The sequence below is a fragment of the Hyalella azteca genome, unplaced genomic scaffold (genome assembly GCF_000764305.2).
Source record: "Hyalella azteca isolate HAZT.00-mixed unplaced genomic scaffold, Hazt_2.0.2 contig7882, whole genome shotgun sequence".
Taxonomy (NCBI): Eukaryota; Metazoa; Arthropoda; class Malacostraca; order Amphipoda; family Hyalellidae; genus Hyalella; species Hyalella azteca.
Genome location: NW_025937992.1, coordinates 267,938 through 412,116, shown reverse-complemented (window position 1 = coordinate 412,116; position 144,179 = coordinate 267,938). Strand labels below are relative to the sequence as shown.

The window sequence follows — 144,179 nt, the reverse complement described above, 5'->3', positions numbered from 1 at the left end:
CGAAAAAGTCTGTGAAGCACGAACTGAAACACTACAAAATCAGTTAATCACGAAGTGAAACACGAAACGTTCAGTGAAGCACGAACTGAAACACGAAACTGTCAATTCAGCACAAACTGGAACACTAAACAGTCAGTGAAGCGTGAACTGAAACACTACACAATCAGTGAAGCACGAACTGAAACACGAAACATTCAGTGAAGCACGAACTGAAACACGAAACAGTCAGTTCAGCACAAACTGTAACACTAAACAGTCAGTGAAGCATAAACTGAAACACTACAAAATCAGCGGAGGACATACTGAAACGCGAACATTCCGTGAAGCACGAACTGAAACGCTAAAAAATCAGTGAAGCATGAATTGAAACACGAACCAGTCAGTGAAGCATAAACTGCAACACTACAAAATCAGTAAAGCACAAACTGAAACACTACAAAATCAGTCAAGCACGAACTGAAACACTACAAAATCAGTCAAGCACGAACTGAAACACTACAAAATCAGTCAAGCCCCAACTGAAACACGAAACATTCAGTGAAGCCCGAACTGAAACACGAAACAGAGTTGCAGAACAGAAAGGCCTCTCATAGCGTCAGTTCCGGGCCGTGATTCAGAGCACCTGGCTACTTCCGTGCGCTTCCTCGAAGAGGTGAGAGCGGCGCCGAACTTTTCCACGAACTCTAAAGGGACGCGCCGGGAGCCGCGGCCTTCCGAGAATTGTGACCGAAGCTTATGTACATAATGTAGCGATGCCACCGTGGTAGTAGATGTTTAGATGGAATTAAGTATACAGCGAAAATTATCGTTATTAATGTGCACAACAACGGCAGAATGCCACTGAAGTATTTGTTGTTTTGATGTAATAACAGAGCTCTACAAAAATCTTTGCAAATAACTTTTACAATTAGGATAGAATGTTGACAATATAGTCTTCGTGTGGATTGAGTCAAGGAAACAGCAAGAGACGTTATCATCATCAGTGAATGACGTTATCATCTTCATCATTATTTATCATCAATAAAGTGTATGATTACGAGAGAATTTCACTGAAGTATTTGTCGTATGGTTGTAATAAAAGATTACTGCAAAGTCGTCGTAAATAAAATGTACAAATATGAGAGAATGCTACCGAAATAGAGGTCGAATGATAATCATAGTATCATATAATCACGAGTAATTCATGATTCGTTGTTGATATAACGTATACTATTAAGAAAAAATTCAGCCGAAGTAGTCTTAGTGTGCGTATAATCGAGTGAACTTATAGTAGAGGCTTCGATAACAATTAGAGCGCGAAAGTACGGAGCAAGATCACGGTGCCGTACGAGCTATATTTTTCGGATTCAGCATTTTGGTTGATCCACGTTCATCAATCTATACGCGAAAAAGTAATGCTGCTTAAGCTGCAATCCAATTTTCATTACTTAATTATTACCAGAGTAACCTACGTTAACGCAATAGCATTAATTGATGAAAACTCAGAAAGCGTTACAACTACGTAATCAGCTGGTGTTGAATCATGCAAATGAAATGCGAATTGAATGAAGGTTATATCAAGGAATTAAATTTTTTTCAAATGATTTATTTACCTTATAGATTCTATATCGGTCATCGAAGAGTCATTCCAATTCAAACGTTGAATAGAAATCATAGCGAAAATCAAATTAAATTTGCTGACATATAGAATAGAAGAAAGGAATGAGACATCAGGAGCCTTGGACGAGAAACAAGATGCACAAAAATTTTATCAGGATAACGAAGTAAAAGTAACGCATCGGCCACGTTTATAAATGAGCACCATTTTTTGTAGCACGCAACCTGATGAAAAAAACATGCGTATGCTTTCAATATCATGGAAGTTTGTTGTACAGTCATTGCAGATTTACTGACAGTAACCATCCGTACAATGCCAGCATCTTGACAATGACTGCTTACTGCACCTGCTTCCTGGTAGCAACTGTAAGTACAGTACGACTACCTGGTACAGTACCTCTACCTCGGCCTTGACTGTGTACTGTACCTGCTTGCTGGCAGCAACTGTAAGTACAGTACGACTACCTGGTACCTGTCTCTTATACACATCTAGATGTGTATAAGAGACAGGTATTGCCCCGGTAACGACGTAGCCTATTACCCCGGGAACGACGTAGCCTATTACCCCGGGAACGACGTAGCCTATTACCCCGGGAACGACGTAGCCTATTACCCCGTGAACGACGTAGCCTATTACCCCGTGAACGACGTAGCCTATTACCCCGGGAACGACGTAGCCTATTACCCAGGGGACGACGTAGCCTATTACCACGGGAACGACGTAGCCTATTACCCTGGGAACGACGTAGCCTATTACCCCGGTAACGACGTAGTCTATTGCCCCGGGAACGACGTAGCCTATTACCCCGGTAACGACGTAGCCTATTACCCCGGGAACGACGTAGCCTATTACCACAGGAACGACGTAGCCTATTACCCCGGTAACGACGTAGCCTATTACCACGAGAACGACGTAGCTTATTACCCCGGTAACGACGTAGCCTATTGCCCCGGGAACGACGTAGCCTATCACCCCGGGAACGACGTAGCGTATTACCCCGGGAACGACGTAGCCTATTTCCCCGGGAACGACGTAGCCTATTACCACGGGAACGACGTAGCCTATTGCCCCGGGAACGACGTAGCCTATTACCCCGGGAACGACGAAGCCTATTACCCCGGGAACGACGTAGCCTATTACCTCGGGGACGACGTAGCCTATTACCCCGGGTCCCGGGGTAGCCTATTACCCCGGGAACGACGTAGCCTATTACCCTGGGAACGACGTAGCCTATTACCCCGGGGACGACGTAGCCTATTGCCCCGGGAACGACGTAGCCTACTGTATTACCCCGGGAACGACGTAGCCTATTACCATGGAAACGTATCATACGGACTATGAAACAAGCATCAGACCTAATAAAATGTATAAAAAAAAATTTTAAATACCACGTTTTTCATGTGGACTCAAAAGTAGAAAATAATTTTTCGGCAGCTACTGATCTCTGTTTGCTTTCATTCATTGACTGTGTACTGTACCTGCTTGCTGGCAGCAACTGTAAGTAAAGTACAGCTTCATGGTAGTAACCTTACCTGTCATACGCCGTTATCACGCGAGACGGCAGCAGGCACAAGATATTCATTCTGAGATATCACAAAGCTGGTTGTGGGGATCTCAAATTTCCATTATTCGCTCAATTTGACCTTAGTTGGACAAAGAACGCACGAAGATGTACTCTCAATAATAAATGCATACTATCGTGCCGTTGTGAAAATATTATTTGCAAGGATTTTATTTTAAAAGGTTATTTAGTGCTTAGAAAGAACACAATTTGCCTCTTGTTTTTACAAGTAAAACACTTTCATTTGATAATATAAATAACCTCGATTGGAGATCAGGCTTGATTGTTTCAGTAACCAATAACATTTTATACAAATTCACTAACATTCCTCAATTGTTCTTGCGAAGATTCTCTAAAAAAATTAAACATCGAAAATACAAAATACTATTGAAATTTGCCTTATTGAATTAACCAGAAAAATTCAAATTTTACCATAAATTCCAATTTTATATAATTTTTTCATGTCGATGCGGCTAACTTTATGCTTAGGAAAAATTATTGAAATCTCGTGCAATTAAAATTAACAAAATATAGGGCATCTAAATATGAATGAAATGTATTAAGGAAATTACAAATAACACGTGCACTGAAATTCTTCCATGTTAATTAGAATGACATGAAAATACACAGAACGGTCATCATCCAATTAAACAACCTAATTACCTCTGTTAATTTAAAGGCAATATTCCGTTCACTACAATTATTATTCGCCTCTTCACAACCTAATGGAAGTTCAGGTCGGAGAGCCGCTACTGAATATTTTGGCAGGCTTATAGGAGGCCAAAAGAGGGTCGCTGGGAGTCCGCTGATATAAAGCATCGATATCAGCCTGTGGCCGAGCGCTAGCCGTTCTATGGGCCACAACGCATATCAGTGCTATTGAAAGGCTTAGCGGCAATACCAAATCAGTTATCTGCTGCCGCCTCAAATTCGGGGCTTCATTTAGAATTACGCTGAATGGAATTTAAAGCCCTTTTCGCATGTATGAAAGGTGACTGTAACTGTAGGTCGGCACGTATACTTTTAAGAAGATTGACTAGCTTTTACAAGGAGCCATTTTTTTAATTTTTAGAAGATATTGAAACGCAAACTGAATCTGGGCTCGTACAGTTTTTGGAAAAAGTCGCGAGGCATTCAGTCATCAGGCAATAAATATGGCTTGAAAAATCGAACACTGAAAGTCCTTGGGAGTTTGAATGTTCGGGAAAACCTTTGAGATAAAATTCAGGTAGCTACAGAACGGTTGCTATGACAACGTTTTTTAATATTCTCTACAAGCCTGGCACGGAACAACATAAACAGAAAATAATCTTAATTAGGTTATGATATGATGTGTTAGTAGAAAAGATATGAAGATATGGAATGGAATGCGTAAAAGATATAGATTGCGGTTCATGGATTCAACCGCTAATTTCCCTGGAAAAAACAAAGCTGAAAATTTCTCGAGGAAAAATCAAATCGCTAATTTACATGCCTAAAAAACGTCAATTTTATAGGAAATATTGGATGCAGTTATCGAACCAATATCAACAAGGTCGAGACGGATGAGAACCTAATAAGGCTCGCATCTAGCGTAACATGAGCAGCGTTACTTATCCAATTATATTGGTCAATCGGAAAAGGATACTTGCGCAAAATCTAAACGGATCACAAAGTCTTCGGAAAATAAATAAAAAAATCTTTTCCTTGACAAACATTAGAAATTGTTGGTTATATTCATAAATTCAAAAACCAATCAACGCTAGGTTGAGCAACTTTCGTACTCTAAATATTTAATGTAACCCACCGAGATCCAGAATTCATCATTGATCGTCAATTATTTCTAATTAAATAATTTCAATAAAGAATCAAAAATATAGTAATTACCACGAAGATAACTAAATGCATTACACATTATATATTCAACATGAATTTTTGTTCGGGTTTGACGCTTGCAGTGAAAACCCTGTCATTCCAGAACTTTTAACTTCTTTCTAAATTAAAAAAAAACGTATAAAAGCATTTTTAAAACAAATGAAATAAAAATATATTTATCGAGTGATATTAGCTTATATTTTACGTGGTGCTTATTATAATAATTTGCTTGTGAATTAATGAAGAACAGTTTCAATGATGCTCATCAGGAGTCTTGTGAGCCGAAATACCATAACTGTACCTAAATTAATATTAGTCATCGAAGTAAATTAGGAAGATAATTGACGCCATAACTCAACTTCAAAATACTCTCCAACAATGTGTTGCCGTTGATAGTTCATTATATTAAATTTTCCGGAAACTTTAAATTGTGTATTATACAGGCACGTTGTAGAAATTGCTCAATTTTTGGGACCTGCTTAACTGCTTATTTCTTTAGCTTATTCGTATTTATTTCATGATAATAAATAATGAGGACCATGTCTCTTTGCTTAACGAAAAATATTTCAAAAATTAAAAATGCGTTAAAAAATTGAGTATTAAAATTATGTACATTTTCAATGCATATCGTCAAAAAAGTTTTAATCTTTTTCAATCGAACTTGGAAAATATATTTGTTTGAATTCCTCTAGTATGATTTTCAGAATTATCTATAAGCCATTGCAATAAGTATAGGCATGTCCAACGCGACAAATTATTATCTTAATTGAAAAGCTTATTAAGGCATTGAATGAAGTCGTACAAAAACCGATCCGAGTTCTAATAATAAATTAGAAAAATGTTCAAAAGAACTCCGGTCTATTATTAGCTGCCTTCGTTGTAGGCGCAGTGAATTGAAAAAATAATGCTCACAATTAGAACAGCGGCTCGGAATAACAGGCATAGTGAAGTATAATTATACATTTATCATTCAAGAAAAATCTACCAAGGTGACATCCTGAGTTGAATATAATACTGCGAATGTATTAACAAACACACCGAGCATTTTTGTCTCTCAGTGACACACTTTGGACAAAACAGTTACTCGGACAGGTTAACGAAGCCTGTTGGCACAAACAATTGAACGGCACGCAATTCATTTTGTTATAGCCCGCCGAGCGGTGGCTTCTGTACAAAACAAAGTTATAACAGTTTAGCAATTTAGCGTCACTAATTCTTCCGAAAGAATGGAAAACTTTGTTCAATATTATCAAAAACTAATTGCAATTTGTTTGGAGGAAATATTTAATGATGAAGAGATACAATTTTTCGGTATCAGAAATAAAAGGGTTGCGATGAAAAGGTGTGCATGCTGATACAGCGGTCTTGCATGACTTCTGGTTTAAAGTTAGATGATTTTAGCTTAAAATTTTACTAATATATAACTATTAAAAGTTGCTAAATATGCCGCAGATGCAAGTCTTAATCACCTATGGCATTTTCTGATGCCTGATGAAAGATTCAACTTGACTAGAAAACAAAAGTTGAGGAACAGACATCATCAGCGGTTGAACGCTTGTTTTGTGGGAATGTTCTTGAGCGAAAAGTGAATTGAGTTGTTTCTCTCCTTCACTCACTAATCGAACTCTCTGTAAACTATTTTTTGGCAAACGCAAATCTCTCAATAAAACAGTTCGCAATGAAACCATTCAAATAATACTCTAGTAGTCTAGTTTAACCTTATTAACATGTGATTACGTTCATTAACTATTAAGTGATAACTGTCGATAAGAATTTTATTTTATCTCAAAAAATTTATTCACCCTAGACTCATCGGTTTTCAAGTTGTTATTTATTAAATCGAAGTTTTTACCATTTATTTGCCTATCTGAGCTGCTCTAGTCTAATTCGATGTAAATTTGATGTTTTCGAAAATCTCAGTTTCCTTAATGAAAGCGTACATTACAAATTTTATTATATCGAACTATTTCGAAATTATTCCTAGAATTAAAAATCAATTTTTATCATCGAATTCAAATCATGGGCATAATTTTTCATTGATTTTCACTGTTATTGACATGGAGAAATCCCCCCACCCCCGTCCCACGCAGTGACACGTCTGCTCGTCGTCATGGCAACCTTCATCTGAACCTCCCTGTACTGGGAACGAGAATAGCCCCAGAGAAATTTCTCGCTGGTTCTCTCGACACACAAGTTTTCCTAATCACATTTAATAAGCGTGTATTTTTGAAGAGTTTGTCCCCGGTGTTTGCAAAAACTTATGTTTATGATCCGTTGAATGAAACTTTCAGTAACTCACTCTTGGGATAAATTGTATGTGTAATTTCACCCGATCTCACTAAAAAGGCGGCTTGAAAAGATGTGCGAATGGTGTGGAATAAGAAATCTCTTGTGTTTGGACATGATTTTCGGTGGTCTGAGTGTTGACGTGGAAATAAGCAAGTAATTATAGATAGCGTGAACAGGATAAAATAAAAATCATGGAATATGTAGGCATGCGGACGTTAAAGTAAGCGTGAATGAGATATGATTTCATATACAGGGTGTACCTGAATTAACTGACCCTTTTAATTTGTTAATAAATAAAAAACTAAGAACGTTATGAAGTTGAAACTTGTTTTATTTAAAAGAAGAACATTTTTATGGTAATATTGTATCATAGTTACGTCATTATCCTGTATAGCTTGCTAAATTTGTGTTTAATTATCAAGCCTTAAATTTTCATCTTGATTCGCTACAGCAAAGAAGAAAGAACAAAAATTATCGCTACAGTCAATAACGATGTCAATAACAGAAGTTCAACGTGATTACAGGATCCATTTCAAAACAAGGATCCTTCAAAAAACACAATTTAATCTCTTTATAGAAAATTTGCGGATATCAAAAATTTGCACTCTCGCCAGAAACACTAATGAAGGTTATGAAAGCAACGAAGAGAAGAGCCCTATATTGTCAAAACAATTGTGGTGGGCAGTTAAAAGATATTATATTTAAAAACTAGGATACAATATTACCATAAAAATGTTCTTCTTTCAAATAAAACCAGTTTCAACTTCAAAACGTTCCTGGTTTTTTATTTATTAACAAATTAAAAGGGTCAGTTAATTCTGGTACACCCTGTATTACGGACTGTGTTAAGTGTATTAGGAGAAATTCGAGTGAACGAAGGAACCTGTGGAAAACAACAAATGAATATTGATGGAAAAAGTTGGTGGACAACTTAGAGAATGTGTGGATGAGAAAGAATGAATTGAGTTGGTTTTTAAAACGTTAATAGATATTGGAAAAATTCACGCTTTCAAAAAAATTTCACAAACTTTGCAAAGCAATGATGCCATTATGAAAATTCTGAATATTTATGCATGTATTTTCCATGCTTTGAGCTTTTTAATGCACCAAGCAAATCCGGCGTCGTAGCTTTACACTCGAAGAACGAATTTTGTCAATAATTCCCATTTTGCAGCTGAAAGAAAAATTATGAAGGTGGCTCAAAAATTGGCTGGTTGGCAGATTGAGAAGCGATATTGGACACTGAGAAGTTCTATTCAAAACACTAAGACATGGTTTGCCATTTGCGTGAAACGTTACGGCGCTTAAAAATTAACAATGGCGCAGAACAACAAGTACTACTAGAGAATATATTATAATGTTGGAACTCAAATTGCACATTGATAATGTCAGGTTGTCTTCCCATGATGTCATTAGTCTGTCTTACGTCACCTTCTGTGATGTCACTATTCGCGGGTCTCAGCGTATATAAGCTCATCAAGCCAACCGCCAGCCAGTCTTATAAAGGTACGCACACAGTGGAAGCAGGTTTGCCCGCGCGGGCAACCTGCCACAAGAATGAACATAGGATAATAATGCAAGTGTTCACAGTGAAAACCTGTACGAATAGGCTTCTGTATTCTATGGTTTCAGGCGCCAGCCTGAGCAGGTAACCAGCACGCGCTGGCAACCTGCTTTCACTGTGTGCGTACCCTAGTAGGCAGGGTAGCCATCATGTAGTCATAAACTTTTTTGGAGCATCCACTGGACGTCGTCTGACTCCGGCGTTCAGACAAACTTCGTTACTCCAAAAACTAAGCTACCTTATGTGACTCATCACCGAACCTCATCCTGTAATCCTATCTAGTTCTTAATATACTTTAAGACTACAAGCCTCTCAATGATTCCTGCCTGTCATTCAGACATAACTACGAACCTTTGGACCCTCAGAACATCATCAGGTGATTAAACGTCGAGCGAACATTGTTATATTGATATATTCGGATCTAACTTATAACTAACAATTGGCGTACATCGTGTCTTGACAAATTGACAATAACGAGCACTGAAATTCACGATAATATTAATCCTAAATGTCCTGCGATCTGAAATTGCGGTAATTCCGCCATTGATTGTACTCTCGCAGGAAAAAAATACGTTAGAACGATATTTTATTGCCAGTGAAATTGTACACCACTGATGTATGGTCTAACTCTTAAAAAAATAATGACTTAATGAATCGATTAAACCAATATATGGGTCATAAATAAACAAAGCAAAGACAGTAAACCCAGCTTAAAATTTTACCTCGTGCTGTCGTGGCGTGCGTGTCTGCGTGACAGCTTCGTTATTGAAATACCAGCTGCTGACATCTGCCAACTTGAACGAAGTCTTCTGCTGCTGCTGGATTACGCAGGACGAGGACATGGAATAATAGAGTGGTGGAAAGAGTCAAGCTTGGAACGCACCGAAAATATTCATGAACAAATATAAATAAGTAGATGGGCACTTGGATAAACTAAAAAAAGCAAAACTCAGTACTCACTGCAGTAAGTGACAGAGTGCGCATTTTTTCGTCGACGAAAACATGGAGTCACGGACGGACAGACAGACGGACAGACGGACGGACAGGACGAGCACAATAGCTCCTTTTTTCCATAAATGCGAAAATGCGCTAAAAATGGAACAGTAAACTAAAAATTTTTTTGTCTGTAAAGGACACTCTGTTATCAAAGAAGTTATCAAGGAAGAATGAAGTGATAATATTGCATCAAAGTAACCGTGCATCTACGGAAAGCATAATAGGAGGTAAATTCATTAATAATTTGTGGTCAAACCCAGATTTCCAAAGACAAATTCAGTCGAATGCATTAAGTATAGAATAAATAGGATAATATGATGAGCATGCGATGATTTTTGGTCTTACTTTGAGGCCAGAAACTTCATCCTCAGATTATATGAAGAATATGATCGCGGTTCAAGATTTGCGAGTTGAAAAAGCAATGGAATAAGTTTTCTTACAAGAATTTTTACTCCATTTTTACTTCACAGAATTTCAATATATTCTAAATAGGTTCAACCCTGAGTTTATAAAAAAAAATCCTGGCATTTGCTTATTGGTCTAACTTTTTCATGAATGTCGTTTCTTATCAACGAAAAACATAAATTTTCATTTTAAATTATTATTTTCAATTTTCAACAGTTCATGGATGTTGATTCATATGAGACGAATTTTTCTGATCTCACAACATTTAATAAGAATCAATGTTTCAATTCCTGATTAACCTAACAGATTCATAAGTCATAAACAGTTTTCTTCACATCAGCTTCTAATAATTATTACTGCCCGCAAGTTTGAAAATGTTCCATCAAACAAGTTTATAAATGGTTCTTTGACATGCTTGTATTTTTGCCGCCATGCAAATTTACGCAAAAAGATATCGGCTCAATAAGCAAGATAAAATTTGCCAGAAGAGATGGGAGTAACATGATTCACTTTTATTTTTATTTGCGTTCCCTACTTCTGGCTGAGAGACTTACGCTGAAAATTGGCCCTCCTAATGTAGTAGTGACGTAAAATTTACAGCTTCAAATATGACTGGGAGGGCACGTTCGAAATTTTTTGTGGCACATGTGAAAATGGCCTCGATGATAACAATTATTATTAATATACAATACCGCTAAATATGACTTAATACTTCACCCTTGCAATTCCTCCCAAAACCGATCCTGTATCATTAAAAAAATTTCCGACATGATCGTGCTCATCGTCATCACAAAGCAAAAAAGTTCACTTAAATAACCTATAATAATACAAACACGGACATAAAAAGTTCAAATTTAATAAGCGACACCATAATGTTGTGTCGCTTTTAAGCACTTGTACAAAACGTGTCGAAGAAAACTACTTTTGATGGTGCTTCAAAATGTTGTTGGCATAGCATTACGCATCAAATACTTCAATGGCTGGTAAACGGAGTCATGAAAAATCAACTGTAGTTAAACTCTCGATACCAGTGCTTGTTGGACCGGCATGGAGCATGAGAATATAATTATCAGAGCAGAAAATTGAAGCAAAGCTTCCATGCTGAGTGTTTGGTGGCAAATAAACACCTCCATGAAAAACTTGGTATGTGAGCAAAATAGTTGAGTTAGCTCATCACTTAGAGGCTCCCAAAAAACAACCACTACACCTCACTGACCATCAATGACCTAAAAAACCTCTTGTCAAACGTTTGCTCCCGAAAACACTGCAACAAAAACGTTAATAAAAAGCAAACTTGCTCCTAACAACTAAACTTGTGCGGAAAAACTTGCTTGCGAAAACAGAGCTCGCCAGTTTGAAGTGCAACCAGTTTTTGTGGAGGCTATGAGGCGGTGGCATGTTGCTTCATAACAACAGCTCCGCATGATTGCATGTGTGCATTAGATTGATCTAATATTGATCAACTTCTTTTAGTGATTTTTATATACGGCTTCATATACTCCGAACTAAAGTGACAGCTGTCATGATATTATTTAAAATTTATTCTAAGAATGGAATGAAATATGAACATGAAAATTGCCCGTGCAGAAAGTGAGGTGCATGCAGTAAGAGAAATTTGGCTCATTTTAAACGTTCGTTCATAACTTTGCTTGCGTTTGTTAACTACAGGGTACTTCAAAGCCTCTGCTGCAGTTTGCTTGTATATTTAATGAGAAAATATTTACTTGACCTGTCCTTGTTTTCAAGCTATTAACAGAACGTACTCCACATTATTTGTCTTGTTTCTTTATTCAATTGCGGCTCGTTCCAGCAACCTTGAAAGCGTAAAATTAATTGCCGCAATTGCAGCACCTCTGAATTTCGGAAGTGAATATTACAGCTCACTTATAGTTAAATTTCGTGTTTATAGTTAGATCGTGTTTTCTTATCTGTTGTACACTTTAGCCGGTTCGCTATAAGAGGGCCACATATTTGTTACCCTACATAATTAAAGATTACTTTGTTCTTCATCGACTCGGTTTTGTTAGCTGCCGGACTGTAATTCAGGAACGGAGATAGGAAGCACGCACCTTTAACGTCAAAACTGGCATAATTTCCCCGTAGAGTTCGCACATTAAGAGTGACTCCCTTTTATCTTCACGCATAATTGCTACTCGCGTATCTTTCTTCTCTCGCTCCAATGCATTCTTGATGCACCCGCTGATAAATAGCGAGAGAACGATAAAAATAAGCGCTAGAAAAATATGAGTGCAGCAGTAGTGCGAGTGGACATGGGCTGAAAAATAATAATAGAACAGTAGTGTGAGTGGACATGAGCTGAAAAATATGAATGGAACAGTAGTGCGTGTGGACATGAGCCTAAAAATATTAATAGAACAGTAGTGCGAGTTGACATAAACTGAATAATATGAATGAAGCGGATTACGAGTGGACATGAGCTAAAAAATATGAACGAACAGTAGTGCGAGTGGATATGAGCTGAAAAATATGAATGGAACACTAGTACCAGGAGATATGGTCTGAAAAATATGAACAGAACCGTAGTGCCAATGGACTGGAGCGAAACAGTAATGAAAAAATGGAGTACAGCAGCAATGAATGTGAGCATGAGCTGAAACATTGATGTGGTGGTAAAGAAGTGAGAGGTGACATATGGAGTTTGGATTTGATTTCCAACGTTCTTGAGGAAAAAATTTGAAATTAATCACAGCGGGGTTCCTCGACATAATTAATGATTTCATCAATATGCTTCTTCAATCAACGCACTTGAAACTCATTCTTGCTCAACTTCGCTTCTTTATAACTTTAAGTTGAAATTTCTAATATAATACGTGATTTTCATAGGGCAAAGTATAACAGAAAAATTAAATGAAACAATTCCTCTTTCTCTATTTTTTCCAAAAAACAACTATAAAAATTGGTCAGGCTCAAAGTGAAAGATTAATCTCAATTCATTTATATGCCGTAACATAAACAGGAAATTCTCACTGAAAAATCCTCAATCCTGAATTCACATAATTATAGACTAATGGGTATTGACTTCAGCATTGTTTTAATTAGGAGTGCGATTTTGAACAAATTCGTCTTTTCTTTATCGTATATTCAAAATGTGCTAAAATTAATTACTAGTGAACATTCAAGTCATTGCATATACTTATCCGAATAGATAAAAAATTCTTCCCCGGTATTACATGCAGAAACTTCAAATGGACTGTGAGCTATACTGCTCATTCGTTTGGAAGAGTTGAGATCAATTAATATTATGTTCATTATTAGCCGAATTCCATTATTATTCGATCTCATTAGTTCCACTAGTTATTAGGAAAAAGAGAATACCCATCATGGATCTCTATTTCTACTCTTTAAATTTCCAGACGGAGACTCGGCCAAATGAATTATAAGTTCTACTTCATATGCGCATAAACTTTGTCGGTCGGACTCTCGTGTTCTGAACGACAGACCCGGAGTCTTTGAACCACAAAGGAAAAACTTCTGCACAATCACATCTAAATTTGAGTTCGTACTTTTCATCTGGGGATGAGGACCTCTTGGGTATTCATACTGAAATAAAGCGGATGAAGGTTCGAGCAGCAATGTTCGGTGAATGCTATGGAAAAAACTGAATTGTCATCATAGAAAAAAAAAATAGATTATTTTCTCGCTGACTTTGCAAATGAAACTAATACACTGTGTCCGACTTTGTGCTTGTATTTTGTGTTAATTTATTGGCGTGTTATTGAGTAGGGCTGGCACATACAGACACAAGCGATTGCCTGAATAACACGTCGGCTGAATGTTATATACACATTATATCATTCATTAACACAAATCAGTACATTAAAACAAATCTTTACGCTTATCATTATATTACCTAATGATCCTTGGATCATAAGTTTATTCGTTATCATGAGTTGGTTGATCACACTTATAAAAAACAAAAATCTCAAAGTAATTTCGCCTTCAAATCCAAATTTGATCATAAAGTTAAAAAAAATCGAGTCTATCGACATGTAAATTAAACAAAAAACATCATTTGATTTGCGTCTAGAATAAAAAATTTCAAACAAAAATCGAACTCAATGTTCAAGAAATTTCTAATTACCTATAAAATATTTTGCAATAATATTTGCTTAGATAATTACATTTTTGGACCTCAATACGTTTACTATTGTAATCAGACTTGGAAAAATACTCATTAACATTTTCTGTGAATTATATTCAGCCCCAGTCAGCCTGCCGCGCAGTATTTAGTTTCTATTACAACGAATCAACGGCAAAAATAATTGCTTAAAAAATAAATCAACTAATACAATTGTTGGCTCCGAGGATCTCATCAGAATTGGTTACTGTTTTTATTTACGTATATGATAAATAATTGGCTGCCGTTAACACAGGGATTACAGCTCATCTATACTATTATTGTATTCAATTCAATCATAAATAACTTGTCTTTTTTCAATGTTTTTCTTCATGATTCTCACTCAAAATTTAGGAATTTACTTCAACTATTTTGCCGACATTATTATATAATAAATTATTAGAATGTTGTTAAAATGTTGTCATGCTTTCGTGCATGCCTCAGAGTGCCGAATTATTCATTACGATAAATTATAATTAGAATCACTTAATGCAAACTTCTGTCATGCAGAGAACAAAGTTTGAGATGAAGCAGCTATTTATCAACAAAACGTGTGTCTTGTGCTTTAATTCTTTAAATAAAATAAAGTTTTCCACGCGAGTGAATACAAAATTTGTCTGTTATGATAATTCTTCACATTGTTGACTGTTAGTTAGATTGATTATCATTTAGTTTTAGTTAAGATGCACGCATAAATATTAAATATATGTGGATACTCGATTGAAACTATCGCTCAAATAGAGATATAATTTTAATAGTATAAATAGTATATATTACAGCTTCATCAAGTCAGCCGGAACACTTGGCAAATAATTATTCCTACAAATTCAAATTGAACCATGCGATCGACAATATATAAAATATTTAAACCAATATTTAATAATAATATCAATTTTAATATCAATAAATAAAATAGTTTCAATATTTTTGGTTTATGAATCTAATTATCTAATTAATCATTGAATCGCATGATCGATTGTTATCGATTTCCTATTAATGACCAGCCTACGTTAACCTAAATAATACGATAAAAAAGATTACTTTCAATACTATCATACATCGGTGAGCAGCACGGTTCAAAAGAGACTACTTTCATTCGCCGACCTCATATTATCGTTTCGTTCCGGTTGACCTAAGCTATAATTCAGCTTAATAAGTCAATTTCTGCCGTGCAGAATTCCGAAGTGAATTGGAAGTGCAGGCTAATTGAAGTTGAGCTCCTGATCTGATTTGGCAAATTCGTTAAGCGCTGCCACTTTTGGTGCCACTTTTTACTCTTGTCATCTCAAAGTTAAATATATAGGTGGTAAATTACGATTTTATTTATTAATGAACTAACATGCGGAGCTCCCAAAAATTGTCGAAAAACTACATTTTTTGATTTCTCAAGAAATCGTATTTGCAGTTTGAATTTTGATTGTTTATGAACATTTCATTTCGAAGTTCATTAGCTCAGTTATTTTTTCAAAAATAAAAAATTTCCATTGCTGTATATGACTTGAATAGCGACTGATCGTTACGAACGATCATTTTGACGAAGATTTTGTATACGACAGATCCTTGCTAACGATTAAAGCTGCCATGATCTCACTAACAAAAGATCTATAACAATTTCTGAATTTTTAATTAAGAAACAAATAATTTTATTTCTGCTACTATGAATGAGGAAGCAACCATTTAACTTCTATTGTGTAACTTTGATTCATTGATGGATCATTAAAACCTCTTTTGGTCATTACTCTAAGCCGAATCCACCAAATTCAGCAAAAATCTGCTGTTGCACAAGATACAATACATACAATAGCAGTTGACGCCGGAACGTCTATGCAGAGGCCGAAACTTGATTTCGAACTTAATTACAATTTTTCTGGCATCAATAACGTATAAACTATAATTAGATCGATAGCAGTGAGGAACCAATATTAACTACTCATTTAAATGAAAATGTGAATGCATATCAGGTTAATAAGCACTTAAAAAAATGTGCACAGATGATTTAACTTGGGATTTTAATCCAAATAAAAGTCAAACTGGTAACCAATTTTCATGAGCCGAACACAATCGCTAATCACATTGTCTGTGAGTTGCGGTGGATGGAAGTTAAGATATGGTCTGAAATTATTAATTATTCTGAAATTATTGCACTCAAAAGTCATATGCACGAGACTACAAGTAGAAAAAAATAGTAAAAAGTGCAATGATTTGCTTGATATCAAAAGTGAATGAGAAGCGACATAGCCTATTACCACGGGAACGAAGTAGCCTATTACCACGGGAACGACGTAGCCTATTACCCCGGGAACGACGTAGCCTATTACCCCGGTAACGACGTAGCCTATTACCCCGGGAACGACGTAGCCAATTACCCCGTGAACGACGTAGCCTATTACCCCAGTATCGAAGTAGCCTATTACCCCGGTAACGACGTAGCCTATTACCACGGGAACGACGTAGCCTATTACCCCGGTAACGACGTAGCCTATTACCCCGGTAATGACGTAGCCTATTACCCCGGGAACGACGTAGCCTATTACCACTGGAACGACGTAGCCTATTACCCCGGGAACGACGTAGCCTATTGCCCCGGTAACGACGTAGCCTATTACCACGGGAACGACGTAGCCAATTACCCCGTGAACAACGTAGCCTATTACCCCGGTAACGACGTAGCCTATTACCCCGGGAACGACGTAGCCTATTGCCCCGGTAATTATTGATTATTGTATTGTTATCGGGAGCTGAGCTTCCCTAAAAGTTTCAGAGCGCTAGCTAATGGGAAAGTTGGTGAAATATCGATTGCAAGATTTGATCATCACAGACACGAAAGCGAGCTAAGAAAAACGTGGTAAAATACGGTTCAAATATATCGGTTGAATTATTTTTCACAAATGAAAGCTTTGATTTACTTTATATTTACATATACGAATGCATGAACTTTAGTTGCTTATGATGTATGTCAAAATACATCAATGTTTCATAGTTCAATACCGACTGCAGCTTATGAAAAAATTATACGATGTAAGGGACCCGATAATCCTTAAACTGCAGAAGCCTTCTTTCAATGGAATGAAACCTTTGGTTTTTGAACTAACTTAATTTTATCCAATCTATCACGATACGTATAATAAAAACACTTGCGATCGAAAATTGGATTAAAAACACTTCCTTAAACAGGTTATAAAAATTTTAATGCTCAAAAATGAAAAATTTTAAGACATGAAGACATAAATAACGTGCTCAGGATATTTTTCAGCGGCACATGGCTCGCCTTCGTGCGCAGCTTCGCACTTATCCCTGGAGTTTCATCGATCTTGCCTTCAAACCACTCTCATTCATACGCCATGCTCCTTAGAGTAAATCTATCAATTGTTTAGTGAGCCAAAAATTTGCGCAAATCAGTAAATATTTCTCAAACTCTTCCACTCACTGCCGTCTATTTGTAAAGTTTCATAACTTAAACGGTTATTTCTTAATAAATATGTCAGCAGTCCCTTCCATGTATATTGGATTAATCTTAGGGAATGAAAAACTTGACCGTGCTTTGTAATCTGTGCGTAGCCATACCTTCAATGATGGACCTATAACAGAAAATTTAATGTGCGAGAGTAATAATTATTGAGTCATTTGAGAATTAAACGGGTATGACGCGTACGGCTTTTAATTTGAATCAGTGAAATCATGATGAAGAAATGAAAGTCTACAATAATTAACCCATTAACAGAATGATGGAGTGAGAAATAATGATGTATTTGGATAAAATATTTTTGAGCACAATACAAGGTATGAAGGCAAGGTATAAAACAGAATACGAATAAACACAGATGAAGAGTAGGCAGATACCAGTCTTTTTTCTTGTGAGTATCAAAATTGTGAATGTTAATGAAAACATACAGCATGTAGAACTTTTCGGTAAGTTTTTCATGGAAAATAAACCTCCATAATAATATCTTCTCGACTACGCTGGCCAAAATGATGAAATTCATTAATAACCTTCAGCAGCAACGATTTTCATGAGCAATGCCTTTTTATTTCAATAATGCCCTCAGCCTGAGCGACTACCTTCCTTTTAACTTGAGTAGCAGCGAGCCAGGAACAAAACCAGGCATTTAATAGTACTGCTAATTTATCCTTGACGTGTAGCAGGACAATATTATTATTTCATGCAACTCTTAATAATTGATAAAGTTTCCGTATATATTCGTCTCTGAACGCTTATAGAAAATAAGTAGAAAGAGGAAAAACATTCAATGTAGCAATTCTAGGGGAAAAAAAAAGTAATCTCTTTAAGAGAGTTCAAGTCAAGCGATCTTATCAACTTGACTTTGATGTAGTTCAAGTCAGTTAAATTCGTATTTGTGATCAACAATTATTTTGATGCATTATTAACCATGTAGTTTATAAGTGTTACTTTTTATTAAAATATTCCCTCAAGAAAACAACTTCATGCTAATTTCATTTTGCGGATTAATCGTCCCTTTTAGTTATTGTTATTGTTCAGTTATCGTCGTTGAGTTAACTCGACCATTATTATTCGTGTATTTAGTACAGTCTGATATCGTATTTTATAAGAAATTCTGTTCCGTTTTAATTTAAGGAAGACCATGAAGATTAAGCTTCAATAGTTCTTAACGTCTAGGATATAAAGGAATTAACAGCAAAGAGCTTGGAAGGAGGTGACAAATGGTGCACTCTCGATTGCTGTATAATGTACAGCATAATGTGTGCATTTCCTCTCTATATTTACTAGATTTAATGCATGGAATGGGCCCCTAGTCCTGTTAATGCATGCAAATTCACTCCTTTGTTTGGACCCAACATTGCGAAGTCGTCAATGACGCTTTAATTACCTTGGCCTTATTGCCGGCCTAAAACCTTAACCTTAACCTTATTAATAATTAACTTATTTACCAAATTAGCTGAGTTGGGCCAACCTATACTAACCTTTTGCACATTTTATCTAAATCAAACTTCTGAATGGCATCTAATGCCACTTCTAAATGGAGCCATCGGCAACAATTTAGAAGGTTGGTAAATCCCTAATTGATCGCACTTAACTAATCGACTATATTTGACATATTGCTCAATTAAACAGCCCTTTATATTTTACTGTAATTCAAGAAGTCTTTATTACGTTACAGTATAACAACTCGCATCACACGTCACCCATTCTGCGTGAACTGTGTCGTAAGGAACGCCTCGACTGTTTGTTTGCTGCTGCCGTATTTAGTTTCGCAAGGTTAATGCTGGGAATTAATTTCACTGTCAAATCATGTACCTATAAATTGGAATACAGAATATGGTCATTAAAAGCATACGTGAACTACGTTTGTCAGTTAATCAGACGGTTTTTTCCTCTGGTTGCAGTTGCTTCACTGCTTCTTCACTTCTTATTCTCTTGCCTTCGAAAATCTTAGAAGATTTATCCTGTGGATTCTCAAATAAAGTTTATCAGCGATTATATTCGTGTAAATTCCTTATAAATTTACAAGTATTTTCAACTGTTTTCAGCGAATATCTTGCACTAGAAGTGATGAGGAATGTGCCACTCATATTTCCGGATGCTTCACTGAATTATTTTATTGCGAACGCAAACTACAGTCTTAAAATATTTGCTCTGCAACCAAAAAATATTTATATGCAGTTATAATAGCATAACCTTACTTGTGACATGGACTCAACTGTAAATTTAATGACCTATACGAACGCATGCAAACTGGTCATGGAACGCATGTGAGTCACTGTTTATTTTAAGAGCTTGCAAACTTCTTCATTACAGTGCGTGATTTTAATATCAGAAATTGATGTGAGATCAAAATGTGCGAGCATAAGATAATTAAGCCTCTTATCGGCTAACTGTTTTTAAAAATCGAGTAACTATGAAATTTTAGTAGTGAAAACCTACCGAATTATATGAATGACTAACAGATTAGATTTTCGTATTTCGGATGGATAACACGCTACATGTGAGGGAATAAGACACATGGATGCTTAATCCATCATGATAACCCGCCATGGCAGACCAATCAGGCTTAGCAGGATAACCATGGTGTAGCAACGTGAGCCGGCGTCGCTCAAGAGGCTTACATCCTGTGTTTTTCTCTGAGAATTTTCCTAAAAAATTGGGTGGAATATTAAATATTAGTTTTGTAGGCACTGCCGTAATTCTAATTCCCTTTTAAGCACTTATTATTTATAGAAGCAATGAAGTAAAAAATTAAACATTCGAAATCTTTGTGAAGTGATTATCTTGATCTCAATACGATTGGTTAGATAAATGCGTTCGCCAACCTAATCAATATTTCCAAGCCGGGATCCGAACGCACTGACATGCTAACAGTTATCGAATACAGTGTAGATTTAAACCTTCTCCGTTTGCGAAATTTTAAAAGAAGGTTCATGTCAAATGATTCGACTTCTTCAAAATTTTCATTTATCTCTATCAATCCGGAAATAAATTACTACCTTCATGTATTTATCCAATTATGTATTTAAAAAGACCTACACTGTAGTAAGTGAGATATTTTCCACAATATTTTTTTACAGTTCTAGCATAAGAAATTTTTTTGATGATTTCATGTGGCACAATATTGCATCAAATAATGCAGAGAAGTTTGTAATTTTACCCTACTCTCCAAAGTGAAAATTAGGACATTTGAGTAGGCTCTCTGATGAAAATGAAAAGGCTCTCTAAATAAATAAATATAGTAACAGATAGCTAAATGGTTCACGACTCCTGGGCTCATTAGCATATTGCCTGAACAAAGCCCTATAGAATTACTAGTCATCATTAATTATAACAATGATATAAAGCTATTGTTTTCGTAGCAATGTCGTTTTTTGTGATAGCACAGAATTAAAATCTTTTATGAATTTTCCATCAATTTGTAGCAACTGAAAATTAAGATATATCGCATATCCAAATAAATTAGGGAAACTGTAGCCTTTACTCGTGATTTTTTCTCTTTTCATCAAATTTTCTTATAAAATACGAATTGCAAGAAGCGAGCTTTTTTTTGAGGACTACAAAACCAGTGCCGTCTTAGCTCCGAATGTGAATGTAATAGTACTTCAAACTCGGTCTGAGATATAAGCCAAAATTATGGCCTTCCAGCTTCCACAGTTATTCTGCGAAGCATATTGAAATTAAATATTAGCTTATTAAAGCAATTTAAAATAAATTTAAAATAAATTTTAAAATAGCTAAGCATATTTGATGATGTTATTTCGAATAAAAGGATCTTGGTTCACTCAGAACTCCCACGCATTTTATTGACTCTGGAATTATTAGACGAGCCTTGCTAAATTTACCTTAATAAAAATTAAATTAATCTAGTTATTATTTTTATATTGCATTGATTCAAAATTGATGTTATCGCCAATGCATACAATTTTAACAAATGTTTCTTTTTTTCCATAGATTTTTTAAAAAAGTAAATTTATTTCCTACTATTTTATAAAGGATATTTTTCAGGTCAACCTCATTTTCAGAGGCTACAGGCTCTTTTACGTCATCCAGCTCCGTATCTGAACTCAAAACCTTTTAAATTGGCTCCGACTGTAGCGATCTTATGTTAGATCTTGAATCTCCAGAAATATTGTTATGCTCCATGCATTCGAGAGAATAATTCAAATAATTATGAGACTCGTACGAATGGTCTGATGCCTGACAACTATAAATCAAAAGTTGACGTTGACAATTAATGGTCAATTTTCTGCTGGTCTATTATATAGCACCTCTTTTCTGAGTCGAGTATTACGTCAGAAGTAGAAACTGGTCCAAAACATTGAAATATTTTTAATAATCATTTGACAATCTAGAATAAATTTCAATTCATTTTTAAAGCACCCTTCGATTGCATTTTTAATCGAAGTTGTTAAATGTATACATATCAACTATATAAAAAAAGTCGGTTTTGAGTTTGAACTAAATTTCGATGCCAGTCTCAATATATCGAACAGGAAGAAGGCTTCATTTTATCGCGGCCATTCATTGTGCTGCGCTCGTCCAATAGCGTTGATGTAGCGAAGCTACCGTGAAGAAAAACCAGACTCCATTCAAAAATTATTCCCATAATATCTTATAAATAACGGGGACATCCGTAATATTTCTTTAATATCACAAATGAAAGAGTTTGGATATATGTTAGAATAGACTTGGCGCCACTTCATCGTCTAAGTGGACAAAATGAATGGAGTTATTAATTTAAAGATGATCCAATACGTTTCCGTTGTATTAAAAATATGATCGAGAACGGTTGCTTTCGTGCAATTCACTTCAGAGAAAATGAAAGATTAAGTTGATTCAATATTAAAATACGCTGCAATAAATCATCTCTAACCTCAAATTCACGATATGGGTTCAAATACTTGTTAAATTCCACAAAACGTGTTCAAATTTGGCAAGTGATATACAAAAAAAGTTACGATCAAGCTAGAAATATCATAAAGTCAATAAATAAAATATGATACCGATAATGATATTCGAAGACAGTGAAGGTGCGATTTAAAGTTTTACCAACGATGGACACGGCAGGCAGTGAGGCAGCTGGTATACACGTTGAATATTGGGACAATAGAATGTGTTCTGCATTTGATACTTGAATTAAGGTGTACGAATACTGAGCGGTTCTACATCTGATACCGCCTCTTGTCAGATGTACTGATACTTTAACCGACTTTAATGTTATTGTTATTTAAGAGCCTGGTAACGACCGGTAACTGACAGATCAAAATGTATCAACCATTTTACTACAATAATAAAAAATCTTCGATTGTACGTACATGCCTCGTAACGAGAGTTAATGTCCCTCAACATAGAATCAACCCTTTTTCAATTTATTCATAAATCTTTGACGATGCTATCCGTATCTGGAGTACTGGTAAAGAGGGTTTACGTCTGTAGACAGAGATTTGAATGAGTTTATAGGCTAAACTAAAGATTACCACTAAGAATTAACCCATTTTCTACGGATTCATAAACCTTCATCAATGCTATTCGTATCTAAAGTACTGTTAGAGAGGGTTTACGTCAGTAGACAGAGGTTTGAATGAGTTTATGGGGCTCAACTAAAGATTTCCACAGAGAATTAACCCATTTTCTACGGATTCATAAACCTTCGTCAATATTATTCGTATCTAAGTGCTTATAAAGAGGGTTTACGTCAGTAGACAGAGGGTTGAATGAGTCTTTGGGCTACGAGATGATGCCACATGTAACTGTCCGGAGCATCCAGAGCGCCCGACGGTGACTGGCATGAAGGTAATTGGCGACTGACAGAACAACTGTCAGGCATAATTGTTACTGGTTCTACTGACATGAAAAGATTAAATTCTACGAAATTATTTTATCAGCTTTGATTTGAAATACAAAATTGAGTTTTTATATGTTTCGAAATAAATTTAACTTTTATCCTTTGATTATAATGTTACTCTTTTTAGCGCATTTTCTCATTTATGGAAAAATGCACTATTGTGCTCGCCATGTCCGTCTGTCTGTCTGTCTGTTTGTCCGTCCGTCTGTCCGTGACCTCAAGTTTTCGTCGACGAGAAAATGCGCTCTCTGTCACTCACTGCAGTGAGTATTGAATTATATTTTTTTGTATATTTTTCACCTCATTTTCTCATTTGACTTCGCATTAGATTATAAAATCTATCATAGAATGAAACTCACTCTTTTTTGCACTATTGCCTTTTTCAATTTTTTATCAAATTATAGAATCTTCTATGGATTGACTCTAAAAAAAATTCAATATCAAAGCTGAATTAAAATTTCCGCGCTTAATGCAGATGTTCAAATTCTGTGCAAAATATTTACTATTTTGCATCATTATTTGGCCAAACTGAGGGATGAATCGCTGAAGGATGGTCATCTAAATAACTAAGGGATGTGATTTCGGAGCAAATAAAACGTCATCTACCACGAAGAAATTTCGTTCAAAGTTTCATCATGGTGTACAATATTCATCACTGATAACGAACTGCAGGAATGATTTTCATTATTACTTAATCAATGTTTTTGAGAACCTTGTACAGGGATATGACTGGTACCATAATAATTATAGTTTCTTTGCTTCAATTTAGGCTGAGAGCGCGGCATTCTCCTTTGTTTGATAGACGGATCACTTGGTTATACAGAGAGAAGTTCTTTGTCTAAACTTTTACCGCTTGCCCATAACTCGTAATGAGGACGACGACGAGATGCATTTAAAAGTTCACTCGATGTTCACTCAAGGTACGTGGCCTAGAGAGCAGAGAAGCGAGCAGCTAAGTGCCACAAAGGCTGGCATGTTACTTCGTTAGTCTACCTAAAGCCGACACCGAACTCTGTGTCCACATCGAGTCATAGATAGCGCAGAATTTCTGGACGATATTCGCCTCATGGTAGACGTGAGGGTGGATTTCCAAAAATATTTTACTGGCGCTATCTATCGGCTCGACTATAGTGGGTATTGAGCATATCAGATTTTTGCAGATAATTTCCACAAATTAAGTAATGATTCACAGACCGAATTCAAAGAGTAGATTAAAATTCTAGATTTGCTGCCCAAAGTTTCTCACTTGTTATGAATGGTTTTCTTTTAAATTCACAAATTGCTTCATACATAAAGCAATCACTAATTGCTTCATACATAAAGCAATCACTAATTTCTTCATACAATGTGTCGCGCGTTCACCTAAAAATAATAGTTATAGCTGTAATTTTGAATCAACAAACAAAGATTAAATGCGTTCTGTGAACGAGGTTTTCGTAAGTATTACTGAGTCAGAAGATTATACGGCAAAGTTCCGTAAGAACTTACGTGAACACGAACTCAGTTTGCTAAGCCGGTGCAGAAGTCCTTCCTCCTCCTCATCTCACCAGCATCAGCGCCGCTCATTTTACGGAACTGTCATTTGTCTGAGCATCGACTCTTAGATGAGCTCGTGCTGTTGAAGACTTATAGACAAAAGTCCTTAAGGCTTATTGTGAAGTCCACGAAGACTTAATCTAGCAAGGAAATTTTCAACGATCATGGCGTGGATTTCAGAGGCCCGGAAGAACGAAGCTAATTTTATCTTTCCCGTGTACACAGCGTTAAACAAATCGAGCTCTGGGAATTTTAGACGCGTGAGCTTCGCGTAGCAGAGCTCGAGAAGCAACTTGGATTCTCGAACTTATATCCGTATGAACAAACTCAAATCTCATTATTACGAGGCGTAACTCCTTCATTTATGTATCATATCCTTTATCTTTCGTTTACATTCTTTTATTGCTGAAAAAGCTTCGTACTTATACGCAGTCATTTTCGTCGTGAACGTGGCACCCTAATCTGATGCCATAGAATGACATGAATCTGAATTGGCCCGGTTTCACTGCAAAAACTTCGCTACGATCTTGTCCCATTCACGACTTTTGTTCCCATCTCGGATTAATTCTCCAGCAAGATTCTTTAAGGTGCAAGTTTCGGGACAGAATAGCGCCGTTATTCCATAAAAGTGCTACTCTGGTGGTGGTTTGGTTTATTGTACGGGGCTTCATCAAGGGCCCTCGAGGATTCAGTAAACTCGGGAAAAGACTGATTGCATTTTTACCCTTGAACTGATTTTTGCCTGAGACCGAATCCCGACTCGAGCTCCCCGGACACAGATCCTACAGACAAAAGCCGGTGTAGGATGGCGTGACGTATGGTAAAACTTACCTCAAAATTTGGCTGGCTTTTGACCTAAAGATAAACTTAGAAGACGAGGCAATTTCAAAGCTGGAAGAAGGGAAAGTTTTTATATCCTTTTGAAGGGAGGGTGAAAAGCTTGTCATTTGAAGAAGAGAATTAGACTAACATTAAATGTCTTAAAATTAAAGGTTTTAAATTCAATTAATTATTGACTTATGAAATGCATGACCATAAATCGAATGTTAATACTTACTGAACTGAATGCTTTTATTAAAACTGAATAAATAATAAAAGTCAATTGGAAAGTCAAATAAAACCTAATAAGGGTGAAATCGAATTCCATCATAAACCATATCTGCGTCTTAAAAACAGCATCTCAACAGCCAATAATGACATACGTAGTCAGACGTCACTTCCTTCAATTTAATGTCAACTCATTCACTTGCACTGCTTTATTATTAAGGTAAAAGTCACCCCAGAAATTGAAACCTAAATTTCCGGTCATAAGAACTCCCTTTAAATGTCAAGGTCCTTTTTTATTTCGGATGTACATAAGCAGACGCCAATGCATTTGAAACTGACGATATGATAACGAAAGTTACGCTCAGTTGATAAAGAGTATAATGGGTAAAATGGTCAAGTTTATAGTCTCATTATCTTGTACTTGCTACTATGAAATGTCTCTGGACGCTTTTTGTAAGAACAGTTTCTGTGAGAACCGTTCGTGTCGGAACCGTTCTTCAACGAAAAAGTGACCTGCAGCTATTAAATTTATATCATAATTACAGTATTTCCATTTTTCATCGCCTAATTCTGCCTAATTTTCATCACCTAATTCATCACCCATTATGGTCCATTTGTTGAAGGTAGACTAGTGCAGAAAAATACCAAGAGCTCAATACACGAGGTCTGTGTATCTGTTATTTAAAATCAATGCATACGGAAGACACGTTGCCCCTCTGGCAAAATTGCATATAAAAACGCAGCACCGGAACGGCTTTAGCGGGAGGGTGAATGTTATAAAGTGTGCAATGCGTCAGGTTACTAGGGTGAATTAATTCAGTGAGAACTCGTAAATATTGCCGCAGGGGTTCAATTCTCGTCGTGCTGAAAACTTGTATAAAGGGATTAAGCCTGGCGTTGATAATTCATTTTTTTCAATAGCGGGTTTTTGCAGTAAATACATGGAAATAATTAAATACTATTTGGGACTTAACTGGATTATTTTGTACGAATTCGTCATGCTAGGATTCATGATGGACAGGAGGTGCTGGAATTTTATTAAAATAGCCGAATCGATTGAAGAATTAATTAATAATTCTGATGTCACTCTACTAACTAACTTTGGTTAGTAAGTCTCAGTTTGAACTTGTTTCCTTTCTAAATAGCACGCAGATAAATACAGCGCAAAATTATCATAGTGACAACCATAATTTTTTATTCTTTTAATTTACACATAAGACAGCGCTCGTTAAAAATCGTAAACAGCTTCGTTGCTTCCAAAAAGAAATCTTACTATGGCCGGAATTTAGCGAATTCCACTTTTCATGTCTTCTCATGTTTGTACGGAACTACACTTGAAAAAGGCTGTAACTATAACAATTAATAATTCAATTTTTCGCTGATATCAATTACGTTTAATGGCACATGCTAAATACTTAACTTATGACTTGGTGAACTTTTTTTAGCCCCACATTAAAAATAAACTTATGTACCTCAAATCTTTTCCTAATGATCCACAAATTTTACAAGGTTTAAAAGTGCTTTTAGTTAGTGTTTTCTAATAATTTATATATTGAAATTTCATCACCCAACATTTAATTGGTCGGCCCTACTCGTGCGATGAAATAAATGGGAAATGAGTAAAGAATTAAATGAAAATTAAATCGAAATATTTCGGAAAATTTGATAATGACTCAATATATAAATTTATCCTGCAATTTTTTTGTAATTGTATTTTTAGTATTCCATGCGATTTTTTGAACTTCATCATTAATATGAAAACTATAATATGAACTTCTTTGGGCATTCATCATTAATATGAATGCCCAAATACCAGCTCTTCCGCATTGACTATTGCTCCATTTACATCGACTCCTATTTATCCACAATTTATTTAAACAGATGTAATTTTAATTTTTTCACAATATTTTTGAAATTACTCCTTTACTCCGGATTATTGTGTCTAATTTTTGCATGATATTACTGTCAGGGAACGTCGATTCGAAATTATATTTAGGGGATAAGCAAATCAAATTCAAGCCGGCAGGTTGCATTTATAAACTACAGTTAACGTTACAGGCTTAAAGTAGACAGGATACCAGGGAATATAATTGATAATGATACAAAATGAATATAAATATGTAAGTTAAAATGAATGGATAAGTGAACTCGTGGGATAAGGTTCAGTCCTAATGATCTGACCTGCTCAAGATACAAGCCTAAATTAATATCGCTGCAATTATATTGATTTGTCTTCTGTTAGTTCAAATTCATCAAGCATAAATTCCAACATCCATAGTTTTATCCTAAGCTACACAAATACACAAATATTGCCCTACGCTTATAAGCTCACCTGCTCAGTGTGGGAGAATAGGGTCGACAATTTTATTCAGGATACCCAGCACTGAGCAAAGTGACGGTATTGAAGAAAAAGTCTATTACAGTAATATGGATGGACCCCTCACAATTACTTTGTATACATCACTTATAATTTGCTTAGTAAAACGTAACAAATTAATATTCACGTAAACACTAAACAATGAATGGTATTTCAGATCCATAATTACAAGTCGCTCAAAAAATCATCTAATGTCCGAAGTTAACGCTGTCTAGCACAAAGCACTTCGTATTCTAAACACGCAAGAAATTTAAAGGCATTTCAAATTTTCAAAGTTTGTCAAACTTTTTTTAAACTATAGGCTGTGAGTAAACTATAGGCTGGTAGTAAACATCTAAGCTCTGAGTAAACTCTAAGCGACTAAAGTAAACATCTAAGCAGCGAGTGAACTCTAAGCTGTGAGTAAACTCTGAGCTGCGAATAACTAAAAGCTGTGAGTAAACTCTAAGCTGGGAATAACTAAAAGCTGCCAGTAAACTCTAAGCAGCGAGTAAACTCTAAGCTGCGAGTAAACTCTAAGCTGATAGTAAAATCTATGAAGCCTTATTCACAAATCCATCAAGGCTGTAACGTAGCCCTAAAGTTTTTCACTGTATTTTCTATAAACCAAATTCAAAAAGTCATCACAATGCTTAAAATTATTCTGAAAACGTCATTACGGACCACACATATTCAACCCTGACTCGTCTTTCTGAAGGTGTCGCCTCAACTGACCGATAAGTGTACGATAATTTTATATCTGCATTTATCCAAGTACTCGTAATAGGAGCTTTTTGCGCTCGTCCATGCAGTTTACCTGACTATTCCATTTTTTTAACGCCTAAACTTAGAGATCTCCGTATTAATGTACATAATGAGAGTTCACACTTCCATTCAACGAGAATAAAGCGTAAGTCATGAATAAAATAAGTATTATTAGTACAAAAAACGCCCTTTGGAATTCACTACACGTTTTCGTTCGTTCCTCACTGTGAAAGGTCTTTCCTGTGTGAATGTATAATAATAATAATATTAATAATAATAATAATAATGATAATAATAATAATAATAATAATAATAATAATAATAATAATAATAATAATAATAATAATAATAATAATAATAATAATAATAATAATAATAATAATAATAATAATAATAATAATAATAATAATACTATTAATATTTATTATTAAATAAGAATACTAATATTAATAATATTATTATAAAATTATTAATCATAATAGTGACAATAATAATTGTAATAATAATAAAATAATAATAACGGGGACTCGAGCAGCGCTGGGAATAAAAAACCTCACGACAATGCAATGAAGTAGAACGTCTGCAGGAAAAGATAGTGTCGAGCATTTGAGATGTTCCAATTCGTCCCGCCATTGGCACGCGAAAAATATTGCCTGCCTGACATTCCTGCCGTCCTGACGACTGACGGCGGCACAGAACTGGGATCAAGGAAGCGTTGTGTGATGAGATACAGTGACACCTGCACCGGGATACTGCTCTTTGTTGCGTGTCAAATACTCCCGAGTGTTGTGAATACGGCGCGAATACTACGAGGTAGTGCGTGTCAAATACTCCCGAGTGTTGTGAATACGGCGCGTGAACTCCGGTGTAGTGGGTGGAAAATACTCTCGAGTGTTGCGAATACGGCGTGAATACTCCGGTGTAGTGCGGGGAAAATACCCTCGAGTGTTGTGAATACGGCGCAAATACTGCGAGGTAGTGCGTGGAAAATACTCCCGAGTGTTGTAAATACGGAGCAAATACTCCAGTGTAGTGCGTGGAAAATACTCCCGAGTGTTGTAAATACGGCGCGAATACTTCGGTGTAGTGCAAGGAAATACTCTAGAATGTTGTGAATACGGAGCAAATACTCCGGTGTATAGTGCGTGGAAAATACCCCATTGCAGAGTGTATGATATGCAGCAATGAGCAGGAAGTGTTCTATTTCGATGTACTTTGTGAATATATCACTTATGCTATATTAAAATGAACATGGTATGTTAAAGACATGTCCTATTTAAAATATTGTTGCATACATTAGCGGTGGAAATGTCTTTTGATCATTTTTGCTAAAAAAGTGGCGGTTCGACGAAAAATGTTTCCATAAAATTTCCCAGGCTGCTACGGCAAGCGACTAATTGAGCTGTCGTCAGCTTTGTCCGCAGTTGTGCGTTTTACTTGAATTTGGTAGGGCAGTTTTTTTACTTTTTTAAACCTGTACAATACGGCCTAAAATTTGCTTTGCTTCAACAAACATTTCGTTGGTTATTTGGTTTCAAGTTTGCGTGCATCATTATTTGGCGGTCCAATTTTAGTTCAGGAAAAATATGCCGTGGCAAATTTGATATTTATCTATATTGCTATTCGGTATTTTCAGATTTAATGTCATTATTAGATTTACTAAGCAAGAAGTATTTCGGCTGAAAATTCTACTCTCTCGGTTAAATTTTTGATCACGGTAAATAAAAATAAAACAATATATCAAAAGTAAATATTATTTATGAACCCAAACAACAGTCGATTTGGACTCACAATATTTGTATTTTAGCGAATTGGTCAAAAAATTGTTCAAACTCTACTTCTACAGAAACATTATGTCAACAAATGCTAAAATAACCCGTTTGAACTTTCCTTTGTTCTAAAAAAGCGGATGTTTTGGCAAAACAATCGCGGTATGGGAAAACCAAAATAAACCTCACCCAAAGAATTTACGCTTTGACAAGTTGGGTCTCCCAATGAAAAAAAATAACCTAGAGAAGAGCACCCTATTTTGTATCCGGCCTCTATGCTTGCACATACAAGGTCCGCAACTTTCTTCACGTCATTTTTATTGTGTACATTGAGATCAATTTGTGCACTGCTTTCTACGTTTTGCACTTACTTTTACTTCTTACACGGCCTTTTAAGTTGTAAAATGTACATTTTTATACGTGCTCCTACTTCACAAGATCTGATACTGTGTACAATTTTGTGCAAGGCTTCTTACTTTAACGCGACATTCGTAAAGGTTCGAGAAGGTCCATTCACCAGACCGAGTCTCTCAATGTAAACCAGGTATGAATTTCTTCTCAATTTCGGCTGTAATAAACATTCAAGAAAGATAAAAGCAGCTTGCAACGTCGATGAAGGGCTTCGACTCTGTTCCAGCGACAATCTCTTTAATGCTCTCAAAGTATTTAACTCCCTATTCAACAAATTTATTGTGATTTTATTCTCTGACGCGCACGTTGTTCGAGCTCGGCGTAAGTGGCACACATATCGAGGAGCGAGGGCAGAAAGTGGCAACTAACGCCGAGATTCTCAGGAGTAGAGCTCTAGTAAGTCCAGCTCTGGTGATTATGGCCCCGCCTCATCACTCTAATAAAACTTTACAAGTTTTCTCTCCATACAAACAGCACTCGATATCAGTAACGCTGTACCTTGCCTCGGAATTTCCTTGAAAAAGGTAAAATCCGATATTGTTTTTCCTCAGTAGGTTGACGTCGGAAAATTTCGATGGAAGTCGTCACTTTTACCGAATAAATCCAAGGCTAACATTGCTTAGGAAATATTGGTCATAAAATAACTGACCGGGTAAATCGCCTACGATGCACCAATGATCTCTATCAGCTGCCAACCTGAAGATGAAACAGGGCTCATATTTCTTGAATAAAAAAGCTATTGTTGAACATGTGAATCCGTTCTTTTTAATGAGCAAAATGACGTAGTGAAATCTTCCCGTTTTTTATATTCAAATAAATTTAATTGGGCATTTATAAAGCAGCCAAAAATTAACTGGAAAATGAGTTGAAACGTACACGAAAGCAGCAGTGAATTTCTATTTCATGTTTGCAAATCAATCGTCAGTGATGGCATTGCCATTAAGCTTAATAGCCAGTGTTTTCGCCAGCAATTACCTAATTAAGGTGAGCAGCAACGAGACGTACCATCAAAAGCCCTTTTTTCAAATCGCTTTTCCTTCTGACTTTCGGTTACCGAATAAAAAAATTCATCCTAATCATCACTGGCATAACGTCGGCCAAGTATTATTCTCCCGTAACCCAGCTATGATTTTCCTGCGATGCTAAACATAGCAAACATACGTGCTTTGTGACCGTAGCAATAACCTCATTCGAACAACCAATTGCAGGTTGGCAGAACAATTCGATTCGATGCTTAGCGATACTGACCATCGCGTAATTTTATTACATGAATAAATAGGTAAATTATCTTGTGTTCTGAACATCAACAGGGAATATAATTAGGTGAGGTATAGATCAAACTACGACGATTCAATGGCGCTCATAGCAAGAAATCTCCCGTAAAATGAATTTTTTTGCATTTTATAGGAGCTTGTCACACGAATTACCATTTTCTTCTTAAGTATCGCGTACATATGAACTTGTTTTTATTCAGTGATTCAAGTGGATTCACTGCAATATCTACAAAGCAGCTGACGATTAAAGAAGCATTTTCGTTAACATGGGAAGAATACGGAGCAGCTTTTGATGACCTTATTTCCAAATGTTACGCTACGAATTTTTTATTTTGATCTTTGAAATTCATTGAAGTACGGCCTAATTCTAAATAGTCTATAATCTCCTGTTTAATACATGTATTTCATGTAAATTTTGTTCATGTAAATATTGTGTATGTAAATTTTATATATTTTATATAAATGTTATATTTGGAAGCTGTTGAGTTCACTGTAAATCCTTCAACCCATTGATACCAGTGCACAAATGAGGTTTAACTCAAACCGTCATCGTCCTTGGCAAATTTTTAATCAAGTATTTTTATATCTGACGTTTTCTATTAAAAATATTTAAACATATTTTGCCACGTCTACAACTGACCATGTTTTATTAAAGCTAAAATAACACAAACAAAGGAATTTGTAGATTCCTTTACATTTTCCTGGCTCTATCAACAAAACTGTGCACCATTTTTCCGTAGACTAGAAAGATACTCGCTGTACTCGCGAAAAAATCGACTGGTGTTCGTTAGTGTACGATAATCTCAGGTTAGGTTGCGCTCCTCCAGTTTCAGGACTTGGCTTAAACGCAGCAATCATTTTTGGGTTTTTTGAGTATTTTTCTCCTCGAGCCTCAATACATTTTTTGAGGCTGTCCCAATCTTAGAGAATAAAGAGATTATTGCTGCTTCCCAGTCCTCGTATCAATTGGATTGGTTTCTCGATAGAATATTGGTTTCAAACAAAATCGATATCAGCTTACACTCGAAGAGATGAACTCTACCCTAGAAAATGAAAATGCTCGTTGCGTTTACCTCGATAGCTTGAAATTGTTATCCAGCAACCAGATACTCAGAAATCTTCTGCGATATCGGCAAATCAAGAGTCAAGCACTCGGAAAACGGAGACTTCTTCGAGAAATTGCTGTCGTTGGATAGAAATAAAACCTTATTGTTCAACTTAGTGAGCTACTGGCTGCCTCTTTCTCTATTTTGGTACGGATTTATCCGCAGTGTCTATAGCAACAATAATCAACAGAGAAACAGTTTTCGACAAGGAATGTATGTACGACAATGTATCCGAACTATGACCGTTTTCGGCAGAGCGCCATTCGCCAACAGAGTGGCCGTTTTCAAAGGAGTAAATGTCTTCGACATAGAAACAGTGTACTTACATTAAGAATAATATACCTAGATTATTCACTGTTGACCACTAGTCTACTGAAAATAACTCGCGTTACAATGCCGTTTGGTACGAACGGCACTGAAAATGACGACGGATAATGTTTTTTAAGAAATGGTATATAGAGTTTCTTTTTTTATTTCACTGCTTGTTATATGTTATTGTTTCCATATTGAAATAATTGAATCAAAAGGAACACCACATTCTAATTCCAGCCAATTAATTTTCAAATGAAAGTGTGTGGAGAACGCTAGGAAGAAAAAGATCTTACCATTAGTGAATCATTTTAATAAACGGTGGGAGTGTAAAATGGTAATGAATAATGCAATATATAATTTGATTGAGTAAGTAAAAGGATTGAATGGCGTGAATGAATGTTGGCAGTTGATAGCTGTCAAGTGCTTAGTGTGTTGCACCGACGTTGATAAATATCGTGATCTTCATTCACAACAAAAATATTTATTAATGCTCGAAAAATAATTTCGTTTCACACCCTGAGCACTAATAAATATTCGGGTGCAAACGTTTGAAGTCGAAATATGGGCATTAACCATATTTTAACTGTTCAAACTAACAATAGTCTACAACTTTATTAAGTTATCTTTCAAAATAGTGAAAAAAAATGTGAAGTACAAGTGAATAGCGGAATCTAGAGTGTAAGGTTTTACATACCTAATAACTTAGAAAACCTAATAACTCGTAATTTGTGAGCAAACGCTGGCACAGGAGGAAGATTGTTTACACTCTAACGAACTGTAAACACTCTTCCCTATACTGATAGACTTACTTCTCTAGTGGCTGCTTCTCAGCGCTGCTTCTCCTGATCATTTATTGTGTTACAGTTTGCTCAAACGATCGCTGTTATGTAGAGCAGTAATGCTCCGCAATTAGCATTAAAAATAATGTTTGCAAATATTAAAGAAGTTAGTGGAAATTCAATTTACTTGAATTTAAAAATTAATTTGCCCACGTGTGCTAACATACGGTTATTTTATATTATGCTCAAAGTTTCCAATGCAGTAAAGGAATAATTTGATTTAATGAATATGCATTTTTGACATAATGCGTGGGACAAAATAAATTGTTTTTTGCACGTTTCTGCTGTGCTTGTGTGTATTTTGTAGGTTTGGTTATTAATTTTCAGGCTTAGATTATAAATTAACATTTTATTTCACCGTTGAGCCTCGATTGCAAGTTTCGGGCTAGCCTTCATTATTTACTTCCAAACAGCCGCCTCTATTGCCGCTCTATATTTCAACACGCATTGCGGGGTTAGCCGGAATAAAGTGAGCTAAAAAACTAGAAGCTTATCGTTTGTGTCTCGGGCTTCATTATTAAGTCGCTAAAGTTACCGAAGGCTCTGTGTGTCGCTCGTAACAAGCTTGATATCGGGGCAGGTGTGGTGTAGGATCGCCGCTTCATTGACCTGAACAACTTCAATATCGTAGTTCCTGACGTGTTCCTCACGTAACACTTCAAGGGTCACAGTCTACATAACGTGTAAATTAACTCTTAACTGCCGTAGCTATTGTAATTGCCCAGGTCTATGCCTTGTATACTTGAATATTAGAGTGTTGTGCAAAACCGAAGAGTTGCAGTTTTGTGTAGTGTGTGTTAACATCAAATCGCATGTTGATATTAAGACTTGAATAAATGTTTGGTGTAAATTAGAATCAAAAGTTTGTGCATTGTAACAGCCACTGCAAAAGCCTCGTGCCTCTCAAACTCAAATGACAATTGCAGTTTGATGACGGAGAAAATCGCTTTCGAATAAAATTAAATTCAAACAAATTACTTTCTAGAATTCTACGAATTTTCAAAATTCATTATTCACTATTTGTCATTATTTAAAATTTGTTGTATCGCTGTAAAGAGATTATTAGGATTAGGAAGCAAAAGATCTGTAATAAAGTGGTTAAATTTTTTATTTATGTAAGCAAGAAAGTACACTAGTCCTCCGGATTAAACTCAGGTCGTGCTAGTCTTCCGTTCGCATCTCTATTGTAACTCGTCACTCAAAAGTGCATTCAAATTTTTAGGGTCAGGACATTCTTTCATATTGTTTGCGATCTACCAACAAAATTTTTAATATCAACATACTATTGATTACTGTTCCTTGTGTTTTTGTTTCTTGGATTTGGCTTTTACAGAGTGTGGTAACACAGCCTTTGTTTTTCATCAACAGAAGCTATATATAAACAAAGGTTTCTCAGCCCTATATTGAAGTGAGAGAACAGTATGTAAATAGTATTCAATATACTATATATTATATGTAGGATTAAATTAGAAAATATTTTACTAGCAACCTAGTGGCATAGATGTTACGAGATTATCACTCAGAATTACGACCGAAACTTACAATATTTTTAATACAAAATTTAATTAAGTTACTCAAATTGAGTCAGATGTCGCAATAATGGAATGTGTTGCGGCAGTTTCACAATCTTTAGAGTGAGACTCCGGTCGAGTCAGTCGATGAAGTTCCGTATTATACGTCCGCATTACACACTCGACTGATCCTTGCTGCGACGAAAGCTCAAAGCTCGAGTCAAATTTAGTCGGTGATGACACGGTCCAGCAATTCAGAGAACATATCTGCGAGTTACCACCAAGTTTAACTTATTGGCTTGCAAGTTACTAGCGGTAGACACGCCGCCGAACTTCCAAACGCCGGTAAACCGTAACTTCGCGCTGACAAAACGGGACCGTTTTAAGCGGCGCCGACAAGGAGTGGATGAGCGTGAAAGATATCGTTAAAGTTTGGCCATGTGTGAGACTCGACGCCGGTCTAATCTCGGCCAAGTTGTTGATTAAATGCCATGTAGCACACGACGACCCAGTGGTCCCTCGGCAGCTGCATGCGGCTCAGTCCATTGACACCTCAGTTTGATTGAAAACATTTACGAGGTGAAAATAAAATTAACTGTTGTAATTTCCTCATGCGGGGAAAATGTCGAAAACAGGATTGACGTGCGGCAAGTTTCTTTAAATATTGTTTCTGACACGTGGACTTTCACTAAGGAGGAACAATTCAATAATATTGCTTAGCAAAATTTATTTGTTGATCTGCTGAATTGGGAAATTTTCGAATACTGGCTTAGGGAGGAAATTAAAAATAAAACAAATAAATAAAATTTTTAAAAACCACGTTTTCTTAACGGACAAAAAAGAAAAATATTTACTTCTACATAACATTTAAGTTACGTAAAATGTTATGTAATGTTATGTAAGAGTAAGTGTTTTTCTTTTTTGTCCGTTAAGAAAACGTGGTTTTTTAAAAAATTTTATTTGTTTTATTTCACTTTTTTAGTTTTGTAAAAACCAGAAAAACGTGGTTTTTTAAAATATTTTTATATTTATTTATTTTCTACTTTTTAGTTAGCAATTCAAATCAATTTCCAGGGTTGGCAAGTGTGGATGTTCGAGAAAAAACTCAATTCCAAACCGAGAATTTTTAGTGCTTTTTTTCAAAATTTTTTTTTTCAAAAAAAAAATTTTTTTAATTATTATTTCTGATGATCAAATCTTGAATTGTTAGGCAGCATAAGCAAGCATGCCAAATTTCAACTTACTAGGATGTTTAGAAGTGCTCTAAATTAAGGTTTGAATTTGGTAATAATTTTGAACGTGGTAATAATAAAAAAATTACTTTCAGAAATGATCCTCTAGGAAATTTAATTTAAACCCCTAACTGTTCAATATTATTAGTATAATTATTTACCCAGTGTCCAGTTGCAATTCCATTTTTCAAACATGTAAACATACTCAAAATAAAGTTTTGAACTTTCCTATTCCTCCAATAAACGAAAACGTATCAGAATACTTGGAGCTTCGTGAGCATTGCAGTATTTCTCCAATGCAAAATCTTAAGCATGATCGCTGGGGGCCATTTTGCTGCATGCACTGAAATAATTTAAGACATTATATGGCATTTATATTATGTATCTGAAAAACAATAAGTTTAACTATTTTCTACATCCATAAGCCATTTTACACGAATTATTATCATACGATTGCATGAACCAAAAATTGACTAAAAATTTAATAACTTGGAAACTGAAGTAAAAAAATATTTCTTTGAGGAATGCATACCCGAGGCCAGCACCGGTATATTAAACGTGTATAGTTAATAGGTAGGATTTAATGCCTGAATTAGAAAAGTGACTAAAAAACTGCTAACATAACTATATTTTCATTTAAATTTGACTGAAGTCGGAGGCTTTATTCACTGTTATTAAAAAAATTCTGTTATCCTAAACTCCTTAAATCACACGCGTGCGAAATTTGACCTGAAACTTTTAAATTTCTATTCGACATCGGGACTTTGCACTGCTCGGCATTATTACATACGGTTGAGCGCGGTTGATGTCCGACCATATTGCCAATTTGATGACTTGATGTTGAGCTACTCTAATGCAGAAGGAAACATGACGTCGCATCAACGCACGCCTTTGCACACTATGCGCAACTTATAAACGAGAATAAATCGCATTTATCAAAAGCACAAGGAACGGACTGACATTGGATTTGCTGAATTATGATACGTTTGAATGCCTAAATCTGGGAGGATTTCATAAAAACAATTTTGGTACGCATCCATATTTTTATCTCTCCCACAGTATAAATTTCACAGTATTTCAGCCAATTGATAATGTTTTCAGACTTCCCATTCTGTTAAATCCGTTAGTCATTTCAATTGTTTACGTTATCTGTAATTAAACAGCTGATGTGGCAAACAGTGCAATAAGCATTTCATCTCTTTTTCCTTCATGTCCACTCTGCTACATCTGCTAACGTAAGACAGAATACTTCAAGGATGTAACCGGTTGAGGGAAATTCTGAATTTTAATCTGGATTAAATCGTTTTTCAGCCATGAAAATTCTAATCTTGGAGTTTCACTTCGGTTTATGCTTAGAGACCCAACAATGTTCTTGCTGACCTTATAGCTAGTTTTGTTAGTTTTTTTTTCGTGCAAAACTCCATAAAAGACTTTTATGGCCTTTAAAAAGACTTGCTCTTAGATCAAGAAATATTACTTACTTCTACCAACCATTTAATTTCTTGGCAGCTTATCAAACTTCCTAATTTTTACAACGTCAAATCCTGTAGAAATTCCTTATAGTATTTTCCACCCTGTTTAACACTTCTGTCGCAAAACCTAGTTAAAAGTAACGAACTGATGACTTATAAACCTGATTAGAGCAGGAATGTTGATTATTCAGCATCAATGAATTCAATTTCCCAACTAAATCAAAAGAGTTTCAATTTTGCTTACTTCAACCTTTGTTTTATTTGCCCTCGATGATAAAATTAAATTTATTTTATAAAATTGACGTAAAGCTAAGCACTCAGAACTCAGTAAAATGCTGTAAAATTATTACTTAATATCATAAAAAAATTGTAATCCCATTTTTTATACTAAATTAGGATTGATTTTACATAATTGGCGAGTGTTTCTGCATTTTAATTTTTACAAACTGGCGTATATTCCGATAATTACGACAGAATTTTAAAGTAATATATAGTAATGCAAAGAAATGCCGCTAAAATAAAATTTTGCAGCAAAATTTAGTTCCTCGGATATATAGAAGATGAAAAAATAGATCATTATGATATTTGTTATAAATAAAGTACAAGCTATACTATATGCATCAAAACCAAAATTTTAACATTTATTTTAGACTGTAAAATATAAAAGTTATAGAACACAATGTTACAATTTAAACTGTACATCGAGCCTCAAGGTTCGCCGAGTAGATTGAATTTACCCATTCTAGAGGCAGAACTTTCATAACTCGCCCGAATAAAAACTATCTATTTCCAATATCTAATTAGTTATTTCTCCGAAGAATGTTTGATCAATTATCCTCCCTTGCCGATGAAGACTTGACTTTAAAAAGCGTCTCGCGGTCGTAATCAATGATCATTTTTCGTAGGCGCAAATTGGACGGGAAACTCGGTGGTAGTCGTGCAAAAGGAAATATTTTTGAATTTCTTATAATTAATTCTTTCGAACAAAATAATGTTTCCCGTGTCGATATAAATAAATTCTGCAACGACTTTGTGTCATTTTCTTTAGAAGTTAATTTAAGTAAAAAAAGTGATGCTCTTACATCAAAAGATGGTGCAAAATAAAATACATTAAGGAATAATCCCAAGAAGAATCTGTTTTTACTTTTCCGCTTAATTTTCCGCAATTATTTTCCGCTTAATTATTGACACTAACAAGTCAAGTTTCATATCCGCTTATGCATTGTAATATCCATCTTAATTGAGGTAAATAATTGTTTGCAATATCGACTGAACTGACTGACATATTACTTCGCTTACTATGATATTTTTAATGTATTTTGAAGAGACAAATTCGTTCACCGCCGAAGTTGCAGAGGAAGAATCTTCTAATTAATAAAAATCGAATTGTAAATCTTTATAAATAAATTTTTACTCACATATTTGTCTAAATATATTGAGAGTTCATGTGCCATTAAAATTTATCAAGTCCTCATTTACTTTTCTTCCTGTCACGTTACTGCAGTTCATCTTTTCATTTCGAAGAATAAAATAAACAATTGTCATTCCTGTCGCACAGCACCTGTCATAATCATAATCATTGATCATAATAATGTAATCTCCATCTAAAATAATAAAAATACATGAAACGTGGAATTAGATTATTTTGTTTTAGAAATATTTTCTTCCCTGCATATTCCAGTCAGTTTTAAAATATGAAAATCAACGCAACTTTTGCAGTTTTTCAATAATATCAAATTCCTAACATGGCTGACGCTCATCAAATGAACTACCCAATTTGTTAGCGAGCGAAAAAATTACTGAATGTTTTTCATTTTGTGTTCGTTTGATCGAACCCGCTTGACTCCATTTTTTCGTTGTTCAACGTTCACAAAAACGGCAATTAATTTGCAAACGTGAGTGGATTTTCTTGAAAGATCTACAGGCTCAACAAGAAACACGATAAGGCAGGACCCAAAGTAAAGAAATTCAGATTTTGTAATGTATTCTGTCCATCCAGCAAAACTGATTGAACGGCTCCGTCTTACATCGCTTCGATATAAATTAAAGAGAAACTACCATCGCGTAACGAATATGGGACTCTTTTTGAAGCTCGACTGCCAAGTTTTGTTGGAATTATTTACTATATACTGTGAATAATTTATAAGCAGTAAGTTATGGAGTTTAATTGCAATTAACTCTTTGAAAAAAAATACCATCGAGTTAGGTTTTATTGCAAAATTTCACTTAATCTAATATAAATAAAATTGCTAAAAATAATGGTTACTAGAAATTATGTTACATTATATTCGAAATTTTAGTAACGACAGCCACCTAATTCTTTCAAGTTATTTTTATTGCTCGGTATCACAAATGGAAGCTCATGAAAGATTGTTTCCAGTTTGTAATGCTGACAAATAAGACGTTTATTGTAGCCTTTAATCACCGAGCAGAAGTGAATAACAGCTTTTCAGCGTCGCAACTTAACTAGAAGTAATCATCTTAGAGAATTTATGCCTCAAAAACATAACAGTTTAGAAGCAGAAAAAATGCTGGAAAGTGGTCAGTCATTATAGCAGATTTTTCCTTTAATTACGAAACATGTTCAAATAACATTCTCTTTTTTTCCAATTCAAGCTGAGCTTGTAATTGTTTACTTAAGACTTTCTAGTAGAATTTACTTACTTAGTCTTAATACTCTCTCTTTTTACTTAAAAATTAACTTATCTGGAATCCATGAGAATTATTTGCTGCGAGGCTGGAAATTAAATAAGCGGGAAACTTTTCTGGACATTAACCTGGTGACTCGTACTCTTAATATTTATTATATTAAATAAGTGTGTTATATATGGGTTGCTATTGTTTCAAACTCTCGCAATCGCTTAAATGTGTTCATTTGTACCTGCAAATATTGGAAACGACAATATCTGCCGGATATGTTGCTGTAATAATTCAAAAAAGTTATCCGCTAGAAAAAATTATCGCTCGTTTCTCATTTTTTATTAAAGTATTACAAAATTGGGTTGAATTTTGTATTATTCTCTTTTACTTCATAGTAATAATTCCTGGTTTTCACAATGTTATAGAACAAGCTATTATTTAGTACTTCTGATTTATTATATCGTGTATCATAATTTACTTCAAGGGATTGTTCTATTGAGAGTAATATCGCCTATGTCGCATGTGAAGCTTTTTAGCTTCTACTGGCATTCACAAGGAAGCATTTTGTATTTTTTTTCATCTACAAAATTTCCATGTTCTCTTGTTATGTAATTTTTGTGTGCTTCTGTGTGAATAAATAAAGAAATAATATAATAAGAAAAAAAATCCAATTAAAAAACGAAAAAAATAGGAGCATTTGAATTTAAAGAACAATAATATCAATGGCTCTCAAAATTTCTCATAAGGGTTAACAAAAAATGACTCGGGTGAGAACGAATTTTAGAGCTACTAGAAACTTATTGTAATTTCCAGTGAAGCGGTAATTTGGCTTCAGTTTATCAGCCTTAGTAAATATCGTTGCAAAATTAATAGCCTGCGCTCGTCCCTACATAGGAATTACAGTTGAAATCACGTAAATTTTTGTCCGTGAGAGGTCGACATGCGTACGCCATGCCACGTTTGAAATCAGTCAGCCAGTTTGACAGCAAACAAGGCAGTGTGCCGCCTATTTATCAAGTGATGAGGAAAATGCTCCCTACAAACGACAATGTATTAATTACTGCAGTGTCGTTAATCAAACAGTGCTCCGAGGGGTAGAATTTATACCGTCGATGCTGCAACGAAGGGAAAGGCAGGCTGCGTTGTCAAAATTTGATATCTGTTTAGCTTTTTTTGTGTTAATGATTAAAAGCAAAAACAAATTCATGGAAATTCACTATTTTTTCAGCGAAAAAAATTACCTACCAATTAAGCGTTTTCTTGAGGAAAAAGTTTTATTTCAAGCTTGTAGCGTGCAACATCAAAAGAATGTTAATTGCACAATCATACCTCTATCTAAATTCGTACGGATTTCAAAGTTAATGTTGCAAATTACAATTATTATTTCGTCTTGCTGAGTTCGGTCATGCAATTCTGAACTATGGCGTGAAAGGCCATGAATGCTGAATTAAAATTCAATCACTGGGGAAAATAGAAGTACATTATGATAGCAGATAATGGAAACCCAATAATCAAATTTTCGGAAAAAATTTTCCAGCTGACATTCTGTTGCCTGATGAAACTTACCTGCCACGACAATTGAACATAGGAATCAATTCTATACTAAAAAGTATCTACCAAAAGCTAAAAAGTTAATAAAATCCCTATTTAATTCATTATATTTTCACTGAGAGCGTTAAAATATGGTTGATTCACTGGGCATTTTTTGCTTCTTAGTTCTTGATTAGTTTAGGATAAAAGAAAATTTATGATGAAAATACATTTATAAGAAGTATATGCATGCCAAACCTGTGATCGGCAGCAATAATAACAGTGAAAAAGAATGACATCGGCTGAACCGATTGAAAAATAATGCCAGATGCACGGCACTGTCAAAGTAAAAAGTAGCTTCATTATTTCACAGAATTTGTATGCAAGTTGCGTAAAACTGCTCGGTGAGTTCAAATCGAACATTGACATTGATAGATACCTTAGTACGACAACAAAAACATTGCAATTAGCAACAATACAATTTTTCCGTCGACACACGAGTTTTTATAGACTCATCGAAACTCTCATCTATTTTTCACTCTCCCCTGCAATTAAGAGAAGCAAAATTTCTGTTCGACAGTTACGGCTGTAACGCATCAACAGCTTCATCATTGGGAGCTGAAATCTTTTAAACATATGTTTTTGTCCATCAATCAAATATCAATCGGGCACCTGTGTCGATTCAAGCGTTATTTTCATACCTTGCACAAAAAGATTGCGCACCAGGAACCCAACAGAGAAATGAAAACAATGTATTTGAATTTAAAAATACAATGAATTTACATTCAATAACACAATTTTTTCTTGATGGAGAACATTAATCTATATTTACAGCTTAGCCATGCACATAATATTTAGGCCGAAGCACTATAGGTTCAAGCGTCCCATAATCTTCGAAGCAGAAGGTTTGGCGTGGACTGTACGTCGACTAATCACTAACAATAATAATTCATGGAAGCTTCAACGAAAGTTTCCGAGAAGTTGTTCATGTATTACGACATCAGAAGTGTCCTGGGACTCGCACACACAGAGTAACACTAAATAATGCAGCCTAAATACATTAGGAGCTCCAAGAACTAATCGCGCAAAAATTAACGCTCCACAGATTATAAGGCGGCTCATTCAGGAGCCTGGCTGAAGCATTAATCTGGTCGCGTTTAATCCTTTGCTTGCTGCCAGGTTTTAGGCACGAATAGCATTGACGAAGGTTAATGTGTCTGAAAACATATTGTTAAATTGATCATTCGAACGCAGGTGAAAAAATTTCGTATCCGAGGCTATACAATGCGGCTAAGATTCTAACCGCTACCGTATGTAATTGTTCGTCGCGCTGTTTTTCGCTTCGCATTTCGGACGAAGGAACATCGGGAACATCGCTAAAGGTTGTCAGTGGAAAGTCTGCCTCTTGCCTAAAGCTTAACAGTTAAGAAGATTACCCATCAGGTCTATGGTTAATACAACAAGCCTTTCCTTTCTGCAAAACAACAGCTCAGTACAAGTATTGTCTGGTTCATAAATACATTTTAGAGGAGCATTCTTCAACATCAAGATTCAGGTAACAGATTTAAGTGTAACTTCACATCACAATCGCATTTTGAACGAAAGTTTACATCAAATTTACGAGGAAGCTACTCCGTTACATTACATCCTTAAAATGTAGGCTCCGCGAGCTTATGATGGAATTAAGCAAGTAATTAAATTGGATCATATACAGGGTCCGCCATATTTATGGCAACGGATGTTTGCTATATAAAAATAAATTGGTTTCTAGGAGACTTTTATTTTATAATGAAGCTTAATATCATCTATTAATTCATCTATTTTATATTGCAGAAGTCTAAGGTGTCTAAATTTACTATTACTTATGGCAGTAGATAGAAATGCAATTGTAACCCTTCATGAAAAAGGCGTGAGTAATTCAGTCTTTGCAAAAAAGCTCCAAATTCGTCGTGAAACTGTATGGAAGGGGGTAAAAAATTCAAGAAAACTGGTGAAACATGCAATCGAGCTGGTCAAGGAAAGAAACGAAGTGTCCGAACAAAACAATTGGTCAAAAACACGAGGGAGAAGTTGAGGAGAAACTCTTGTCGCTCAGCTGCAAAATTGGCTGCAGAAGCAGGAGTCAGTCAGACATCAATGCGTAGAGTCCGCAAAGATGATCTCAAAATATCCCCTTACAAGATGCAAACAAGGCATGAACTAACAGACCGTCATGATCGAATGAGGCTCGAAAGATGCCAGCACATTCTGGATCTCATGGAGAATGCACGCTGCCCAACTTGGTGTTCAGTGACGAGAAAAAATTTGACATTGAACAAAGCGTTAACCGTCAAAATAACAGAGTTTGGAGTCGGGTTGGATCTGTGGCAACCAGAACAGCAACACGACGTCAAAATCCCATGTCTGTGCTGGTTTGGGCCTCGGTAACCGCCACTGGGAGGTCCCCACTCGTTTTTGTGCCCTCAGGAGTGAAATTGAACAGTCAGCGATACATTTCGGACATTTTGGAAGCTGTGTTGTTACCTTGGGCCCGTAAACACTTCAACTGCTCACCATGGAGTTTTCAACAAGACTCTGCCCCATCACATGGCTCAAACATGACCCAAAACTGGATTCAGGGCCACATCCCAGCGATCATTAGCAAAAATGAACGGCCCTCAAGAAACCCTGATCTGAATCCTCTCGACTTTTCTGTGTGGGCTATTTTAGAGAGTAGTGTCTGCAGAGCACCTCATGATTCTTTGGATATTTTTAAGTCTAAATTGACACGAGAGTGGGACTTGATCCCTCAAGAAATGCTGCGTGTCTCCTGTGAATCTTTCCCGCGTATAGATTGGAGGCCGTCATTAAAAATAAGGGTGGTTATATTGAATAACTATGTCTGAGTATTGTTCAGGTAATTCTTGGCTACTAGCTCATCCAATAAAAAACAATGCACCTGTTTGTTTCATTGAGAAATAACAAAAAACATGCGTCGCCATAAGTATGACGGACCCTGTATAGGCTACTAGATAGAGTAGATTTCTTCAAAGTCACAAAGTTTCATAAGATCTCTGCTTCAGATATAGGTTCGAGTTTTCATCTATAGCTTGGTTATGAACCTCTACAGATTGTAACGGCTTAACGAACCACTCCATGATGATTGATAAACAGTTCTCTGCAGACTTGAATAGCTAATAATTCAGAACAGACTGTGATGGCTCGATGATCCAGTACAGACTCAGACGGCTCTCGAATCCCGTACAGACTCAGATGGCTTTAGGATCCAGTACAGACTCAGATGGCTTTAGGATCCAGTACAGACTCCGATGGCTTTAGGATCAGTACAGACTCAGATGGCTCCAAGATCATTATAGATTAAGATTACTCCAGGATCAGAATAGACTGCGATGGCCAAAGGAATTGTGTAGACTCGGATGGCTACAGACTTTGTTGAGACTAAAATGGCTCCAGGTCAAGTACAAGCTCTTCTACGACTAGCTTTCTTAACTTCATATCAGCATTTTCTTATTTCGGTGCAAGATAAATGCCAACATGTCGAGTTTTCATTTGAGTCAATAAGGACAAGAAACATACGAAATATGAGTTTCATCCAACAGAGTTTTTACCTTCCCTATTCACAGTTTCGTGCAAATATCAGTTATTTATATTCCAAAAATTTTTATTTCTGATAACGTAGAAACAGAAATAGGTGACACAAAGAATTAACTAGAATTCTTCATGTTATTAAAAAAAATTCTGATGAAGTTTGAGTGAAATTTTTGATCCGCAGATTCTCCTACGATAATGTATACATAATGTTGATCAAGTACGATGAGTAAGCACGAGATTAAGCCGCTATCGCTGATCTGTAATTTTTATTGTTCTTCTTTAGTTCCTTGATTTTAATTTTTTTGAAATTTGTATTACGTCTTTTGTGAATTGAGAATGACTGAGGATTTAATTAAGGAAATTATAAACAGTGATCGAGGTACATTACTTCCAGCCACGCTGTCAAAGCGGATCTTTCATTTAGTACTAAAAGGAAAAAATGAGACCAATATTTGAGCCGTGAAATGATTAACTGGATTATATATAGGCTGCTAGATAAAGTAGATTTCTTCAAAGTTACGAGGTTTCATCAGTACACAGTTTCATGAGTAAAAAAAATACGGATGACAATGATTATGCGCATAATTAACAAATTATCTGTGAGAAATACATCAATGTTATTTGCTACATCTTGGAAAATAGGTTAAGCTGAGAAGTTAAAAAGGTAATAAAATCACTGCGATTTTTTGAACACATAAAAGATTTTTGTCAATTAAAATGTATCAATTTCCAGAATAACCAGCAGGGTTGATAAATTCTACAACGTAAGTGAATCTTGCTCTTCATTTGATTCTCAGATAAAATTAAAGACCTACCTTAGGAAAACAAAAAATAAAAATCTTCAAAAAATTTATTACTCTGATTAATTTCCAAGGACCGAATAATAAAATCACTACTACTAATATTAATTTCTCCTACAGATGCAGCCAAGCTATTCAATGTCTCATTGGTCATCATCTTTCGTTTCGGTGATACCGCGTTCGCTGAAGACCCGAGAAAATCCTTGGGAAATATTGCAGATCTCACCTGGAACGTAGCAAGGAAGGCGGATGTCGCACGATTAGATGCAACGTCCCGTGAAATTGCAGGGTTTCTCGAAACGGCCATCCTGCGTTCACACCAACTCCAGCTCCTATCACAAATCGGGGCGAAGGAGGCCTCCACCGACAATTCGGTGGCTCTAAATAGTTTACATATAAATTTCACAGACGTACTGAACCTAATAGCGCTTTGCCGTGTTCCGGCGATGCTCGTTTTCTACTGACTCGATCCGATTAAGTGAGTATCACAACGTCGAATTTTTACTATTCATATTCATTCAGTCTTGAATATATTTTCACGTGAATCTACAAAATTTTTGACGAAGCTATATATATAGGCCAAAGATTTAATAAGGAAGAATGACCATGCCCCTATGTTCATCAAAAAACAACCCAAAGGTAAAAAAACACGCAACTGTTAATTATTTATCAGCTGACAGTGAGCCTTTGACTATTAGAGGAGGTGGTCAATAAGCTTCTTATATAGAGAGAGATAATTTTAGGAGGATACTTTGAACAAATTTGGTTAAAAATAATTCATTGAAAACTTAGAAAATGTTCTTATCTGAGTAAAAAGACAAATTGCTATTGAAAATTTGGAAGAGGTGTCTTCAAATATCTAAGTTGAACGCAATCTTAGGCAAAGATGCGACACCTGTGAGTAATATTCCCCAGCATGTGTGGCCTGAAGATATTCGACGACTGGCCTTCCATGTCACTCGGAAGATTTTCGAGCAAGATGATGCACGATAAGGGACCTCGACTAGAGGCATCATTTGTCAGTGTTTCTAAAGGCCGTCTTGGAGGAACAGCAAGCAATTTAGTAGACAAAACAAGCTCCCTTTGTTCGAAGGGGCGCGAGCAGGAGCACGCGACACAAAGGAAAGCCTTAGGCCAGATTCTCAACGACAATTATGATATTCTTAAGATAAATGCTGTTTAAAACTACAGTATTTCTATGTCAATCGTTATAAATGTGAATTCATTCCTTTTGAGCTAATCGCACTCCAGTCGCTTTTAACAAAATTATCCTTTAAATCTATTCAATAATGGTAGTATTTGCTGGAATAAATGATGCCTTCATGTTCAATTTTGACAGTTTGGTTGAAATGACGACGATAGAGAGATGGATCTCATGGAATATAGTTGCTCGATATATGAAAATGAAATATTTATTCACTTTTCAAACGCTTACGGTCGTGAGTTTTCTTTTATTATACATAGCTAATAAAATCTGGGCTTTTCGAGCGAAGAGAAAAATCACGAGTTATAGGCGATGCCTTTGTGTCTTAAAAAAAGAAATGCGTGAAGCAATTGTTTTATTTAAAAATACATCGTAGCTCAAAGGAAGCTAGCTATTTAACGTGCTGAACAGTCTTTCATTGTCTCTTAATTGGGACAGAGAATAACACTTTTCAGAATAGATCAAAACATTTGTAAACATTCAATAAAGAGCACAGGCTTACTCAGCACAGGACGTTCTCGTTGATCATTATTTGTATAATAGCTCAATGGTCCTATAATGGGTAGGTTTATCGGATAAATTCTTTATTTTTTAAATTCATTTCTTTCCGAATGAAATTTTGCCTTTTTTCATAAAAAGGGTTGATAACTTGACAATACTTTTATTAATTATGATCGAGCCAGCTAGGTTCGGTTAGGTTTCGTTCACGCATATAGCCTTTCTCAGTTCAGCTGTTGCGAAGATGAAAAAAGTCTACGGATATGCGTACGTAAATAAACGTGGAAGCTGGCGATCGAGGAGAATATCAGTAGGCGCTTATGATCTACGGATAATGCTCTTGAGATTTAATTATCTCTTGGAGAAGGCTCCACGACACTATTTGCTTCAATACTAATGATATTTTTCAAATTATTCTTTTCTTGCAACATCGGGTCAATATTTTCATTCCTGCTTTGGGATGCACACAATATCTTGCCTATCATTCAATTTATCGAGAAAGAAATTGAAATAATTGTCACTTTGCTTAAAAAGTTCACTTCCAAAGCACCAGCTCTGAAGCTAATATTATTTCCGAATAAATCTATCAACCGATTAATTGATTTAATTGATGAAATTTTAATCTTCCTCCTATAATTACAATTTTGATAAATTTAGGCATTTTGTAAATTTTGAATTATTGAAATATATGATAAGATAAATTAAAATTCATAATGATAAATCAATGTGAATCACTTACTGAAAACCAAAAAAGCGTCTTTTTCGATCAAATAAAAGACAATAAATCATCGCTTGTCGTCCCTATAATTTATTTTACCAATTTCAACTCTGTCGTTTTCATAAAAGCAGTTCGACCAAGCGAATCTTCTAATGTCGTTTGTGATTCATCAAACTCATTCTACCAATCAAATTTCAACCCATAAAAACTTCAGCCGTATAAAAGTAAACTTTGATATTTTTCTTTAAATCTTTATTCAAGATCCTAAAAAGATGCAATTCCATTCAAATTTAATGTCTAGCCAAAGAAAAGTTTACAGGTTAGTTTTTGCTATATATTTGATATATTTCAACGAATCAATTTTGTATCAGGTTTATCTAAATCATACTGGCATATTTATAATCTTTCCACGTCAATCAATGATCTTCTAACAATCTAACTGATTAATTAATGATCTTCTAACAATCTAACTGATTAATTTTCTTGATTTCAGTACATGCTAGTCACCTTCGTGCTTAAAATATTTATTCATATCCATATAAAACAATGAACGTTATAATATTATGATACAAATTTGTATTCAGTTCGGCAATTGAAATTTTACTATATTGTGATCAAACTCATTAGATAGAACTGACAACCAAGCCATCATTTTCCAGCTTAGGTAGCCAGCATGTACCTGAGGTCATTTTTCTTAAACTCGAGCAAGCAAATTTTCGAATTTAAATAACAAATGAATAATTTACTTGTCACTTCTTAACTTTACCTCAAGGGAGGAATCTCATTTTTAATCGATGTAACCTCGTCCTTTGTAGTACGTTGATGGTTTTAAAAATGAAAACCTCCGCAAAAACCTCCGCAATTAAACCATCCAATTACTTAATTAAGCGAACGGCGTGAAAATCACAAATGTGCAAATAAAATTTGGATTGTTCTTAACCTTGACGAAACGCTTCTCTGACACCGTAAATAAAAAAAATGATTTGTACCAGTAAGGAAGTTGAACTCTACATTTTTTCTTTACTGAACGGAAATAGGAAAGGGGAAAAAATCACATCGATCCATTTTCGAATACTTTAATGATCAAAATATAGACCAGAACACAACGATATAAATTTTACACACAAAGTATCCTAATGATATACAAATACATAGAATTTGAAAACAAAACTTTTGAATTTTCTTGTGATTTATAAGATCAAATTAAAAGCTCTATCTGAATCATATTTAAAACATAATAAAATTAGACATTTTAAATTCCGAATATAAAAGAAAACCCGTTACACACCAATCATTTTGCCATTTTTATTTAGATTTCTGGAAAAATGACGCAGATAAAAAATTAATCATACATAGCGTTTGCTACGCATATATATTTTTATCTGCAATCAGTCTTCACTTAAGTTGCTGAAGAACAAACTTAGAAAATAATCAAAGTAGGACAATAGACCAGCAGCGTCTCGCTAGAACATAACAACGAAATAAACAATAATATTCTTATCATAATTTTATTATAACACAATTTCGTTATAAAAAATGTTTTCTTTCGCTGAAACACACGAGAGTATTTCCACCCCATTCAACCAATAGGGGCTTTGTACAATGGAATTTTCTATCTAACATTATGAAATAAAAACAATTTGCGAGGAAGTAACACCCAAAGTTGAATAAGTTTCAGGTTTAAAAATTTGTTTAATTCAAAGTCACGTTTTGTCAGGAATTACACGACATTGCGCTGCACACGTGGCCTATTGCCCCATGAAATTTTGAGAGTGTCAGGGTGCCTGCAACTGAAGCAACATTATAAGCTCTCTCTCTCTTTTAGCAGATTAATAAAAAATTATTATATAAATTTATAATAAAAAATTATCAACCACAAGTTATTAGGCAGAAAATAAATCATTTCGTGTACACATAATAATATTTATATTGAACTTTCTATATAGAATGTTCAAAGTGTTAGAAAAATGTCAGGTTCATAATATGGAATATGGCTCCTTAAACCTTTTCTTCTCTGCGTTAATAGTAGTAATTTTATGTGATCGCATCTTCAATCTATCGAAATTTGCTTTGTTCCAAACAAAACACAATAGTCACCAAGATATTTGGGCAAATATAAAAGAAAAACAAGGTAAAATCAAAAAGAATAAGAAAACAGGCAAAGTTCAGATGCATAAAAAAAAATTCACCCAAGGTCAAAACACTTTTCAAATAGTGAATTAGCAACAAATTACTTGGTGCTGTCCAACTAAATACAGCTAGGGCAATCAAACAGAAACAATTCAGTTTTCAAAACTCCCTAAAACCACAAGCATATTCAAACGTCGTTAGCACCAAACTTCAACTAGAAATCCTCAAAGCAATTCTAAAGTTATTAATGTTATACAAACTTCCAAGCTGTCTATAATTTGAAACGAATACAAGAAATAAATCGATTATTTAATGGCTACATGTTAATTAACTCTTGAACCACGATTTTCCGTGTACATAACATACCATACAAAATTTATGCATTTACATATCCGGGTGGAGTTTCATCTTTCTTTGCTTTCCGTTATTTATTACAAACATTCACGTCGTATTCACTTATTTACTGATAGTAATTAACCCTATGACTAACTGATAAACTTACAATACGACAGGTGGTACCAATGTAGCATACCGCTTCTTAATTAATCTCCTAAACATCGTCGCAAATCATTGCAAGATATGAAAGCAACATATCAGATATTCGTAGCCTTTTATAAGACGTTAATGCGCGGCAGAATCCCTAGCGATATTAATTTGAGGTGAATAATCATGTTAGTGTTTAAAAAATGATACATCAACATAGATTTGTATTACAGAATTCATCAACAGCTAGAATATTTCTGGTAAATTTTGAAAATTTACGATACAATTATGAGAAAATATTCTGAAAAAAATTTACGATACAATTATATTATGAAAAATATTTACGATCCAATTATATTATTAAAAATTGAATGTCGAAAAAATATGTCCTTAGTAAGGAAATTTTTTCACTACATACAGACTACAGTTCTATAACTTAGGATAACTTCGTGTCATCTATGCATCAACGTAAATGAGATGTTCGTGAACCGCACAATTTTTTAAGGCATTTCATTCGACTTTTGAGTCATTACACTCGATTAATTTCCCTATTCAGAAACCAGTATTATAAAATGTCTCACTACCCTGGCTGTGCAAGGCAGGTTTAAAGTTCGTTCAAATTCACAGGTCACTCTAGGTGAGTGCTGCCGATCGCGTCTACCTAGACTCGGTGCCTCGATCTGTTGCTAAGATTTTGTCGATAAGTTGAATTTTTGTCTTATTCATCAAGAGAAGGGAACTTGCCTGTGAATTTCCAGTTTTAATATGTTTATGGATGAGCGACACTAAAATTATCGATCTTCCATCAAAACAGGAAATTCAAAATGTGCAATTGACAGACCGACAAATTTTAAATGGCTTTTGTATTCAGAAAAAGACAGGGTTATCTAATTAATAATATTGCAGCATTTCTTCAAGCCGGATAATCACACAATCAAAATATAAAAATGTTGTCACACGACATTTTTCCAAACCCATAATTATTTTTCACGAGATAATGTTAAAACTTTCAACTTTTTATTTGTGTAAACATAGTGATATTTACAAATTTTTTCATGGCTTTCATGCGCCATTTACAAATGTAAAACATTAAAATGTCGAAGGAATTCACTGTGTATTAGTTGAAACCCTGCCCACAAGAATCGCAAATCATTCCGAGTAACATTAGTAACATTATATGCATTCAGTAGCTACAACATCGAGATTTCGAACGCTCTATGCAAAATTATGACACAACTTGGCCCGTTTCCAGCGTTCTCCAACCAACTGCAGAATCTTCCAGAATAAACTGCAAAAGAGGATAGAATCCTCTTTTCGAGAATAGTAAACCTCCTCTTCTATTTCATGAAAAGTTAGATACTTATATTGCAATTTTTCCATTTTTTTTGTCATCTGTTTTATCCCTGACGGATGATGATAAAAATGTAAAAAAATAAGTACACTGGAAACTAAGCTCGGCACGAATCATAAAGTTCAGGGAGTGAGATCAATAACATCCGATAAAAATATCCACAGTAAATACAATTGCCAAGCGCGGGATTTGGAGAACAACAAAACCAATCACCATGTACAAAATAAAATCTCAATCTCAATTATGGTTAACCATCAATTAAGCTATGTGACAAGCGAGATAAGAATTAAATGTAGACCGTTGAATCCTTATATTGAAGCAGTACAATCAACAAGTTTATTTAGGCATAATAATGTACAGTCAGGTACAGCTGTGCTCCGCGCATCTACAGATGTTTGCTGCGCGGCTTATTGGGAGACATTAAGTGGTACCATAGGTTAAACTGTGGTATTTCCATACAGAGATTACACGTGGAAATTTCATAGAGAGACCAGTGAAGGATTTTTTTCAGTCACGTGATAGCCCTTGGGGAGAAGTGTGGTGTCTTCCTAAGGAGTCAGGTACAAGGCCCTCAGGGAGACCTGCGGAGTTTCCTTTGGGAGATTGCGTAAAAAATTCACAAGTGAAAGCAACAAAAACAAATTCTAAACAAGTTCAAAGTCTCGTAGTGCCGGTGCCCTTCACGAGGTCATCATAAAAAATCTACAGAGGGAGTCAAGGTTCTCATTCTTCTAGTAAGCATCTGTGAGCCTTCAGCTACACGAGCAATTGGCAAAGTATTAAATTTACGTAATCTATTAAAAAACTTGTAAGACTTGTTCTAAAGATGAGATAACATTGGTCTACTGAAACCAGGATTCACCGAAAGCTGCCGAATTCTGTCAACGAGGTTCAAATAAACTCGTCAATCAGAGAAAAACTTCTATGTGAATCAGAAAAAGATTTTCACTTGAATTAAAGGAATATTTCCTCAAGAGTAGGAGAAAGAATTCCTTCAGAGAAATGTTTCAGCCTAGCGATCAGCGGAAAGGTCAAGTGAGAAGGCAAACTCCCAATGAAGTCATACACCGTCCAGAGGCATGATTTGGACCGCTCTGGTGTTCACAATGAGAAAATCAGCGCTTAATTAAAAAATGTTATAAGCTATAGTATCTTTAATCAGGTAAATTCCGAAGGCGCGTGCTTATCAAGGACAAGGGACGTTGGCAGCTACGGGATGCGTGTAGAAAAAATTCTACTGTCGATCGATCGATCGAAATTTGTAACCAAAAGCTTTCCGTATCCGACAGTCTTTTTACCTCTAAAGCGATATAATTTTCGATGAAACATTCAAATACAAAATTAACATTTATCATACAAGCATATTCTATTTTCACCAAGAAACAACATATTTCTCAAGTACAAAGGTCGTCTTCTTTGAAAAAAGCGAAAGTCTTTGTAGTCAAGTAAGTTGCTTCTCGTGCCTGCTTAAAAAAAATTTGAAACGCGTCAAAACTTGCTGAACAGGAAAGGACAAATCCATTGAAGCCCTGATGTGGACCAACCTTCTCCCGACTCGCTTCATCTAGCCTTTTCCCGTGGGCATTCTCTGGGAGCTTGCAAATCCAGGCTTAGTTCCAAGATATTTCAAAAAGCCGTACAAAGCACAGATTTAGACGGTCTTTGATGACAATATTTGCCAGGCCGCTTTAATATTTTCCGCCTTGCATTTCCGCTTATACTCAAGATGATAGAGTGTCTAAGATAAGAAAATTAGAAGAGACAGGTTCAGTGCAGGAATAAAAAGTACGTGCAAATGAAAGAAACTTCGTGATTTCACATTTTAACACTAAAATATTTACCGATTCTAAATTATAGTTTTTCGAAAAATACATAACGACTCAAGACTAACAACTTTTCATAAGCTTGTAACTTGTAAATCAAGCGTTTTATCATAGTAGATATTTTATAGAATGAGCCTCCAACTTCGATAATTGTTGACACGAAAATTAGAGCATGACTCTCGCACTGCGATACTTAGTCAATAATAATGGAAATTAATTAAAAATCTAGTAAGATCTGATATCATGCGAATAATATTCCAAATTATAACATAAATGTGCTAATGTTGTAGCCCCGTGGCAAATTTCCAACCTAATAACTGAAATATTCCTTACCGGATGAATATATTTCATGAAAATTACACGAGTAAACCCGTCAAGAAAATCTAACTTTTGTTATTGTAAAAGTTTTAGGATTATTTAATTCAGTAAACGCAATAGAAGAATTCCATTGGGGTGAGCAGATCCGTTAAAATTTCGTTACCTAAATTTTAAAATATTATCACACACCAAACTTTCTACTTAGCACTCGCCATATTTAATTGTGCGTAAGTATACCTCAGTTATAGTACTCATCGTTATTTAACATGCGACCAAGCTTACCATCCGAGGAAACTCCGGAAACTGAGGTTGTTTCCGAAGAAACATGCTTTATAAAGTTCACATTAGGCAACTTACCTCCTGTCAAAATGATGAAGTATTCGCTAGTGTCCTGACTTACCAGCTAGTGAATCGATTATTTAACAGCCACCTCAGTGACACGTCGGATAAACAGTCGTGTGGACCTAGGAGTGTTAAAAGTGTTTCAAAAACTTTCATGAGGAACCGAGAGCTGTAAAATGCTCACTGTATCACTGTAAAAAATTATGCGACCAAGGAAAAGTTCCTTAGTGCATCAATCAATTACTTGAGCTCAGCCACAGTTTATTTGAGAATTCGGCATGGGGTTAAAACTTTAGAGTGAAAATCGTTCAACTGAAGCTAGATAAAGTGAAAAAAGCAGAAGATGCAAATTCAGATGAGTGAAAAAAGAAGACACTTCTTGAACTTTAGAAATAGCTCGGTTCGCAGATAAAAGTTTTGAAGAATCGAGGAAGAAGTGATTAGACATGATAATTATTGCAGTTCTTCGATATACCAAACACAGCATTAGGATCATTAGGTTGTATGAAATGCAAACTAACTAACAATTTAAGAGCTAAGAAAATGCCCCAAAAATTCAACATATCAAAACATTTCTAAGGGGATAGACTCTAATACATTTCCAATAACGATATGGTGATTTGTTATGGCATCTAATTTACTTTTAAATTCCTGCAGGAAAGTAAGGTGTGGATGGCAAGATAAGTCAGTGCGGTGACATTTTTGAAGGCATTTTAAAATATTTAAAATCAAAGAAATTCAAGCATATTTTTTTTCTTCATTTTTCGTCACTGTTATGGATTTTATTCTCGGCTTTTTATAATAAAAAAATAAGTTTTGTTTTTTAGTCCAACAGCTGTCCTTTCTTCGAGATTTGTAGACGCCATAAAATACGATCAAATTTTTCAAAAATTGCGCCATTTCCTCGAAAAAAGAATAACTGCTATGACATTTTTTCGTACATGTTCGTACTTCTTAAAAAAATAATAGCTACATAAAATAATGATAATATTTTTTCATTTCTTGATACCACTTTACAGGGCGGTAGCGTTTTAATAAGAAAAATGATAGTCAAACATCAAGGTCATTAAATTTATTTTGTACGAATTAAATATTATCACTAAAACTTGGATGTAGAAATAGGTCTCGTAATAAATCTTTAACCAAATCTGAATTAAAAATACGTATCATAGTTAATGGTCGTCCTAAAATCACACTTGAGTTAGATTTATCTATTGTTTGGATTTATTTAAATTTACACAATATTAAGACAATCATTAATCCTGACAACTAGCTATCGATAGAGTTAGCCTTCGAAACATGTCATTCTAACGATAATATTCCGATATCTCTCACACTCAAGTAACTCTGACATTCCGGTAACTCTGACACTCCGGTAACTCTGACACTCCGGGAAGCATGACATTCCGGTAACTCTGACATTCCTGTAACTCTGACATTCCGGTAACTCTGACATTCCGGTAACTCTGACATTCCGGTAACTCTGACATTCCGGTAACTCTGACGCTCCGGTAACCATGACACTCCGGTAACTCGATCTGACACACCGGTAACTCGATCTGACACTCCGGTAACTCGATTTGACACTCCGGTAACTCGATCTGACACTCCGGTAACTCGATCTGACACTCCGGTAACTCGATCTGACACTCCGGTAACTCGATCTGACACTCCGGTAACTCGATCTGACACTCCGGTAACCATGACACACCGGTAACATTCCCACTTCGGTAACGATGCGAAAAAATTTATTTCCCAAAAAAGAACAGCTCAATTAGATCAACTAAAATTGAAAGGCCATCAACTAAAATTGAAAGTGCAGTGAAGTGATAAGGATGACGGGTTAAATTCTAAGCCCAAAACCGACATGCAACCGCGTAACTTTTTTACCGAGACAATCTGCGAAAAGTAGGAACCCAGGGAGCTATGATAGTATTAGCCATACTTTGAGGTCATGGTTCATTTAATAGGCTAAACGATTATTTTAGTAATGCAAGGCATGGAATATGCATCAACAATAACATTCTTACTTATTACACGCAATTTGGCAGGATTTCAGTGAAAATTATTACTTCACCACTCTTCGACCAATTTTTTTTTAAATGCGAGATCATTTTTAGAATAGCGAAATTTAAGTTCATCTTTTCTTTGCCTATAACTTAAAAATTCTTATTTTATACTTACAGTCTAAGCAAGAAGTAAATGCTTTTTACAAGCCCATTTTTTTCGCCTCAAATTTTCTACCATTTCAATAATTAAGAAATGCATGAACCATAATGATTTCAATAGGCTATCTAAGATGCTCCACTGAAAATTAAGAAACCAGATGAAAATACTAATAAAAATTAATGTTATGAGTTTTACAATAAATTTATCCCACAATTTTAATTATCTACAATTCCATTATGAATAACCTAAAGGTTTTGATGCCACAATGACCGACCAATTCAATCCCTGCAAGGTAAACTGCAATTTTGCGCACATCTAAGAAACTGAGTTAAAATTGTAAGTGAGAATATGTATAAGAAAGTAAGTTCACAGCATAGCGCTATTTTGTATGAATGTGGTCACTTTTTCTTTTCAAGACGAGTTCTTTTCTTCGTATCCTTAAAAAAATATCGTCATTTAGCTCACTCAGACCTCGGTTTGTACTCTGAAACTAACCTAACCTAACCTAACTTAATCAAACCTTAAGAACTACATCGACAAACCAAGAAAGCAGCACTTATCTCTACTACAAATATTGTAATTTATCAAATTCTTTTGCCAAATTTTATTTTCTTATGCATTTATTTATTTGAAAAGGCTAAAATAAAATTCATTCATTATTTACCGTCAATTACGATTCGCCACAATTTCATTTGAAATACACATTACGGGAGTGCAAAACGGTATAATTAATATTTTCTTTATAACAAGATAATAACGGAAGCATTACGATTAACAAAATTAATCTGAGAGCAAAATTAATTCTACAATAAGTGTATAGGTGGGTAGACACTTAACTAAATACAATGTATGAATAATACTAAATTATTACAAAACTATATGAAAAATACTAAAATAAAAACCACATATATGAAAATAATTTTTTTCCAATCCTAATAACTATTGTGCCTCACATGAGAGTCACTCAGTTATGTACATTATTTCACATAGCTTGAATGCGTATTAAATATTAAACCCAGCATATATAATACTTTTAAAATTTGAAGTGACGCGCAGCATCTCGAGGGAGTTATAAATTGAAAGTTATTTTTTATGAGAACTCCAGAGTGAAATATCAATGCAGCTCAAGACAGAAAATTATGGCGACGACTGATTACTATGATGAAAATTCTGCATGATAAGCGCAGATAAGAAGAAGATACACCGTCCTATGAATTACATAATTTAAAAAAGCAAGTTAATTGCAATCAAATGATAGAGTTAACGTCCGAAAGAAAGCTAAAAGACCTGAACCAACTGCTATTTCTAGAAACTAAACGAAAGATTTGTACTCAAAAACATGGGTTCAGGTCTATATCGCTTGATAGACATTCTGGAAATTTTTGTTGTTAAATGATAAATTTTGTTGTTTCAGTTGTCCAGCGTTCCAATTTTGTAAGGTAAAGCAAGAAGGGAAATGCAATTGTTCTGTAAATACCAGCTTAAGATAAATTTCAACCGGTATTTACAACTTAAGATAAACTTCAGCTGGTATTACCTTGGCTCCAAGATAATTCTAAGAAAGATTGAATTTTATAATTGAATAAAAGCATTTATGTGTAAATTATCGGCATTTTACGGTATGGATATAATTTAAAATAATTTAGAAAAATCAATGCTAGAAGTCGAGTAAATGAAAAATTGCTAGCAGAATGTGTAATCGAAATTTTCGGGATACCGTCGTTATTGCGAAGCGATAAGAGTGTATATTAAAGAGATAAAACTAAGTGATATAAGACAAATTTACAACTAGATTCGCTCCAAAAACTACGAACGACCTATAAGTATGTTCGAACCTTAACTTAATATTTATTCTCACTAACTTCGTCTTTCTTATTTCCTAGTTTCCTGTTCTTCCTTGTATAACCTAGCGCTTAATTGCTTAATCCTTAATTAGGTTAGAAAAATTTTACCATGCTTCTAAAATAACATCACAATTTAACTACGATGATAATTATCTACAATTTCAAGCACAGCAATACAAACCACATATGAAATCAATCAGCTTAATCATCCAACAAACGCAAAGCTAAAGTAATTCATAAGCCGTGCACGATGTGAGAAAAAATCCTTGCATAAAAAAAACAATTGATAGATTTCTGATTCAATGCAGAAATGATTCTATTGTTTGTACAAGAAAATAAATTGAAAGCTAATCAGAAACGAGTTTGGCTCACGCCAATTAGGAAATTTCTTCACTTTTTAAAAAAATTCGGAAACCCGAAACGTGGTCATAAACCCCCGCCCCCCCCCCCCCCTCCCCAAAAAAACTTTTCTTATTAGTTACTTTTAGCAAAAAATCCATGTTAAAGTGATTATGTACGCTATATACAACGTGTAAAAATAAAGACTACAAATAGTTCAAGCCATTTTACATTATTAGTATACAATGAAATTTCAACAGCGAAAAAAATCGCTGGTTGAAGTGAGTAAACGTAAGCTTTACACATCACTACTCTATACTAATGAGAAATCAAACTTTTTTCCACCAAAGTTATGTTAATAATAGTTTTGTACATCTAAGAATAATTCAATTAAAAATACTTTATAAAAATATTAAAACAAAATCAAAATTAGTCAATTAAAATGCACAGGGAATTGTTGGTCACCCGATAGTAAATATTAATATCATTAGCCTCTTCATAGTTATGTATTATGACCAACAATTCCCCATTATTTTATGATACAAATTATAAATGATAATTATTCGACAGAACAAGAATTCATCTTCATGGCTAATAATATTATGACGTAAGCACTAAACGCAGTTCAGAAGGGATATAAATTAGGGCTAAATTTAAGTTGAGCCCGTCTGATCATTTGAAATGAAATAAAATGTTAATTTGTTTTATTGTGAGCGTAAAACTTGCATTGAACGTGAGAACAGTGTTTCTGTCTGCACAGAAAATTTAAAATATATGACATTCGTATCTACTGGCGGTTTAAACCAACTTTCTAAACATTCAGATTCATTTGGCGTCAATCAATATGGGCAGAACCCCATTTGAGTGCTTAGGTCATGAATATTTACTTACTTGGACAATTGTTACATGATTAATCAGACAAAGATGTTCAATTACTTAAACAAATGGTATTAATTAAATTAAATTTCCCTGAAGAAAATGTAAACTGATACAGTGATTGCGGCGTTGCTTTAAGAAATACATGAAAATTTACCGGATTGTCGTAAGAGAAAAGCATCAGTAAATCCACTTAGAAAATTAAAGATGAAGTATGCGTGAGGCAAAGTTATTCAATAAAAATTATAGAAACGGAAAAATAAAAAAAAAGGGACACGGCCTACACTACTTGTACTTTGAAATTAGGCTAATGCACACAAAATTAGGCAAAAAACAAAAAGAACCAAGCAGCTTAAAAATTACACACGTACAAGGCAATCGAGAAAATTCCAATCGGCTCGAAATTCCATTTGGGTAGATAGAGCAAGCATGAGCCAGTTTAGTGGTGATAAAAAATATTGAAAAATGAAGTAGCGTGAAAATTCACATAAATTACACTTATAAGTTGAATCAATATATATATATATATATTCAGGCACAAAACGAAAATTAAAAGTTCACTGAAAAGTTTACCATGACTGAAAATCAAGCATATCGTAAACAAGAAATATCTGAAATTATGGGTAGAAACAAAGTCAATCAACAAAATATATTACCATGCTATAAATGATTTAATAGGTTGAACGTTATACCTTACACATGATGAAGACGAATGAAAAATGTAATACTATAGCAGATGAAATGATATGCACATGAGGACAACTTCTATATTACAAACAAAGCTAAACACAAACAGCGCATGCAAGTAGTCAATTGAAAGCAATCAGTAAAAAATACAGCAATTGTTTTCTTGATAACAGAAACAAATTGCGTCTTATTCTAGCGGAAGTTGCAAACAGAAAGTAAAGGCAGACGTAATAAGAATAACGGAAATCGAACAATAGGGTGAGAGAAACATATTAAGGAGATATAAAGAAAACAATCTTCCAGTATAGAGCAGAGAAAATAAAATTCTGATAAATAAAAAAGAGAAAATAGTAGGAATCAGAAGGTCAGGAGCGTTCTTCCTTGCTCTTAAACCCCTCCACATATGCGTTGAAGAACAAAGAAGAAGCTCCGCCATTTAAATTAGACTCGCTATTCACATCCAGAAGATAAGTTCAAATGAAATGTATGCGGAAATTAAGTATTAAAACTATGAATATACATGAGAATTGAAACTATATGAAAGAAGCATGCAAGAAAAACTGGCGTATGAAAAACGCAATCAACAGGTGCTTATTTACAAAATGCATACCAAGAAAGACAAGCAAAAGCATAAAAACACAAGAACACGAAGGAAATTCAACAAATGAAAATCATGTTTGTTATGACGAGTAGAAACGCAAGTCGCTATCAGAAATAACAATGGCATTACGAAAATTCATTCAAAACAAAAAGACGGCTTGACTAACTTGCAAGATTTAGTCGGTTATGCTCATATCTTGTTATAAGGTAACTGAATTCTAATGGCAGTATAATTTATGTGCAAGAAAAGAAAAGAATGTTAACCTAGCAGATGCTCAATAAAAAATGTACCCAGTCTGAATGTCCACATAACAAGAATGTAAAAGAAATACAATTTTATCATGCGTATACCATGGCAAAAAGTTGCAATAAAATGAAAAAACACATGCAATCGTTAACCAAAAGCAGCTATAGGTAAAAAAACAGTTATTATAATAATAACTAATTATGTATGTACGTATATGAATGAGAGGTTAACCACAAGTTGTTCTCACGCCTTAATAAAATTGAACCATTGGTCGTCACACACTAGAAGAGTAAAGTTGTCACGCATAAACTAGGCTCAGATCGAGCCTTTTTTTATATTTTCATCCGTTATTAAGGATATAGTTTTTTACAAAATGCTATTTAGGGATAAAGAGTTTTCTCCGAAAAGGCTTATTTATACCAAGCGAATATTTCATATCATTTCATATGCAGCCTCAAAATTTAAGTCGAGTTAGGATTAGCAATTCACGAACACGTGGTACACCAGCTTGCACAACTTACATGTTTCAAATTCAGCAGCAGCCGAAACGTTGCACGTCAGCTTGCACGACTTCCACATTTCAAAGTCAGGAAAAGGGGAGACGTGGTACACCAGCTTGCACGACTTATACGTTTCAAAGTCAGCAGCAGCCGAGACGTGGCACACCAGCTTTCACGACTTCCACGTTTCAAAGTCAGCAGCAGCCGAGACGTGGCACAGCAGCCTTCACGACTTCCACGTTTCAAAGTCAGTAGCAGTGGAGACGTGGCACACCAGCATTCAAGATTCCACATTTCTATGTCAGTAGCAGCAGTGACGTGACACACCAGCAAGCATGACTTCCACATTTCAAAGTCAGCAGCATTGGAGACGTGGCACACCAGCATGCAGGACTTTCACATTTCTATGTCAGCAGCAGCAGCAGAGACGTGGCACACCAGCAGCACTACGAGCTAGCGGACTCAGTGAACTCTGCCACGTCACGCCTATCGATTTTACTTCCCCAGGCAGCCCCTGAGGTCCCCATGCTGCCCCGACACCCCAACAGGCCAGCAATATTTGCTGGATTCTCATAAATACATCAGCGGTCGTTAGATAATTAATTATATAATTTAATAATTGTCCTCACATTGTACTTTCGTAACGGTTGATCAGACTTGATGTTCAATGATGACTCGCTTTACAGATTTGCATTTTCTTCGAATAAATCCAATGAATATATTGCAATGCTTTTTAGTTATAAGATCGCAACATTTACATCGCGACAAACGCTTAGATATGCACGGAATATCGGGTAAATTTAAATTATATGCATTTACTTTAATGCTCATATTTCCACTGCAATTACCGCTTGCACGGCACAAAGTTAAATTGCACAAAAATAACGAAGCGTTCTGAAGTTTCAAATTCTGAATAATGACCCCGTCGGTAACCATGAGTTACCGACGCTCAACGCGAGGTTCGAAAATGATTCCTCGTCCGCGGGATATTAGGAGCAGTTATCCATCCGCTTTCAATTTAAGAATAATTTACATCATAAATCTAAAAGCCAGTCACGGTGCAGGTTCGAGACAAATCTCAGTCAGGGTAATGAGCGAACTTCAAAGTATACCACCGCAAAAATTTTACGGGAATTTAGCCCCTAGCTCCCAAATGGCTCTCTTTGGTAGAGGTCAAGTTCGTACGGGTGGCAATCGATACCAGGCCGCCCCTCTCTCTTCCCCTTCCGCCTCCCCTCACACTTCCCTCTTCCTGAGCACCGTGGGTCTTCCGGCCTTTCTTTTCCGGCCAGCTAGATGACATCGACCGGCCCGTAGAACGGAGATAATTTATTTTTCTAAGGTGATGCGCAAAATCATCATGATTCGATGAGGAATAGGTAAAAGAATAGCTGCCATGGTCGTTTTAAAAGAAGTAAATTAATTCCCTTGAATTCTGATAAAAATATAAAATAACAAGAAGAGGATAACCAATAAATTATTTGTGCTTGTGGGAGATGAAGCTCTAAAGTTATAAATTTACAATTGGCAAGTTATAAATGTAAACTTATGTGAGATGCGTGCCTTACATCGCTTGCAAAAAACAGAGCAGTTTCAGATTAAACAGAGAGAGTTTCACTACCCTTCACAGTGATGTTATCTTCTATAGCAGAGTTCTCAAACTTGGGCAAATTACCCACTCTGTAGGAAATTTAGCCATTTGAAAAGGAGGGCAGAAATGCAGGAAGAAATTCTAGTTCCACCATGCACATTAATGATAAAACTGGTAAAGTGATTTTAATAGTAAGTTATATTAGGCGAACATGGTCAAAAGAATTGGCAACCATTAGAGTCTAGAGCGGCACAGAATTGGAATTTTAGTCGTTCCAGCCGACTCTAATTTAAAGAATTGATCAGAAGACGAACGAGCCAGCGATCAAGATTTCCAAGCGCCATAAAACTGTCCATAAATTCCTCCCTGAACCTCTAATAAAACCCCATTAATTGAGGCTTTGATGCGTGCTTTTCAATGATTTCCGATGACGGTTTGTCATCAACGTCTCAGAACACGCATGAACTCTTCTTAAAAACGCGTTGAGTTTGACTGAGCCTGTTTAGGAAGATTTTATGCAGCATGTCTAAGTTTTGGGTAAGTTTTGTCCAAATAAAAATGCACAAAAAATTATTTGTTTCACTATTTCTGGCATGAATTTACAGGAAAACAACGCACAGCGAGCATAAAATACGATTCGTATTCTATTTTTAAAGTAAAACTGTCTTTTAGAGAATGTTTACGCTAACGTTCATCAAATCCTCAAAAAATTTGATTTTTTCCAATCGGATCGCCATGTGGATGGCAGAACTTATTTGTTAGTATTTTACCTAAATGCGGCAAGTTTCTTACGAGCTAAAACAATGTTATATTTTCTAGTTACGTCGATTCGCTAATATATAAAGAACTGTCGGAAACTCAAAAGCTTAGAATTGTTTTCTCTGAAAGTTTGGGCGTTTTTCCAAGCGCTCAAGTTTCAGAGTCGGAATAAACTTGACTCCAACAGGAGAACGCCATCAAGTCACCATATCCACTTTTCCTTGTTAACGTAAAGTGTGCGTGATGGTCCATTAGTGCCATTTAGAGGTCTCCATTAGAGCATTTAATGAGCCTTCCAATTAATGAAAGAGAGCCCACGAGATAAAAAGTCTACATAAACTCAAGGAACTTCGTTACACTCTCAGACTCTAACGGAACTTAATGCTCATTCCCAAATTTAAAACACACGGGAGAATTTAAATCAATTTAAAACATAGATAATCATGCGTTCCACATTGTTATGCAGCGACAAATTGCGAACCGTTAAGGGCAAAATCATTTGTATTCTTTGTCACAAATTTAGATTAACTCAAATAACTGTACTCTAATGCATTATCTCGAATTATTTGAGGCAAAGAAATTTGTTGCTAACTTTAGACTCAAATTAGCTGGTCTAAAATTGTTTGGTTACCTGCCAGGAATACTTGGACACAGAAAATTTTTCCTTCCAGTAAACAAGACCGATTGAAGTAAAAACTTTTCCGGCCAGATCGAATGAATGCAGTGAGGAGTAATAGTCGTCTTCTTACTTGTCTTCTATTCAAATGTAAATGATCATACTAATCGAATGATATGCGTCAATGCCATGCGACCTGAGAATAATTTCGGGACGCTTTAACAGAATTTAATCTATACTTAATGAAGGCAGGAAAGATTTTGAAATTTGTTTAAAAATCAAGATGTGACTGAAGCGTATAGCGTATAAATAGTATAAAAAATCATCAATTCGACATGGATAAATCAAAACGGTTTTCCGATTATTGGGAGAAAATTCATTTGCTACTTTCAAGATAATCCCAGGACCGACAGATATATAACCCTCAGATATATAAAGTCCCTCAGCTAGACGCCATCTTGTCGCATGTAATCGTTTTCATCCGTGCCGAGGCGTGAAAGGAGAGAAGCATCGATCTCGGTGAGCATGAAAAGGGCGGCCGAAGGGACTATAAAAAATGCTGTTTAATTACGTGAATGTCGCGGCTCAATTATGCAGACAAGATTCATCATCAAAGAACTTGAGCTGAGTAACTCTCATTCAAATACTGCCAAATTACAGTAGACTATAATTCTTAATTTATAAAGCTGAGTTCGAGCGTACAGTGATGATAATAATCCAAATATACACGACCAAATCAGTTGCAATGCTAACAAACTGGAGATTGGGGTAATGCTTCGCGAAATCGTAGATAAACTTCCGATGAAACGTGAAGTTTGTTCTGCACAGGCTTTATAAGGTATTTGTTTTACAGCTTGAGGAATGGGATATAATAGCAGTTATTCTAGGCCATAATTAGGAACATAATTCGTCACGAAGTGTGGTCCAAGGCGCTGAGTAAAATAGCCTCGGTCAGTCGTCATGTTGCTCACCAGATAACAAAGACTAACTCAGTCATTTGTCTCGCCCAACGGCAATGAGTCATTAATTGGGCAAGACCGAACTGATGCATCGGGTTAGATTTGGTGTGCATTGTTTCAATGGCTATACCAACTCAGTAAGACGTCAGTATAGAAACCACAATTCAGTATGTACGATCATGGCTTAGGAAGTCATTTCAGTGGCACATTTAATAGCATTCGGCGAATGGTCGCGTAAGAAATCCAGTTAACAAATGCATTACAATTTAGTAGAAGAGGGAAAACCCGTTGCTGTTTTAATAAGTAATGCAATTAAAAAGTGTTTAAATAATTTATTAATCATTGAGAATCATTTCAAAACCCGTAATTACGCGTTTTTCTTCTCAATACCGCTGAACAAAACTGTTCTTCACTATCAAATAACGAGAGCAAATTGTTTAAAAAAATAATTGATATGAATAATATTGAAGATTTCAAGTTTATGATAGCTTCGAGGGATGATAATGCATATTTGTAAAAAAAATAAATCAACCATCCAAAAATTTTCGGAATGGGACAAGAATTAATGCATTATGGTCACACTGATAAGTGGACTCCAGAAATGCATAATACAGCGTGAGTTCAATTGATCAAAAAATTGTTAGTTAATTTTCTGTTATATATGGCAGAGCATTAAAAATTGATGGTCGAGGGCTCTGAGAGAAAGCTTTCCTTCAACCGTCTTTTCGAGCTAAAACAAAACTCTTCAAAGTCGACCAACAATTTTAAAAGTGATACTAGAGCCCCTCATGAATTTCTCACCAGATCCTAAAACAAAAAAGAAAATCCAGCTTGCATCAAATGGTCGAAAATATGAGGCTTTAAAAAAACTAAGCAGGATGTTCACCAAGCTTTGTAAAATAAGAAATAACCGCAGCAGGAACAAAATCTTTTCTGAATACCTCGACCATAAATATGAAAAAAATGAATCACTTCCTAAAAAAAGTGTCAAAGCAGGAAACTAATCTTCCTCAAGGTGGTTAAGTGATCGTTGTTCCTTCCTCAAGATGGTTAAGTGATCGTTCTGATCTTCGTCAAGGTGGTTAAGTGATCGTTCTGATCTTCGTCAAGGTGGTTAAGTGATCGTACTTGATCTTCCTCAAGGTGGTTAAGTGATCGTTGTTCAATTCAGGACGCAGCTTTACATCTGTCAAAAATGTTTTTTTAGTAACAAGACCTGAAGGCACGCCAGTGTTCTCACTCTTCCAATTTGAAAAGGACAAAAGTTTGAAAAGGTTTACGTTCGAGACCAGAACCAAGACCGTAGTTGTTAGCAACTCAAAAATTCTTTGTTTTGAGAGAGAGTTGGCATCAAATTAACCATTTTCTGATAAGCAACACAAAGAAAAAGGGAAGGACCGGTCATCGTGCATCCCACTTGTAAGGAAACTAAATTATATTATAAATACTATATAAATTTGAACGGTTAGTAAATCATTAAACAAAATTATTCAAAATGTCGTTATCACCGTGAAAAAGTCCGAACATTTGCAGCGTTGTTACACGTTTACATATGCACTTGGTCAGCTTTCATATCTTATTTGAATGCTAGTCTTTACCTGAAAAAGCAAGTATGTGCAAGATAGTACAGTTAATGAACAAAAATAAAAATTGCTGAGCTATAAAATCATTCTTTCAGTCAGGAAGATTATTCAATTAAAAAATGAAATTGCAATTGGAACCGTCCAACAGCAAATTATCAAGTTCGAAAGATTATCATAGAGAACATTATGAGAATGACTGCTTCTCCTAATGTATCCTCAATAAGAAATCTTTTAAAATGTTCGTCGAAACTTCAATCCGATTTTAACATGAAGTTAAAAAGTTGGTTATTCCGTTTCTCTAGAATTTATCATTTTAAAAATTCATTCTATTGATTACTGACGACATCATATTATCACGTAGTTACAAGCATTCAGTTATATCTGCATTTATTTAATAATATTTCTAATTTAAGAAAAATTACTGCTACAGGGCTGTTATTTAATAGAGAATAAACGGCGACAAAAGACTTTTGCAAGCGTATGCACAATTTCTGTTGCCAACAAAAACCACGCAGAACCTACACGGTTCTCCAGCTTGCAAGGTAACTTAGACAAGCTATCAGCCAGAAAACTTTGAAGATGATCCGGGAGTAGACGTGCCTCCATTACGAGGGAAGATTGGAATCAGAATCAGATTAGAAAACGATACGCGTCAACCTGGGGTAACAGCGGCCGGGTGTCAGATTGCCATCTCACAGGGCAGCTGGGATCGCTTGAATAATCGCGGGACTCGCATATGGTATATTTTGGGCGATTTAGTTACGTCTATGGATCAGAGATAGACGTTACTTTGAATCAAGGAGTAAATTGAGAAATTATTAGCTTTTGCATAGGTCAATCGATGTGATAATATTAAAAAATTTAGTAGAATGTAATGGAATGGATTTATTTTTGCCTTGCCATTGCAGTAAATACTTTGTACATTCATTTTATAAAATAATTTGGAAGATCAAGAAAACGATTTATGTATCAACGCTTGCAAACTTTTATACTACAGCATAAATTGCACTAAATCCAAAGAAACATTTCATTTCTCACACAAGGCCAAACTTTTCCCCTCGTCATGCCCCACGTACAGGCTGAACAATTCCAACTGTGCACGAGCCATGCAGTCTGAATACACTTCCGGTAGTAGGCAACTGAATTCAGGAATTCAACTCTTTCAGGAATTCAGCTCTCTCCATCGTTTTCAACTACAAAGTAGAAGAATAATTTTCACATGATCCAAAACTTCAGCCCAGTGTTTCCTTTGTGTTTCTGACACACCGGCCACTTAGCAAATAACCCGAACAGAAACTTTCGCTTCCAAAACTTATCCTGTAATATGAAGTTTTACAAACGTGAATGTGTAATATTTTGCCGCATGACGGGCGTCTGAAATTTCTCTTCAAATATTTGCTAGAAGTGAAATACATTTTGTTCAACGTGAAAAAATTCTTAGCTGTCGGGTTCCAAGCAGTGTTAGATGAACTTATATTAATTCCTTCATAGCGAAAATATTCGATGCAATTTTTTTATGGCTAGTGTCAACTGAAAGTAAATCAAATGCTCGTAGTAAGTTCCGTAGATTTCGAAACATTTTGTGTGTCTGCTTAGAGAGATTTTGAATGGTAAACTAACTTTGAACATCAACAAAACGCCAATCGAACTAGAAGTTGACAAATACGAGGCTATTAAATATGATATCATCAGGTATTACGTCATGTCGGTAATCGCAACCAAAATCATTGACTAAAGTAAATCCCCCGGTGCCACAATACCCGAAATAGCAACAAACAGCAAAGCGCACATGAATCATATGGAATAAAAATTCGTACAATCCACTGGATGCATTTTAATAGTGATTCTATGAATATATTTCTCAATGATATTTTTGCCATGAGGTCGATGCAGAACAAAATTCGACACCCGTTTCACCGAACATTAGCGAGCGCAAGCTCAATTCCCATGCTGTGATATTTTCGGTAGCAAATATTATTATCGTCTTTCATAACTCTTCCTTGAAATCCTTCTATAGCTTTGGATGTGGCTTTTCAAAGACTAATTACAGAAGTCCTTCCTTTGGACAATTATTGTGCATTCACTTCAACGTATTTTTTAAGACGACGATAATTAACGTATCGAGAAAGTGGATAACCTTTACTAACTAGCTGACCATACAATTATACTTACATTCCGTACATCGATACACATATTTACAAAAGAGAGAAATGAGGACCTAATGACGAACTAGAAGGAAGACTTTAAAAATACGTATCTCTAGGATTAATGCTTTTACATCGCTTAATTTTTTATCAATATATTGCTGCGCGAAACCCGTCTACATATACTTCATCACGCACTTCAACTTTTTAAAGAATAGATCACATGTGCTTTATGTATAACTACGTACAGCGAGTCCTCTAATGTTGCCAGTACAAAGAACTGATCTATCACAGCTCGACCAACTCAACAATAATGGTGGGAATATCAGAGGCAGAATGAATCGACAGATAAATTTGTCATTACTGGGAATAGAGGTTCAAGTCTGGAAACTCGAGGAAAGATTCTGCGACGATAATACATGATATGAATTCAAGTCTCAGTCGATTTTAAATTTGAAAAATTGCATGAAGCAAGCTTTTAAAAAATTTTGAGCTAAGCAATTATTGAAGATATTTATGTTTCTCGAGTGGTATATAGCAGGATGCTCAACACTGAACTATTTGGCTATCAAAGAAAGTTTAGGGCAAGATAAAGGCGATTTTTGTTAGCGACTGGGGATATCTAAAAAAGTTGATTTCCGTGAGAAGATTTATACGATACTTTGGACCCTAGAAATGAACGATGAAGTGGGATCAGTGCTAATAATTGCTATAATTGATGTTAGGATCGCATGATTCAATAAGCCAGGATACTGATATTTTATCTGATCTTCATACGCAACTTCCAAAGCTAATAAAAAAACTTCGTCACAGCCCAGAGACAAGAAACTACCGATTGGCGAATAACAATGCTAGTGCGAAATCTCAAGAAAATTACTAATAAATGTTAGTAAGAAGACATCGTGCCATAAGTCAGCGCAAGTAATTTGATAAATTCAAGATGTAGTTAATTATTACTTCGAGATGGATCACATGGCAAAATTCAATTTTCGCTTCATTCTGCCCATTGCCACTGTTTCGCCATCGATACCACTATGTCTGGTAGACTCCGTTTGCCAGTAACAGCTGTTATTTAGTGATAGTTTATTCCGAGTCGATAGAGAAGGATCGAGGAAATAGTCGCTTTCAGCACTCGGTCCAGACCTAATAAGCAGCGATTGCAGTGAATGCATCATCGCAAAATGAACAAGGTAATGAATAAACCTACCTAACGTCGTACGAAAGTTTATATTTTACAACAAATGTATCAAATCCGTCAGAAAGACTGCAGAAAATTATCCAGATATCATACGCGTGCGCGCTCAATTTGCTTCAAATAACATCGTAATAGGTGTAATATTTTTACACATAACATTTAATTTCAATTTATATCATGCACCCTCAAGTCCAAAAAACCTTCATCAATAAGTCCCCGGTACAATTAATATCAACTTATTTATTAGTGAATTTGATGTATTTCCATGATGAAGTTGTACTGACTTGCAAGTATTATCTTAAGGCTAGTCGCAATCACATCAGAATTTGCCCCCAGTGAAGGTTGAAAATTCTGATCGAAAGCGTCAAGTCTTAATAGTAGTTTAAAATTATGGGATTTGTACAGGCACCGGAGTGCGAATTGCAACCAAGCAACTCTCCTTCTTCAAAAAATGAGAAAAGCTCGTGTTAACGCAATATCGTGAGTACCACCTTAAAGCTAAAATAATTCTAGGGGGCATATAATGACTTGAACATAATAATAATTTACATTCGTAGCTTAACAGAGAATTACGTGTCAGTCGTTGACACAGGAGTGAGAAAAGAGCAAGGGCAACGGAGAAATAAAATAGGAAATAATCGAAGAACTGCAATATTATCATATCTTTAAGCACTTACCTCGTCTGTTGGAGCAAAGGCAGACGTTGTCCAAATAAACTGCCTCTGGAGCGAGTTTCAGGCGATCCGTTCTTCAGGTGATCTTATGGTATGGGAATCATTCGATGTAACACGGAATAAATTAGAAAACACATTTTCGTAAATTATGAAGCGTTTTCTTCGACTACTATATTTTCATACCTAATTTCAACTATTACGTTTCTGCAAGCAGATTTTATAAATGAACTATAGAGCCATTGAAAGGATTTAGGCACTATGCAGTAAGCTGATTTTTTTTCGATTCTACTAATCATTTGCAAATAGCAACGGATCAAAACAGAATTGGTTCACTCAACATCTGCCACCCCAGAGAAGTTACAGTAAATAAAGAGGCTTTCATGCGACATGAAATGAATAAAACTAAGGGTACGTAACGTTCCCAACGAAGCAGCATTCTAAACGAATTTTTCTAAAATCGGGTTACTCATGAACGTAATAATCTCGCACTTTAATCGGAACCACAGTCGATGTTTTTTATCGGAATCTGCACATGTCAATGGCTTCAGTTCGAAGTTAAGTATAATCGAGAGATCAGGCAATCTTCATGACCGCTTCATCAAGAACATCATTATAACTAATTTGAAGGACGAAGAAGGTAAATATCGGTTTCAACAGAATATCTTCTACAATGAAAAGTAAATCAATGCAGGGTGATGTGAGCTAAACTTTATGATGGGCCTTCAGATTTAGTGATGGTCAACGGTTTGAATAACAAAAAATTCTTGCTAAGTGAGTTAACCTTTCGACATGGAATGAGGTTCACTTACGTAGCCAATTGGGATAGGGAAATATCAAGCGATTTTACTCAATGTTTATTAGAGAAATATGCCAGTCCAAAAGACTGTATGAAGAAAAAATATAAATGAGACTTGACTGCTGTCACAGCTTACAAATTTCGAAACTGAACAAATGTGAAAGCAAGGAGAGATGCAAGGATAATTTTCATACAAGGTTTATCAATCCATGTGATGGTTTTCGTAAAAATGGCCTCATATTCGAATAGTGCGATGTAGGTATGGAAAAAATAACTTTCATGACATGATTAACAAGTGAAAAAATATCCATCCAGCAACCCCTGTTGGCTGAAAATATTGTAATGAATGGTAGAAGAACTGGCTCGGATACTTTTCCAGTATTTACCCAACAGATATTTCCTGTAGTTAAACGTGTCCTTTTAGTTGGTTGGATGCGAGAAGCATGAACAAAAAGTTTACGAATCATGATTGGTAATACCTCATATCAACGCACCATTAATGACGCCCACAGCCCGAGGCCGTGCTGTTACAAGCTTGCATCTCAAGTAGTGCCCTCGCAATGGATGGAAGAAGAAATACTAAATAGCATGTTAAATTCGGTGGTAATTTCTTTAATAAATTCAATTTTTTCCAATGAATATCATTTAAAAATCTAATTCATGATTGGTTCAAACAGAAGTGAATATGTGTCAAAAAATTCAGTAGAATAATCAGAAAGTTTTTTGTCTACTTTGATCTTCTCTTAAAATTGTCGTCAGCTATCGAACGAAAATTTTATACTGCTAGAAAAATCAGGAAATTCGAAAAACACATTATGACTGCGAAGCGGAAAATTAACTTTTAACGATCGATTTCTCTATTCCCGACAAATGCTAATGATGAAAATGAGCAAGCACATGAAAATCAAGACATATAACATGAATAACGAGGAGTCTGTTTTTGTCGGTTCAGCCCCAGTTCGTGGTCAAATGACAACGCATAGAGAGGTTCAGAGATAAAGAGACTGAAGCATGACTGTTGAAGTAGGTTTTTACAGGAATATCTCCGAGACGAAATATAACGTTAACAAGCTGACAAGAAAAATGAATGATAACCAACTCATGTTCATCAATAGATCCAATTCATATCGAGAAATTTTTTGTTAAAAAGTTGAACTGATTGTCAAAAAGCTGAACTGCAGTACCGGTATTACTGAATTTGGTCAATGTTTTTACTGGCAGTTTTCGTAATTAAATAAGTACGTATAACAGACTTTCGTCGTGAGAATTAATTCAGAAGGAATAATCTCTAACTTCGCACATTTCTCGGCCCCAATTCAAGACATCTCTAAAAAAGTCCAATAATTCGATATTGAGGTGATATCTGTGAGTTAAATATAGAATACTACCGGTATGAGATGAAAAATTCCAGTTTGTATGAGTTACTGCATGATCTTCTATAAATGATAAGATGAGTGCACGGTATAAGCAGATGACAATGATTCGTGATACAATAATATGGAGCCAAAAATTAATAACCAAATATCAATACTTCGATTTTATAATTTGATCGAATTTCGATTTGAATAAAACTATTGTATAAGAATTGACAAAGAAGCACGACTTTATTGCGATAATTGCAAATATGGGTTCCGCGAGTAAAAATGCACTATAAATACCGATCCATTTCACAAACCTTCTTCCGCCTTCAAATTAGTTGCACATATAAACCTACCCGCGAATTAGCAGAGGCAATATTATCCAAAACCGCGACGAATTTTGAAAGAATTCCAGAGACAAATTTTCAAGTATTCCAAGAGTAACGAACAGAAATTGACCAGAAACTTCTGAATGATGATTGATAAATCCCATCAAAAAATCTGTGAAGCAACAGTTGTTCAGCTACATTAATTAACGATCATAAACGTAAGTAATAATAGAGTACGAAATCAAATAACGTAATTTCTATTGCCGATAACAAAAATTACTCTTGTCTCCGTAAAGAAGAACTTGATAGAATTTTACAAAGAAAGCCATTGAACCTAAAATTGCGAATCGATTCTGATTGGCATCTACGCAACAGCAATATATAGCACAAAATTAAATGGACGTCATTTAGAGGCCAAAAAAGGAATGAAAATTCTTGCTCGAACAGAATCCAATTAAACATTTCTTACCTTAGTAGTCAAGTGTTCAAGATAAAATGTAATTAAATTCTCTGAAGCGGAAGAGAACAGAATGTATGCAACATTTACCCCTGCCCTACGATCGAGCAGGCTTTACAAAGCTTCGTCTCTCCATACACATACAATGTAGCTTCCGTTAGGGCAATGTCACTACCAAAGCAATTGGTTGAATTTCTTCTGAACTCAAGAGTTAGAAAGTGAGTTGTGATGCTCTAATGACTGACGCAAGAAATTCTTTTCTTCGAATTACTAACTAAATAATAACACACGAATTCTTAATAGATCATTTTATCGTCAGTTATAGATCATTTTATCATCGTTTTGATCATTTATCATTTTGTTATCTCAATAAATCATTTTGTTATCATCGATAACATGGAACCATTCTCATGGATTCCTCGAAGAAGATCAGGTAAAATTTTCGAATGCTAATCTCAATGACTTCATCATAGAACATTACGCCTTTCTTAGCGTTTTCACTATACAATAATGTAAAATCAACTCGGAACATTTGTGGATTTGCCTTGTCATTAGTTTTACATTTAAGATCCACTATGACTACAACCATCAATGTCTCACGGTCACGAACAAGCATCTGATGCAGCAACACCTTACTAAGTTGAATACGATCTACGAGTCCTACTTTTGAATAGACATTGTCTCGTCCAATAATGCGAATTAAGCCAAGAAAACTGCTACTCTCAATCTACTTGAATTGCAACAGCCTTCTTCAATCAGGTCCCGGGTTTTGCTGACCGTTAGTTAACTTAAACCACCTTAGCAGTTAAATCAGAGAAGCCTATCAATAACAACGGTCCAATTATAAAAATTCACGCACTAATACAGCCAATTACGGAGATTATAAAACACACATCTGCGCAGGAAATACGCATCTGATAATGATTGAAGTTTGAAGAAAAAGTCTTCTGCACCAATTCTGGGGGCAGCCAATTGTGATAGATTACAACTCGCTGCTAAATATGATCCCCAAAATTAGACTCGACTGCAAATTCCATTAAATTACAGAATTTTTCAAATACATTTGAATTGTTTACTTCATCGAAACACATTTTTGCGTCTAAACCTATGGATATGTACAAGAAACGAATGCAAGAACAGTCTTAGTAACTAGCGGTATTTTTATACATCTGTATCATTTACAAGCAGCAAAAGTTTTTAGTGGGCCTTAGACTCATCACATTGAATAATTGGTAAGCTAACCTCGTTATGATAGCTGAGCAGCCGGAGAAAAAAGTCGTTAATATGCACAACACCGACCATTATATTTGCTATTGAAAAATTTAACGACATTATACTAGTTCTCGAAAAATTCGCAGGTGAACCCTATGCCATCAGTCATCAACAAATCAACCACATACGTGGCCCCAGGTCCTCGAATCGGCAATTCACGCCAGCCAACAGCTCATCATCGAATATCGCAACAAGTGAAACAGTGAATCTCGCCGAGGCTTAAATTCACTGAACTGATAACTTTGACGATCGATAAGTCGATTGAAATTAAAAGGTGAGAAGGCCGAATTAGTGTCTATTGAATCTCACTGAGAAATATTGTATAGGAAGATTCCGAAAAATAAAGCTCACGACCGAGTCGTCTCCATTCGAAGCACAGCTCGCAACGAAGGCAAAAGCACGGAGCGAAGCGGGCGAAAACACCAGTAGACAGAGAGCCATCCTGGAATAGAGATATTAAAAAGTTAAATAACTTCAAATATCCGTGGAGTGAATTAAATAAGCATTCATTGATTGATCATGAAAAAACTGCGCGCAATTGCACAGAACAAAGAAAAGCAGGGACAATCAAAATAACTGATTGCCGTTATCAAAGCTTTTTAAAGACAACATGACATTCCTTGCGCAAGTTACTCATTTACTCATTGAAAATTAAAAAAAAAATGAAATTAATCATTAAACATGAATTGAAAATTCAGTAACTGAGCGAGAGAAAGACTTACATGACATTGTGATCATAGCAGGGCCAGCTCTCCAAGAGCTTTACTGTCCACAGTTGAATCGCAGCTTCTTGCGCATCTTCTGGCCGAGACATCGAGATGATCAGTTTCTATAACTCGTGGATTTTTCAGCACATATTCAGCAATAAAAAATCTATGGTGTTCGGATGGAAACCTAGGTGCAATTATTTGTTGATTATAAACGAAATAAACGGCGATAGACAATAATTGACGCATCGTTGCCCATTGATAAGACAGACATTCGACGACGAAACTCGAGAAAATACCGTTAATCAATAGAAAAATTGTAAAACCGAACAAGGACTAATTTCAGATCAACGAGAGAACTCCAATTCAAGAACTCGATGGAATACGTAAAAAATAAAACAAGGCAGACGCAACCGTGTCAAGTCCGCGACGGCAACCATGATGCAAATGATGAAGCAACTTTCGTGAAGTGAATAATTCCTATGTAGCTGCATGAAAAATTTTCCGGATAATTAGTCAGCATAAAAATTTCTGAAATGGCTGAACAAATAAGGCTAACAAATTAGATCAATTCATCCAAGAACCAAGATTCAAATTTCGTACGCAAAATCCGACAAAGCAATGGAGCACACGTGTAGTCAATAAACGTAGACAGAAGTAGAAGCTTAAAATACAACAGTCTTCAATGAAACTATACTCGAAGTTGTACTCGTCAGAGAAGTATATAAACTATCAAAAACATGCAAGAGAATACATTCCAAAGCAAAATATGAAGAAAACAATAAGAAACTGAACGAATTGTGAGAAGAATTATCCATTTTTAATAATATAAAGCGAATTGGAAAAGTTCTCCAGTATGGAAACAGAAAAATTTGATTTGTCCGAAATTAATTCGCTGAAGAATAATATACCTGCTCTCAATAACACGAAACTTCAACAATAGGAGCGACTCAAAAATTATGTATAAAACTAAGAAGCGAAATGATTTATTTTACTATAAAATAAGAATAAACCTTAAACAAAGATATCTAAATTCAGCCAATTAATGGACCAATATGCATGGAACTTGAATTGAATCAAGTTTTGTTATTTCCGAAAGAGTTTGTTATTATTTATTTCCATTTGTTAGTTCCATTAATACATCCAATCAGAAATTTCGCCATCGCGTTAAACTTGCAGGAGGAAGAACAGTTAGTTTTCAATGAGATAAAACCAACGTAAAATGATTTTACGTATGCCTATTTTAAATGATCAAGAATGTGGGACTAGCGGCCGAAAATATATCGGATCTCATCTAAGAACCAACAGCATGCAACAGTCCATTTTCAAACACAACGATTACAACTCCTTCAATTTACAATCCTACAGAAGTTCCAAGTTTTTCAGCAGTAAACAATTCAAGATTTCCTGTCGACGACAAAAACGGATGACCTGTAAAAGTCAGCATCCGCGCCCGTCTCCGGCACTCTTCTTATATAGTAACCTCAACTGTTTTCGTCGACCAAAGTCATTAACCGTTAATCGACGGTAAAAGATCAGCTTTCATCTAAACCAATATTGTTTGCATTTTGCAAGTTCTAGGGACCATACATAGCAAAGCAGAGAAGACAACACGACGTACTACAACTTCCTGGGATCAGACTCGACTGAAAAGGCTGCTGATAAAGGCTTTACAAAATGATGGTCGTAGAGACCGCAGTTAGGGCACGCACGTTGCCGACTATATTCGCTGAAGTAGTGCAATTTCTGATCAGGTGCTATCACTGGGTACTGGCAGCGCGAGCACTGAAAACGAGAAAAAAAACTAGATCATTTTTTTGATAAACGAGAAAATATTAAATAATTTTTGATAACTAGCAATTTATCCAGGCTTCTGGTGCAATCTAATAAATTACAAATTAGTACGTTAATCGATATCATATTCGTGTTCCTCAAGCCGGACGATAAAATCGCTCGTCATTGACTAAATAATTAGATTGGCATCAACAAATGGGAAAAAATTCCAGAGAGAGAAGTCCTATAAAAAGTATGGTTTTTACAAGGACATATTAAATTTTGTATTGGAAAATATAAATACAAATTCTCCATACTAAATTCTTACGTGTATTTTTTCAATGCCTTCGCATCAAGGTACGGTCCAAGTTACAAAGAAAAATCACTAAAGCTATATGAACCGCTCTGTCTTAACCTGTACGTTCACGAGAAAAACTGGTAACAGAATGGACTGCCATTTGCATGGTCAGACAATTAGAGCTCGATTTGCCTGAGACGTTGCTATCATAAGCGAGTCAAGAATGCCATTTAAATGTCCAGACATACCGTAGTGATCTTAAAGCACATCTTAGAATGAACGCTATTAAGTTATGTTCAACACACAAAAAGCTGTAAGTCAATAGATTTAGTTAAACCATTTATTACAAACATTCAGGCGCTGCCAAGTTTCTCCTCCCACATGAGCTCGTCGATAAATTAACGGTATTCAATGGGGAGGGGGAATTAATAGCTGCACAGCTCCGTAAAGTTTAGCCGTGATGGTTTAATGGACAGAATTGTCAAACTTTTGCAACAGTTAAAATTCTTTTATAAATGAACACTGAATTAATTATAGCCATCATCATCCAAAGGATATTCATACGTAATTTTACTCATCTAGCTGATGAAGTCGGTCATTGTGTAGCTCAGTGCTTCCAAAAGCTGGAGGTTACGTTTATACCCCATGAAATAATTTATAAGTAAAAGTAAGGAGTTAGTAGAGGGAAGCAAAAATCTTTATAGTTATAATTTTGTCATTACTGTTAGGTAATAACTCACCCTTAGTCGGTCGACGCAACAAGGCGTGGCAGCGAAGATGTCATAGGAATACATAGTGCCAAGAATGAGCTGCGATCCACTCCAGCGACGAGTGCAGCGTAGGCACTTCACCTCAGACGTGCTGCCCTCGAGGCAGCCAAGGCACACGGCGCTCAGGTACTGACGACGCCCGTCTACATCAACCTGTGTTACGTACGACACATCGTATTATTCCTCCACGTTGTATTACAGTCTGATTGTCTAAAAGATATAAGATGTTGGCAACAGCGATGTTACTTCAAACTATATTGAACCGGGAAGCTAGAATTAATGTGGTTTATAGCAATATTAACAAGTTACGCTAAATTGAAAATATAAAACAGACAGCTATGTCAGTTTCTGAGCTTAACAAGTTCTCAGGGAAAAACAAAGTCGCCAAACTGGAGGGTGGGTGGTAACGTTGGTATTAACAAGTTATCGCCCTGAAAATTACGCAACAAGGTGAAGCTTAAAAATATAACTACTCACGGCAACAGCAGCTTTGGAGTGCAGCATGGGCGTAAGGAAGAAGGTACCGTCGATGAGTGGGTAGCGGTCGAAGACGAGCAGCGTTTGAAAGCACAGCACGCACGACACCCGCGAGGTACGCTGGGCGGCCAGCGTAGACAAGATGAAGCCTCGCGTCTCGTCGTTACCGTGGTTGCTGTCGTCTTCCATCTGGGGAGGAAAAACCGACCAAGGAGCAAACGCAAGTCTTCCAACTGACCTTTGCTCTTTTTTTAGGTGTTACCTAATTAAGGACAGGTGGGTTTCGTGCAAAACAAAAACAAGAAGATAGCTGCTCCACCCACTAATCTGTAAATATCCGAAATTTAAAGCATTATCACTTTTATTAAGAAGCTAAATGAATCAAATTCAAAGCACATCGCTCAAATATATAAAAACCTGAACCAGGAATGAAAGTTTTGGTTAGAAAATCAAACGTGTAACCAAGGTGATCGAACAGCAAATAGACACGCTGAACCCTCAGTACAAGTATTTACAATTTAAGCAAATAAACGAGTGTCTGCATGCATTTTGAAACTTAATCCCGAGCGCAACACTGTTTTTTTTTCTGAGAGGCACGATATCTCCAGACAGTTATGTACACGCACGATGGCAGGTCTCATTACAAAATTAAGGGACAGTTTTTTCCAAGTAATTAGCGCACACGGTATCACTTCATAGAAATCAGGAGAAAATCTTGTAGGAAGCAACGAATCAAAAACGAGAAGTCAGGAGGGTGGCGTCAAGTCGGTTCGTAAAGTTCGGTCTGCGCGGCGACGACGCATTGAGTGGTGATGGTGGTTGTAGGAGAAGGAGAGCTGCGGGCACTTCGGTAGTCTTGAGAGGCTGGTTATAAGCAGAATATATGGACAATGCTCTATACACAGCGTCATTCATTTCATACTCGGTCCAATCAATCCTACAGCACACCGCACAAGCCTGATCGCGTTCAAGACGTTAGGGTGTGGATGTGAATGCTGTCAGTTCATTTGATTAAGCTAAATAAGCCGCTTTGAAAGCAAGTTTGTTAATAACCATAACCAGCTCCACCAAACGAACTTAACGCATTATCATTCACCAAAATATTAGTAGAACGCGATCCTGTTTGCAAGATGGGCTGAAAAAATTCATCAAATAGAGTATGAAATTTTCATCAAGACTTACAGGCACAAATAGATGGTAGAAAGGATCATTATGTCTGTAGATAAAGATAACAATAATCATGTACAACTGGGGCAAGGTTTCGTCCTGTTAATAACCAATACCATATTTCAGTGCACATCTAAGTATCTCACAGCAACTAGAGGTACGATAATTTGAACAAAATAATCGAGGGTTGAAATAATCGTGACAGGATCCATACTATGACCAATTAGACTACTACAGCGGTATAGTACGTAATGTAAGTGAAAGAGTAGGTGGAATTGGAAATAGTGCAGTATGTTGATAGTTGATAGAAGTGTAAATTGGTTGTCGTGGTGGCGGCGATAGCAGTAATAGTACTGATGGTGGGTTATAGTGTAGATATACACGATCACCTATGCGCCTAAATGAACACTAGTGACATTCAACTTGCTTCCACAAATGAGTCGTTATACATGCCTCCCCTCACACCGTGCAAAGATTAGTTTCGTCTCACGAAGCTTGCATCCTTAAACCACCAAACAGGCGAACATTTAAAGGATAAGACTCGGTGAGGATGGGTATCTTCCACATAAGCCATGATAATAAATAGACTAAAAATTAAACTGCAAGCTTCAGTAAGTGTAAAAAATAACACGACCCTTCTTAGTCGTAGAAGAAATTCAACACCCCACCTCCGGTTAATTGCAGCAAACTTCAAAGATTACATTCTCAACTCAATACAACGAGTTGAGGCAGTTTTAGAATATAAGCATGATGGTATTGCTCCACCATAAGTGCCGCAGGCAGTCATTTTCACAATCTTTAACAGCTGTAAATAAACAAGTTTCGCAAGCAAGCCATAATAAAGAACACATGTACCATAATCGCACCGCTAACAGATGGTCATCACAGGTTACAACACTCGCAGAACCGCGGCATGTCTGTCTACCCATGGGCGGGGGCGGGGGGTCAGTAAACCTTATAATAATGATAAAATCTGAGCCGTGACATGTATTGCAAGATTGCTCGTCAGTTCATGTAAGACCGAGTCCATGCAGAAGTGTACACTCGAAGGACTCAGGAGCAATAAAACAAAGTCGACAGAACCAAGAAGAGCGTTTAAAAATTAGGGAAGTCGTGTGACAGGACAGGCTTCCTACACAGCAAGGGTCTACGGCTCATTGCTAATAATACTCACGGATTGCGGTGGCAAGTAAAAATGTCACTAGAATCGTTTCTCTTGCAGATAATGGTATTGTGTTCGCGCAGCGTAAGCCAGTGTTGTGGTGGTGGTGGTAGAGTGAGAGCGCAGGTATGGAGAACTAAAATATTTTATGACAAAATACAATTTCCGTAAGCGACCCGCCATGACATTATACTCTTAAAAGATCTTAGTTATCATTGGTCAATCTCCACATCCACATGGCTGCAAAAGGAATAAAAAATATAAAATCCTGTCAAGCCTTCGTTGGGATGCAGGGATTGCATTAGCAATTCAACCTAAGCTTAGGTTCCTTGAAAAACCAGCGTAATTTTCGGCATGAGGAATCTGCCCCCTAGATGGTAAAGGGACAGCCACCACATGTCTAAACAAATATTTTGGATACTACAAATTGTTTGTTCCTTGATGCAGATGGACTCATCGTTGGAGGAAGGTGTTGAATAGTGCATCCCAAAACTGGAGCCCTCTCGTGGACATGGACAACAAATGGCGCCGTCACCAAATAGCAATGCTATGGGACGATTCAAAACGCCTGAGTCTCATGTCACTTGCTGGGTACCGGTAACGTGCTCATAGCGGGAGCTGGGCAGGGTCAGGTACTGATGGGACAAGAGCAAATTGCCGTTTCACAGTCATACCTTTAGCTCAAAGTAGAACATGTCTCTATAGCGCGTTTAGATGGTTCAGTTTCCCGAGAATTCGCTCTCAGGTGAACGCTAACTTGGCGAGAGGTCACTGATGGTGCAGTGCCTTCGCTTCACTCCAGCAAAAATGCAAATCACCAATTCGTTTCTAGCACCAAGTTTCGCAATTGATATCATTTCAGCTGTTGTTATAACACTTGCCCATCAGTCCATTATTACGGTGATCGATTGTCATAAAATATTTTTACTCAAAACGAGGTGTGGATTTGAGAAACTTTGAAGAGCAATATATGGGTGTCGAAGAAAACAGTACCTACAGTTGTTCGGTGCACGGAGGGAGCAATAATTCATTAATAACAAAGCTTAGTGTATTTCAATAGAAACGATCAAAGTTTACAATATTAAAAGCCTCAGCATTAGCAAATGGCACGCCTGTTTCCACAAAATGTCGAACATGACTTCTATCAGTGGTGTCTGCCTCGATCGTGTAGCTGAAAGGGAATCGTTAATTGGTCCTATATTTATATAATAAATAATCTGTATGAACTATCAGTACTCGCGACTCACCCGCAATCATTCATTAGAAAACCTTAAAAGTAATATATAATATACCTAATACGACGATTCCCGCTAGTATCGTAAAGTCAAGTACCTATGGTAATGGTCGTCCTACAGAGCAATTCATCTGCTCAGAGAAGTCATGAGAAAAAAAACTAGATAATGGCCAACCAACTGATGGTTTGATCAGCCAGAGTCAAAACTGAAAAAAGGATACAGTGCACGAGTGGAGGATAAAAGCATTAAATGAAGAAATTGAAAGAATGCGACAGTCTGACACTATATTAGGTTCCTGTCCAAGAGCCATTACAGTATAACAATAAAATCAATCTACTTACATCACAAAATTACACTGACAAGTAAGTATAGGCACACCGCGGATGCGTTCTCTAAAGGTCGATCATTGCACAAGCACTGCTGAACATGAACTATAAGTTTATAAATATATATACTCTCCTGTAGATGTAGTTCAGCGTACAACTTTCTGAAGGAAAGTGCACCTGGTGATGACCTTTCCGCGAAAGCCACTAGCGGGGGCGATAATACCAGGGAATCCCTTGAAAAAACCGTCTGCTGGGCACTGTCAGTATCACAAGAAACACTTCGAAATAAGTGAGAGCAAAAAGACAAAGAAGAAGGAAGAAATAGAAAACAAAGAGGACACTATTCGCCAATGAAACTGCACTGTCGGTGACACTTCGGACTGATCTACTGACAATTTTTTTACTCAAGACATGAATAAGGTAGTGCAATCACGAGGACGGTTATGAATCTACGTCGTAGATTCATAACCGTCCTACTTCTAGAGTTGGAAATATCAAGACGAGAGCAGTTCCAATACAGGCTTCTTGATCAACAGACATAGAAATTAGCAGCACACATGCAGGCCTCATCATAAAAATAAAGCAAAAAAATCTTACAATAACACTAGGGGTGGGATTCCCTTAAATATTGTGGTGACAAGGCTTCGCCATTTGCCAAGGCTGTTGTTTATCCACAAGACTAAAAAAGGCTGAATATAGTTCAGTAACTTGCGAGGAAATAGGATATCGGCAAAGACAAGTAACTAAAAGAAGCGTGTTATGCATTTCCACTGTTTCAGTTTACATTTCTCAAGCAAGATTCCTGTATAAACACCAAACATTAACACGGGAAATAATCTGTGAAAAATACGAACCAAGCTGAATTCCGTCCGTTTCATCCATAGTAAGTTTTTATACACAGTAATAGCATTATAAGAATAATCATAAAATGTAATCGCATCAATCAATACCCGGTGTCAACGCCGTGCACAACAACCAACAATTTATCGGTAAGAATACGCATGCGCGATGCAGTGAATTTGGTCAATTGCTAATACACCACACCAAGAAGGCATTAAGAATGTAATATTCGTTCCCACAGGTAATAAAGGTTTACATGAATGCACTTAAATTTAAAGGAAGTACGCGACTCAGTTGTAAGAACATTTCTAAAGCAAGCGGTGATGGTAATAGCTATAAAGGCGTGGGGTCAAAACTCAAACATGTTCAATGAATACATTTATATCAATTACATCGTATCTGGAAGTTCTTCGAGATGACGTTTCCATAAGAATGATGGTACTATAATAAAAGCAACTGTTACATCAGACAAGCGATCCACCTCAAGAGTCCTAGGTAAGTGGCCCCACCGAGTGGATCGTAAGTGGTATAAACCTCGACAAGACGAGAGCTGGCAGGGCGGATAGATAGAACCGTGCTCAAGATTTGATTGTAAGTAAGAATCATGTTTTATCACTACGATAAGTGCATTATTAATTATCAGCGGTAGCAGCAGCATAACACGCGTATCTAAACACTCTCAATGAAATCTTGCTCGTGAATGGTAACAATTGCTTAAGGAGCAGCGGGAAAACGGTTCACAACGAACCCATCACAAATCTATTATTCAAGAAGCACACGAGTTGCAAAACCGCCTGGCCGTTTGCATGGGTTGAAAGCACCCAGATTCAACAAGTCAGTGACCAAGAACCAAAGCTTCTGTTATTTATAATACGTGTATTTTAATCTCAGACAACGACAGCTAGCTAATAGCATCAGTCAAACAGAGCCATTGTATTCAACATTATCAACAATCTATGATAGAAATTCTATTTACAGCCCAAGCGAGATCATCGCCCAATAAAGTTATTAATCTTCCACTAACAGGCAAGAAATCAGCGATGAGCAGGAGGGCGGATTGGACGTATAAAATGAAAGTAATCACTGGGTTTCCAGCCCCCACTTCAACTATCACAGGCAGATTGTGTGCGTATAAACCTCAGTTAGGCCGTTCATGAACAATACAATCATCAAATTATATCAAATAATGTACTCGACCATCATGGCACGATGTCTCTTCCTCGAAATGTAATATATTACTCATATAAATATAGTACTCGACACAAAGCACTTACCGACTAAGGAATTCCCAGTGCTGAGAACAACTTGGCTTAGGTTATCAATATTTATTAGCATTGCGGTGACTCAGGCGCTATCAGGACAAACAAAACAAGGCTTTTCTTTCACTACGTTACGGTTGCACAAAAAAAAAAACGAAGCAGTGCTTGGAGGGTGAACACTGCATCGAACACTGACAAAAAAGTTCATGATTTATGGAGCGAGTGCACAATGAATAATTCATTAGAACAAAAGCCATGGAAAGTTTGACCGATGGGTCAGAGTTTCCACAAATCATCTACAGCTAGGACTTCAATGATAGATCTTTTTAATAAAATACCCCAAACAACAGTAAAAATTGCAAAGCTTGCAAATGATCTCTTAAATCTGTTGCAGTGGTGATTGTATGGGAAATATAATCATTAGGACAAATGCGATCAGTTCAGATGTAAGGCTCACAAAAAAAATCTGACCACGATGGAGCAAGCATGTCCTCATTCATTATTAGTCAGAAAAAGAAATACGAGAGGTAACTTCGACAACCCGTGAGAAAGACAACCCACCGTGCCTGTGTATAGCCGTGTTACGAACTCCATTAACATGCTAAAAAGATAATAAAAAGCATACGGAGTTATTCAAGAGCAGGGAAATTGTGATGTCTATGCGTTAAAATTGCATGGCTATTCGGAGGTTTATGCTCAGGAAACATACGTCTTTTCTTTTCATGACCGTCCTATTAACATGAAGGAAATAAAACAGGTACTTGAAGTGACTCACGACTTCAGCGTCGAATCTTCAGGCAGTAGACCAATGCTAATCTCAATTAAATTATCCATCATAATCAGAAAGCTTTGGTTCTGGCACACTTACGAACGAAATTAGGCAGAAAGCAGAGTTGCCAGTGGACAGTTAGAAGACTCTCCAAATACAATTCTCTCGCCCTCAGCTTAGTCTTAAAAAAGATGGTAGAGGTAAAGAAGACTACCAGTTTAGATTATGTTGTGGTAAGTGATTTTTAAAGTAATATTAAATTAGTATTGTGATAGTATAAAAGCATTCGTAAAGCTCTCGAACAGGCACATAGTCAGTAGGGGCAACACAACGTCATTCGAAAAAAGGTTGCAGGAGCACTGCTATAACAGAATCCAGATATCACATTCTGCAATACCAAACATACACCATCAAACAGGATTACGGTGACATCACATGAAGAACTTCCAGCGAGATACAACAATGATGATGTAATCAAGAGAACTAGGAATAAGTGGCAGAACATATAAACAGAAGTACTTTTTCTCGGTCTAGAATGTATACGAGTATACAAAGTTGGTCAAAAATATTTTCCGAGCTAGCGGTACAAAAAGTTATAATGCAAAATTTTGAATCAGCGGTCCTATACGTAGAAGACACATTAAAATTTAAAACAATGCATGGAACCAAAATTTACTCAATACTACTTTGGAACATTAATAAGAATAATTTTATTTAGTTCACAAATTTACCACAGTTATTGCTGTGCATCGTCTTAGGTTGTGATGGTTTTCTCCGGAAACCGCAGTACTCTTGAGCAAAAATGACCGGTGAAAAGAGTAAATGTGAGTAAAATCTCACTGAGATATATTCATCAGTTAGGCAACGAATGATTTCAAGCAGTAAATTATAATGTGCTGTACATAACGTTTAAATTGAAGTTATCAAAGAAATTTGAAATGTTACGCAAAAAAACAAATGCACAAACATTGTAGCATCAACCGTTTTGCCCTATGAAGTATTAGGCAACCTGAGATCATCCATGCTAAATTCCCGCGTTAACTAGGCCGGAAACTTAATTACATTCCGCTATGCATATATTGAGAGAAAATTAGTTTTCTATTGCTCAAAACAACAGCGTTAGAGCAATCAGCAGGAAGGAGACCTTGCGTTAGGAGAGGTATGAATAATAATACATAGGAAAATATATTCAATCACAACGAAGCACGGAACATTGCGTGTCCACGCTTGCTCAATTCACCAGGGCACGAGTCAACTGTCGAGAGGCGAAAAAAGCGGCATTAAAGCGTCCAAGGGTGTGGGTAAAATGAACGAACCGAGAGGAACCCGTGAGTAGAAAAACGCTTCACAAAAGCAGATGCATTTTTACATCACAAAAACGAGTGGTTGCCTAACCATGCACCGATTGCCGTACTGAGCCTCTTCCGCAAACGTATTCTAATAATAAAAGCACAAAGTTTCATACACGCTGGTTATTAGCTATCAATATTCAGAGGTACTCTCAAAAAACATCACCAACTACCCTCATTCCAAGCTAATTATGACAAACAACAATCATTAACATGTGATCAATTCAAATTTTAACATTTACATCAAATAAATAATTGATTTATAGGGACCAGGAAACCATAATTACGCATACACATAACCCAAACTGTGATTACGACGAATATCACTAATAAATAAATGAAGCCAGAGGAAAACGTTCTTGGTATCCTCAGCAAAACTTGAACACTAATTGAGCCAACAGGAGTGGAAAATTGTCCATGTCAAAATCTTACCTGAAACGCAGTAACAAAATTAACTACGAAAATCGAGATCGAATTCGTGTCAAAAGAATTATTTAAGATGATGATTCTTTACTTGAATTATATATGGATTGTTTAAAGAAATATTTCGCAAGTTACTCATTTCGGATAAATTATATACAATTTAAGAAGCATAACCGGCTTTAACCAGAGGTTTTTAAAATAATTACAATTAATAGAAATCATACATTCTCGTTAGCCCATGCCTCTACTCCAGGCATATTAGTGATGGTTGGTTGGTTAATTTTCTGTTGGCCAACTTAACACGCCGCAAAGCATTTGTTCGTTGTGAAGAAAAAACACGTCAAATACTTGAGAGAAAGAAAATGTGCAGAAGATGTCTGCAAAGTGAGCATGTGTTATAAACTAATGGAACACAATGCGAAAGAATGGAAGTAGTGAACACAAAGAGGAGTATATGAAAGCCATTCATTGATTGCTAGCGAAAGAATCAACAATAAAATCAGGGTTTTCACCCAGAAGAGCAATCATCCAAACCCCGAAATTGCTTTGCGGTAGAGACTTCAGTACACGACAATCGGGCTTTGCGCTTTGCTAATTTACAGGGACGACAGTAAAGCGACGTGAGAGAATAACGCGTAAATACCTGCAGCCAGAACACACTGCCTGATATAAAGTAAATGGGGCAAGTTTACAAATAAAAACAGGCACTTAATTCTATCTTTTTGTTTACTTGGTATTAGAGTAGAGATTATGAAAAAATTTTGTTTTAGCGTGAAGATGCGGTGCAAATTCATTAGCAGTAGTCAAGTTTCGCGAGGCACTATCAGAACAATAGGAGCATCGGGCCTAGTGCAAGCTACGCAATTTTTGAACACCACATTCATATTATCATATTGAAATTGGGTTACAAAAAGAGGTACATGGGCCGGAAAAGAATTTGCTCCATGTAGAATAGTACAATAGAAGTGTGTAGAATTATAATAAAAACAGCTAAGGCAGCATGTTGACAAGACATATAATTTCACACATACAACCGAACATGCGAGCCGTGGAGTAAGAGTGTTCTCACTGATGATTATTATAGATCAATTGGGTACAACAAAATAATTGAGGCCGTGCTTCTTCAAGATACCTGAATGTCGACAAAAAATATTTTTATAAAGGGTGCAAGTAAACCAAGTTATATAATAAGAGACAGAAATACAGAACAATTCAGAACAAAGCACCAGGAATATGTTTGCATTAACGAACGCATAAACGACAAAATTTGTACATCACTTCATCTTCTACTTGAAGCCCGCGAGGCAACAATGGTACTTCTCGTCATGCTATTATATTAGTATTAGTATTATACTAAAGACCGCAACAAAGTTCAGGCTTCGAAGTCTCGCCAAATACCAGTTAAAAGCATGCGTAATTCTCGAACAAGGTTTTTTAAGGAGATAACAAGTATACTTAATCCCTCTCAAAAGCTAAAATAAGCTTTAATTGAAACGAAGATCGAACGATGTTCTCGTCAAGGCAACAGAACTCAGATGTATAATTTTTGAAATCTGGCTAATTTTAGTGATATACAGTATAATTTATACTTCGTCCATCACCATCCGATTTCCGAAAAGTTAGCGCTATCTCGAAGGCCTAAGCTAACATCAAGAAATAGAGTAACGTTACAACTACCTATAAGAGATAAAAATACACAGAAAGCGTGCTATTTTCTAGCATTACTGAAAACTTAATCGCATAGGAAATCATAACTCCTAATACTTCAAGATAAGACACCTGACTTGCTCAGAATACAGAAGGCGATGGACGTTCGTCTAGAGACGATGGTATGCCTACAAAGCGTATACATTATACAATAATAGAATTTCTCCGGTAAACTGCCGGTCTGGATAATATCTAACCCCCGCTACAGTGGTCCGAATATATGCACCGAAAATTCGTAGGTTCATTATTGCATTGAGCACTATTGCTTCATACGATCACGTTGTCGATCGGCTTTAAAAACTAACGCTCCTCGTTTGATATGGCTTTCATTATTGAGAGGGATAATTCATCTCAAACAATATATTATTGAACGGTTTTAATATCGTAAACTATCAATGAGGGGCAATAGCTAGCACGAAAAGTGTGGAAGCGTCAGCATGACACCTTGTAGCAGGAGTGGGGGCATCAACATGAGCAGTAGAAGTAGTAGTGGTGATGATGGTTGTGGTGGTGGTGATAGCAGCAGCAGTAACTGGGCAGACACACGGGACTCGCGTTCGTTGGTTAGGTGAGCCGCGCGGGGGCAAGACATTGCTACCCAAAGGACATCTCCACACTAGTCTCCAACACACTCAAGGCTCTTTTCACAAATTTATCGACTCGTGATTTTTTTATGTTCAACAGGATATCGAAAACGATTCACATCCATGGATCGGCTTTTAACGCGCATTTATGTAAAATTCTGGTTGTTAAAAATGTTTCGTTAGTTAATCGAATGACTGTGGATACACAGAAATGTGAACCGATTCGCAAACAAACGCGAGCAGCAACAGCAAGATGGCAATGGTTTTAATCAAATGGATGCTGATGAGAAACCACATGATAGTTATTTGTGAAAAGATCCTGAATAAGTACAAAGTAAAAATTCTCCACTAACTCACTTAATAATAAGCATGGTAATGCACAGACAAGTGAATAAACAGGGATCGTGTGACAGACCGTGACAAGATAAATAAATGGGAGATATCCTTATTGAAGTGGCATAGCTCTCGATTTTTTGAGTACATCGGCAATCACTCTTACTCCACAACGGCATTGGAACTAATGTCATTACATCTATTCATGGAGAAAATTGGAAAGACTAAAAAACAGTGATACATACAAAACAAGACACTTTTCGTTGAGAAATTTTGAGATGCAGCAATAGCATTGGAGCATCCAGCTAATCTCTTTGATTATATAGCCTCTTCCTTGCACGAACACTCAGCTCAGATGGATAGGGTATATATTCATCAAGTGACAAAGAAATTGCTTATGATGACACCATCAGTCCTATAGCATGAATTGATAAAATTGGCGTTTAAATACGTACTAAAAAAGACAAAAAAAATTGCAGGTCATCAATGTAGGCGAACACAGTTCTAGTCTTGTGTGAAATAGTTAACTAAGGTTGAAGCAGCATCTGTGGGGAAGGTTTACATGCCTAACTTCCGTCACTACCGAGGCAAACAAAACCTATACTCTCAGCTATGGAAAGGAAATAACAATGTTTATTTCAATTTGTTACGTAGCTATTCACTTTTATTTATGAAATTTACATACAGAATCACATTCGTTGTTACAGCTGAACGTAACTAATAACCAATAAAATTGCAAGAATAATTTAACGGAGCCTTTCCATAGTGAGAACCTAAGTTTGAAAATGCGCGACGGAGTGTCAAAAGAGCAGCAATAAAACCTAAGCGCAATACGTATAAAGAAAGAAACACGGCAAGCCATTCATGTAATTTTATGGAAAACCCCAAAAAGGTGATGTGATTTAACAAATGAAGGTACTAGCAATAGCAACTAGCAAGTATATTATTATTGAAAGAACGCCCAAAAACTTAAGCCAATTAACACGAGGGCACCAGAGTGCAGTACTTAATAATTACACCTGAACCAGACAGTTAACTTGAGCAGCTAACTAGCAATAGCTAGAAAGAGCAGCAAAATGCATGCAGACAACCATTTCATTCCCAGACAAGTGAATATTATTAGGAAAGGTACAAAGTAACAGGTTAATTTCGGGAACTAAGAAGCTATTTCTACCTCAAAGATAAAAAAAAAAACGGGACAGCCGTCTCTGCTGCCTCTGTTTGAGCATGGTCAGTTTTTCAACTTGCGTTTGTCCGTAGGAAATTGGATTTTTTTTGACACTGATTTTATTTTATCGGATGTCCGCGACGCCTCGCAACCGTAAACGGACGAAGGCGGGTAGTGGACATTTACAAGTTACTTTACACGTTAAGTACAATATAACACATCTCAGAGCACTGAGGGACGATTGCAAGTCCACTTCATTCAGACTGATATGAACGAACTAAAAAATGATATATACTAAACGCATTCTAACTACGACTATCTTTTTACTTGACTTGCCGAAGATTTCGATGCTGCCGACCGACACCACTAATTGGTGCTCGCGCCGCACGAATGTAAGGTAGACTAGGTAGTTCTAGCTTTGAGCTTCACCTACCTCAAATGAAACGTGATCATCCATCTTTTCGAAGTTTACCAACATCGAGGACCATCATTGGATCTTTGGTTTAACGCAGCTTACTATACCATGTTTAAGTGTTACTCATAGTGCATATATTACTATTGGCCAAAATTTGAACAAACCTCACGAACTATCGGTGCCAGTTCGTCGGGACCCGAGTAAGATGGAAATCGGTTCGCGTTGAACGCCAGATGCCACGCCGATTTTTGTCGGTGGATGACTTTAGCACGATTTAATTAATCGCATTCTTTGCTTCACGACCGCAGACAGTTTAATGATCGGAAAATCCTTTGTCAAGCTTGCAGGATGATTTAAAATTAAAAATTGAAGTATTATTGCATACTTGCTAATTTGAGATTAACCAATAGTAGCAAGCCGACAAAGAATTTTTTTTAATGAGTGTACAATATTTAACTAAGTGTTTTTCACCTACCTCGACCATTTAAAATGTTGTACAGTAGCATTTGTGTTGAATGCAATGTTTTATTTCACAGCCAAGTCGTTAAAATAGGAGCCCAATGTCACGTCAGAAGCGACTCAGTCACGGAGCGAAGTAACTCCTCGTCAGCAGCGATACAATGCACACCAAGAATTATTCAACCTCCAGAATCCGGAATCAAAGTCAACTCCTCCTATAATTTCTGACTGTTCATCTTTCAAAAAAAGTTCTCCTATTAAATGACACTTGCATGACGAGAGCACTTCATTTTCATCGTGAACGATGAGTAAGGAGCTCAAAAGAAGGGTAACACGATACAAAATTATTGCAGCATGAGCTGCAAAGGTATTACAATTTAACTTTGATTATTCAAAGTCTTCGACACTGGGATGTAGTGAATTTACAATCAAATTTTTTTGGAAACACTAATTTGACATAGGTCTATCTACTAAACAAACGTGATTCGATGCCAAAAAATTAAAGGGAGATGAGAATTCTTCGTTAGCGGACAGTGGATATCTTCAATCAAACCCAATGGCGCTCTTCCCCTCAATAGAAGACGTTGATACCTGCCATGTTGATGCTACCTTGGAAATTGACGAATGGATCCCGCAGCTGATGTTGCCATGTTCGCCCATTCGGACGCCCTTGCACTCCGATCTTCACTCACAGATTTTCTCAGCCCCAAGTCTCATTACCACTTAAACTCGTCACACGACATCACAGCACCCATATCGTCACATCAACCTTCGCCCATTTCACTCTAGGAACCAAATTTTGACCTCTGTCTTAGAAACTGACCAGCCATTTCAGCGACGCGCTGCAACCAGTTGTAGCGAATTAACTATTTTAGAAAGACAGCCTTCATTCAAGGAAAATGTACCATTCTAATCAACACAGCACACAAAAGTTTCTTCGCACTAGCTTTTCAGTGAATTAAAATAATAATCGTTGATATATTAATTCATCACACAAATCCTCAAATTGACAACCTTTCAAAAAGAGAACCATCCAAAACAACGAAAACCTTTAGACATCTTCAAAATTATTCTTGACTAGCTGTCGAGTAATGGAAATAAGACAAGAACAAGACACAACGTTGAGTAAATGAACAGAAATGAGAACATAAATGCCGCTAGAATTTGGCCAGTCAGCTCATGGCATGGAAAGTTACTAACCAATTATTCGCAATAGCTCATAGGTTCAATGTGACTCAATCAGTGACAGTGATTCGGAGAAAAGTAAGCGGGCTAAGTAAGTAAACAGGGCACGAGAAGTGAAGCAGGATCGTAGCTTTCGGGAAAGTACTTCGACCAAGCACTATTATACATGATCTCGTACATTTCCTCGACAAGAGCGAAGCTGAAGGTTACAGAACGGTGACAGGCAGCGTTCCGTACGTTCGAGAGTGGATTACGGGATGTGTTACTGAACTCTCTGAAGTGCGTAAGTCTGAAAAAGAAAACTAGTAATTCGTTAAAACCGATCGTGATTCACGTTTTTGAGTGTAGTAAGTTTGGCCACGCAAAAATAGAAGTTTAAACACATGCCAGAAAAATATAAAAGCACAAGAAGTAACAGCATATAAGTTGGAAGCAAACATTCAGAGAAGGTAGGGTATTTGTACACAGAAATAACAGAATGTAAATAAAATTGTATCCGCCCTTGACTAAGCAACCTTCCAACCGAATGACAATTCGATAAAACAAAAGGACATCAAGAAACATTCGTCATTCACTTCTCGTATGTCACAAAACCTTAACCTATTCGTTTCTATTAAGAGGTACGTACTTGTCAAGGTCACACTAACACCAAGCTGTGATCGAAGGCGGATGTACGGGCTGGAGGTCTCGTCCTACTGGGAGTACGCAAGACGACGGCCATCTTGATTCTAGCTCTACATGGAGACTTCATATACCGAGATCCTTTTTAGTTCCATTGGCACGATTGAGCAAAGGACGGCTTCTCACCAAGTTAATCTAGGACTATACAGCCGGTTCTTTTTGGCTGACACTTCAACTTTCGTTAAATTCTATCAACTACGGACCTATTAGCGGTCGTTTGATAGTAAATCTGATGCTATCGATGAAAATGTTTTCAGGAGAATCTCGCACGCTTCACTACGATGTACGAATTCAGTTTCACTGACGACGGCGAGCGAGGCCAAGTAAGGAGTTCGTGCGAAAACAGGCATATTGAGCGCGACTGCATAACACTTAGAAAGGTGGCACAAATGAAACAAGAAGGGTTTGCAAACCCACATAAGATGGTAAGATAGCGTCTGCTCCCTACCTTGATGTGGTAAGAGTTGATCTTGTTGCGAGGTAGCGCATTGAAGCTGCAGAAGTTGGGCCGTCTCGCGAACATGCCTGTGTTGCCCACAACACTGCCGATGTTGCTAACCACCTTGCCTCCGATGATGCTGCCGCCGGATCCATGCCTAAAAAATAATAATTTTTTTCATTTGAAAATGTTCCAAATTCATTCTTGCACATGTTTGGTGAAAATATTAGTTGTAATAGCTTCATCATTAGGTTTAGAGATAGCTTATTATAATAAACAGACAGTATTATGTATTAGTGACAGGGTTGGCAATGATGAAATCAAAATGATTAAATCACTTGATTTATTTATAAAAAAAAATCATGATTTTTTTTATTTTTTCGATTTTTTTGATTTTTTTGATTTTTTCATATATTTAAAAATATTGAGTGGCAGTCCTCAATTTAAATTGAGGTATTGTTATTCATGGTTTAGTATAAATGTACTATGAATGACAAATTGGTCTATAAACTTGTTGCCTTTAGTGTGTGTTAGGTTCCAATAAATGGAATGTTTTTGGTACAGAGACATCAAGAGTGCATTACATTGTGCGTAGCTAGCAGCTTAGCTAATTCTTATAAGGCTATAAGTAGTCTAACTATTTGACTATTTGTTATATATTGATTACAATATACAATTTAAATGTGTTAGCTAGCTTATACAGGGTGGGACAGAACTGATTTTTTCTCATAACTTAAGTCTCGTTTCAAGTTGTATGAAGTTTGTTTGGTTATTGTTCATTTTATGTTTAGTATTGGTTTATTGGTCTGAATTAAATGGGAACAGTGCAGTCAGTCACTCAGTCACTACTAGTTGGTGTGTATAGAAGGTAGAGTCTGGTAGATTTATAGGACATAAAACTAGTAGATCTATTGATAGCGCTGTGCACTGTGCAATCAGCTACCTATCTGTTATGTGACTCTTCAATGTTTAGGAGATCTGCATTCCTGAAGTGTTTTTGTATATTGAAGCCAGTTAAATGGTCAATATTTAGCTCATTACCTTGCTCCATACAAACTTTACAAGGCTAATGAATAGACTTATCAGTAATTGTTTACCCAAAAATCCCTAAGTGGTAAACACCACCTTGGCCTGTTGGCCATTATTGGAGGCAATAAGTGCCCTTTTTAGCCATCCATTATGATCCATATACTGTTATTATTAGTACCGTAGGCTAATTGCAACATAAAAATAACACATCAAAAAAGACAAAAAAAGCTGAAAAAATAAAAAAAAAATCAAATAAATCAAAAAAATCATGAAAAATCAAAAAAAATCTTTGATTTTTTATTTTTTTTTATTTTTTTTTTTAAATCAAAAAAAATCACCAACCCTGAATTTAGTGATATCACATTCATAGCCTCCCAGAGTTATATGCTCCATCCGTGCAGCAAGCCTGACACCACCAAGGGGAAGGAGAGCTGCTTTAAACGCTTCCAATAGCAGTCTAAAAATAACAGCAGAGGATTCTTGCTCCGATTCATACATTTGAGAATCAATGCCGAAGTATCAACTCTGGGACAGCTGCCAACTAGTCTCTGAATGTTTCAGCATGCATGTATCACGATTAGGGTTCTAGTTCATTATATTACACTTGTGTAATGCATTCATTGGTACATCATAATATCAAGTAATTTCTTCAAAGCAGCACAGCCGTCAAATGTAAAGAAATGTATACACAATTTCAGAAATACTGCCCTTGATTTTGATATAGTACGACTAATAGTGAAAAATAAAAAAAGTTTCGCCCAAAACTTTCGTAAAGTCAAATTTCGACTAATGACCAATTTTGTTGTCATTAGTCGAAATATCGACTAATGAACATTTTCAACTTGAGTAAAAATAAAATTTGCGGCAAAAGAAATGTAAGTGAAACTTAAGCCATTTTGTTGAAGCAAAAGGCAAAAGGCAATTCATGACGTGATTATGCACCCCATGACCACGTTGGCAAAACCGCGTATTTGGTAAGCAATACCTGGCTGCTTGCCAAAACAAGGTTTGTCGCAAAACAAGGCGACTTTAAATCACCCAGCGCCACACGAAAATCGAGTCATTCTGACATTTCATGATACATGCTTGGAAGAACGAATATCATGCAGCCGATAGAACCCGAATGATCCTGCGCAGTGTCTTTGCCCGATCGCCTTAGTCTCAAGGAACCAATAATTATTGTTTCTTTTAGGCAGGCGCTGCAGAACTGGCACAGCATAGCACCATAGCAGTCTAGAAGTCCATGACAGTGAAATAAAGTTGAAATACACGGTAAATAACCATGAAATCATCACGGCTATCAACCGATTCGTTGCAAGCTACAAGTTTTAATTGGCAACATTTCATTGCAATAAAAAAACTTCTCAATGTTGACATTTCAAGATACTAAAAATTATTGTGCCTGAGGCTCTCAGCGGTAATTGGCGTCTTATACGTACAAGACGAGACGCAAAACCAGGCGAAATACACGTCCATGATGACCTTTCCAGATTTCGGGGCTACACTGACTGCTGACGTGTTTTACCTCAATCCTTCCTCTCAAGAAATCATGCTAACCTTTGGAAATCGTACGCCACTATCGAGTTCTGAAACTTTCGCGCTTGTCCTTTTCATGTATGCAATCGATGAATTTGGTCGCCATTAGGCACGGTCCGCACGAACTACAAAAAAATCTAAAACATCGGAGTTAAGAAGTAGAAGCGACTTTCTTGACCAGTAACGAGCTCTGTAATCATAATGGAACAACCCTTCAGCATATCAACTCCTGTCAAGGGCTATAAATATGTATCGATTTGATTTGATGACCCGCAATGTTGATATGAGTGAATCAAAGCGTTCAAATCTTTTAACGTAGGAGTTTGTTTCATCGAATGACTGGGACCACGCAACTGAATGAAAACTTATAAAGCGATTACGGTACTTCATTATTATAGGTCATGTTTTTTTCATGTGAATTGGAAAGGAAACGAATTTCAGGAGATTTTAAGACCAACAAGAAACTGACCATAATACTTGAAACATCAACTACACCACGCGCATTACGTTAAAATTTTTAAATTGAAAAAGTCGTTTGTTTTCAATGACATGATTAAATATATACTATAGTTAAGTACGCTTACAGAAGAACTGCGCACTAAAAGGAAGAACGAAAACAACAGTGGAAACCCGCATGGGCCTTCATCATGCGAGAAGACATACGACAAGTAGTCAAGTACACTGAGAACTTCAATAGAACAGCAACCGGCATTCCCGGTGGAACAATTCAGCTGCATAGCAATTGTTTCTGTGAGGTCTCAGTGCGAGTGCAACGCAGAGGCTGTACGATGGTAATCAGGGACTTCAAAACTCGAGACCAATTTCATGACGCCGATATTGAAATGTGTATAGGCGTACGAACCAAATAGACACGACAGGCTAATCGGCAATATATATTTCGATACCATACAACAAAGGTATTTGCAAAAATATAGCCATTCGTTAGTAAAATTTAACTATTTAATAACAATTAATTTTATTAATGAATTACTGAAAAAGCAGCTTAGTAAATGCAGCGAAAACAACCAAATAACTTCTTTGAATCCCTGGTTTTACGAATTTTCGTAATTGGTTAACATAGATAAAGTTAAGTGAACCAGATTATGTCTATAATTCTGATAAGTAAGAAGAATCAGACAAGTAAGTTTACTAGACAATGCAAGTCTAAGTAATGAGAGCCAATGAGGAGTCTGTAAAGGAGTGAACGAAGAACAGGCAAATACACAAGACTGCAGCAGCAGAGGTGAGTCAGAGGTCGCGGAGCAAGTCTAGCCGGTGCAGTGAAAGGAGAGACGTTGTAAGGTTGCCGCATCAGCTAGCGTCGTACCGCTGCAGCAACAGCGTCGTACCGCTGCAGCAACAGCGTTGAACCGCTGCAGCAACAGCGTTGAACCGCTGCAGCAACAGCGTTGAACCGCTGCAGCAACAGCGTTAAACCGCTGTTGCAACAGCGTTGAACCGCTGCTGCAACAGCGTTGAACCGCTGCTGCAACAGCGTTGAACCGCTGCTGCAACAGCGTTGAACCACTGCAGCAACAGCGTTGAACCGCTGCAGCAACAGCGTTAAACCGCTGCAGCAACAGCGTTGAACCGCTGCAGCAACAGCGTTGAACCGCTGCTGGAACGGCGTTGAACCGCTGCTGTAACAGCGTTGAGCCGCTGCTGCAACAGCGTTGAACCGCGGTCACAACAGCGTTGAACCGCTGCTGCAACAACGTTGAACCGCTGCTGCAACAACGTTGAACCGCTGCTGCAACAACGTTGAACCACTGCTGCAACAACGTTGAACCGCTGCTGCAACAGCGTTGAACCGCTGCTGCAACAGCGTTGAACCGCTGCTGCAACAGCATTGAACCGCTGCAGCAACAGCGTTGAACCGTTGCAGCAACAGCGTTGAACCGCTGCTGCAACAGCGTTGAACCGCTGCAGCAACAGCGTTGAACCGCTGCTGCAACAGCGTTGAACTGCTGCCGCAACAACGTATTACATCTGCTATTACAAAGTGCTTACACTCCAATTTCCTGGAACGCTATATTGATGAGACTTCCGCTTATACACGTACAGAAAAAAGGACTCGGTATGAAGTGAAAACGTCAACATTAAAATACATCTGGAGCAAACAGTAAGACCGACTCTAGTAAGCGCTGCAACAGTGCTGGGGTAATCCAGGTAAAAAGCTTCAGCTGATGATTCGAAGCGAGTCGCAAGTTTTAGTGAGCTCGTTTCGAATGGAATTTGGTTCTGCTTCGACATTTTTTTTATCGGAAACACAGTTTTAGCATGGACGCGAGATCTTACCACGATCAACATGATAGCGTTGACACTGCAGTCATACAATCAATTAAAGTGAAACAACTAAGTTATTCCGAATAAAAAGAAATAACTAAGTTATTCCGAATAAAAAAGTTAAGTGACACCGCTATTTTTATAACAAAAAGGCTGTAGTTGCAGCAGAAAATATCAAACTTTTAAGTGAATTGCAAATTTTTTCAATAAGTGTGATTTGGAATATCATAACGCAATGATTACGTTAAGGGTTAGATCTTCAAGGGATTATCTCCGGCAGTACTAAGGTTTGATGTTGAATTGATTAGGTTCTTGTTAAGATTGCAGCTGCTAGAAGAACTATGACAGCAATAAGACGACGGCAGTCGTAAGTTCGGGTCCACGTTTGAAATCACTATTACGAGTTGTGGGACCTTACGGAAATAAGCAGACGGCTTTTAAGTAACACAAGCACATAAATGAACGTCGAAAACTGGTGCGGACATTATTCACAAACAGGCAGAGAAGGACGATGCTAATCTACATGAATGTGTGATTATCGTTTAATCGAACAATCAACGATCACTTCAACAGAGTAGGCAAACATTTCGTGAACCGAGAAGGTTTGCAGTTAAGAGACTTGTGAAGTTGTGATTGTTCTTCGAAATTTTGAAGGATAAACCTCTTTCACCTGGAATAAAATGAATAATCGAAAAGGTCTTTTTTGGCTGATTATTATTTTTTTTTGCATAATTCGGAAAGTTTAGTTAGGCAGCATGATAGACGTAAAATTCAATCATCATAGAGGATAATGAAATGAAAATGCGTGCGTTAAAATGAAAATGCTATTTTTTTCTCTCAAATCTCCAACAGTAAGACCTCGTCTCACTCCATCGACGCTGTAACTACTGCGGAGCATGAGCAAGGCTGCAGGGTTAAATTCAACAAATCGTGCTGTTACAAAGCATCTCTGCAAAGAATTAACATCCCATTCAATACCTGGATGCATTAAAAGCTACATAAGTAATTTTAAATAGGGTCCGAACGAAGCAAAGCGAGTACAACATATAAATTCTAATTTACCGGACCGGTGGTCAACAAGTCCATCAGCTTGAATAAGGAACTAGTTGACCATGAGACTCGCCTAGAATATCAACAACTGAAGCTATAGCTCAGCCCACGCCAGCAACCTATTGTCAATTGAACACATAGAGCTTCTTCACATTCTAATTAATTATTATACTAGGAAGACATTCATAAATAACTTTTGACGTTCAAGAATTGTTTTATGAGCTTGGTAGAGAATTTTTTTATTCAATGGATATTTCTTTAACTTTCTCATAAGTAGTAGCAACGTTTCAAGAACAAGTTGTTACTTAGCTCGCACTTCGGGAAAACAATTCACGTCAGGATACTTAGTTGTAATAGTAGAAGTGTGATTGTTTTCCTTCGCTAAAAAATTAATTTCACATGAACAGCAAGTTTTTATCCTTCACATCTTTGTCCAGTAACCCATTATTCTTTAATCAATGTAAGTTCAAGAAGCTGTTAACCATCGTTTCTATCCGATCTTTGGTTTCTTACATAAAGTCCATTTCACACCGGGTTCTTTTTAGCACATATGAGTGTCTTGCGATTTAATTTGTTGAGCTGATTGATCTCGTACTCCGAAGACATTGCATTGCACATTGTGGTAAATGAATTGATAAATACCAAACACGTTTGTTTTTATTCATGCTCATTCAGGTTTAAGTCCGTGTTTTCAATACAAACGCGTTTGTTTTTATTCATGCTCATTAAAGTTCAATTTTTACTTTGATGACCTAGGAAAATATTGTATGACCATTCAAAACTATTAAAAGTAAAACTTTTTGACATACAATTGTCTTAATTTCTAATCAAAGTCCAATGCAGTAATAATTTCATGAAGGATTAATTCTGTACAGTTCATGAGTGCTAAAATAGAATTTGATACATTCTAGTGTATATGTTGATATTCACTACAGGAGCGTCAATACTACTCATTCTACACATTTCATAGTAGTTCTTATTTTAAGTAACAGTTGCGAGAGAAACAAGTGATCTCTCGTTATGGGGCAACATTCCCTATTCAGTGCAAATTTCAACGAAAAAATATATACATAGCATTAAAGAGTTAACGAAATTTCGTAGATGAACCAGACATCTGATTCTGAACGAATATATCGACACTAGGCAACTGCAGCATTACTCCAACCCCTACACCCTCACCAGACCTCTCGCCAATGTCACCTTCAGCCAGAATGCGCGTGGGGAGCTCACCATGAAAGTTCTGTTTTCACGTACGTGTGCAATGTGCATGTACGCGCCTCCACATCGTTGCCATACACACGCACACGCGTTCGCATGTGTCTGCCATACATGGTCATATGCACCACAGCTCCACGTCGCAACGCTTCAGGAAAAACTTTATTGCATGTGATGCAGGTTCGCTCGCTATTTGTTCTACTAGCGCTTCAAATAATTCCTTCATTTTCATCACATTGAGGCTAAATCGTTTTCAATTAAAACGTTAACATGCATTATCAGTTGCAAATGCTTTCTAAGCAGACATGTAAGGGCACACTATCAGTTGTTTCATCGTACTGAAAGAATCGGCAGCTAGTCAAAGTGCGCTATCAGTTGCTTAATACATTCCATAAATTTGTAACGCCTGTATTTACTACCCTTATGGTAATAGCATTGAAGTGGAAATATATTTCAACACTTTCCTTTCAATGAAAATATATTTCAATACTTTCTTTTCAATGGAAATATACTTCAATACTTCCTTACAAGAGTCAGCATGAAATTTCTGTGTGTAGCATTAGAAGCTGCTACTAAAAGGTCAACTTGTTTTTATTATAACCATCATCAAGAAAAGCTATAATTGCCCTTGAAAAATTGCGCACATTGTTCTCAATTACCATCGAAGAGCGAGAGGAGCTTTGCCTAAAGTGAAAAAGAGTAGGGGTAAGGTGTGTAGTTGATAGGTTGGGTTAGGTTAGGGCAGTCGCTCGCACACTCCACAGCTGTTGCAGCGACTGCCTGCTTTACATCCAATGATCCATATCACCGATATAATAAAAAATTCGCGAGAAAACAGTTCCTAAATTTGGGAACGACGAAGAATATTCGAGAAAATAATTGCCAAACGAATCGTTTACTTTCATTGATTTTGAATTCAGAAATTTTTCATAGCGAATTGAAATGAATGAAATGAAACACTCTTGATACAAAAGAATTGAATTATGCATACCCTGCACAACGAAAATGCGATCTAAAAATCTTGACTGGAACCTACTTGATAAATTAAATTTTATTGTTACTCAACGGTCATGCTATAGGGAGGGAAAACAGCACATTTTTCACATACCAAATCAAGTCACTCAGGTAGTCAGGAGCATTGCTGTGAAGCGTCAGCAGCTCATCCTTTTTTATTCAAAAATAGACGAAGACGATCCCTAAATCTTCGTCTAAATCAGCGATCAAAATAGAGCTCTGATTTTCTGTAAAAATTTGCTACAATGCCGAGAGAAGAGAAGTCCCTGACTAAATAGGAGCTCCTCAATTTACCAGAGAGAAGAACATTTTTTTTTACCGAGATAGCAGGAAATCCCAGCGAATACTGAATAATACTTTAAAATTATAATAAATAATTTTTGTAATCCTTTAAATAAAATAAATATAATTTCCTACATTTCAAGTATTACACACGAAAATTATATCGCTAATGACGGCCCGTATCTCATATAACATAAAATTTTAGTAGTCTAAATAATAACCGTCGACGGTCTATTCTAACGCCAGATATACACGGGCTGGTTGCGGCAGCCAGTATCAACCGCCAATATTTAACCGTAATTTTTTGTTGTGTGGCAGATGTGATACCTTCCAAGAGCAAGGCTTAGAAGCAAAATTATTCTGCCAGCCATACATCGCGAAGTCTGCATGTCCATCAACGCAACTGCCTAGTTGAGTAGGCAACCTAGCAACGCCATTTCACCCCAACTGCTCATTACGAATAAATTAAGTAAATTTATTACGTAAATATCAATGGTTCAAATTACTAATCATAAATCAGCGCGTTCGGAACGTCAGTAATGTGATATCTCGTTTCCTAATATCTCAATTGCAATTTTAAATTTTCGAGACGCAATTATTGTCCCGATTTTTAATTTTGTTCCGATACGTTATTCTCCTTTTGTCTCTCTATACTCTCGAAGTCATTTCTGTTCTCATAGACCCAGTTTATTTCGAGGAAATAACCCAGAGATGCACCACATTACACAAATGTTGAACTGGAGCACTGCTGTGGCCCAAAATAGTCGCACATTATTGCTTCACACACACCATCATGCCAAACCATGTCGGGACCGGTTCTGTGGCGCGGTACAGACGTACCTGTGTTATTTCTTAACGCTTTACCTCATCTATCCAAGCCTCGAGCTTGTACGATACTGAGCTGAAATTGAGCAATAACGCATGATTATCGCATAATTATTTTTCGGTTCAACGGCCACACATGAAATTTATTCTTTCATTTCGGAAATTTGTTGTTTCAAATTTGAACATAAACGTATCAACTTAGTTAAGCAATAATTTCCAAGCAAAGTACGATAATATCAAATAAACGGATTAGATAATTCTAATATAACATTTGCTTGTTGGCGAAATTGGTCGACAAGCATATAGAAATAGTAAGTAGACAACGCGGATAGATATTGAAAAAGACAAAAAAAAATTATCACCAAGTGAAATCTCCTGGCGATTACTTGATCGGCTTAGGGCCCGAAGGATCTTATACTGGTCCTTCTAAAATCACGAGTCACGAATAAACACCGAACATAACGTTTTCGAGGCTACATTTTTATTATCGAACGTCACATAAAATCGTACCTAAAAAAACGTTGCGAAGCAGCAAGTAGAGCTTTGATATATTGCAAAATATAACGAGAACAAAAAAATATAACTTTGAAATAACGAAACCATCAAGTCTGATATAGTACATAAGATAGATAAAAATTAAAAAAAAAACGAACTTGACGCAAAATAACTAAATCAAGATAGCGGACGCAAGCGCAGCCCGAGACTTATAAGATAGAACATTAGTTTTCAGCAGAGTGTTATTAAACGTAACCTCTTCAACTTAACCAATAGAAATCAAAGCCTGAAATTATGCACTATTCAAAATAAATTTTGCACGGAGAGCGAAGGAATGAGGAAGTCACCGCACGCCATCCATCCACTTCATCATCCTCGGTAGGTATTCAATGGCAGAGCCAACTTGGATGATTGCAATTAAACAGATTTTTCACTCTAGAATTCTCCCATAAAAAGTTTCCGAACAGACTAAAACATAGAAGATCCATTAAATGTGCTAAAATATAATAGAAGAAAATTCATGAAAAACGAATAGACGGCAGATGCGACACGGTACCCGCAATACAATTATGCAGCGTAAATGAAATAAAGGATGCTATCGTCCCTTTAATCTACAGAATGAAAACTATAATGCACAAGGCTCAATATAAAGACAGATCTTCATCATCACAAGTGTAAGGTAAAACGACTAGGTGAGCCAAAAGTGAAAGTCTGTCCAACGTAGCAAGTGTGACGGCAGCCATCTTGAATACGTGTCGCACTGGCCGTGACTTACGTAAACGACAATACTTCACTCCACGGGTAATAATTGAGATAGATATGTAGTCAAATGTAAAATTTAGTTGGCTTAAGGATGTATTAAAACGGTAATTGAGTCAGTGCATTTACATTAGAAGAAAATATCCTATCATGTTGATCATGCGATTTCGCACATCAATATATATATATAAATCGTGTAAAATTAGAACAAATGAACTTCAATTGATAGATCAATGGACAAGTAAGCCATTAAAATTAGTTTAAACGACACCAAAATAGATTATAAAAAAGACGTGGTGCCAGGCTGCCAGCACTAGCTAGGTATTGACCAGGCTGCTGCGCACCCAGTTCGCGCACCCTTCTAACGAACAAAGAACGTCTCAAATTCATATTTACAACATTAAACTCACCTCGCTAAATCCCAATTCGATGTAAAAGATGTTTATATCCATTTTGTTATTTAATTTACGCAGAGAGACGAGCCGGAAACGTCAGCAGATGACAAAAATAAGCAATGAAGCGCACTGCTGCTGCTGAGCGAGGCACTCGTTCGCTTCTAGAATCAGCTGTTGGTTGTGACCCACTGAGCCTGACGCTGCGCCTCGTCCGATTGCTCGAACGAGACTCGCGTCCAACCCTGCTAAGTCTTTGTTTCGTCCCGACTTATTGCGTCACATAAAGCGCTTCTCTCAAGGCAAACAGGATACCAAAATCTACACTGTCAAGTCGATACGCAGTTAGAAACGCTTCAACCAAACTCAAAATAAGATGTTTTTAGATCAAATACCATCAGAAATATCTCTAGATGACAAGAACATCATGTAAAATTGAGTAGTCTTTCCGTTTAAAAGCAAAAATTTTTGCTTGTCATACATGCAGTGACTTATTTACCTCAGAAACTGACTGAAAAGGAAGAATTATAGTTTCGTCTTGTTGCCTAATGTCTGTCAATTCTTAACAGAATGAAGTAAGATAGACAAAAGAAAAATAATACTGAGGGGAAGCGAGACGAGCATTTTATAAATAATGTAGAAACTTAACACAATATTTAAACCAAATATTATAGCTAAAATGTATAAGAAATATCAAATATAATCACTCGGCAACGCATTCGAACACATGGATGGCTCTACTCACACAAAGAGAAGGGCTGCAAACCCAATCGTTTCTTCTGTACAGCTCAGCTTCGATGCATTGAAACGTGGTTTCACTTACGTCATTATAAAGAAACGTATTTGCAAAAATTAAACCCAAGCATAATGGATTTAAGCTCATTAAGATCAACTATAAATGGCGAACAGCGGCACTCCCAACTCATTGGAGTTGGGTTGGCAGCGACAGAGAGACTGTAGGAGTGATGGCATGACGGTGGTGACGGCCATGAGAGTAAGCTCCACTTCATCACCACCACGCTTCAACTTCCTCAATTTAGAAGGGTATGGTGACTAGCAACACTGAGTAACTAAAACATCAACGAGTTTCAGGATAATATGCATGGTATACAACATTAAAATAACTCAAACTGCCATGTAGCCCTTTCTTTTCTAAATAACCACTTCGGCGTACATGTATCACAGAGGTAATTATCTGCAAGGGACTGTTTAAAACCAATGAAATTCCAGGACAGTTCTAATATTAAACACAATTATGTTATACTAAAAACACATTAAAGCTCATTACAGGTGACGGATAATTTCTAAAAATCAGCTATCTCAGAACTACACGATTAGTAAAAAAAATTTTTAACACCAATTCAGTATTCTAATTTCACTTGCCAGTTTAGTATTTTCCATGATAAAATTAACAAATGCGGCATTTTGAACAATAAAAAGAAATCTTTAAGCAATTCGATGATTAGATTTCGACGCTGCTACCTTTTATTTCAACACTCTTGCGTGCTCGGGATTAATTACTTGAAAAGTAGAGATTAACTACGGCTGCTGAATAGACAGCGCGTAACGTGATAACTAATTAACAAAATAATAAAATAAAAATTCAATCTATTAGCCCAAACTTAGACAAGTATTAAAATCGCGATTGAATTAGAAAAAAAAAACTCATCACAACGATAATTGATTCCATTAGATTTCGTACTCCAAACTTGACAAATCTGGTTCAAACCACCGTAATTTGTACTTAGGCTTTAATACCTTATCTATTAATTTCAATTATTGTGTGTATGCAAACTGATCGTGTTTGAACTATTTTCTAACTAATTTGCTACGCAAGCAATTGAGTCACTTCGAGACTTTTGTAACTAAGATAGAAGTGAGAGATATTTCGAGGCCACATTAGTGGCAGTGTCTGTCATGTATCCAATATATGAAAAGATCGAAGCAACTGAATTAGACTAGTTAAGTAAGTCAAAGTAACGGTGCCACAGTACCAGTCCATGTTCGATGCTGCTCAAGTAGCAAGAGTTCGACGTTGTTTAACCTTTAACGTTTAATTAACCTGCTGCAAGTATGAGTTGGTAGCAACAAAATTAACTTAAAAGTAAACACGATACGAGTAAGTGAAAAAGCTCCATCCATAAAAACACAGTATACCATGCGAACACAAAAAAAAAGAGCCAAGTACGGCATCAAATCATGACGCAAAAAAAATCCGACGCAACAGAAGTAACAAGAAAAATAGAGTAATGAGCCGAATACCACCATAATAAAGCAATAAGTCTGGCCGACGTAGGTAACACAACACATTACATCAAGCAAGCACGGTATAATGAACAAAGTTCAACGTTCGTATGATCAGACGTAACTTCGGCATCAGAAATGTCATGGTAACTATGATACCACTGCGGGTTCAACGACCTGTGAGTGGCAGGAGCATGCAAACAAACTTGAGAGGCTGCATTGCACTGCAGCTCGTGACTAAGCCCATCTCAGCCTGACCCGTGGCCTAACCATCACCAATCTGCACGGTTTTAAGCCACCCATGCCCCCATGCACTTATACGCAACGAATATAAAATACATACCAGTACACACAGCACAAGTCATTCCACAATTTAAAATTCTAGTTAATCAACAAAAATTATCCTTTGAGCTAAAACGCTAATCTTCGGTTCCAGTCATAAAGAGAAAATGAACATGACCTAACCCAACTGCAGCAGCGAGCTGCTATAATTGGTATATACTTTCCGTTCCGTTTTCTTAGTTCCCCTGGAAAACTTTCTCTAATGGGTGGTAACTAAAACTTTCCAATAACCTGTCAATCCCTTGAAAATTATACTATAATTTTTGCGTCGCTATTTGTAACTAATGTTCTTTCGCTAGCAAACGAAGTGCTTTAAAAATTTCACTTGGCCATGAAAAAAGATGAGAATAATATTTGAGCATAATAAATAGTAACGAATAGCGCGAATTTCTTTTGCGCCAGCAACCAGGCATTCACGAAAACCCATCAGCTGCTTGACGTTCATTGAAAGATTCAAGAGTTCTGAAATTCAAGAAATTCAAAATACCTTGAAATTCAAAATACTAATCTGAAATTGAACCATTTAAATTCAAAATACTAATCTAGCAGACTAGTGATCGATCAAGAAAAGTTCTATTGATTGAAGAGTGCTTCCGAAACTACTCATAACTCTCGTCATTCCCGCTAAAATTGCGCAGTTGCAAGCACTATAAGCTTAGTCGAGTCACCGTTTCTTGCATCGTTGTCACATCCATCCCGCCGCAGCAGCGTCGGCAGCAGGCTGCGTGGGGTGATCTCGGCTTACAGTACGAACAGAGTCGACAGAGCGAAACCAAACCCAAAAGGTGAAAATAACGAGCCGTATCGCATTGGATGGAACATCAACTGTTTGCTGCTGCTCACTCGAAGATGAGATTTCATTGATGGAGAGAACTGCGATTGAAAATCTCATTTAAGGACCTCTGAATAAATATAATAAAGAATGAACAAGAAAGCCACCTAAAAACACGAGTTTATTAATAGAGAGACTGAGCGATTAGAAATACCATTTAAGAACCTTTCCATCGTTCTCCTTTAAATAATAAGGAGTGAACTAGAAAACCACTCATAACATGAGTTTGGAGGCAGTAAAAATTAATGCGCGTACGTTTTAATTTGTTGTATAAGGTTAACATTGGATCTCCTTTTAGACCGCACTTGACACGAAACCCGCGGCGAAATCACGTTCACACCGGTTTCTTATTTGTGCTTGAAAATGACCAGCATTGAAACATGTAAAGATAACCATTCAACATCCCTCAAAGAAAATGGTAGCAATAAGATGTAGGGTAAAGAGCAAACAAGCACAGCATTTGCATGTGGCACAATGAAGAGCGATGAGGAGGGAGTGCCGAGATGTGGCAACGCCGCTGGACAACCTTGGCGAGCTCGTTGCTAATGCGCAGTTGCACACCAACGTTCGACACCATGCTCGAGTTCTGGCTTAAGCTTCAAAGTTTTCCAAAACACACTAGAAAACTGTCTCATTTCGCAACCGTAACTTGAAACGAATACTGATTGATTGAGTTACGTACCTACAGGAGGATAGAGACTCGTGATTTGTGATTTCCTCGAAAATTTCAGTTCACGTGTATTTGTTGTGCATCGAGTGCCAAATAAAAGCAGCAAATGCCGGGTCCAAACTGTCCAAAACATTAACTCAACATTAGAATAATAGCTGTCAGAATAAAATACTAACTTTACACATTAATTTTTAGATGCTCAAAGCTTTAGAGCGAAAAATTTGACACAGGCAGCCCGACCGTGCTACGTGTTCGGACACCACCGAAGTCGTTGGGTTCAAAAGCGCGACTTTTCCCACTAACGTAGATCCCGCCAATCCTACAGATTTCCTTATAAAGAGTTACAAACGTGACGCAACCAGGCAATCAAGTCAGCCGCAGTTATATTAATTAGGTATAAACATACTTGATAAAAATCTTTCAATACTTAACAAATCTTCACACTAAAATTCGAGCGATCGGAAAGGTAACACATGTCATAAGATCAAAAGGGAAGTAGCGCTGAGATTAGCAGTTATATGAATAAGAATAAAAACTAAAACATACTTGCCCTTTGCTCTGTCCATTTCTTTTTTTTCTATCGTTACACATCGCGCTGTGCTTCTATGCAGCATCCGGTTGCTTTTTCGTCAGTTACCGCGTCAGTTACCGCGTTTTTTTAATAATCCATTAATTTTTTATGGCATCCGTTGATATTTTTTACCCTGAATGTTAATTGTCATCAAATATTTAGAAAAAACTACAAAAATCATAAAGAAGTCGTATCTCAAGGCGTAAAATAACGCCAACATCTTGGGAGTTGAATCGTATTACCCGTGCCGGTGAAGCAACAGAGAAAAAAATTCTAGTGACAGTCTGATAAGATGTTATTCCTAACCTTCGATGCTTACTTTAATAAAAGTTGCTCAAGGAATAGTGTCAGAAATTTTGCGAGCGAAATGCCATATTTGTCGGATAATAGTTAAAAATTATTGGCTTCATTAATTTTGCAAAAGAAAAGTCTTTCTCAGTGGTAGTGAACAAACAAATAATCACAACAATTCCATCTTGTTTCCTTCTGCGCCCACCCTCAGTATGGTGCATAAACAGCACCACACTCAGGGTGTGCACAGAGTAAATAAGCAACTGATCAACGATGTTGCAATAAAAATCAATGGATCAACATGGGGTCGGAGTCTGATTTGCATTGCAATAAACCGCATACAATTGAAATGAATCGAGGGCGCTGTTCCAGCTCATTCTAACAATGTGAGAGGTTAAGCAGAAGAGATGCTCTTGCTACGTTTTCATTAGACTTCTGTCCTTGTTGATATGCTCCAAAACCAGATAGTCTGTACTATTCAAAATTTTACTTACACTTCGCCTTTGAATAATTTTTACAAGTCCCATAAAGCTTTTCATCATTGAACGAAAAACCTTAAATCAATCTAGTCAAAGATTTATATATATCTTAGACGCATAACAAGTGAGCTGAAAATGGTTCCCAGACATGTATAATTTGAATAAATTTAGCTCACGAACACGTACTTTAACAAATAAATATAGTTTCAATAACTGTGTGAATATATGCAGTTAATTATCCATAAAAAATCTCACAGAAATTCGGAGAAAGGAATTAGGTATTTTTGGAGTGCACTTTGATCAAAGTGAAGCTCCACTAATCTCTGTTTTACACGTTTCAGACGCTCCCGCTAACTTCATATGTCAGTGCTATTAATTTGCAAATAATAGGATAAGAAAAAATGTGTGCTACACAAGTACACAACCAAATATATTATACGTTCCTACTGCAAAAATGCGGTTTTATTATTTAATCGAAGTATGGGACATGGTCATAATGAAAGATGCATGAATACAAAGTTTGGTCTGACGATAAACGTGCACAGTTTGCGACAAGGCGATGCTACTCGAACTGCAAAACTTACACTAGTCTTTCAAAACTTAAATGACGGTCATTGTAAGTAATATAAATATATCAAAGTAATATAAATCAAAGTAATCAAAGTTTAGGTCATATCAAAGTAATATAAAGCTATGAAGTATGATGGCTGAACTCAGATGCAATCAGATGAATGTCAAAAAAAATGACAAGCACGGCTCTGACTGTGTAAAAGGAAGGGTAATTTAAAAACGAACCGCACAAAATTATGCTAGTGTTATCAGTAAGCTCGATGAGAAACAAATTGTTTTTATACACAGCATTTAGATGGAAACAATGCGGAAATAGGAATGCATAGGGCATGTTAGAACATGATATAATGACAGATATGCCTATGAGGAACAAATACAATGGAAATTCTGACACGAAAGTCAACACCACTTATTGGTCGGCTCAATGCGATCTTGAGAGACGGAGGCATTGATACTAGGTACGTTCCTACGAGCTGTGCACACTGTACAGTGTACACAAGCTCCAACAACTTCATGCATATGAAATGCCACACCCGAGCGACCAATAGCCGTTAAAATTTATCCCAAATCTAAGAATAGTGATCGGGGATCTTGTGCGACACGAAGATATCCTGCTTAAGCCTGTCCGCCTACGCTGGATCGGCATCAGATCTGTACAGTATAGAGCAGCTCTAGAATGCCAAAGCCACCCTGATCATTTTTATACCCGAAGATTTCTCTACTGTAGTAAAAACAACTTTAACGCGTAGCAACATCGGTACAATGCTTGTCTCGTTTAGTAACAACTATACAAATAAATAATTGCAAGGCGGCGATGTTTGTTGGTACTCATTTGTAAACATGAAGGTTTGCCTGTTATCACATCATGGTTTAACAAAATGAGGCTCATCGCATTTGTTTCAATTCTCTTGCAGACAAAAGTGCTTAGAGTGAGGAGATTCACTGTTTTAAAATTATTTTATTCAATAAGTAAATAAGCAATAACTATTACATAAATATTGTCAATTTAATCAAGGCTTGTTAGCTTCTGTAATGTAACTTGTAGAATTGTCTATTTCGCGAAGGATTTCAGTGATTCCAATATTTTAATTGAATGCACAGGCTAAGTTTTGAAGTAACCACAGCAAAAATTACACTACCGGCTGTGTTACTGCCATAAATTAAGAAATTCGGAAGAGGAAGTGCAATGTCAAAACGCATTACTGGAAGAAAACGCCTGAAGGAAAGAATTGTATCAATCAATAACATCCTATAAAGGTAACTGGATCTGATCTGCCAGTTAACAGTGACTAATATTACAATTAATAAATTTGCGCCTGTGAATTCTTCGCGATATACCTTGAGCCCTTACACATACTTGTATATATTGCCTTTAATATAATGCTGATGAAAGAAGTTAGAGCGGCTAAATATTCTCAAACATCGCCATCAGAGACAACAAAACGTTTTCAAATGGAGCATAGGCGGGCATTCAGTGCGAACAAAAGTATAATTTGCATCAACACACGAGCACTACACAATGCTCACGCCATATCCACGCTCCGTTTGCGGGTGCTAGTGAGGCAGGTAACTGTATAGTCGTTCCTCGTTCTCGTATGCAACGTCACTATACAAGTTTTTAAATATCCATCATAATCATCTAATTAATCTTTAACGTTGATTAGATCATCTTCAAAACAAAACAAATCACGTTGCGTTAAAATGTATTGCAAATCAGGGATAAGCATAAACGTGGCGGATCCGGCCCATGGAGTCACGTTTCCGTAAATATCACGACGGGACCATTCCAACAGGATAAATTGATTGCGGATTAATCATTTGTCTGCATACGTTAAGTATGGTTACCAGGTCTTCAGATACAAATGGCCTTGACCACGGTTAATGAATCCGAGGGAAAAGTATTAAAATTTAGGTAAGGTTTCAACATAAATCCATGATTTAGGCAAGATGCAGGATCGCAAAAAGCATGTTCATACATCTCCATCAGACATAAGGAAAGAATTTGAGCTGAACTATGTATGAAACGATTCATAGATCTCTAAAATAATTAATTCATCTTCAATTCAATAATGGAAAAAAATTTTGCCTCATGGTGCCGAGAAATTCAAAAATAACTACCGGTACCTACGTACCTACCACCTTCTGTCTTCAATCATAGTCGAAAAAATTATTCGTCTTCTGTTCAGGTTCAGTAAGCTAGAAACGGCTTTACATTACGGACCATGAACTTATGCAAAATATAAATCAATAAATTAAAATAGAAATATTTCTATCCTATTATCAACACACGATGGAAAGGCAATGCTGCTCGAAACTAGATGAGGAAATGGACTGGTATGGACGAGGCTTCCCTCCTCGCCTGCCTTTGTTATTGCCTGGGACCGGCTAAAAGCTCGCTATATTAGATTATAATCAGAAAGTTGTGCAGCAGCAGCAGGGGCTGTTGGGGTACTAACATGGCTACTGTGGTTGGTTGGTATCGTGCAACCGAGTCAAGTTGCGGTTGTAAAAAAAAATAATTTTCTACTAACACAATTCTTTGTATATTGATATAATGATCGTTGTGTAATTCCCACCTTAAGGAGGGGTAACCTTCAGTATGCAATAAGTTAAACCGGCCACTAAATACATACGTATCATAATTATTGACAGATATAATTAATTTCCTGTGTTTCAATCCAGCAAAATAAATCAGTCTTTAATTGAAACGTTCAAGTAATTTTCAATATGTTAACAATTTATGAGAAAGTATTCTAGTAAAAGCTAAAATATAATGCGTGAAAAATAAACAAAAAAAATTTTTTTGAAAGTGGAGATCAAATTAAATCATCATTTCACAACAGGATAGGACAAATATACAATGCTTAATAAAAAGAAATGGCAAACAAGTTAAGCAGCATCTATCCATACACAATTTGCCGGCGTACGAAATACACACATATAATACATGCGATGTAAATTTTGAGGCCTCTTCACTTTTGCTCCACTGGAACTTGAAAAAAAGAAAGAATATCTGAGGAGTATTACCTTCTTACGAAAATCAAGTAAGAATTCCTCGAGGAAAAACTACATATATTTATATGACAAGCCGTCGAACCTCCTCCGCATAATAAGACTCGATGGGGTTCTCTGTCTTCATCAAAAACACGGCCTCTGGCCAGGCACAAGATTTCAAGCTGGCTTTTATGTCACCATTAGGATTTTTTTATTGTCAATATCACATTTATTGAAGGAGCCTGGGTAGTTCTCCACGCACCGCCGCAATGCAAATGCTGCACTCTGTAAAGGCCACGCCAAGCACCAACGACCATCTACTTCGGTAGGAACTAGAAAGCAAGAAATTCTTCGGCGAGACATACTTGAAAAAGTACATAAAAAAAATTCGGCCATAAAAGTTGTACATTTTTGTTACATTTAAAGTCATACAAAGATTTCGACTGACACTTCGTGACTCACATGAGCCTATTTATTCACAGTGATTAAAAAAATACATAAAATTTTATTATAAATGTCTTCCTATTTTAATAAAAGATCCCTGGATAAATGTCACATAAAAAATTACGTAAGAACTTCATTTGCATGAAATTGCTGACATAGCAGTATAAAAGAGCTTTGCTTCGGAAAAAGAAAACATGATGAACAATATCAGAGTTGAACCCATTAAAGCTAATTTAACGAAACATAAACAAATGATCCAGTATCAAAATAAAATCAAAGATAAAGACGAATTAGATCTAAAAACCGGTCAGCAAAAAAACGGACAAGCGGATCAGGTGCATATCCATTACAGGTAATGAGACATGTTCCAGGTCTTACTATTTTAAAGCTTGTTTTAAGAGAAATTGAAAATCCTGGTAATACATATTTACTTTAGAAAACCATGGTGGATGAATAACCGAGTAATTTTTGTGACATTCTGATTTGGGCCTCTCTGAAACGCACAGAATCAAGAGATTATTTATATCAAACGCACATAATCATATATTATATATAGATTACGCGATTAGTGGGCAAGAATAAGCCAAACAATTCATCTTCTAAGTGAATTGATTTTTCTACAATAAGAAAGGAGCTTTTTCTTTACAGAAGTAATTTGGACGACTTTTGCGTCATGGATATCATTGACAAGGTGGCAAAGAAAATGGCTTCGTATTGGAGTGAAATGGGTAGTGGATGTAGCAAACACAAGACCTTAGTAATTGGTAGTAGCGAACTTTACAGATCCAAGTACTTCCTCTCGACTCTAAAAAAGATGGCAAGCCCATTTTCATAAATATTCAACAACAATAACACTTCAGAGTAGAATAAAACTCAATGAAACTCGGTGGAACTCCTGTGCCCTGCAATTGTAAGCGCGCCTAACTCTACAAACAAGGTCCATCACGACTACCGAAATTCACCTGTTTCCCGCTACTACGTTTGCTGATGGTTTCCCTCGAAAAATGAGGACACTAAGGGAAGATCGTAGGAAGTCTCGAGTGTTCATGGCTTCGATGCTATTGTGAACTATCTTAAAACCCACACTTAACCCAGCACTCCATCTCTAAATCGATCATATCCATTCTCTTTTACGATAGCCCCAGAGGGCACTAAAGCCGTCCGATGTTCTTCAAGCGTATGCCACCAACCACTAAACGTATCTACTTCGTCCAGCTTTGCTTGCCTAACTGCGTGCAATGTACACTGCAAATGATTTGGTTGGCAGTTATAGATACATTGCAGTGGATTCAGATAAATAAATAAACGGGCGTTGTAAATTTTAATGAAATGACCGTTGTCATTTCATGAAACACAAAGAATGTTGACAATGGACAGAATGGACACACCATAGGCATAAAGCTCCCTGAAGATACAAAAAAATTCCGAAGTTTATGTGAATTGTTTTCAAAACTTAAAAACAGTAGATTAGCTAAAACTAAAAAGAAATGAAGCGATTAAAAAGTGTGAAAAACTACTCGATATTCAACGCGTATATGGCAGCATTAACCTTCATGTAACAAGTTTAAAGAGTGGTCCAGCAAAAATCGAATGAAAAAACGGTTATTTTAACGGAAAAATTTATGGGAGGACGTGATAGGCGAATTTGGAAGCCGATGTATCTCAATGAATACTTGTATTGCCGAAAACGACTAACAGACTAATTTTAATAACGGTTACCTACTTGAAATAGGTATAATGGAAGTAATGCAAGAAAAAACTAGCCTTAACGTCAGTGCATCATGCATAAGATGTAAAAAAACAATGAATGGATATTAAAATTGTACACTAAATATACGCGAATCCTGGATAGTCTACCAAGATCTATTATTCTAAATGTCTCATTCAACTATGTACTATCTTCAGCCGTTCTTTTGGACGCATGAAGAAGCGGTCAAAGCTGAACTGAAGGATGCAAGAGTCTATACTCTATAGCCATGCTGCATGACCGGGCTGCGTTCGAGGCAGCCTCAATATTGCTAGGTGAGCTACCACGTTGGCCAACTGCTCCGGCATGGAGTTGCCAAGCCTCCGCAGATCGATAAACAGTTTCAACTCGGGACAAACTCACACACACACGCTCGCTCACTCCAACACGTAGTCTGTACAGCAACAAGAGACCGCTCAACATTATCCATATGCAAGAAATCCTCCTTTAATGAACCTGATTGGAATTTCAATGAACTAGATTTACATAAAATGAAAGCTTTTGTGTCATGCATTCACTAGATTATAAATACGTATAAGTAAGTCTTTTTTACGTATAGCTGCTAATCTTACCTTTTTCGATCCGTGAATAAAAAAAACGAACAGTTATATACTAAAACGGTCAGTCGAACTCAAATTTGGGTTTATACAGAAAAATTCTGTCTTTGAAACTGAAAATAGTAAATTTAGGTTACGAATCAAACAAGTTTGCTCGATGTTATAAATTGATTTTAGTATGGAATGAACGTAACATATATGGGAGGAGGGGGAAACCGGTAGAGCAACTGCAGCGGGACGCCCTGTTAGGAAATCAAGGTCAGCTTTCTAGTCGCACAGCTCCTCAAGTTCAACACAGACCAGGTAGCAGCTGTCTGCTGGACGTGTTTTCTTCTCATTTTTAGACTGCAAATTTCTTTTCGGAATACTAGTAAAAACTGAGCACGAACTTAAAATTACTAGTTACACTTAATACTTTTAATAGTCACCAACAGAGTAAGCAATTAAACTGCTATCATACGACCTCAAATCCCAATATTTGGAGAGATTTTCTGGACCAATGAAACTAACTTGTATAGTAGGTATTAAAATATATTGTTGCAAATATCATGCTTTTCAACTGGTCTATATATAGGAAAAAGAGTTGCCTGAACTAGGACCATTTAAATACCTATATCGATTTAAAGAAATTATTCAGAGTTCAAATAACCCAGATAACTCAATTGAAAAGAAAAATCAGTTAATGTCAGGAATCATACCAGTTAACAGTGATGAAATAAAAAATTAGATTAGCTTATGCAGAGTTTTCTATTTACACTAACGACGCAAAGCAGGAGCCATTTGCAAGCAATAGTCATTTTACTGCATTACGGTCAACCATTTACCGATTTACGAATATGCATTAGATTTAGATGAAACAACTAATATAGCCATAAAATACTCGCCACATCATTGTATATAGATTTTTTCAACTTTCAGCCATGTCATTTAAGGTAAAACAAAAAATATTCCCAATTTATCATAGAACTCATTGGAGCCACACCATATCATATGATAATGATACTACGGTTGAGTCAGTACTTTTGAGGTGCAAAGTTAGAAAAACGATTTATTACATGGTATGATGAAACCGAGTTCTCAGTTCAATGGATAAAAATGCTGAATGCCTTTAAAAATCTTCAAACACTCGACTTCAAGATAACTTGATTCCCAACCAACATCTAAAAACCTATGAATGATCATGACAATTCAATTTGACTGCAATTTAGAACAATACATCAATTTGAGGCTCGAAGTAAAGGAATACATACCAACTATTTTGTTCGTTATTCTAAAGGCTCACCTGTCACGCTCAAAACCGTTCCTTGAATTTACGAGGTGATGAGGACTGACAGGAGCATCCGATGGCGGAGACGATCCTGTTGACGAGAGAGAATTTGCTCGGTTTCTCAAGTTTGCCGGTGGAAGAGGGATTCCAACGGTTACGAGCGCAGGCTTCTGATTTTGACGATTCTTTTTCTTCTTTTTGTTAGCCGATTTGTCTTCCTCAATTTCTTCAGGAGCATTCCAGTCAAGATCTTTACGGAGATGACCTCGACCGCAAAGGCATGAGCAGGCTCTGAAGGCAAGATCATAACCTCGCTTTGTCCACAAGTTTTGCAGACGCTGTTTTTCAGACCAAGATCGGGCACGGCCGCAAGAACGAAGATACGCCAGTACATGATTTTCCCAAGCCTGAAAGCACTCTTTGTGCATATAGCTTCCTATCCTGCAATTTTCGTTGTTGCACAAAACTTTAACAGTTCCAACAGGAGAGGCAATGCTAATTGGTTGATAGCCTCGCATACAACTTGACGAGAGAGGAATACAACAGCGAGTAGTCACGGCATTATGCGCCTCTATCACACCGGGATCCAACAGAGGCAACTCAGCACCTCCAGTGCCACCACCAGTATTGTGTCTTTGTCGCTGTGGCATCTTGACCATTTCACAAGTTACTTGATTATCAATAAAGTTACCACAAAACTAGAATATCCTTGTCCAGACCAAAATTTTAGTCCTATGTATCTATTTCTGTCGTATGTATCTATTTCTTCAGGGTTTCGTACACAAAACTTTAGCAATAGCTAACTTTAGTGTAGGTATAACATTTGATCTGTAATACAAAAACGCCGATTTAATGGGCAGTAGATCTAGAAAAAATTCCGGAGTAGATATCAACGACGCGAAGACGTTCAAATTCAATTTCTCAATCTGTAGAAACTCGTCAATACAACAATTTTTCGAACCTTACTTCCAGACACAAGTCTAATCCGCGACGGAGTCAAAGGAGGGAGTCTGGTCAGGAGAGAGCCATAACCTTGCTTTAGTCGCGCTCACCCTGGCAACTGAGCTGAGTGCCGGAGTGCTGCCGTGTTTTGCTACCAATGCGGGACTTCAGTGTAGGAGGAGCAAACTCTGGGACCGGCGCTTGAGTGCAATGCGAGGCGTGGCGATGCAATCATCAGCTCCGGTGATTGGTCTGAAATGCCGCACATGAACACGTGGAGTTGGAATACATGAAACCTTTAGTGAAGAGTGTGAGATGAAATGATACTTCAAATAACCCATGTTTGTCCCATACACACGCAGAAAAACAAGTAAGTTTAAAGAAACAAGAGACACTCAGAAAATAGTCCTGAACGTCGACAATATGTAAATTGAGACAATGGACGGTCATGCAGCCAGCATGTGCGTAAACGTGTACAAGCTAACGGCACCGGGATGTTTTGCAAGCCGGGTTATTGAGTACATCTGCTCAGAGCAAATCATTTTATAACTAATTGTAGCTCCGTTTACGATAACTTATTCAATCTTGATATTCTAGGCAACGTTCTACCCAAATCTGCTACGAAAAATTATAGCTTTAGAATGAGCTTTGTAGTTTAGCAAATTATATCTGATTTCATGTGAGTCATCTCAGCGAGGCGATGCAGGCCGAGCCGGTCGCAGTGCCTGCGTCTGTGTATGCAACCCCGCAGCTCACCGACACGGTGTCGTAGCTCCAAGTCAGTCTTGCCAACTGAAACGTTTATGTGTTGTTTGAATTCATGCAAACTCGTTCGCCATTTATTTCAAAAGGCATTCATTTATATATAATTCATAACAACGCAACGTGTGTCATGCTCATGCTTAAGATACTCCTTCAAACTTAAATCGGTTCAAAGTTACTCCCAGTTGCATTGTAGAGATTTCCATTACATCGTCATAATTCCAGTAATTGCATATTATTTCGAATTGCACGTGAAAGTCTCAATATATTTATTTCGCCTGGTTTTAATAGAAAATATTAACACAAAGAGGGACGACTTTTGCAGTAGTTCATGATATTAATTTAAAAACACACAGTGCGATTTGATGAAATTTTTATCCTATTCCATTCGATTTGGCTGCTCATTTGAGCTAAAAAATCGGCATATGTTTTCTACATTGAATTTTTTTCTGAACATCACATGACAAACAAAAGAAATTGAACAACTAACCCTGAAGCAATGAAGCGTGAAGATGTTGAGGAACGCTGTTGCTAGAGCTACGCTCTGTTTGCAACATCAGCCGGTTCTATACACTGTATTGCAACATACATTATTGACATTTGCAGAAGTGAGTACTGGATTATGACTACATGGATTTTATCGAGCGTAAGTAAAATTCGACTAGAGTAAAGTAATTTATTAATGTTGGAACAATTTATGGAATGCCATGTGTTTCTCTACGTGGCAAGTCTCATAGCTTCAAGCAACGCCTGCTGTGCTTCAAGGCGCATGACGTGCGGCTCTCAGTCAACCTATCACTCAATGAGCTACTGAACGACCGAACACTAAACTTGTGGCCTATTGTTGTATCTCCTGGCCAGATTCAAGCATTGAATCAAAATATAAAACGACCAATTTTTGCTTGTTGAACTATTCCAACTAGAGAAATCAAGTGACCCGAGAAGTGCTGAGTTAGTAGTATTATTTGTAAGATATCCATTTTAGTCTCAATAGGATTTGTATAAAGCAGAATCAGCTTTGCACAGAAAAATAAGCCTCTATTTGAGGCTCAAACGGTCACACATACAAACGGTCACAAATGCAAGTATTTGATTTCCGAATACTTTGGATTGGGCTTTGGGTTTCATCTAGATTATTTCGTACAACATGCACACTATGGTACATTTCATGCGGTTTCATCACATGCGAGGCGGTATGAATAACTGATGCGTCAAAAAATTGCTTATTGCCTTAAAATTCATCAATTATCGCTCAGTGGACGTCGCAAGAATACAACCGGCTATAATATAATATAATTGGCTATATATAATATAATATAAGTTATAATATATAATATAATATAATATAATATAATATAATATAATATAATATAATATAATATAATATAATATAATATAATATAATATAATATAATATAATATAATATAATATAATATAATATAATATAATATTCCTATTACTTGAAACATAGAATTATTATGTTTTGTACTGTTAAATATATTTACGAAAAAAAGTTCATCATTCTGGAAACTCTTAAAACAAATTTCATTAATATACACAATTTAAATCAGATAATCATTCGCAATATTACTAATACTGCCATGCTGGGACCATTGCACACGCATGCTCCATCTATGGACAAGCATGATTAACTATTTTTGGCACATTTCTGAGATTTACATGCTTTCAAGATTGAAGATTTTAAAAACTGCGGGAACCGTCCTAATTTCTCACAAGCAAGGTAATTCAGGGTACTTAGAAAACGCGCTTAAAGAGCATATCTGACAGAACGAACTTAAGCAAAAATATTTAATAATAAGCAAGTAAATAGTGTTGGCAGCTCCAGCGTATTGGATAAACAAACTGCCACCTTATTTGGAAATATAAAGCTAAATCATGTGATAAGCATTCTTTATCGCACAAAATAGTGACATTTAGGCTCTACCATGTTTAGGGCTCCCACGTGGATTTAAACTCTGCTCTCATCAACCGCTGCTCATCCGTCGTTGTGTCAGTTTCAGCGTTGTGCAGACTTGATGAAAGGTGTTTTTGTGGGTTACTTACCGCCTGCTCCCGGCGCTGAAATAATTTGACAATATATCTCTTTCATACTAAATAATCCTGTTGAGAATATTATACAGACTGCGGTGAGCTCGCTATAGCTAAATCTATTTCCCTTTAGAATTTAATCAAGCGCGGAACAAAGAATTCTGTGAGAGAATACCACAGAAGCTTGAATCTGAGCGACTGTCTATGGTCACTTTTTGATCTTCATATTTAATCATTTTGCTCAAACACACACAGGAAACGATTCACTTTTGTGCAAAACGAAGTAATTTTTTAACTTTCCTTACACTCATGGACGATGATGTATGCTGCTCAAACAAAAGGAAAGGATTTAACGTTACGATTCGAAGTAGATTTTCAAAATTATTTTTTATCATTCAATCGGATATTTGTTCCTGGGATCATATAACTCAGTGTATCAACGTAATTTGGGGCAGACGATGGAAAAATGAACGTAAAATAAGATCGAGCGAATATTCGTTTTAACAATTTTTCTTCCTCACTTCGACCAGAAGGTTCATAATGTTCCGAACTGCGATCCAAACCTTGGAAAATTTGAATTGGAGTTTTTGCCATGTAATGTAAATGGTACACAGCAATGTATACGAAAAAAAGAATCAACCAAAATTTCACCACATCTATAGAACTGAAAACATCTATGAGATGTATTTCATATATATTTGAATTTTAAATCCAGCTAATTGAACTGTTCAATTTTCTCTTGACAATAAATTCACTAATAGTCCATGATATATCTGATCTCGAGACAAGAAACCAAGAGAACCTGATAAGTCTCAGCGCGAGGTCTTCGAAGCTAGGTACGGCAAGAATTACAGTAAGTGCTCAGTACGTATTCTGTTCGGGCAGTTGCTACTCTCAAACGTGCTATCAATGGTGTGTGATCCTTGGAAGAGTTCTCATATCTATTATTCATATCTATCATATAGGTATATCTTTATCTTTACCAAGGATCTCTAATGAATTTAATGTTTATGCATAGTAAGCAGTATTCAGAGTATGACAGTCATTTCGCGTACTAAAATATTCATTTCTAACTTTGTCGCCCATTACCTCACTCAATTAACATCATTGGAGTTTACTCAAAAAATTTTCTGAGTGATGATGCCATTAAATTACTCCATCGTATGAAAATTTTGAATTAAAACTTCAGCCTTTAAAAATCATTTCAATTTAGAAGTTCTACACTATAATCATTCGCGGTGTTCTGTATTTGCTCTGAAAATAGAATACAAAGATTTGTTCAATTGTTTCTTATTGCAAAGAAACGAACGATTGAATAATCGTTTTACCGTTATTAATTTGCACAGGGAGATTAAAATCCACTCTGCATGTAAACCAATTAAGATCTCCGACGTATTTCATTTTAAATGATCCAAAGCTTTCATTTTAGCAAAGCAAATCGCACTTCTTTGCTATCAATTGGGTGGCAACTTGTACTGTATAGGCTCGTCTCAATTCACCTAAATTTGTCACGAAAAAACAACTGACAACTTACATAGCACAAAATGAACTACGATTTCATAGTTTGAAACAGTCAATAAATTGAAATGCAATAAATTAACTTACAAATTAATTAAGCATTGCTCTGATTTCGATTCGTGCCCGCCCGTCCTCTAAGTGTGCGCTCATCTCCCCGCAGGAGCACGAATTGTCGTCGCGCCTACTTCATATGCTATTCACCGTAAATATCACGACACGGAAAGTATACTAAATCATTATTATTATTATCAATAATATTAGCATTGTTATTATTAGTATTAATAGTATTATTATTATTATTATTTTATTATTATTACTATCATTATTATTCTACGAAGCAGTTATCATGGCGTCCGGCTCTAACGAACTTCGAGGGCATGCACGTTAAATTTAATAGCAGGCGAAAAATAAGTTGACAAGAGAAAGAATGAGAAGGGCTAAAAATGACTAAGCACTTGATTCATAAAGCTTCACGAAATAGTTAGGTCTTTCATCTGGATGATGTTATACAATACGAAGAAGTTTTATAGTGGCATTGCTTGTTACATTTTCGCACAAATCTTTGTGAATTTTCATATCTATTTTCATTAATTTTACTGCGGCACCATAATGTTCTGGTGTAAAAATCGATGTTATCAAAAAATAAAAATGACAAATATCAGATGAAACGTCGTTACAGTACGCCATGTATTACAGTTTTTAGTCTCATGAGCGCTGAAAAAAGCTGTAATTTGAGAAGCCTTTAGTCCTCGAACGAAAGCAATAAGATATTTGATTATGCATTGCATTTGCCGCGATTACAGGATTAGACACAGAGAAGATGAAATATTAAGATGCATGCCTGACACTAGCATAGCATGCACGTGCATTATTATAGCGTGCGATCCATGTGTAAATGATGCAAGTTAGTTCAATCGATGCTCCTTAATTTATAGCTGTTGTTGCTTTTGCGATGAACTATGAAGATGTGTGTCTGGCACAAACATAGCCAGGAACGCCATCTTTATAGTCCAAGCTTGTATGCTTCGTACGAAAAGAAGGCGCCGATCTTGGCCTTCATCATTGTTTTAATCCTAAAATATTTATTGCCAGTAGTATTTGGGAATCATTCTCATCATTGGTGACCAAGTTATTTCTAATTTTGTAATTATTCCTCTAGTTTCCTATATAATTTCTTTTGTTAAATTTTGAAGCAATGATCATCATGGACCGTTATACTAAATTCCATTTAGTATAGTAAATTACTAAACATTAATTTTTAGTTAGTTATTAAACGTAAGTATGAGACTACCTTCATATTACAGAAACAATTGAAAATTATAAGATCATATAAATCATATTGTCCGTAAAGTTTCAATTCCTAAAAATTGAACTATCACCGAAACAAAGCTTCAATATAAACACTCGTGAATGAAGCAAGCATTCATCATAAAAATAAGCTGAATCACTCAAGCATTATAAGCTTGTTTTTTACCATAAGCTAAAAAAAACGAAACATATCAAAGGCATTTCATCTAAAAAACTTGAAATATTGACTACTATCTAATGAAACATGTTGTGTGACTTCATAAGCACAAATCATTTTTCGCGCCTTTCGTACTCACAGAGGTTCATGTTTGTGCAGTCGGCCCCGCCATGCATTCTCTGTACTGCCGGTGCTTGGCGCTGGTGTTTGAAAACGGTAATGATTTATTGATTGAAACATTAACGTTCTTCCGGTAGCAGAGGCGACATGCCGAGCAAGACCTCCAAACGAACACAATTGTTTCTGTATGAATACGCACTCGAATGGAGGATTAATTGCTTGATATTCGTAACTGAAAATAGCAAGAAATGAAATATGTTTAATCTTAATTTTGCGCTGTAGTACAAAGTCATTAGCAATGAAACTAGTGTTGATCTTTAACTGAGACGTCCAAATGAACCAGCTCCGCTGGCAAAAATCTTCAAAAATCTTTTTTGCTGGCAAAATCTTCACGTTTGAGACAAACCTTCTCAGACAAATAGTCGCTTTAAATTTTCTTTCATTACTTCACTGCCACTTCGTAACAAAATTACACCAAGCATGAAGCGAGCAGACGGAATGAATTCTTCAAATGCGAGACTCGGAACGCGGACCTTAGTTTTATAGACGCTTCGATGGTGCAATATTCAGATGAAACGTTTCAGGAAGGTCCGCGTTTCGTCGGTTATTGATCAGTGATGCCGTGTCTTGCATGATGAAATAAGCCAGGCAAACGTTGCACGACTATAAAAATTGCGCGTTGTGTACATTTCCATTATGATAACTGAGAAGTTCAATGTTTAGTACAATCTGAGACATTGGAAAAAACATTTCATGACGATTCGCAGTCGTTGATGCTGTTTTCTTTCAATTTCAAATTGTAATTTTTGTCCTTTAAAAATAATTTCAGCGAAATTCATATATTTCTTACAATAGAAATAATTGTCCGTGAGCATTTCTCCCCTTAATTCTTCTTTATTCTTTATTCACAGAGGAGCACACGAAAATATACATAACAAGAGACCATAAAATTTTGAAGAAAAAAAAATACAAATTGCTTCCTTGTGAATGCCTATATAAGCTAAAAAGCTTCACAGGCGACATAGGCGAAATTACTCTCAATAGAACAATATAACATAATGATACTGAGATAAGTCAATAGGAAACAGAAAGTGCCTAAAGTAAAAAGATCCTTATAAACTAACCCTTAATAAAACTGATATGAGAACAAGCAACTTGGCGACTAAAAATGAATATAACAAAGCCAATAACAACCTAATACCTAAAAGACAGATACAACTAAGACGAAAAGTCAAAACAATGTTGACTTACACAAGAATACTTATCAAAGATCTTATTAAGAAAGGCAATTAATAAAATCGTACATGATAATCGAAGTCAAATTAATACTGGGTAAGAATAAAATCGCGGAATTTGGTTTTTAAAATGAATTTAGAACAATCTATTTTAAACTCATCAGGCAATTCATTAAAATATTTTGCACAATTAAAAACAGTACCGTTTCTTTCAATTTCTAACCGAACCGGGGGTAAGTTAAAACGCATGCCCCTGGTTTTATGGGAATGTTGAGGAACAAGAGAGGCGAATGCAGAATTAAAAAGACGTTCATCGTGGAAAAGTGCCCTATCCATGAATTTTAAAAGCTGAAATTTGTACATATCATCAAGTTATTGAATTTTCGACTGTTTATATAACACACGTATACTAGTACGAGTCAATGCGATATGGTTTTCATCATACCTAACCCGAAATATTGTACGCAATGATTTATTAATTAAGGTGATGACCCATTTCTTTGAATTAAAAGGTACCCCACCCCAGATTAGCAACGTGTTTGATAGTTTAGATGAGGACAATGAGTAAAAAAGCGTTCTTAATGATGGAATAGGTAAAACACTAGATAGAGCACGCACAGTTAATATTAGTGCTCACCGAAGTAGTTGGTCAACATATGGTCTCTATAACGAAGGAGCTTTGCTCTGAAATGGACTGACGCTCACAAGAAACTTGGAAAGGTTTATATTTCTTCTTTACTTAAATAATTTTATCAACCGTCACTGTAGTCCTGAGGGAAGGATGACCATCATCTGACCATGCTGCCGCTTGCTCTGCATAGGGTGAGTCACGCGAGATGGCGCAACCTCCATGCTTGAATTTCGTAACCATGACGCAATCGAGCTCAACGTTTCAGTTCCCCTTTAATCTTCTCGAGGGTTTTGTGAAGCAGCTATCAGAATAATTTTTCAAACGATATTAATCGCTGAAAGACATCACATAGGAATCAAAACGATAAAGATTCACGACCGCAGTTGGTGTTACGCATTTTAACGCGGATGCGAGCCATCAACAACGAAGCATAACCTGTGAGTGAAAATGGTAGACAATAGCTGACACATTGGTAATGAATATGTAAAATTTTCGTGTGAATGTTCCAATAACTTCGAGGGCAAAATGAAACGTTTCTCACTCAACAGTTACACCAACATATATCGCCATCAAATCCTTTGGAGATGCAACTTGAACGTCTCAGGAAATTATATGAGTGTCCTTCTCGACAATTTGTAACATTTCACCAAACATTGAAGCAGTCGTGTCATCAACTGTAAAGGTTCCACGAAAAGTTTAGAGGATAATAATTGAGTACAAATTGCCACAAAAGGTTTCAAGTAATGTTTCAGTAACTTTCAAGGCCTCATGTGAGATTCGGTCGAACGTTTGGGAAAATCCCTACCTTTTGAACTAATATTTGGGAAGCTTGAAAACTGCTACGAAGTATTGAAATGTATTCCAATTTATAACTCAATCAAAATGAGTTAGTGTGCACAACTTTATCTACATGATGCTCAGAAGTTGCTGAAAGTGCATTCAAATGGCAGAAAAAAATTTAAAATTGCATCCGATTATATTATTTTAATTGATTACTTTCTACGCTGTAAAGGTTATGTATAGTCAGAACTTGCTACGGAAATAGCGAAATTAAATATGGTTTAAAAATTCACATTGATCATACAAAATTGACATGTTTCGTACAAAAACTTAAAATGAGACGGTATAATAAAGTTTCTTCGTGGATTTTTGAACACGTCAGTGTTGTAAAATTTAAGCATGTTAAAGAGCTTTTCATAGGGTAGTGTTATTCAAGTCATAATTTTTCTTCCACACATTTTCAAAAATTATATTAATGTTTTTGAAATCTGCTCTAAGTTTACCCACAAACATACTGATCTGACCCTCACTTTTTCACGCTGTGGTAATTGAAAAAAATTAAAAACAATAACAATTTTTCTTTTGTTTCTTAATGGACAACAATGTTAAAGATGCAACGAAAACTTTTATCCTGACATTATTTGGATTTTGCACCTAAAAGCAATGCGCAAATTTGTATCCCTGACCGCTGACCTCTTTGCGTCAGCAAGCGTTTAGGTGGTACAATATATATTGAATATTTCAAGCATCCTAAGGGGCGAGATATTGTTGGAAGCGTGCATTGTGAGCGACGATCTGAAGGTTGGCTAAGGGGCTTTATTTTAGTTAGCCTAATTGCTAAATTTTGAAACTTCTTCCAAAACTGGGAAATTTGTACAAAAAGAAAGTCATAAAATTTATATTGTTTAAGACGAAGTTTTCTTGATTTTTCATATTATGTTTCAATACAGGGAGATATATTTTCCCATTTTTAAAATGAATCACGATAACTTCAATATCATACGAAGCAATTTCTTGCATTGTTTCAAAGAAGGACGCGAGCACTCGTCATACAACACGGCCGTCTCGTCAAAGCGAAACGCGCGCGTCGCGGCACAGCTCGACAACGTACGGAAATTGAGGACCTTTGCAGCACAGTTCAAATATCAAATACGCGTCAGCGTACGCAATCAGTGCAGCGCATCATTAATGGAGAGTCCCCAGGCGCAGTTAAATGAATGCTAAAAGTGACTCTCAGAGATATGAATTTTGGAGTTTCGATTAAATAAATTAGACTCAAAGTTATTTTTAAAGTGGGAAACAAATTTTTCATTCTGATTCGGGTGTTTCTTTCCCAAATTTGTTTTGCTTGAGTGAAGACCCTATTACTAAGTCGTTGGGGCGAATGTTGACGAACTCCAACGAATATTTGTGGCTTAGATAAGTGTTTCCTTCACATGACCGATGGTGGTTAAAGTAGTGATTAATGTTCGGAGAGGAACGGTAATGTTTTCATAATTAATCAAACACAGATGACTTGCATGAACATTTGCTGTGATCTAAAATCATCTTCTCTCATAAATTTTCGATTATGCTTTTTTTTTCGCGTTAATGCAACCTACCCAAACTTCACGCTACCCTTGGTGTTATTTTCGCGAATTCCGTTCTTTCTCTCCTTGACCGTTCCTTCTCTATGTTACGGGAATAACAACAGTTTTAGGTAAATATTCGTGATGAGGCACAAACTGAGAAAATTTATTGACATGTTTTGGGACGTGTATGTTGAGGTTTCCTTGTACATTTCTGTAACGATGCCTGGGACGAGGCTCTTTGATGTCGTCCAGTTACGCGAGGATACCGGCAACAAAGGCAAATGCTCATTAGTGCCATGTAAAATGATACCCTTGCCCTTTGATCCATCGAAGCACCAAATTAACCTTATCAATTTTAATGAGGTTTTATACGCTTCAAGTTGCATATGTATAAGCAAAGACAGGTAATTTTTGAAAGCGGAAGTAAATAGAGCAGTTCATCCTGACGTGACTCACCTTCAAACAAAGACAACCCGAAATGCGCAAGCGCTCGACACACCTCCGCTGTCAACCAATAACAGGCCTCGCCGGTGATGATGTGCCAAATTTTCAAGATCAATCTTTACAGATACATGGCGAGCAAGTGCTATGGTTGAAATGTCACTAAAATACTGTCCACTTTTAAAATGTAAGTCATATTTTTCACGTATTTAAATTTCATTTTCTTTCGAAATCATTTTTGTAGTTTTTAAAAACATATTTGAGCCTTTTTATGTGATGAGCAAGCAATCAGCTGATTGTGAAGGAGTTTACTAGTTATGTTGCACATAATTGGCACTGTACTTGCTGATACCTGTTCAACGATGCCTCTCTGGTAATGCTATCATACACCACAAGTGAATGATTAGGTATCTCTATGATAAGAACATCAATAACGTAAGCTGTTCCTCAACACAAGTGGTGCTAGGCAACAAGCACCGGCTTATCGAGGGAGCTCTCCCATTCACGTGCCAAAGCTTATCGATCCACTGAAGCACCGATGTGATGTGGCACTTCTTTGTGGAATTATTTGAGCGCACTTTGCTACGAGTCACGTCGCTTCTGAGTCTCTTGCCTACTTGACAATCACTCGAAATCAATTTATAAACAAAAATATTGAAATAAATTTCCAGTGAAATTCAGCTAGGTTCTGAGCCAAACCACGGAATCGCTCGATTAACGACTTAATACACAATTAAATTATTTTAATTTGAGAATGTTTAGAGGACATGCATGGTTCAGCCCTGGGAATGGTATAGTGTCTGGCGAAATTTCAGGAATATTGTTTGTTTAGTGATTGAAACTTTTTTTTTGATTGATTGAAACGTATTTTTTATTTTAGTTAGGTATAAGGGACTAGCTGTGTTAAGCAACGTACTGTAAACAAAGGGAGAAAAGATATTTCTTATCTCAGTGCGAGTTAAAAAGTCAAGTACAAAAATAAATAAATAAATAAATAGATGTGTGGAGTTCTGCATGGAGAGGTCTAACCGTCTAACGTCTCTCAACCTAGCTAAGCCGCATTCTCAACATTGCTAAGACTGTCGTAAGTTCTACAACCTGGTAAGTTAGGCAACCTGGTGCTGGTAAGTTTTCCTCACTCGATAATACCACTTGATAATTTCTTAACATATTCTTTGGTCTAATTACAGAGTTAGATGAGTGATGAAGTCCGACGTATAGATTTACGTGTCACGTGCGTGATATTTCTCAGTTTCAGGCAGAAAATCAGGCGTCCACAGTTGCGTAGTAACGATAAATAATGCGTATGAGCTAGGCTACTAAACAATGACCAGGCTTTTCTCGCGCCTGTGAGACTTTAATAGACATTTTATGGAGCTTCGCGTGTCAGGAAATCCCAATTTAGATGGATTTGCAGTGCGGCTATGCCTACACAGACCCTAACTGGTAAACACATCTATAAGACCCGGGAATTAGATTGGTAGATGAAGGGCCTTTCGTTGGCTGACAGTTTCGAAATACTAATAATATCACTGTTTTGAATAATGTTGTGTTTTAGGGCCCCTATTATAGTGTCAGCATTTGCTCTATGCATGTAGCACCGTTTGTGGTCAATCCCTTTGAGATCATACAGCTATGTGGTGTGTATTATTGGATTTTGAATTTAATTAATCAACTACATTTTTTTCAAAAGTTTGTGAGTTGGTTTTAGAAGCCTGGCGCCCTAAATGCATAGGCTATTTTAGTGCGTATCCACGATGTCAACCATGACGTGATACAAGTCTTACCTGGGACGAAAATATTTTCTCAATTGGAGACTATTAAATGTGTTCCAAAAAGAGAATAGAAAGGTTGGATCAAATTGATGAGTTACAAGGTACATTTGACTTACAACCGTGTAATAAATAAAATATTTTCTAAATTATCAGGGTCTGGATCTGCAGGAAGTAATTTTGTACACAACATACAGGAGGAAAGAACTTGAAAGTTTATAAGAAGCGGCAGAACTTTTTAGTCTTCAAATAGAAATTACCAATTATTTTATACTTAGATCATCAAAATAACATTTACCATCTAGATCGATGAATTTTATTTAATGTATTCAGGCCCTTATGTGCGGATTTGTGCAGGCACTCATATACTCGTTTGTTTAATGATAATTATTTTGTACAAGTAGTCGTAACTTTTACAATGTCGTGAGTTACATTTTCGTTTGTTTAATGTGCACGCACCGGTCAATATAATGCAGCTAAAAATAATTGATTGATGATCGTTTTATATCTATGTGAATGAGTTAATTGGTTTCTGTGTTTTATCGAACATCTTACACAAATCGTGTTTATTATAAAGTGAGTCAAGCAATTTGTCTCTTTAATAAAAAATGTGTAATAACTTTCATAGGATTTGTTTTATTTGGAAAAATCCGTAATTCCTGCATGACTGCATAATAATGTTTGAGAAAATTTCTTAATTGTTAATATTTATTCAGTCAAATTAAGTCATGTAAATAACTTGAATATAATATATAACTTGAATTAAGTTAATAACTTGTATTAAGTAAATAACTTGAATTAAGTGAATAACTTGAATTAAATAAATATTTTTGAATTAAGTCATTAAAATAACTGTAAATTAAAACTTGAAGTTTCTATTGAGACAAATTTAGCAAACTTATTGGCGTCAATACTGAATAATAGAGCAGCCGGTGCATTGTTAAAGCTTGAGACGTCGATAAATCGTCCACGTGTAACAAAAACTTTCATGTAAACACCAAACATCAGTTCAGACAGTAGGACGTGAGGTCTTTCATGCGTTAATGCCTATAAGTGGTCGATTCACGAGACCGAATGCAGTTGAGAGCGTCAAAACAAGCAAATATCGAGTCTACTTCTCATGCAGTATTTGCTTATGCAATAATTATGCTCCGGTCCTAACAGCTGCATCTGAACACTGAGCTAAACAGAGGCTTCCTTGTTCGATAAGGGGTAACCCTATACCTTCATACGTGAGAGTTTTGAGTAATCACCATCGACCAGATATGAGGTCAGTAACTATCCTATAGAACTCATGTATCGGGCGGGTGAAACTCTCGTATTAGTAAAATTCCATTACCGATGATGAAGTCATTTTCAATAAAAACATCTGATGTGAGGTGAATGCCTTAGCTCTTTTTACAATATTCAACGCTGAAAATTCTAGGCAGATTTGCCCGCTGGTACTTAAAAAATCGTATCAATAAATATCAAAAATGGATACATATTGACCCACATTGGTACAAGTTGACACATAAATGAGATTTCTTCAGAATTTATTTTGACCCAAGATGAAAAGAATTTTGAACAAAATAGCTGTTATCTCAGGCAATTTGTATTGACATTGAAAACTGGTGATGGGCCAAAGAATTATCAATCATTTGCTACGCATTGTTTCTTGATACAAGCTCGTGCACAACGCAGCTGGGGATTGTTTATTGAAAGCCCGTGCAATAGGCTACGCTGCTGATGGATTGTTCGTTTCTCTTATTGATGAAAGCTCGTGCGCGCAGGTTAGGGCTGGAACGTTTTGTTCATTGAAAGTTGTTTTGATCCAACGCTGATCACTACGCTGCGTTGGGCCTATAACGGCGCAGTAATCTACTCATATACAATAGCTGTTCATTTCAGAATATATTCAATGACTAATGCGTGTGCTGTAGATAAAAATGATTCATGTTATTATTATTAATTGATTACAAACGAAATTTGAAAGCGCAGACTTGCCTAAGGAGAAGAAAAAATTTTACTAAACGATTTACAGCCGAAGCGAATTATTCAAAAGCCCGAGCCGGCGAACATTATTTCTAGTAACCTTAAATTATTTAAAATATAAACGTTTTCCTCTTCTCTGGTAGAAAAGTTCTAATTGGCATAATTGATTAATGATAATGTTCAAGCTAATTTTACTTTTTTATATGGTACTAATACAAACCAAATTTTATCGGTCTCGTTGAATTACAAAGGAATTTTGTCCATGCATTTGAACTCATTTTCCCCAATTAATTTTTACCCAGGTTATTTTATCGAGAATGCAATACCGAAGCAATACTCAAAATAGTGTTCGTGAATACAAATGTTTCATTGGAATAATTTGAGACTCCATTTGCTTCAGAATAACTGTATATGGTTGAGTAATATAGTCTGTGATTATATGCAGGTATATGGTCGAGAAATAAGCTCCCGACAATCAGTTACCTTGTTTAGGAACAACGCGGGTTTGCACTTATTGTTCGGAAATATCAATAAGGGAAAGATTTTATTTTGTAAAACAAACTCGTAACGGGATCTAGAGACCGACTAAACTAAAATTTACATTGAAGATAAAATAAAAAAGATATGAAAAACAGATAACATTTAAGTATGAGGACTAATTTTTTCTGAAAGCCTGAAAATTTTAGTTTTTACGCATTGACATTCGATGCAAACTCGGTCCAAGAAACAGCCCATATAACTAAATTTAATATAAATCAAATTCAATCGAAGTATGAAAAAATGTTGAATTATTTTAGGTCTCACCAGATTTCCTCAGGTTCCGCATCCACAACGGAGTCGATTAATTAACAGACGCGTCTGATCAACATGTGCTGGTGAGTGAACAGATGAACTTCAGTTCAGCAGATACTTAAAATGTTTTTTTTTAAGCTTGCCTTAATTTGCTTGTAATCATAGAGTTTGTCTCCAGATGAAATCACTTAATGTTGAGCCCTAAAGTACATATTTCTATTCGGCAAGATTACAAGTCTTCGAAAAGGTATTGTCTGCAAGCTTGGAGCTCATGTTCTTAAGTAGGAGTTTTAGAATTTACGCTCCTTCCTTTGATTCCTTTTTAGCGCATTTCGTCATTTATTGAAAAAATGCACTATTGTGCTCGCCAGGTCCGTCTCTCTGTCCGTCCATGACTTCATGTTTTCGTCGACGAGAAAATGCGCTCTCTGTCACTCACTGCAGTGAATACTGAGTTACATTTTTTATTAGTAATAGGTGGAAGTAATTCAGCGAAACTACAGGAAAAACTGATTCGAATTTTTCCATGTTTTTCCATGGAGAACTTCCAAGACTGCATATTTTCGTGGGAATACATTAGGAGTTCGACTTTAGTTCATTCGTTACTGTAAATCGTTTGATACTATGCTAGGTAGGAGACAACTTCATTAATGGAAGGTTAGTCGTGTAAGAAAACACCTGAAGCTTCAAGTAGGTCTTGATTTTGTTTAAATCGATGAGGACTCAGAGTCCCGTTGACTTTATTAGGCTAGACTACACAACCTTTTAAAATATATCTGCATGTTCTGAATATCAAGAATTCTATGAGCGCGTCGAGCGAAGGACGAATGAACGATTCTTTTATAATGGAATCTTCGGAATTCGAAAGTTAGACGCGAGTTCTAGGTTAGAGGAGTTCAACTGCTCAATTAGGTTTGACAAAATTTTATGCTTTATCGTATTTGGCTTTGATACAAAAGTAAATCCAGAGCAATTTTTTCTTCACCTATAAAGAAATTTTAGATATTTTTGGACAATCTTGAAGCTAAATCAAAAATTTTATTTCTAACAATTAAATTTAAATTTATGTGAAGTTGATAGCCATTGCTCGTTTCAGAAATGGTGCCAAAAATAGTACGAAAAATTTGGTTTTAAGTTTTCATATATAAATATGGCAAATTGTATAATTGCCATAGTGTAATGTTGAAGTTCTGCTACAATCGTACAAGGTTTCTGCAGTTCCATTCAAAGTATTTGCTGGAAGATGATTTTGCCGACAGAAGAGAATCAAAGAAAGTATTAATACTATTCATGTGTGAACTAAAAACTTTTTAAGTGGTAAATGGTTTAAGATATTTCATTCCTTACTTCGGAGGAGAACGTCTACCAAATGAGTCGTATGTATCGCGGAACACGAATCGAAGTGGCTATAGAAGCGGATGACATTTTCCGAAATCGCTTTGATTGCAACATTAACAACACCAAGTGGGTCATCCGAGGACTGTTTTCAAGATTTTTTGAACGACATTTGCAATTCTTGGTGCTCCTGCCCTATTTTCATTATCCCTACTTGTGGCTGAATCACCCGCAGCATTGCCAGTTAAGGTTCCTTTTCGCTCCTCCACGGCCAATTAAAGGAATTTTCTGACGCCGTGTCCCCAGTCACCGCATCGAAATATATGGAGGATGCTACATAGGGTTCCTAGGTTCAGAAAAAGAAATATGGCCGCCTCGTTGATTGTTTTCATCCTCCTGATGGCCGGCGGCACGTAACAAGTCTATGATTTTCTGCAGGGTTGTGACCGATCATTTATGAAGGCAACGAGTATGTGCCATTCAAAGATAGAGTTGAATAAAATATTTTTTAATGCATTAATTAACCTGAACGACTTGAACTAGTCCTGTAATGAAAGAGAATTTACAATAGGATGAAGGTTCGACAGTTCTAGAGGTGACTGCGTAGATGCTCTAGAATTCTTGCTCACGAAAATACTACATCGTGGTCGAAAAGTTTGGACGAGCAAGAAAATTAAATTCGTCAAATTGGTCGTCTCCGCATAGGCATCAACGAATTTCTCTCAAGGCTGTTATATTTTGAAATAACCTGTCACAAATGGAAGAATTGACGGAATTTAATTAAATTATTAAAAAGTTTTGCTATATACTTCAAGCTACAAATTATATATCCGAGGCAAATTGTGAAAAACTTCGTTTGTTGGCCAAGTTTAATTAGAAGGAATCTCCCTTCTGCTTGAATTTCGAATCAACATAATAATTGCATTCATGGTCATAGGACCAAAAAACTACTGACTCGTGTAATCTGATGAGTCAAATGATAAGTATTGAACTTACATGATAGGTCCATAAGTTTAATATATACCCACTCATTTTTTTCTAATATGCAACATACTATCCAAAATGATTCACCCCAATGTAATGGGCAAGCTGCCGTGCAGCATGCTGCCTACAATGTAATAGGCCAGCTATCATGCTGCATGACAATGTAATAGGCAAGCTCCCATCCACGTAGCATGCTACCCTAAATGTAATAGGTCAGCTACCATGCAGCATGCTACACTAAATGTAATAGGTGAGCTAATATGCAGCATGCTGCTCTTAATGAAACAGGTGAGCTTCCATGCAGCATGCAATTTACAGGAAGGCTACCTTTATATCCAACATGTTGATGAAAATGTAAAAACCGTACTACAGACCATCAATGTTGCGCGTCTGCTCCCTGAAAACATCATGATGTTTAATGTAGACATTAATGGCCAGGACGGCAGCGCGGCATTTTGTTGAAGCATTTTACAGCAGCGACCAGAGTTGTCGTTTTGGCAAGCGCACAAAGAGCGTTGGGTGTGCTTATTATAGCGTGCAAATTAACTCGCCTCGAACAGAGCCTAGTCGCCGTAGTTATCGCCCTCTAATGTTGATGGTTCTAATAAAACTGTCCCGGCATGAAGTCCGTGACTGAATTTCCGGACACCTCTACACAAAGATCAGCGAGGAAACTTACACTGTATGAACCTGTAACTTTGAATCTAAATTTTACACATTTTTAAATTGATTCACATATTCTCTAAAATTTTCTGTAAACCTATTATGTTAATCTCAAATATTACTGTCAAAACATTTTTATGTGAATAAAAACGTCAGATTTTTTCTGGTTTGCTCTTTTCAAGCTCGACACGACACTGAATTATAATGAATAATTTATTGTGATTATTCTACGTAATTTCGACTCAGTTTTTAATTCTATATCATCAAATACAATATCTACTTTTAATCTACTTTTTGAATATCATCAAATCAAATGCAGTATCTACTTCCTGAATATCAATTGTTTTTTCCTCCTCCTGAGGAACCGTGTTTTCAACATGGAAGTTTCGTCACGGCCGCCATCCTGGTGAGAACATGACATGTAAATGTCACGCCTAATTGCCACCTCCATAACTTTCTTCTATAGCTACCCTAACTTACAGGCTTCCATTTACCGTTTATTTATTTTTTTCTTTGTTGTTTGTGTCTGGAAGACGCGCCGAGTTCGCTGAGATCCTCCTTATTGTTTCTTTTGTAATTAGAGATTAGTTACCCTTATAATAAAATGTTGTCATCTCTAAAGCTTAGAAGCCGTGAGAAAAACTCCATAAATTTTATTAATTTATGTCAATTTAGCGTTTGAATTAGTCTATAAGACAGAGCGGATGAAATAACGAATTAATATTACATGACGAATTTGTTAGTAAGAAATTTTGCTAATTTTCACCAACTGTAATAATGAAATTAGATTTAATTAAATTACTCGAAAGTTCTGTTTAGACAAATTTCTCTTTCAAGGCGTGTCATGTTGATTTATTTGGCTATGTTTAATTTTAAGGCTGACATTTCGGGTTGTCCTTTGTGACTAGATTTTTTCAATTCAATAAGTAAATTAGGAAATAGTTCTAAATACAAGATCAACTCATTATTGGTATGCTTGTTGTCGAATTAATATTAGAAGTAAGTGAAAATTCACTTACGTCAGTTCTAGGTTACATCTCCTGTCCGTTGTATAGATAGAATTCATATTCTATTTTGAGATATTAAGAACTGGCTCTTCACAATTATACGACTCGTAAATCTTTAAAAGTCTAACACTCAGTCATCATTAAAAGCGTTGTACTGCAATTTATCAGTTGAGCCATTCAGTAGCGACTCGACTCCAATAAAAATATACGAGCTTTAAATACAGCACGTTTAGAGGATAATTTTCAGTTCTCTCAATGAGCTTCCTTCAACGAGCTTCAAAATAAAAATATAGGAATGAAGAGGTCATGCAAAATTTACAACGTTATCACCAGTATGTATTAAATTATTAAATACTTATGAACCTAAATTGAACTCAACTGTTTTTCACCGCTCTAATGAATTACTTCTGAAACACAATTCTATTCAATCACGGAGAGTTGTTTGTTCAAAAAAGTACTTTAACATTTTAATTCTTGGCTTAACGAAAAACAATGAGATTTAATTTCGATGTGCTCCATGCGTGCCATGGAACCATTTATTTAACTAGTCGCACGTTTGTTGACAGATTTTTTCAATGTTTTACTCTTATTAAGTCCAGATACCTATATCTTTATACCTCACGAAGGTGTAATACAAAATCCTTTGGAGAAAGCTTGCATAAATACTGCATGCTGACGTATAAACATATACAGTTTAACAGTCAATTCAATGAATTGTCCTATAGATCCCGTTAGCCACCCTCGAATTACAGAATACAACCTAGATGAAGACGTTCAGATATGAGGATACAGACAATGTGTACAAACTATGGAATGGTAGAACACAGATCAGGTGGATACGCTTGGATTACAGAATACAACCCAGATGGTCAAGTCTAAATGGCAGAATGCAGTTCAGGTAAAAAGGTTCGAATGGCAGAACCAGGTCGACACTCTCAAATTTGCGGAATGCTACACTGGCTGACACCTTCGAGTGGGCGAATATTACTCAGTTGGACACATTTGAGTGGCATAATACATCCTTGGTTCACACTTTCGAATGGCATAATACATCCTTGGTTCACACATTCGAATGGCATAATACATCCTTGGTTCACACTTTCGAATGGCAGAATGCATCCTTGGTTCACACTTTCGAATGGCAGAATGCATCCTTGGTTCACACTTCCGAATGACATATTACATTTTCGCTTGGCACTTCTGAATGATAGAATACAGTTCTGAAAGACATATTCGTATGGAAAAAATTCACACCAGCTGGACACGTGCTGGTAGCTGCCCGACTTGAAAGTGCTCGTTTATCTGCTGGGTGAACTTCCAACCGGCACTTGAACTTCCAACCGGCACCTGAACTTGACCTCTAAAACCGGCTGGTCTGCACACAAGAAGCCGTAGTCAGCCGGTGACCTCAACATGGCATTCTAGAGACATCGTTGCTGGACCTATGATTATTTTTCTATTTAAAAATATGATGCATACTTTTAGCCAGAATAAAGTATCACCAAGTTGTACGTCTTTTACCGCTCATCAAGCAGTCGTCGAACTAAACAAACTAACTAACTTAGGTTGTAGAACTAAACAAATCCCCAGGAGGTTCCTACTAATGGTTTCATGCTAGTTCAATGCTATGCGAATTTATATATTGTTATATGGTAGGAAGAATGTTCATTAATTAATTTTTGAAATAGACAATTTTGAGTAAGACATCATGAAAGCGTCATACTATTTTTAGAAATTCTGGAAAAGTATAGATGGCAGATATAGGTATTAATTTAAACTATAATACTTGTCACGTATAAGAAATAAAATATAAAAAATGAATATGCAGCGATCGTAGTCACAACTGTGTTTAATAAATATGAAATAAATGAGATTGTATAGGAAGCTTTAATTCGAACGAAGGCGTAAATTGAAGTGCGTTACTGATTTATTATCGAGAACAGATTTAATGAGTTCAATTCTCTATGTTTTTACGTTCAACATTCATATTCTCGACATTCTTGTTATGGTCGTTCTTATTAAAAATTTTTAAAAACTTTTCGATTTTGTTGCACGGTCGTAATTACCACCTTCAACTTAGTAGTCCAAACCAACAGGAATGAGGGCATTTTTTTATGAAGGTATTGCGCTCATATTGATCAATCATTCAATAGAAGAAATTAATTAGCGGCAAATAACATGATCATTTCAACGGCATCAACAGCGCATTAACGTTTTTTCGCCTTAGACAATTAATCAAGTAGTAGATTCGTCGTTCTGTCATAATAAGAATTATTGTTTTTTTTTTAATTTTTGGTCAATCAGCTTCATTTCGATTGTGAATATAAAAGTTTAAGTCAGTGCACAAGTTCAATTTCTAACGAATTTATTTCGTATGTTTCTTTGCAAGAGTTTGTGGATGTAGCAACATTTTAAAATAAAATCCCATCATCATAATTAAGTACAACGCGATTTTGCGTCTATTACTTTGCGATCATTTAATACACGAATTCGTTGATTATCGTACCGCCAATCGAGCACAATTATTCTATGATGCTAATTTATTTTATAAACATAATTAACCATTAACTTGCTGTTGTTTAGCCCCATTTCGTCAGCCGCAGTTTACTTACGTATCTCAGCCCATGCATATTCTCACCCATTCGTTCACTAATTTTGATGCCAATAACGAACAATTGTTGGAATCTTCTCGCCTAAATTAGAACCAGCGAAACTACGTAAGGCTTGAATTGGATCGCTGCCTCTCAGTTCCATATTTGAATTGGGTCCGTTAAAGGGAGTCCTTGATTTAAAGTTCATTTAAAACCTTTTTTAGGAAAATTGATTGGTTGTGGGTGCGTTTATAAATAAGGTTCATTTAAAGGGCAATTCATGGTCTGTTGATCAGCTCGAACGAGATCTTTTATTATCGGCTAAAAATATTTTTGATTCCTCTTTGAAATTTGAGTCAGG

General features: G+C 36.3%; 1 protein-coding gene across 1 annotated transcript; it reads right to left on the bottom strand.

Moving 5' to 3' along the window:
• Positions 1-74,395: 74,395 nt before the first annotated feature.
• On the bottom strand, positions 74,396-122,240 carry LOC108681386 (headcase protein). The gene is made up of 6 exons (XM_018170405.2): positions 121,201-122,240; positions 97,304-97,451; positions 81,794-81,982; positions 81,287-81,469; positions 78,491-80,260; positions 74,396-78,210 (listed from the first exon to the last, which is right to left on the bottom strand). Exons 1-5 carry the CDS (start codon positions 121,842-121,844, stop codon positions 80,096-80,098), a joined length of 1,329 nt encoding a protein of 442 aa, XP_018025894.1. The 5' UTR covers positions 121,845-122,240; the 3' UTR covers positions 74,396-78,210; positions 78,491-80,095.
• Positions 122,241-144,179: the final 21,939 nt, after the last annotated feature.

Coding starts and splice junctions, on each gene's coding strand:
- LOC108681386 (XM_018170405.2), bottom strand. CDS start 121,844: ATGGTCAAGATGCCACAGCGACAAAGACACAATACTGGTGGTGGCACT. Junction 81,983..97,303: donor TCAACTCTTACCACATCAAG/GTAGGGAGCAGA, acceptor TTTCCTCCCCAG/ATGGAAGACGACAGCAACCA. Junction 81,470..81,793: donor ACTCCAAAGCTGCTGTTGCC/GTGAGTAGTTAT, acceptor TACGTAACACAG/GTTGATGTAGACGGGCGTCG.